The sequence below is a fragment of the Aulonocara stuartgranti genome (assembly GCF_965226115.1).
Source record: "Aulonocara stuartgranti genome assembly, chromosome: 15".
Lineage (NCBI taxonomy): Eukaryota > Metazoa > Chordata > Actinopteri > Cichliformes > Cichlidae > Aulonocara > Aulonocara stuartgranti.
The window spans coordinates 13,201,868-13,346,046 of NC_138951.1; the positions used below are offsets into that span (position 1 = coordinate 13,201,868).

Below are 144,179 nucleotides of genomic sequence, written 5' to 3' on the forward strand. Positions count from 1 at the left end.
TAATTTCTTTTAATCAGTCTTAGAAGAGGTATTGCTAATCATCTTCATAACTGAAAGCACTTTGCAGCACTTGTAGCCATGCAAGTGTTTTGTTTTTTTTGGAGTGGGGAAAAAAAAGTTGATGAAAAATGTCAGCACCCTCCCGTTTATGTGGTCACCTCAGTGGGAGTCTGAGTACAACTCAAAAACAAACAGCATCAAGGCCACCAAGAAGTCACTGTGTTGTCCCTCCAAGTGCATTGTGGCCTTCAAACATTGTTTATTAATTAAAACCCAACAGAAGAGGATCACTCGGTGCTCAGCGGGCAACGAGAGCCGTCGCACAACGCCTATTAAGGCCTCCATTCACATGAAAGCCATCTCCAGACAACAGCAGCTTTTGAAGAGCAGCCCTCCCTGCCAGCCTCCGTTTGCTCCTCAGCAGGAGTGTGGCAGAGTGTGTGTATATGTGTGAGATCTCCCTCTTTGCCACTGGAGAGGCCAGCTTGGTCTTGGTGCCAGCCACTTCTTCACCAGAATGCCAGCTCCACTTCCAGTGCCAAGTCGTTCACCCGGCTCTGCCCGCCTGTATGTCTGCCAGGCTGAAGAGCCCCCATCAGGGACGCTGCTGTCCAGCTTCCTACTGGGCCAATGAAAAGTCTCTTTGACAGCTGTCTTGATCAGCTCCACTCCTAAAGCATACTGTCTGCCAGTTGTCAACTTTCTATACATTGATCACATTAGTATATATCTATGCAAATGCTAAAAGTAGCAGAACAAATGATAGTATAGATGAGGCTCACTACTATACTGTGTGCATACTTTCATAAGAAACAAAAAAAATGGTGTATTTCAAACAAGGTTGAAATTTATGAGTTATACTTCCTGCCACCAAATATATACCTCCCTGACAATGTGGTGGTTTTGATCTGTAGTGATTGCAATCTGCTTTTAATGCTTCGCTTTATTCCATCTGGCCTCACATAACATTTGTTTTTTGTCTGTACACATACCTGTTTATAGAGCTTTTGATCTTATCACCTTATTAAGTTTGCTCAGCTGCTCAGAACAAAATGTCCTACCTGTCAAGAACCCTGGAAACGTGTCCACCAACTCCCTGTTCTGCAGCAGTGAACATTTTTATTACAACTGATGCAGATGCTGTGATACAATCAGGAGCATCAGAGAAACAAGCAGTGGAAGCAAGGGAGGGAAGTTACGAACATACGAAAGTCACGTTATTTTCAATTAAAACGATCAATTTAGTTTATAGCCTAAGATAGCTATTACAGACCACTTTAGCAGCCAGTTTCCCAAAATGGTCCAGAGCATGCAAAGTGCAACTTTTGGACACTCTCAGTTATAAATAGCAAGGTGTCTGACATTTATGGCTCTCTTTTAGGGCTATGATTTCTTTGCTTTAACGAAACGAGAGCAGAATCAGTAGGGGGCGGTAGAGACCACTTGTGGATGCCAATCAATGCATAGATTTATAAACGTAGAAAGGTAATCAACCTTATTATGTGCACACGTGTTTGGTTTCCTCCATGCCATTTATTTATAAACAGACTCATTGTTTTTTTTTTAAGTTTTTGAGAAGCACCTTTAATTGATCAGTGAGGGATGGGGAAGGAAAGGGGAGTTATTTTATCCCGTGTAATCCTGGTAACTACATCAGGATATATGAAAGAGGAAATGTGGCACACATGCAGTTTTTGGAAGCCTGGCTGAGCTTGTCTAAACACTCACACAAAGTCCACCTTTATGTCTCCCTACCGGCCCGGGCGTCGCGGCAGACAATGACCTGTATTTCCCGGCACAAAGTGCTCTCTGTGTCCGCCGGAGCTCCCCCGCTTTAATGGAGGTGATTGCCCGTGTTCAGTGCAGCGCATCCTCCGCTGTGCGTGATTAATCACCGTGTTAAACGCTGGAGCTGGGCGTCCCCCGGGCGGAGAGAGGGCCGGTAGGCCGACGTGGAACCCCGGGGGCTGGGGGGCAGCCGGGACGGCCTCGGGTCAGCATCCGTCGGCAGCGAATAAAAGAGTGGAGAAAAGTCCTCATCCGTCACATATGGTTTACATTAAAGCAGAGGTGAGATGCAGTCACAAACAGAAGTCCAACATACTGTGACCTAAATGTTTCTGAAGTGGTGGCAGAAAAAATATGAGGTCTCCAAAGTTACATCTATATATCAAGATCATTTCAAATAACGGACTTCTTGGAGATTGTCCCTCCTCTCCTCTGGATCATGCTAACAAGCTTGCATATTGCTGTAATGTTATTTACCCCGAAAACTCCATCTAGAGCTGACGTGTTGATTTACAGTATAGTGACATCTGCTGAACCTGATGATGATAATCTGATCAAAGCCCATAGTGTTTATTGTAGTGTTATTGGTATGTTTTGGCCTAAATATTGAAACGGGTAATTTGTATTTTATTGTGAAGTAATGAAAACCAATGACCTCTACATGCAGTCTTCAACTACAGTAGTTATTTTCTGTCATCCTGAATGATTTAAAGCAATATCAGGAGGTGAAAGCATTTTCCAACATAAATTTTAGACTAAAGCATACATAAATAAATAAACTTTTTTGGCGTAATTGCTCTTTAAATCTCTTCTATGACCCATGGACTCAGGTCGGGGATGCTTTCCACCCCTCAGGTTGGAAACTGCTGTCATATTCCTTCTGTCTCTCCTCATAACTTGCATCCACTGCAGCTTAACAGTTAAGTTCAGTGCAGCTAAAATGCCTTCTAAATGTGCACCATAAACCAGCAGTAAGCCCGTGCTTCCTTTGTTTCTCGGTAGCAGACCGTGGCCCCTTCATAATTCTTGTCACTCTAAATCAGAGATAAATAATGAGCTTTCCCATGGAAGCGATGGAAAGTGGAAGAATTTGGGGCTGATCTGCTATTGCTAAATGTTAAGTGGTTGTTATTGTGCCTCGGCATGGGTCACAGGAAACATGGATGTGAATGTACGAGCTGCTGGGCTGCGTGTTAAATGGAAATGTCACAGTGATAAAGAGCGCACCTTCCGCGCCCAAGAGCGTGTGCTTGTTTTTGTGCGTGCATGCGTGTGAGAAGACTTGGTGGCATACTTTGCAGGCGCACTGTAAATCCACAGCATGAGCTGCAGATAGCTGCACGCTCACTGACACACACGCACACAAACACCCACACTTGAATCTATTCCTACTTTCCAGGAGTTTACATCTAATGCTGCTCCAGTAATGTGAGCTCACACGTCGGAATCTAGCAGATAAAATCCCCACCCGCATAAATTTCTGACCCTATTAAAAGCACGTAAAACTCACACTGAATAAAATAAAACCGACTTCACCGGCCCTCTGGGCACGTATAGTGTCCCAGACTGAAGGTGTTGAAGAGAAATTAGGCTGAGCAGCAGAGCGCTGGGAAACACAGCAGTTTCTGTGAAGGAAAACGCTGGGAGGCGCAGACATCCAACATGTAAAAATCACCCAGGGCAAGGAGGTGAATGGGCCAATCATGATGTCTGAGATATTGAATTTACCTCACGTAATGTGGCATGAATGAAGCCCTTAAAGGTATCAGTTTTCAGCCAATAAACAGGGAGAATCAGACACATGGTTCAGTTGGAGTTGAACATGTGAGGCCAGTCACAAACACCCACCCACCCACCCACCCACACACACACACACACACACACATATAGCCAATGCCCCGGTCACCCAGTCAGGCTGCTACTGTGAACATTAAAATCACCATTCGACTTAACAAATCAAACCTTTCGCTATATGTTAAGGTCTTGACAAGCTTTGATTTCTGTCCGTAACCCAAAATTAACCAAACAGAACTGTTCCAAAATGCAGTAGCAGTCGAAATCATGCTTGACATTCACTATTTGAGTCCGCTTTTGTATTTCCACAGACTGAAAGCCTGTGCATTACCAAAACGCTTATGTTTTTTTCTGCTTCTTCTTCCTCCATTCAGCCAGGCCTGATGGCTCCTGCTGCTGGAGTGTCTGAGACTTTGATGGCGGCTCTGTGTCGTGTGGCGTTGGCGTCCGCGCTGTGCCAGGCGGCGTGTGTGGTCAACAGGCAACCGAGAAGCTGCGGGGAAGCGAAAGGGCTGTGGGTCAAGGCAGAAGCCCCTTTGGTTCGAGACAGGGCCTCACCATGTATCTCTTCTCCGTCCGCTCTTCACGCCTTCTATTCATCTTCAGATTTCTGTGTCTGTCTCCCTGGCTGACCTTGAATAACTCATACCTACAGTACGCATGGCATATGCCTCTTTCACAATTTTCTGCATCCTGCAAAGACTTATTATATCCTTCTCACACACTTACACCTCATCTTTCTCTCCTCCCTCCCTCTGTGGCCTAGGGGCATATGGTTTGGCTGGGCAAGAGATAAGAGAGACGTGTCAGCATGAGGTACTGAACAAACACATCTTTCATTTCTTCCTTTCTTCTCTCCTGCTTTAAGTCCACTTCCCTGTCCTAGTCCTTTCTCCTCTCCTCTTTCGTCCCTCCTCTTCTCTCCCGATCTCCTCACCTCCTTCGTCTCTGTGACGGCTGGGTACAATTAGGAGCAGAAAGCCTTTCGTCTTGTCAGGGAGAGACTTTTGTTATATTTGCGGCTGATGGAGAGGGGAGCGGAGGGAGAGAATGGGCTTCAGATGCTCTCTAGGAGTGAAGATGAGGGGGGAAATGAAGGGCTAGAGGAGAAGAGACAGATCTCCTCATGCTGAATGAAAGGCCTTCTTTCCTCTCTGGTAGGGCACATCAGAGACATGCTCTCCTTCACTTTATGGAGGGGAAAGTGGTTTCCACCAAACTCTGCTTCCATTTATCTTTGGCTCGCTCGCCCTACTCGCTGTACACACACTTCCTCACGTGTTCACATTTGTACGGCACATGCACGCACATGCACGTTCTGCACGCATACTGGATTTGCTTTGATTCCTGATTGCTTTGGTTTCTGCGGTGGCTTGATCAGGTTACTGTTTAAACTCTGTGCCAAGCCAGTGTGTGTGTGTCTGTCTGAGCCTCTGTGTGTGTGCGTAGAAGTGTGATGATGGTCCCTCAGTCAGTGGTGGGAATAGCACAGTTTCAGCTGCTATTATTAGCCCTCTGTTCCACAGGCCTGATTCTTTTCCCTGTCTCTTGTCTGACACCAGCATTTCATTATTATCTGGCTCAAGCGCAGGAACATCCATGCTCCCAGTGCTAGCTACAGCTAGGACGCTTTCATTCCAACAAGGCTTTTTATAGGCTGCTACTCTCGTATACATTATGTCCTTTATTGTGTGAAAGACACAGGGTAGACAGAAATGGGTTAAAGCATCATTTGGTGGGTGCGGGTACTTTAAGATCTACTACAGCAGTGTAGCGGTCACAAAAACACATAATTTGTTCATATTTCAACAGATGAATCGATGAAAAATGGCAATGATAATGCATAAAAGCATAAAATTCAATTTTTGCACCAGTTTATGAAAACTTGGAAGTGTGCAGTCTGTACTTGAAAAAACATTGAGCTGAACAGGCGGAGGACAGAAGAAGTAGTGGCAGGCTTGTCAACTATCTATTGCAGATGAATAGTATCTGACACTTATGTCCTTAATAACAAAAATCCAGCAAAGACTTGGGATGCCTCTAAACCCTGAGTGGACCCATCTGCTGTTTGCTGAAGCTTTGTCCAAGATTTCTTCAGTAGAAGAGTGACTGTTCTTAAGGAAGGGAAACAGGGATAAAAGGCTGATGTATGATAAATTACACAAGAAATGGACTGAAAATCAGAAGCACCAGATCTTATGGAGTGATGAATTCAAATATGCATTCTTTTCCTTCAAGAACCCTGGAGAACTTTTCCTAAAGACTACTTAAAGGAAACTACAAATAAGCTTGCTCTAAGAGAGTTTAGGCTACGTTCAAGACTAAAGGCAATCATACCAAATACTGGCTTTCAAGCTCATTAGAATTATACAAACATGGTTTTACTGGTTATACATGGGTATGCTGCACTCCCATGCATGTTTACATGCTTCAATAAATTGCTGCACCTTTTCCCATTTTCATATCAAAAACATAAAGACTTGAGGAGTGACTCGAGACTTTTGCACAGTACAATACATAAAACAAAAAAACAAGCTTAGTATTATTATTATTTTTATTATTATTTAGTGTTCAGCCGCCCATCAGAGTGCTGTTTCCAGCCCATACTAACCCCTTGATGTACTAGTTCCCAGAAACAGGTGACACACTTACTTTAAGATAAGATAAGATAAGATAAGATAAGATAACCTTTATTAGTCCCACACGTGGGAAATTTGTTTTGTCACAGCAGGAAGTGGACAGTGCAAAAGTTATGACGCAAAAATTAGAATACAATAAGAATAAATACAGTACACAGCTGTACAGAATATAATAGAATAATATACTATATACAGTAGAATAAAATAGAATAAAAATATACAATAAGATAAAAATAGAATACGAATGCTATATACAACTGAGTAAAAATACAACGATGCCAGAAAAGATTATTGCACTTAGTGTTATTGCACATGTGTGGATGTGTGTGTTTGTTCAGTTAAAGTCTTTGTTGTGGAGTCTGACAGCAGTGGGGAGGAAAGACCTGCGAAATCTCTCCGTCCCACACCGTGGGTGCCGCAGTCTCCCACTGAAGGAGCTGCTCAGTGCTGTCACAGTCTGCTGCATGGGGTGGGAGATGTTGTCCATCAGGGATGACAGCTTAGCCGCCGTTCTCCTGTCACTCACCACCTCCACTGGGTCCAGAGGGCATCCTAGAACAGAGCTGGCCCTTCGGATCACCCTGTTCAGTCTCTTCCTGTCCCCAGCAGAGATGCTGCCGCCCCAGCAGACCACACCATAAAAGATAGCAGAAGCCACAACAGAGTCATAGAAGGTCTTCAGGAGTGGGCCCTCCACCCCAAACGACCTGAGTCTCCGCAGCAGGTACAGCCTGCTCTGCCCTTTCCTGTAGAGGGCGTCTGAGTTATGAGTCCAGTCCAGTCTATTGTTCAGATGAACACCAAGGTACCTGTAGCTGTCCACAGCCTCAATGTCCATACCCTGGATGTTCAGTGGTTGCAGTGGAGAATGCTTGTGCCTGCGGAAGTCTACCACCAGCTCCTTGGTTTTACTGGCGTTGATCTGGAGGTAGTTCAGCTGGCACCAGTCCACAAAGTCTTGAGTCAGTCCTCTGTACTCCTTGTCGTCCCCATCAGTGATGAGGCCGACTATTGCAGAGTCATCAGAGAACTTCTGCAGGAAGCACTGGGTGGAATTGTGGGAGAAGTCTGCAGTGTAGATGGTGAAGAGGAACGGAGCCAGAACCGTTCCCTGCGGGGCCCCCGTACTGCAGACGACCCTGTCCGACACACAGCCCTGAGTCCTCACATACTGTGGTCGGTCGGTGAGGTAGTCCAAAATCCAGGTAGTGAGGTGATGGTCCACTCCAGAGTTCACCAGCTTGTCCTTCAGAACCGAGGGAAGAATAGTGTTGAAGGCACTGGAGAAATCAAAGAACATGATTCTCACAGTGCTTCCAGCGGTCTCCAGGTGAGCGAGGGAACGATGTAGGAGGTGAATGACGGCATCATCCGCGCCAATGCCAGGCTGGTAGGCAAACTGAAGTGGGTCCAGTGATGAGCTTGTTAGGCGCCGAAGCTGAGCCAGGACCAACCGCTCCAGGGTCTTCATCAGGTGGGATGTCAGAGCCACCGGCCTGTAGCTGTTGAGGTCCTTGGGGCGTGAAGTCTTTGGCACTGGTACAACACAGGAGGTTTTCCAGAGCTGCCTTTTGTTGCGCACTCAGACACCAGCAGACAGTTGACAGATGCACCCTTGACCGGTGAGCATTTCAAGGACACAGTCCTCACACTTGAATAATTTGAGCACAGTCACTGCTCACACATATGAAGACAAATGCATACACACACTTGCTCGCAGTACCCAGCGCACAACCCCCCACCACACTTACCAGTCTCACAGAGTGGCTTCCATTACAGATAAGTGCGGCACTGGTATTGACAGGGTCATGAAGGACCCTAGCTGTTGTGACCTTTGAGACTACTATCTGTTTGACCAGCCAGATGGTCAAAGTGAGAGAGGCTCAGTATTTTGAAAAGAAAAAAAAATGCCACAACAGGGTTTTTTTAAAAACACCTTGCACTTCAGAGAAAGATTTCAAAAGAGAAAAGCCCCATTAGTAACATTTCTAATATGCTTGTATGATATAGTATGAATGAAAGAGGAATTTCCCTGTTAATCATTCATGTCTGTGTTTATGTTTGAAAGTGTGCGCGGGCAGCTCTCTCTGGATGTTTTCTCTGTATGTGAGCCGTGTGGCTCTCGACAAAAATAAACTTCCTGTGAGAAGCGCCTGCCACAGGCCAAAATCATTCTATAGCCCCTCTTTTCTCTTGTGTTTAATTCCTGACCCGAGACCAGTGTGATGTTAGTTTAGCAGTGCTTAAGATGCGTCCCTCGAGCGGCGAAGCCAACCAGGGGCAAGAGTGCTGTGAGTTTAGTGTACATGAATGACGAGTCCTCTGTGGTTTTTAACTTTAACTTCGAGTTCAGAAGTTCAGTCTGTGAACGTAGAAAGTTAAATCTATGAAACTGTCTACAGGGCTGTCCCTGACATTTCAGAGTCGTGAAATTGAAGATATTTTGGGTTAAAATGTCTTTGAACTTCTTTTTTTGTTTCTATAAATCAGTCAGTGAGTGATGTCCAAATATACGAGGGATGAACTCTAAATTTGTCTCTTCCTGTAAGAACATCTGGGTCTCTCTTTCTCTCATACTCACACACACACACACACACACACACACACACACACACACACACTGACGTCCCCCAACCGACACACAGATTCATGTATAGGATATAAACTGTTATCCACAGTTTCCCTTTGTCATTTCATCATGATTTTGGGTGAGAATTTATGTGAGATAATAGCAGTAAAACAGCAGTGTGATGTCACGTCCACAACCACAAGACTTTATGCTCCCACATTGTTGCGCAGTTAGTTTGATTTAATCAATTTTGGTTTGTTGTTTTACTACACACATCATGACACTACATTGTATAATAAATGATGGCATGCGCAATTGGTTTTCAGCTGTTTTAAGCCAAAGGGCCAGCAAAATGGACTGAACCATCGTCTTTGTCCACATGGGTGAGAATGTGGTTTCTGTATATAAGATTATTTATTGCACCTGTGGCTAGTATATAGACTGAGCTGTCTTTCATTGAGTTAGGTCACTTTGTTTAGGTTTTGTTAGGCATTGTTTTCGTGTAGAGTTCTAATCAGTTGACCTCTTTTTTTTTTTTTTTAGACTGACATATTTCTTAAAATAGCCTATTTAGGATTATATTTCTTGATATTGTCTTTGTGTTTATGGGGTATAAAAAAACCCACATTTTAAAAATTATACCTATGCCTGGGCATCCTTCGACTGCTTGGTCCCTTACAAGCAGGAAGGAATCTATGAGAAACCATATTTCTTCTTCCTGTTAGAGTACCAGGCTTTATGATTGAGGAGGTGGTGATGGCGGTGCTCTTGTGGTTTAGTTAAATCCTAGACCCGCTGGTCATGTTGCTCACGAGGTGCTGAAGCTTGGGGATCTGATGCTGGCTAATGGGCTGAAACGGCTCACTGTAAATGTCGCTGGCTTCCTGGGTGGTCATCTTTATCAGGTGGGGTATAAACCTAAGTGGTACTGAAAAGGTTTTGACTCAAGTCCAGAAAACAGTCCTTAGCTGACCACTTGGAAAAATGTGAATAGCCAGAGAATTTGTAGATTTTCTCTCTATGGAATTCTCAATTGATACAGAAGACCTGTTGTTGTTTTATTTTTGCTTTTTTCTCTGCTTGGAGTTGGTGTCCTTGCATCGGATTCTCAAGTGTGTGCAGGCTTTGTGGTCAGTTTTCATAAACACACACATTGCTAATGTTGTATCTGTCGTATCTGTCATCTATCTGCAGATCTCAGTGTTATCTGTCCTATAGACACCCTACCCAAATACCACAAGCTAGATCCCACACTGGAGAGTCAAAGTTCACCTGGTTGGGATCTGACCCCTGTGTGACCTCTTCTGATGTGATTGATCACTAACACAAAAGAGTCCCAGTGGTCAGTGGTCACTGAGGTCCCGGGCCATCCGTTAGCCACAGCAGGGGCAGATAGGGGAAAGGTTTCCGGGTCAGGGGTCAGGGAGATGCCACATGCTCGGTCGTCTGTCACATGGTTTGGCCCTCTTGGATGACACTGGACGGCTTTGAGAACCCAGTCCAGTCTCCCTGTAGTCCACCCTTCTGGATAGATGTGATTCATACAGGCTATCAGTTCCCTCTGATGAGGCCAACATATGACTTATGGGATGCGCCAGACTTTACAGAATGCTTAGATGCCATGTGGTTGTAAACCAGGGCAACAAAAAGAAGCTCATTTCGGGCTGTCTTATATCTATGTGATATACCATGGAAGTAAGTTATTTGTATGTGGCTGTTGTTTAGTCTGTGTAAAAAAAACAAACAACAAACAAACTTAAAAAATTCAATACCACATTTTATGTTTTCCTGTCTTTGTACACATGCACATGACCCTCCAGCCCCCAACATCCCCTCATTCAACACACACACACACACACACACACACACACACACACACACACACACTTATAAAGTGGAGGTGACCCTGTCCAGACGGGATATGAGGCTCAGTTCCATGGCAAAGCGCTGCTATTACTGCTGAGGAGGGGAAATGTGAGCCAGCTTACTGTCCTAAATCGATGGACTCGCTTCTGCTGTCCCAGGAGTCTGCTCATTCTCTATCACTGTCACCACAGCCCGTCTATCTCTCTTCCTCCACATCTCCCCTCTCAGTTTCTTATGCTCTTTGTTGCTTTCACGCCACCCCCTCCTCCTCTCCCCTCTGTTTTAGTGTTTGTATCTACAGTTTATCTCTTCTTATCTCACAGTAACCGATATGCAACATGAAGAAATCTGATGGACAGAAATGAAGAAATGTGAAGCCCACAGCAATTAATACACAATAGTTTGCCTGATGCAACATGTCTGATAGCACCAGTCATTATCCTGTGTAGCCTCTTCCCTCTATCTTCCCTTCTTGTCTTTCCTTATCTTATTTTTTCTTCCGCTGAAACTTTAATAAGTGTTCGTCTTTCTGACTTATCGATTCACAGCGGAAATCACTGCTCTATCTTCCTGCTGCTTTGGAGGAATGGCAGATCAGCTTTTCATTTCAGTTCAGTTTAATTAGTGTGTGGTGGGGGTGGGGATAACACAAGACGTTTAGGAGATGCGGGATGAGGAGGCAAACTGTAACACCCACTGTAAATAATGTTTGTTGCTGTTTGTTTCATTGTATACGCAGGCATGTACTGTACATCTTTGTTAGTTTTCACATGTGTAAACACATTTAAGCTATAAAGACAGGGAGTAGGATTGTGTGTATAAATACATCCTTCAATGCGTATATATGAGACTTTGTGTTGTGTTTGCATGTCTCTGTATACTTGACAATGAGGTTTCTTATACTTCCTGTATAGTTAGGACCAGCTACATGTTCAGATCCTGAGAGTGTGCTCCTTATTTTAAAGTTGCTCTGCCGGTAAGACATGATATTAGGGAAACTTGGCCTACATTACTGTGCAAAATGTTTAATCCACTGCTAACTCCTTTCAGTTTGGTTCCAAGAAGCCAAACTGTTGTAATCATTTTTCAAAATGGTCTTGAGCAGCAGTGCTACAAAAGCTTCTCTGAAGTTTTTAGAAGTTTGTCTTTAGATATTGGCTGCCTTTTGCTCAGTTTTAGTCCGGCCCTTTTACCTGACCATCTCTAAAAGGAATTTTTGGTTGTTTATGTAGGGTTTTTTTTAAGCCACGTAACACAGACCCATGAATCATTCAGGCATATAAAAGTCGCCTAACTCAAGGAGTGAATCAGTGTTCATCCCTTGAGTTAGCAGTCTACAAATAACAGACAATTTAGCAAAGAGCCCATGCTAATCTAACAATTTTAAATTCTATTTTTAGGAACTTTGTTGCCAGTGACAAAAAGGCTTAAAAAATAGTATTTTTAAACAACAAGGCAATTACCCAAGAGCTAATATCGGTAAATCTGGCATATCTCTATGTACTGTGCAGTGTGTCCTTAAAAAATCTGGGTAAGTTAGACAAGCAGATGATTTGATTCAACAGTGAGTGTCTACAGCCATCTGTAAAGCACAGAGGAGGATCTTTCATGGTTTGCATATCACTCCCAGACATTACTGAAGCAGCATCGGATAATCTCGAGAAAGAAAAAACAAAAGACAGCCAACATCTAAAAAAGAGCTTTCAATGTCCTTCAACATGCCTGCAGCACTGTTCCAGAAGACTGTTTAAACTTTACCTAAGAGAGTTAGGGTTGTGTTGATAAATGAAGGTGGTCATACCACACCAAGGTTGAATTTTACAAACTGTTTTTGTATTTTTTAAAATATATTTCCATTTATGTTTGCATGTCTGTATTTTCCATTTTCCTACTAAAACATAAAGATTCAAGACTTTTGCACAGTACTGTATATGTGTTAACACTGTGGCTCCATAGTGTAGTGGTTAACACATTTGCCTAACATCCAAATGATTAATGTCTGGAGAGCGGGAGGAGACAAGTCCTTTGGAGGGTTACATCAGGAAGGGCATCAGGCGTGAAAAGCTGCTAAATCAAATTTGTGGAATCATCCATTGTGGTGTCCGCTTGTCAATAAGTCAACAGCCCAGAGGTTTTCACTATTCAGTGACATATGAGGAAATGAAATGGCTTTGCCAATGAGTGTGATGGGTTAATAAACACGTTAACCCATATATACTTGTGGTCAGAGGTTTTTGCACTCATCATGGGCATGAATGGTAATTTGGGTGTTTTAATGATTTCTTTGAACTGTTCTTTTTCCAAGGTGGAATGGCTCTACAGCATACATCTTTAATGACTTTTAAAAAACACAAGTTTTGATTTATTTTGCATTATCTCAATATCACACAGGGTGAAAAGTATACATAGAGTTTCTGTTGTAAACATCTACTAAGGTTCAGTAGTTCAGTCTTGACCTATAAGGTAGTTTTAACTATAGGGCTGTTTTTTTCCAATTTGGATGGGTTGGATGGGCTCTGTCAGTTTCTTTTCTCGTGCTGTCATAGCAGAGATGAGATGGTCAGAATTATGAAAACAAGATTGAAGAATTTTGTTTAAGATAAGGATTAGTAGCAGGGGTAGGCTGAGGTTAGTTTAAAGTTTAGTGTCAGGCATGTAAAGGCCTGAGTCTAGAGATGCAACTCCCAGAAGTACAAACTTGTGTGTATGATGATATGCACAGCTAAATTCCCTTCATTATCACTTGGGGAACACTTTGCCTTTGCACAGCCATGACTGCGACCCTGTGTTTCAATTCTAATATAAAAAAGAAGGCAAATTTCAGCCAGGAGGATTTTCCTGTAAACGTCCTCCTCTGGGTGAGAGCCATCAATCTGCCTCTGGCAGCATTCAGGCCGGAAACAAGGATCACATTCAGTCAAAACAGACCAGTGTTTGGTTTCCACCGTAGAACACGGTTGGACGCCAGTGGCAAGACCCTCACTGTGTGTGTGAGTGTGAGTGAGAAAAGAAGTGAGAACCTCTGGTTTCTTTGACAATTTGAAACACAGGTGAACTGTGAACCCCTTGTATCTAATTTGTTAATTTGCCCGGAAGCGAAGAAAACCTTGACAGCCTTGCTTACTAAATGGAGTGAACTTTCATCTCTCGACACTATAATTGCGTGCCAGTGCCAGTTGGTGAGCTGCACAGGCACACGGAAGACGCCTGGTCTTCTCAACACATGTTACTGTGCTTTGTAATGAGTTGAAAACTCCCATCTGTAGCTTGCTCTCTGTTCTCCTTTCTTCTCTGGGTCAGAGAATATAAGCCATTAATCATCACCTGGGTGTGTGACAGCCAGCGTTTGATTGGAGGTTTGATCCCAGCTCTTTGACAGCCTTCTCTCTCTGGCTGGTGTTGCTAGAGGGGTAAAGGTAGGGAGGCAGGGTGGCAGGGATGTGCAGGGGGGGTTGAGCACACTTCACAGGAAGCATAATTGGCCGTGAGTGAGTGCTTACTGGATCAGCAGCGAGATCCCTGACTGAGCAGTGTGTGTCAGCTGCCCTGGACCCCCTCCAAGAAGCTGGGGATATTTTTAATTTACCTCCTACATCAGGCCTCAGGAATGCCCCCCTCCCTCCCCACCTATAGATTCCATACCCCACCCCCTCTCCCTTTCATTCACTCTTGCTCTGCTTCCCATTATCTTTATTTGAAATTCAGATCTAGATTGTCTCATCAGAAACACATGTTAGCGGCATACTTGTGTATGTGCGGAGCGTACAGGAGCTGCCGTGTGCATGCCAGCATAGGTACATGTGATCTTAAGCACACAGATTCACATTATTTCACTCTGAAAGCTGATACGTGGGTTCACTGTGAAATGGGCCCAAGGTGCACTCCGGAAATACCTGAAAGCAGAGCCAGGATGCATGTTGTTTTATCCAGCACTGCCAGGTCACAAGAGTTCAGACTTTCTTCACAGGCATGCCTTTCTGATTGATCTGGATCGGAACCAATGACTGGTCCTGCCCTTAGGAACAGTAAATCTACTTTGTTACTAATACATAACCAGGTTGCCGTTGTTTAGATGCCTTCTGAAGGGGCCCTGCTGCTACCGCCGTCTTACTTTGAAAACATCACAAGGACAGTTTAAGGGCTTTCTTGGCTTAGTTTTTTTGTTTCTTAACATGGCTGTTTTTCGAATCTTCAAAAGTGATGACACCATGATGTAAACATTTCTGTCTTGGTCTATATCAAGCCCCTCGGTGCCACTACTTTCAAAATACTTAGAAATACAGGAAGTATTTCTTCTCCACCAACTATTTGCTCCCAGGACGGCAAGACCTCTAGGAGGCAACTATGTGGTCACATACATAAACATACAAGGCAGAAGTTTCTGGTTTAGATGTTATGGGAAGTCTGACTTCAGATTTAATTGTTTTCCCCTTTAAGAGAAAAGATAATATGACTGTTAATCTGACACCTTGCTGACAAGGCAGTCCTGTAAGAGAGGCCGAGAACATTTTGAAGATCAGAAGGTGAGGAAAGGTTTACATTTTCCTTGACTCTCACCATCAAGGTTAGAGGGAGGTGAGCTAAAGCAGGGTTCACTGCCAAGGTCTGCATGTGTATTTCTGTGTGTGTGTGTGTGTGTGCCCTCTTTTTATGAACGTTCACCTGAGGAGAGGCTGTTTCCGCTGTCACGGTAAATTCCTGTGCAGATCTCAGTGTCAGCACCGGCAGTGGTCTGTCTTTGGGGTGGTCGCACTCAAGAGGCCCCCTGTTTCATAGCTTCTGAGGTCGCCCCCTGCCATGCCTGCCCAGAATAAAGTCTGCCTTTGTGCTCTGGAAACATCATTGATATACCTCAGACAAGCAGCTTATATTTCAGTAGCCAATAGACATTGATGAGCATTTGTAATTGTGGACAAGAAGAAATCTTTAATTATTTCTGTTAATTTGTACACTTAGGTGTCCTATTCTTATGTAAGATTAAATCATTGGTTGTTCTATTACAGTGCTTAAACACTTAAAGTTAACAGTTACCTAGAATCCTTCTTAAAGGATATCTTGTTATATCTTGTAAAGCACTTTGTGATCTCTATCTAGAAATGTGCTATATAAATAAAATTTTACTTACTTACTTTTACTTTACTTACTTACTTACTTAGGAACAAAAAGCACAGCTCATGTTGTTCATCATAGAAAGAGACTTATTTTTCTTATCAAGGACAAATCTTGTCAGGTTAATTTTTCATACAAAGTTATTTCCAGTACCAGGATATTCAACGTGTTTGTTGCATTGCATTGTTGTCACACTCAAAACCAAAAGTGAGCATCATCACATATAACAAAGAAGATGAATTGAAGTGTCAGTCTTGCTCCAAGTTACTTTATAAATATTTTGCTTAACAATAGGGATTTTTTGCAGCGTACCATCATGGTGCCCTTAGAAATCCCCAGCAATTCTGAATAGCCCAGTGGCCAATAAAAAAAGACTGGTTGTCTGGGCAGTTCACAGCTGTTTGGGTTTTTGAACTGTGGAATTGTGCACAAGAGAGCCTCATTCATGCCCAATACGTGAGTTTACTATGAGCTCAACTGTCTCGTAAATTCACTGAGAGATTCCGTGAGTACGTTTCATTCAAATCATGTGCTCTAGTTTAAAAGCATTGTGCATCCCATTAGACAGTGATAATAATCTCCAGCCAATTAGGATTGAAGAACCAGATAATTAATGATGTTCTTTTGTCACTGCTTTCATTATTCCGATCTTGGCTTGTGAAAAAGCCACCGACTTGCATATGTGTGCAATAAGTGTTTTATTGTTTTTGTGAACTGGGCTGTGGAGGGGGATTCAATGTGTGTGATGAGGGGGAGGAGGGAGGTGGGGAGGATTTGTTGTTATCTAATATGCTATGTTCAAGCTGATTTTTCCACCTCCAGGTGTAACAAAGCAGGGGAGGCAAATGAGGGAGGAGCCTATGTAAATTAATTTCCTATTGCTGTTTTCTTTGTCTCTAACCCTTTCTGCTTTCCAGTCCTATGTACTGCGCTTACGCTGTTTCCTGCTACACCCCACAGTCAGTGTCTTTCTCCACATCCCTCACTGCCTCCCATGGTTTTGCTTGATTTTTGTTCTTCAGTCTCTTTGTCTATACATCACTAATGCTATAGATACATGACGTCACTCTGGTGCTTGCACTCATTACTGTAATAGCCCAGCGTGCTCTGCTTGGGGAGGGGAGTCCAGACAGATTTTCCTGCTGTACTCTGCATAGGTAGTGCATCATCTCCCTTTGTCTGTCTTTCTCTATCAACCCCAACTCTCTTTGTGCCTTTGTCTTACAATCCCACCTTTCTTTATTGCCCCATTCCTGCCTTTGTCTTTTGTTTCTTTTGTTTGAACTGTGACACTCCATTTATTTCTCACTGTCTCCCTCTTTTTCTGCCTCCCCCTCCTCCCCTCTTCTTCAGCCTCCTAATTCCCTTTACACTTTGCCACACACTTCCCGTGTCTCACGGCAGTTAGTTGAGCGTAAGTGTTGGAGCCTGCTCTTTGTCGTAAAGTACACTAATAACGATGACCCTGCGGTCTGATGTGCAGGATGTCTTCCACCACCACGACCCCTCTGGGAGGTGTCAGTAGCACTCTCTGATGGGGAACGTGTATATGCGCATATGGGCCCTCATGCGTGTGTGTTTCACTGGTAATGTAATGTAAATATCTATCACAGGAGAGGAGAAAATGGAAGATCAAAGCCGATAGGATGTAGGAGAACAGACAGCTGAGTCTAAATATGTTTGCCCTGCAATATTAGCTATGGGTCTGATGTGTTTAGAGATGGAAGAAAATCCTAAGAGGCGCTGATTCCTCAAATATGAACTTAATAGATGCAGTTGATGCAAGCATTAGTCTGGCTGCTATTAGTCTGGACATGTGGAGTGGGGGGTGGTTGTGGAGGTAGAGGGGATTGTCCACTAAGCAGAAGGTCAATGGTTTCGCTACTCCAGTCTGCATGCTCAAGTGTCGTTTGTGTAAAACATTGCTGTATGCTTGGATGTGTGTGTGAATGGGTGTCAAGAGTGCTTTGAGTGGTCCACAAGACTGAAAAAGTGCTCTGCGTAAATATACACCACTCCATTTACCATGTGCTTCTGGAAATTTCAGGACTGCATCATCAATTTTCATGCATCTGTCAAGTTTTACTGTGATATCGGAGAAGGCAGGAGAGCATCTGAAAAGAAAAATGTGAGTCGAGCTCCTCAAGTCTCAACGGGGCAATGAGAAATGATGGGTGGTGACAATACACCCTTCAACAAAAAATGCGCTTCCTCTTCAGTAGCCCTTCCAATCGTGTCCCCAGGCCTCTCACAGCTGTCTGTACCACGAAGCTCTGGCTTGAGAACCTTTGAGGCTCCAGGAGGCCACCAAGCTGCCCTCCCCAAACTGTCATCCCGGCTGCTTCACCCTGAGCCCTTATGCTGGGCCTCTGACCAGGAGCCAGGGGAAAGCATAGGGCAACTGCACTAATCTTTTCATATGATGTGGCCTGTAGAAAGGTCTTGATATGAACTGAATGTGACAACAGCAAATTACAGCCAACAAAGGGCACAGAGGCCTGAGGGAAGCTATCACACAGTGGACTCCACAATGACTAGTACAAAGCTACTGTCCGCCTGCATTAGCTGTGTCTAACTTTTATTTTGCTTGCTTTCGCCATCTCTTGGTCTCTTCTTTCCTCTTTTACTACTGTCATTACCTCCGTCCAACTGAATGAAGTTGGACGATGTCAGTTAAGTGGACACGTGTGGACAAACTGTCAGCCACTGATCTAGCATGTGAACTCATTTTGTATTTACATGTGCTCATCCTAAACGAACTGGATTTAGGTTCTGCTTTGCTCATACCATGCTGAGATGGTTGTTTGTCTGCTATTGATCACAGCCACTCGTAATCAATCCCTGCGGTCTTGCTGCTGCAGAAAAGACGCATAAGTAATTTGAGCATTGCAAGAGATGTGACCAGGAATAAGCCTGACCCCGTCTGCTCCTCCACAGTGTATTGATCCTGCGTTGCTTTTGGCAGATGTATGATGCCAGTTGCTTGCAATCTCATCAACGTGGCAGTAGTGCACACCGGCCCTGGGTGGTCACTGTGGCAGTTTACGGGCATTACGTAACCCCCCACGGATGGAGTTGTGATTGGAGACTGATAAGATTTTGTGATCCCTGTAGAGGATTTAACACACGCCTCACTTCATCCCTGATCCCCCTTCCACTCAGCATAAAGCAAATTACTAGTAACAATCTGTAGTGACAGTAGCGCAGGCTTCTAGTACAACAAGGACAATGCCTCAGCTCCCTCCCTCCCTTACTCCCCCAACAATTATAAGTACCCCACTGGGCTCAAAGAAGGCTGTCGGCCTCAATTTCACTAAACTTTACACGTCTAAACAGTGTACTTAGATGGCAGTGAAAAGAAAAATGTTTTTCCTTTTTTGTCTTCCCCCCCTTTGTCCCGGCAGTCCTCGATTGTTTCTAATTGATCGTGCTATGAGGTTCATATTCATTGCAATTTTCCCATGCATTTGATGGCCTGTGTGCTCATTGGATGGACAGGGGTCTGGGAAGGTGCTGACATAAACAAACACATGCCAACATGACCACCTATGTGAGAAGTAACATGATTTGACAGCTGAAAATGAACTGACAGTCCAACTTTGATTAAGGCATCTTGCAAAAAAGGAGGAAAACAGTTTTATGGGATTTTCATAACATCACCATAGAAAGGTAGACGTTCTCAGCCGTACCTCTGTACATACAGAAAGGAAAAGACATAGGCATAGGAATCAATGTATGCATGTATGCCACTTTCTGTTTCCTGAAGGTCACCTCAGCACTGACTGTATTAGTAGAGCAGGAGTGGGGGTGGAAGTATAAGAAGTAAGTGGAATAAGACAGAAATGAAGAGTAAGCACAAACAAAGGAGACAGGAGCGTGTTAGTTCCTAATCAGGACAAAGACACCTGATCAAGAATAAAACTGAATATCCACTTTTTGAAATCTGAAGAACATTTCTGACCTTAGTTCCTGCTTGCATTATAAAAAGAACTAACTGTCAGGAAGCACAGCATTGCTGTCTCCTGTGAACCCTTTGGCATAACATTCAGCCTTCATCAATGTTTTCTTATGAGTTGTGTAACGCCACCCTAACAGTACTGGCTCGCCCTTGACTGTCACTCTCATCATCTCCATCACTCCTTAAAAATGGATATTGAGTGGAAACCTGCAATGAAGAAACGCTGTACCCTTAAAAAATGCCTGAGCCACTCTGTTAAGGTCACCTTGTGTTTCCACAAGTGTTTCCCTTTGCACGCAATGCATTGTCCTCCTTTGAGCTAACACTCGGTGTGTTGAGAAACAATACAAATTTAAATGAATTTGCCCTGCAGTTGACTATTTGCATATCTATGTAACTAAGGATGCTCTCACCATATTTCATCGATTAACATATCTCGAAGCTGTCTGCAACAAGATTAATTAAAGCCATTTATCTCCTAAATGTCCCTGCTGTGCCTAAGGACATCACTATTTGTCTTTGTGATGATTACTGTTCAGGGCAGTAGTCTTCACTGGAATGCCATCTAAAGAAAGTAATCACCACTATTGGAAACAATAGAGCTGTGAAAAATCATCCCTACGTGCATTGGCTGGCTTTAAGGCGCCAGCGCTGATGATATTCTGTACATCATCCCACTGAGTCGACTATCCTCGCTGAACCTCCTGTTGTTTGCATCGATTCTCTCTCCCTCCCTTCGCTTCATTCTCTTGCATAATAGCAGCCGTGAGCTCGTAGTAGCAGCAGTGAGCTCACAGCGGCTCATCCCGCCCACCCAGCCCGGCTCGGCTCAGTCGTTACTGAAAAGCTTCCAGTATTTCATCATCCTCTCTGTCTCCCCTCAATGACCCCAGCTGCAGCTATACTCTCTGTCGCCTCAGGGTGGCAGCGAAAGCATGCATTTTTTCTTCCCTTCTCAGCACAGACACATTGTCCTCATTGACTCTGCGTATGTGTGTGTGTGCGCCTAACGGCTGGCACAAATACCAACCGCCCGGAGTCTGCAGTACTCTCTTTCTACAACAGTCTGGCACTGGCTAACACCAATAGACACAAGGGAGGAAGAGAGCGAAAGAGAGAAAGGAGACCGAGTGAGGGAGGGGAAGGAGAGACACTGCAGGGAGAGAGAAAAAAAGGACAAAGAAAAAAAGAGAGAGAAAGGGAACGTTTAATGCAGAGAAGGAGGAGGAAGAGGTAATGTATAGAATGATGAAGTAAGTGGTAAAGATGGAGAGAGACACAATAGGATGCTCTGGGACGTTGAGGGGTTTAAGAAAAGGATTTAAGAAAAGGAAATGGAGTGGGAAAGAAAAAAATACATATGTAATATAGAAAAAAAACAGACAAGTGGCTGATAGGAAGAAAAATGAGGTGAGAACACAATAGGAAGGATATAAGGGGAGAAGAAAGTAAGGCAGAGAAGGTAAAGAAGGGAGACAGTGATGAAGTACCTACAGAGCCTAAAATATAGTTTTTTGTCTATATGTCCCAGGAAAAAAATGTATCTGCAGTGCAGAGGACATTGGTCTACTGTTATGACAACAGCTGTCCATTGATATGTAGGTATATCTGTGTGTATGTGCGTGTCCTATTTCATATAGGTGTAGCTTCAGAAACACATATTCAACAGACTGGTCTGGCCACAAGCAGGATGGTGGCTGAATATGCTGTAGTACATGTAAAGGGGGCATAAGTGGGTGTGTGAGGAGGAAGAAGAAGGGCTCTTAAGTCAGCACCTGTCGTGTGCTGACCCCAAAGGAATACTCTGTGTGTGTGTGTAATAGTAAAAGGGAGATGTATTGGAATGCTGCCGAATCCCCTGAGGGCCCCACCACACACACACACACACACACACACACACACACACACACACACACACACACACACACACACACACACACACACACACATGCGCACAGTGTGCCCACCATTCCCTCAATGAGTCTTCATAGCGCAGAACCCTGTGATCCCGGCACTTATCACATAGGCAGACACAAGCAGATGCGTACAATATGCACACTGCAAAGTGCGGGAAGGTGCTGGAGGTGCTGTACACACAGGATGGAAGACATTGGCTGATGTCCAGTTGAGGATTATATCACTTCCCCACTGCTTTCTACTTGAATACAGGGAAATCTAGTGGAGCCCCAACTGTGCCAGCGCTTCCCCTTCCTCTCGCTGGCACCTCTGCACCGCCAGCTGCACTACAACTGGGGATTCAGGCGTGTTAGTAATTTACACAATCTTAATCCAACGGCAAATTCCATCTGTAACAATAGAATATCCCTGTGTCCCGAGGAGTGTTTTGTGAAGAACACTTGCTCATTTTCATCCCCATTAAGTTTTGCATCCATAAAACACTTACACACACAATTGAACCCTTCCTTGTACAGTACCATTGGGAATTTTGAGGCTTAAGTGTGTTGCTCAAGTACATGTTAAGGGCTATTTAGGGGAAAGTTATTTTATATATCTATTTTTAATAGTTTTCACATTTTTACCTCTTAAATTGCTGTAAATATTCATGGTCACATATCATTTTTATGTCCTGGAAGTGTGCGGTAATTTCCTGGTGCTGTAATGGCAATAAAACCATTTGATTCCAAAAATGATAGGTATAATTTTTCAGACATTAACCCTATAAAACTTAAGGATCCCCAATAAAATGCATTTAAGTGAGCTGTCTGGACACCATTGCACTGTGACCTCCTGCCATGACCTTTAACCCACAGAGTGTATACACAATGGGAAGCAATGAAACAAGGGATATGGTAAAGTAGTGGAACTCCCCAAGGTCAAAGACTTTATGGGCTAGGAAAGAAAAAAAGAGGAAGGGATGAGGAACAGGAAGGGAAACAGGACAAGACAAGAAAGATGACAGGAAGTCAAGCTAGTCTGAAAAAATAGTTTATCACTCACTGGCACATTAACATATACCATGCTCCACATATACCTTCATTCACACACACACACGCACATACACAGTAGCCTACTTCACCAGTGTTTTGGTCAAAGCGGCAGAGTTAAGATCCCCAAAGTAATTATGAAATTTAATTACAATTCCTTAGGGAACAGTATGGAAATGAGCTCTGTACCAAAAGGCTGAGAGTTGCACAGCACAGCAGCTAAGTCAGGGACAACGCTGGAAACACCAAGCAACGTCACGACAGCTGAGGGATTACACAACGGAGCTGACATTTAACATGGCACCTGTGACAGGAGCGGCAGTGTGTCGCTCACACTTTCAGTTTGTCTGTCAGTATTCCGGGTGTGAACTTCAGACACAAAACTTTACATCTGTGGTAGCATTTGATCCGAATACAGAATAGAGGCTGTACTGGAAGCCATAGTATAGATTGCATTCTGTCTGATTGACAAAGTGTGATAAGATGTGAAATCCGCGGGGGTTGAAAATAGAAAACACCCAACTGAACCGCGGTCAACAAGCCATTAATCCTGCCTGGCAAACACACAGATGTGCGGAGAGCAAACACAATCCAATCACGTCTCCAAGCCATGGAATGTGGACAGATGCAATAACAATATATGACATCAAAGCATGCATGGTTGTAAGCTCCAAGGGGTTGAATAACCCCTCAGATTAGTCCTGTAAGTCATGGCAGCCCCCTCTGTTCACAGACCCAGACGTCATAAATGTCCCCAGACACTGAGAACCAGCGTTCAGGCTTGGCCTCACTAACCCTAGGTGGATGCCGGTGGGTTACTTAGATTTGTAGTCATCTAGCTCCCAAGTTTAGTCTTCGAGTGTTTCACACTCAGCGTTCTAACAGCACAGGGGTTATGTCTTAGATGATGAATCCAAGACCAGGGATGACCAGAATGAATCAGATCAGCTGCCTGGGGGATGGTTGGGTGGGGGTGCACCCATGAGTTGACATTTTCCAACAAAGGTCCCCATGATCTTGGGCAGCAGAGATGTACTTGACAATGGGAGGAAGTTATTAAGTGTTCATCATTTTTTTTATCCTGCATGATTATTGATGTATGTAAATATTGGCCCACTCGAGGCATCCTAATGGCTCAGACAAAAGCAGAACTAATCCCATGTAATTACAGGGCCCTTGAGTCATGTGTTTGTATCGCTTCAGTCTCTCCGCTCTGAATGATCTTATAAATCATGAAATTAGAAGGCACTGGAGCAGCACAAACCGCTGCCAACACTTAAGTAGAGACACCATTCCTAACACTCAACTTTAAATTGATTTCTTGACTGTGAACACAGTGCTCTTATAGCATTCATTTATTTTCTTTGCTTTGTTCTTTTCTTTTCTTTTCTTTTCTTTTCTTTTGTAAGCTTGGCTAAATATAACTATTTATTGTGGCAGTAGTCCTGTACCTGAATCTCAATCCAACTGACACTGTTCAGACATGCCTTGTTTGGCACAAGGCCTATTTCTTTAAAGTCCTCATAAGTTGTAGAGATATTCAACTTCAGAATAAACAGACCAATAAATTAGAGAATTTTCTTTTGAGTTTCAAATGTTTGCACTCATCACTTCAGCTCCTGCTGTCACTACAAATGCTGGCTTCTGGCTTCTTGGCAGCCAATCTTTCTGAACCTGTCTCGCTGTACATGGACGAGACGTCTGTGCTCCTGTTCTGCTAACAACAGGTGTGTCTCTGAATTGAAGGCCACCCTATGGGGAAAAACACGCTGATAGAAAACACACAGAGGCATGCACACACACCCAGACACACAAAAGGAGGCTCAGAAAAAAGTGAAGGGCAAAAAGTGGAGTTGGTGAATGAAGCAGGTTTAGATGAAAGAGGTTCTTTTGACATCACCGGGCTGCTGAGCCTCTGCTGGCAGCTACAGTCAGGGTCCGTGCCAACAGGGCAGATGCTGAGGCCCTGCCACCTGATATGGTAGGAAAAGTTTGAAAAGCACGAGAAGAGGAAGAGAAAAGGATAAAAAGGTGACAAGACAATGGCGAGTGGGAGTGACAAAAAAACCCAATGGTGTGTTCAGACAAGAAAAACATCAAGAAAATGAGAGTTTTGTGCCATTTCATCCTTTTGCTTGCATTTTCCTCCACTCTGCTTTCTCCCTGTCTATTACACACACAATCGCACATGCACACAAATTGTCTCACATTAGCATAATCCTGCCCATGAGCATGGGAGTTATGGCTATGCTCCCAGGAAGGCGGCGACTTATGTTGTGTGTTTCTAATCATATTACAGTTAGCCCTAAACTGATGTTCTTGGCACGGTTCCTGCTGATACACATGCTAAACTCAGCCTCCAGCACTGGACCGCCGGTGTTAAACACTAGCTTGATATTTAAAAGAGTCCTAAAGATTTTTGTCTCTTTTTGTACAGTTGTTGATTCTCTTTATCATTAAACATGTTTTACTGCTCTCCTGGTCCTGCTTAGTGTGGAATTTGCAGATGTTATAGATGAACTTTTCCTCCTGGCTTCATTTCTCAACAGAAGTTAGTCAACTTCAAACAGAATCTCACCTTGTGGAAATACTCCATTTAGTTCACATGAGGGCTCACCTGAGTTGAGCATGTCGGCAGGTTGAACTCGGCTGCCTCAGACATCTGTGTTTCTCGCGTGCAAGTCTTTTGCAACGAAATGTAACTTAACTTTTATTTGCTATGTGTGTGAGTGCAGTCATGTAGTAAAGCGCTGAAATCACAGAGCGCATTCTTATGCTTTTTACAACACAACCAAAGCAAATATGTTGTTGGACCAGCTTGTCTAAGCTTTAAGGCTCTATGAGGTAAAAATGGGAACAAAAGAAAATTAACTTGTTATTGAGGCTCCGAGTGCATCTTGTTAAAGGCTTCTATTGCTCTAATACCATATTTAATCGAGGTCATGCACTTGTCACCAGGAGGCTTCGAATCGAACTGAGACCAGCTGATAAAAACTGGGGTTAGTTTGTCACCCAAACTGGTTCCTGTCAATGGCTTTTTAGTGAAAACAGACACTGCAGTGGTGCTCCTCAGTGGTTTACACTATGATAAACATTTGTGAAAGAAAAAATGATTAACACATGCTCATCCTATATGATAGCTGTGATCGGTTTATTAGAAGACTGATATAGAGATTATAGAGCAGCTAAAATTAAGACCAGATAAATAAACTCTAAACAAATCTTTTAATCACATTTAAAGAGCAGAGGAAGGAGGTCTGTGTTGACTTAGCAGCACATAGAGATCCCCTTGTTTGCTGCTCTTTAAGTGAAGTGGAACACACTAGTTAAACTCTATCAGATGGCCTGAGTGTTTTATAATGTTCAACATAAGGCTCTCATCTGTTCTGTACCCCACACAGTTGCATAGGCATGATACGTGCGCGCGTGCGAGTGCACGTGCACGTGCGCACACACAATTGTATCGATACTATCATCTCATCCTACACATGCTCTTTGATGGTCTGCACACGTCCTGCGTATGATCCTCAGAGGGTGGAGTTGAAGATGAAGCTTTCTGCAAGTCACAAAGAACCCTGGAGCGGTTGTGGCCTCGTTGCCTCGGAGGCAGGCTGATTCACAGCTCCATCACTGCACAGAGGATATCAATCTTCATCATCAGCACCTGACAAAGAAAGGAATTTGCAGACAGGAAGTCAGCCGTATTTCTAACGGATGCAGCCTTTCTTGAGACCGCACATACACTCGCCATGTGTTCCCGGCTACTGGAATTGGTAGCCGAGCGCACACACAAACACACACACACACATGGGTTGAACTCCTCGGCCCCACATCTCGTCCTGCATGACATCACGGCACCATGTGAGCCTGAGTGACAGGCGGTCTGTTTGTTTTCCTCTTCAAGACGGAGTCTATTTCCTGTGCTCCCTTTGTTTTAGACCTTAGATTAAAAAAAAAGATCTCCCTTTTAAACTCTGTGTTTACACTGTGTGAGCGCTTTGAGGGAAAGCGCAAAGCCGCCACACAGTGGGTGGATTATAAACTTGGACTGAGTTTCAAACAGACTGAATTTATAAACACAGAATTCCCCCACACTCAACTCACGGGTCCCAGCCTGCTAGCATATTACTGCGGATCAAATGCAGACGAGGCCTGCATTTGCACTTTGATGCGTTCGTGTGTGCAGACGCTTGCGTTGGGCTTGCACCTACTTCGTTTTATGCTTCTCACGAGGCACGGGAAGTCATTTTAACGCTTTACCTGGCGTTATCAATCACATCACCTCGGTGTGTTTTATTGGCACTGTTGGCATGACGGTGTTCCCAGCAGGAGTTTGGTGGCGTGATCTCTGGTTGCCACGTGGTGCTGAGGCACGTGAGGGGGGACGACCTGGGATCTCAATGTCCTATCGAAGGACTACAAGTGCCTGAATACCCATTATGTGCCAGCTGTTCAGAATGTGGAGTAATTGCACTGTTGGCAAGGGTCCATGTGGGCCCCTGTGTTGTGCGCCCCGCCACCCCCACCCCGGGCACCCTGCCAAACCCTCCTGTATACTGCCTCCCTGACCCATCCTACCATCACCCAGCGGCACCCCACCCCTCACCGAGGCCCACCCGTAAACCTCACTCCCCAACCCACATCTTCCCCTAAAAACTCTTCCACCCATTACCACCAGCGCTCTGCTCCACATTCCAAGGGGGACACTGGTTAAATCTAATCCCATAATAAGACGCTCAGCTGTCCAGGAAAAGAAAGAGAACTTTCCTCTGGTAAATTCTAGATTTCCTTTTTCTTTTTCCTCTCCCTTCTTTTCACCCCAAGTGGAGGCAAGATGACACTTTGGGCCCCCTTGGCCAGTTGCTTTTGTCTTTCTTCAGGCTTGATTTATCATTTCGTTCACTCCCTAACTCCCTCCGTCTTTTAGTCACTGGTGTAAGGTTGCCTTTGTGCTGGACTGAGAGTCCTTAAACAGATACACAGGAGGGCCACACTTAGTGAAGGGCCACATGTTTGGGTTTTTTTTTTATCGCATTTATTCCAAACACACAGATGCAAGTAATTTTTAGATTACATTGCCAAACCTTTTGCTGTTCTCCTGTGTGTTGCAAAGAATAAAATCTGAATTTGTACCATTAATGTAAAATAAGGTCAATAAGAAAAATATGTTTATGTGTCAAAAAGAATAAATTGTTTAGAAGTTGTTGTTTTTCATATTTTTATTTAGTGCACTTGGGTCACGGGGCTTATCTGATTATCTTATAATTATGGCGTGTATTCAAGGGCCTTTAGTGAGAATTGCACTTTTCATTATAGTTTAGGCCATAAATATTTGCACAATGAAATAATTTATCTCAACATAACCACAGTGGATTTGTAAAAATGTGACTAAATCACAGACTTTTAGCTTCAATTCAAGTATTTTTTTTTGTTCAGATGTTTTCTGCGAAATTCTAATTTGGGCTTTTGCTGTTTCTCTGATAGGTTTATTTTTGTTTTTCAGCCTAATGATGGCTTCCTTCATTTGCATCCACATCTGTTTGGACCTCATATTAAGAGTTCCTATGAACAGCAAATTCAACAGTTGGTATCAGCTCCAGATTTGCTTCATCTGTCAGGAAATAACAAGGGATCAGGTCTCACCTTGCCAATTCTGTATTGTATTGTATCTTTTTTGTATTGTATTGTATCTTTATTTGTTTCAGACATATAAAACAAAAAACAATATATACACACTACATATATTTTCATTTACAGATACGAATATATATGTAGATATACACACACACACGTATGTGTTCAGATAAACAAAAAATGTATAATGAAATAAAACAAAATCGTCTGACATAATGTAACAATGTTTGGTCTGAAAAGGAGTAGGAAGAAGTATGAACATACTTATTAATTCCTACCCCTGCTCAACATCTTATTGATCCCACATAATTCACCTAATTCCCATCATCACATACTCCACACGATACACGAGGAGAACCTATATAAACTTGGCTACCGTGATTGATATAATTTGGATATAATTTGATATTTTTATACATACAATGGGTGATCATCTTTATCGGTATCATATTCTTCCAAAATCAGTTTTCGAAGTATTTTCATGAACTTACTAATTCCTGAGCATTGCTGTAGATCTATAGTAAAACTATTCCACAGTTTTACCCCATAAATAGTGACACAAAAGGTTTTAACCTTTGACCGTGCTTTAAGAATCCTTAGATTCAATTTCCCCCTCAATTCATAGTCTCCTTCTCTGTCATAGAACATCCTCTGTATATTTCCTGGTAACATATTGTATCTGGCCTTGTACATAATTTTTGCAGTTTTATATTTTATAAGATCCATAAACTTCAGTATTTTTAATTTCAAAAACATGATGTTAGTATGGTCTCTAAATCCTGCTTTATTAATCATCCTGATTGCTTTTTTTTTGAATTTTACATATTGGTTGAAGTGCAGTTTTATATGTGTTTCCCCAAATTTCCACACAGTATTCCAAATATGGCAATATAAGTGAACAATAAAGTACCCGGAGTGATTTGGAAGGCAAAAAATATTTAACTTTACTTAGTACGGAGATGCTTCTTGACAGTTTGGCTTGTATATGCTTTATGTGAGGTTTCCAGCAGATTTTGTTATCTATTATCACACCCAGAAATTTTGTATCCGAGACTTGCTCTATTTCAACATTGTTTACTAATAATTCTGTCAATACATCAATTCATTTTGAGCCTCTTCTAATGAAGGATTGTGGCTGCAATTCCTAATGCAATGTTAATGCAACAGTTAAAATAAAAAAAACAAACAATAAAGCTCTTGAAGGGGCTAAATTGCAAAATCGTATTACTTTCCAAAACCTTATGGACCTAACTCTGTATGTATGTGTTTATTGAAAAGCCTGTGTGAGAATTACCCTGATGAACACACACTAGAGCTTTGTCTTTACTGCCAAATATTAACAAAACCAACAACTGTCAAAAGGTAGCATTAAGCATCTTATATAAGGGTTTATTTATTTACTTCAAACTAGTATGTTATTTCGTGGCTAGTTTTAGTTTCAAACAATTGTCATATTGTTTCCTGCCCTCTTTTTAACAGTTTCTTTTTTTATTCCGTCTTATGCTATTGATCTGACTGACTGTGAAGCACTTTGGTCAACTTTGTTGTATTTTTATGTGCTATAGAAAATTTTTTTGATTTGATTTGATTTACTTCAACCGCATAAATAAACTTTTAAATGATCGTTTTGTATACTTTTAGAAAACTTGTTCAGAACATCAGTTGTTTTACAACATTTGTGCTTTGTGACAACATTTCTACATCCACTTTGCTTGTGAGCTTTATAAAATGCAAAACAACAATCATCTATTAATTTATACAGACTGTGATCTAATTTGACTGTGTACGTTAATGTGATTACAAAGATTACAATGGGGTGTTCATGTAAAGACTGTCTATAGTGGAGTATTATCTTAATCCTGTGGTAATTAAATATGCATTAATTGCTTAATTGTTAATTATTTTTTGCTATATTGATAAATAGGTTCTTCAAAAGAAGAGTCCCAGAATTTCTGTGTGTTTGAGTCAGTCTGTGAAAAACAACAAAATAGTGTGTGTTAAATACGTAGTGTGTTCAAATGCGCCTGTGCTCACATGTGGCTAAGTAAGAAGTGTATGTTGAGGGTTTAGTGTATCCATGTAGAAATTGCTAAAACGGATTATTTAGTTTATTCGCCTTGGAAACTGGAATAGTGAAATATAGATGAAGAGAGATAAAGACAAAGGGGAACAGACAGAGAGAGGAAGATAAGTAAGAAGAGTTGTTCGCCATGAACTCTATTATTCTGCTTTCATGGATCAGGAGTTCAAGAGAAAAACATATTTCCTTTTTAGTGATTTCAAAAACCACACTATCTCTTTAAAGTCAGTTGTTTGTTGTGAAAGTTAAGTTAGGGATGTGTGAAATGTACACCCGAAGTACAAAGACAACATATATGATGTTGAAACTAAGCATATCAGGGACTACATGCTTATATACGCTTTTTCCAAAATTACACCTTCTATTGTCTACTTTTTCTTTAAATTGATCCACAGTGTACAAAATGAACACTGTGTTGTATTGCAGAAGACTTTAACCCAGCAACAAAAAACACAAACATATTCAAAAAACATTTACAAAGGTGGGCCATTTTCTCAAAGACAAAGGTAAGAATTGACTTTTTGGAACTAGTGGAGTTGCTTCTTGCTAACCATTAATGAGAAAACTGTCTTCTGACATTTACACATCACTGCATTGGTTCAGGACGAGTTCAGTAAGTGAGTATATCAAGTGCAAAGAGAAAAATGTAGCTTCCAAAATGGCATGGATAGTTCTGTTGTTTCTGAAAACAAAGAGGGTCATTAATAAACAGGTGATGCAACAAAGGGGTAAACGTGCTCCTGTCCCACCTTTTTGAAACACGTTACTTAACTTTCTTTTGTTAAAAAACACTAAGATCTGATATTTGGTATCTTTATTTCTGTTAGATTAATGATTACAAATCATTTACTTTTGTTTGCATTTACATTTCCGCCCCGAATGTTTTCATTTGGAGAAATGAAGAATGAAGCAGAGGGAGGTGAAGCCTTGCTTGTGGTCGTTATAGAGGAAAAACCAAAACAACAGATGGACTGTGTAGTGTCTGTAACCCAGATTCTGTCACTCTAATCCTGTCCTCACTGCAAGAATGCCCACGCTCGACAAATGACCGTTCGGATTTGAACCTGGCTGATCTGAGGATAAGAAAGTGGCTAAATGAGTGTTGTGTAACAAAGTGGCTAAATAGGTGTTGTGTCTGTCACTGGGAAAGGTTAGGATTACGCCTTGGATGATTACGACAAGACAATAGTCAAGGTCGACTTGTTGATTAGTCTGTAATTGTCACTTAAGTCTAATTTTGATGTTGTAAAATCCTTCAAGGAAATTAAAAATGTATAACCAGAAGGTCTGTTGTTGCACAGTGCACCAGCAGTAATGGAGGCGTATGCAGTGTGCAGTTGGAATGGGGGTCGTCGGAGAACAGGGGACCTAGTCAGCTGTCAGGACCCTTAGTGGGGTGATGGCGCGGCATCCATCAGCTGATTTAGTGGATAGTCAGCTGACAGGATTAGAAATGGGGTGCGGGGTTGGTTGTTGGTGTCTAGGCTGAATCAGTCAGCTGCTGTCACATTGTTGTTTGGCCTTAAAAAAGCAGGTCAGTGATAGGATTACCAAATCAAACCTTGTTACTTACTTCCCATCTCCCTCTGTGGGGCACCGACACCTCTCCGTATTTATGTCTCCTTTTTATTTTTTTAGTACCTGATGCATTTCCACCCTCTTTTCATCCTTAACCCTCTTCTTGGACATTCTAGTCCCTCAACATTCTTGAAATTTATTCTCTGCCCTTTAATCCCCAGCTCACCCAGCCTTTTATTTATCCCTTTCCCCTCCTTTCATTACAACCACAGTTAGGCACCCTTGCCTGTTCAAGGTCAAAGACGGTATGTCAGGACTTTCAAAATCAGGTCTGAGGTATACAAGGTTCTGTGTACAAGGGATTGCACTGTAAATGAGTTGATTAAGAATCCCTAATGAATACCTCTAATCTGTTTCAGGATACCAGTCTTAAGCTCAGCTGTTATGGCAGGTACCGAGAATGAGCAGAAGAAGTCCATGAGGCGTGAGATAAAGGAAATTATCAAAAAAACTAAATGTTGTTTGTTAGAATATGAACTTTGTAAGGGCTGCTTTGTTTTGAATAAAAGAAACCTGCTTGCAGTGGTAAATATCTAATCAACAATTGCTAGACACAGATCAGTCTCTGCATTGATTATATTGGTAATGCAGTAACTTTCGTGACTGTTTTTCAAAAGTTTAATGAAATTATTACTGTTGGCTTACAATCAGTACTGTGAAATTGCCTTTGGTATTGAGTTGCTTTCCACACAACAGAATCACAAAAGCCTAGTATTTATTTTCCTTCACAGTCAATGATGAAAGGTTAGCGATTCTGTTGTTTCTACATGGAATCAATACAAACCCAGTGCTGACGCTGCAGAACAGGAGCCAGACAAGGACTGATTATTCTGTAATAGGATCAGCAGCAGCTTTGCTACAGAATCTTCAAGGTTACAACTCTCACCCAAGGGTGTGTTCTGACCAAATCAGCAGGTGTTTGAGATTAGATATTATGTCATCACGAGTATTTAGAACAATTTCTTTTTGAAATATAAAGTTCAAATGTAATCAATACCTGCTTTATTCAACAGACACTTTGATGCATCTCAACCTCAATTCCAGATCAGGTGGGTAATAGTCAATTAAACACAAAGTTATATGCATGTGGTGTTATTGCCTGATTGGATAATCAATGAAAAAAAGTGTCATGGCCTTGATGAGAGGTGAGGCATGAGGGTAACTCCATGCCCTTGAAATTGAGCTGTGACAGAGGTCATGTGCAAATGAAATGGCAACCAGACGAAAGAGGCCAGCTGAATCAGCACACTTTAGGATGTGAGGCCAGAGGTAGAGACCTTATCCAGTGGACCTGTCCTGTCAAGACAGCCATAAACTGTGTCTTTCAGCAGCAGAAACTCTGTAGTGAACCTAATGCCTATCAAAGGTAGAAACAGACAGAAGTGAAGCAGCAATCATTATAAGTGAGTTGGGGGTTTTCTGTTTTTTACATTCTCAGGTGTTTGAACTGCAGTTTTGCCAGAAATAGTATTGTCATTGAAAAGTAATTACAACTGAATTTCACATACATATCTAATGGGAAATGGTGTGATAAAATTTTAGTTTTTTATTTTCAACAAAAGTGGAGTAATTAATTTGCTTGAAATACTAGTAGTACTAGTAGAAAAAGCTATGTCCAGATGAACAGAATACATTTTTTGGGATTCCTTACTTGGATGTTTGAGCATGCATCAAGACACTAGTACTTTGTGTTTCTCCCTATAATGACTAATAATGACTAATAATGACTAATAATGACTGTGTGACGCTTGACAAGTAAATGATTTTTGATTTGATTACAAAACAAAATTATTATCCCATAAACTTAAACTCTCTTTATTAACCCTTTAAGACCTACCATAGAACCAAGTCCGCCAGAGCTTATATTATATTTTTACATGCTGTAGTGCCATTTCTGGGAGCATTTCAAGTTGCTATACATCAATACAACCAGTATAGCCCAAATTTTAATAATATGTATGTATTAAGTGCATAGTAATTACATAAATTGCAAAAAAGTGCAATAAACACAAAATAGTTTCCCACCACAGGAAATTTATTTTAAGTGTCTTCATAGTTTTATTTTTGAAATACACCAATTTTTATATGCTGCAGGAAAAACGAAAATAAATATTATAATGCAAATTTGCAAAAAAAACAGCATATGCATCAAAAACTAATAATAAACTATTTCCAGCAGTGCAATATGAGTCCTAAGCATCCCAGAAACGACACAGAAAGTCATAAAGTCAAACATAACTTTTTAAAACACAAGTATAGGCTTATAGGCCCTGATGGTAAAAAACTGCATTTCCGCAACATGACGTCACTTCCTGTTCCGGCCAGGTCATGGCGGACATGCGATAGTTCGCGGAAGTGTTACAAACAGCTGATCAGATTGGCAAAGCCTGTTTCTGGAATATTATGTCTTTGTTGCTGCAAGTGCTTTTTATGTAGTTTTTGCAAAGCTATATGTGGAAGGAAACTGTGACTTAGGACAAGCTGATGGCATATGATGCAAGTACAACTCCTCCGGTTTCATATGCAAAAAAAAATATTGTGCTAGCTTACGTGGTTGCAGTGCTACCGGGATTTAAAAAAAGTTATGCAAACCGGCTTTAACGGGTTAATAAGTTGTTTGAACATTTATTCAAAATGTTAACATTATGTTTTGTAGTCAGGACACAGTTGCAGAGTATTCTACTAATATTAGCATAAAGTTAGTTGACTTAGATGCATTATACTATATACTAGATACATGTTAGCCAAATATAATGATGCTTATGATACTAAAAATTGTACCGTTAGCATTTTGGTATTGAAAAATGTCATAATGTCAGTTTGCACAGTTTAACAAACCACTAGACTTCAAAGTATAGATTCTGGCCGTAATACACATCTGGTAAAAACCAAACACAGCATATAATCAAAAACACTCCATACCTATTGTCAAGCACGTTGGTGGAAGGGTAATGATTAGGATGTTTTGCAGCCACAGGGCTTGGACACCATCACTCAGTCAACCATCAACATGGATATCAGAGTATTCAATTCAGTTTGTTTCAAATCACAACAACAGTCACCTGGGTGTGCTTTTTATGTAAGGTAAACACCCTCAATGATACAATAATATTAGAAACAAATGTGAAGCTGTCTTTCCGATTGCTAAATGATCCCGGCACAGCAGGAAATGAAATGCTGTGGGAGGACCTTAAGAGAACTGTGCATAAATTAATACCCACAAACCTCAATAAACTGAAACAATGCAGAAGAGAAGAGTGTGCCAAAATTATTCCACAACTATGTAAGCGATTGATAAAGTCGTAGATAAAATGATTACTCCAGTGATTGCGGCTAAATGTGGTTCTACAAGCTAATTACTCATGTGGGATACTTTCACAGGACTGTGAAAATTAATTATAGATTGCTATGAAAGATGGTTTTTTTGTATTAATATTTTCTTCCACCCATACTCAATACCAGCAGAAGGAAAGACTGTGTAAAAGTGAAGACGCTTGGTTGGCAGCAGAGATTTTCTGTGGTGCATTTTAAAATTTGTGGATTTCTTGTGTTTTCTCAGCACTCTGGGTGTGACTGGCTGGCAGTTTGCTGAACGCATACAATAAGAAGATGGCAAGTCTAGTTTGGATATGAAATTGTTGTTTGAATCAAGCACACTTTGATGTAGTTGTTCTCTTGTCGCCAACAACTTGAGGTGTTGATGACAATTTATTTGTTGCCTTTCGATAAAAAAGAACCAGAACCGTGTAATGAATAAAATGCTGTTAAAATAGCTTTAAACATTAAAAACTTGACTTCATAAATGAATGTGAACAATAAAAGAGATTGCAGACGATGTTTACTTAGAAATTTATGTTTAATAAGCTGGAGTTTCTTTGAAAGTGACGACAGACTGGTGTGTGACAAACTGCTGAGATACCGCACTTTCAATACAAACCTGTCACTGACTCTCAATCTGTCATCACGTTACTTTAGCACCCTCTATTCTGAGTTCACTTTTAAAACGTCTTGTCTTAAAAAGGATTGCTGAAATATTTAAATCAAAAGTTACAGGGCGGGTCACAAGTTTTTTTTTTAAATTTTTGCCTCGGGGGCTTCAGTCTATATTGTTAGAATCAGTCACTAATTCAGTCTAGAGAGCAAAAACTTTACTCAGAAACACAAGACAAGGATAAAAGCAGACAAGATATAAACCAAGTGATGAAATGTGGAACGGGTAAAGAAGAAAAAGAAGAACAAGAAGGGTGGTCAAAGACAAAAGCAGTAGGAGAGGGAAAGAGCAGAGAGGGAGAAACAGACAGCCTTGTAGATGGGAGCGTGGGCGTTTTTATGGTGGCATGAGTGGAGAAATCAATAAAAGAGGTGAAAAAAGCCTCTCAGTTTTAAGAGCCCTATCACTGCGGCAATTAAAGGAGTCTTCAAAGAGTTGCTCTAATCAGCAGTTAAATAAAGATAAAACCAGGCGGCGCTTTGGATGGCCTCGCTGCTGTAATCTAACACCTACTGCCCTGAACTCAGAGGCCCCATGAACTCAGTGTGTGTCTATGTGGGTGCATGTCTGGGAATGCACATTCTTGTGCATTTATGTGTCTTTCCTCCGCTCGCACATACAGAGTGCTCAAACGTGTTTTTGACAGCTCTGTGGACTCTTAAAAGGCAGATTAACCTGTATAAGCTTCCTCTCTACATCCTTCTCTGTCAGTCTCTCATGTTTGACCTCTGTCTAAACCAAAGTGAAACAAAGCAGATATGTATGCTCAGCCTATATATTGCAGTTACAGTCTACCCTCTGTACCCATGACCCTTCCGCTTACCTGCCGTCTTATCTGCTGCACCATAGACTCATTCTTCATGTGTGTATGTTCTCACCGTGATAAGGTGCTGACTGGTGAGTCAATACTCAAGCCTTGAGTCTGTCTTTGCGAGCCTCTCCCTGCTTAAAGAGGCACTGTGTGGACCGAGCCCATTCCAGGCGGAGAGAAAGGTTTGCTTTCGGCATGCAGAGGCCCAGACAGATTTTTGATTAGGGCTTTTACACAATGTCATTTGATGTCATTCCACGACATTAAGGTTTACAGAGTGGACTGATTTATTTTGATTTTCCTGTCTGCAGTTGTGTTTATGAACTTTAACGTGTTTTGTGCTGATCGGGGCAAAAATACACATAGCATTGGTTTTCAATAGTCATTTTCAGATTGCCATTATAGCCTGATTTGCTATGCATGGTGGTAAGAAATGCATTATTGACTCTCCTAACAGCTCTTGTACTTATTGATAGTCAGTTTTCTCCAAGCTAGTCTCTGTAACAGGCGAAATCCGATTCTGTGGGGGGAAAAAAATCAACTCACTAATGTTATAAGAGTATTCCGCTGTCTGAGACTTACGATATGATTACATTCTCAATATTAATGGCACAATATTATGCTCTTTTAAAATGTGCATTGTTCTTCTACTGGCACGCATGGCACCCACATTACTGACAGTGAAACTTGACCCACTAAAGGTTTAGGTGTGATAGTAGTGAATAATGTATAAAGCTATTAGCATTATTCTACAGTCACACTAGGGGAAAACACTTGTTGGAGACCTCTTAGCTGTCATGGTTCTGGGTCATGTTGACCCAGCTTTCTGTTTTTCATGCTTTGGTGTTTTTCTAGATTATGATTTATGATTTGATTTATCAGTGATACTGTTTTGATTATGATTATTATTTAGTAGACTTTGGTCAGTGTCAAGTCTGTCTCTCTCTGTCTAGTCCGTGTCTTAGTAAAGTGTGTTTTGTTTCCTGTTTTACTTTGAAGTTTCTTGTTCCTGTCTGATGTCAGTGTTCCGGCTTTGCTCTCCCTGTCTCGTTAGGTCTTATTTCTCCCAGCTGTGTCCCCCTTCTGTCTCTAATTCCTTGATGACTCCCTCAGTGTATTTAAGCCCAGTGTGTCTTTGTGTTAGTGTTGCGTCGTTAACGGCTGTTCACCCTCACTTGCTGTGTGTTCGTGATTTCCAGTCCTCCTGCATCTCAGTTTAGAGTTTTGTTTGCTTTTGTGTTTTGCGTTTTGTTCCAGCAATAAAGCTGCATTTTCAGTTGAAACCTCATTTCCTAAGAGTCCTGCATTTTGGGTCCACCACTCCTGCCTGCCTGCCACACAGCCGACCATGACATTAGCACAATAGTGTGCAATAAACTTGTGATCTCAATGTCTTTGAAATGGTTGCCTGGAAGATTTGGAACAGGTCTGCAACTACTCGCAATCAGCTGCCGACTTTAGAGCGACTTTGGTGCATCAAGATGATAAAAAAAAACCCCAGTAGGATGGATTCAGTCTGCTATCTGTTTGCATCAGTTTGTGCCTGAATGGGGTCAGTTACAGCTTGTTTGTGATAATATGGGAATTAACTATTAACTATAAACTGTTCAAAAAGAAATCCTGATTAACTGCTTATATTCAGAGTCCAGCCAGAACTTTAAAGGCCTGAAATTCCATAACTAGTGGCATAATTGCTGCAGGATGGCCGTTCAACTTCCAAAGATATAGGCACTTGGCAACCTTCCTTTATTATTTAAATATAACCAGAATAAAACAAGCTGGCAACCAACTGAGCAAGCCCCCTATTGCAAAGAGACACGCCACACACAGGTAGCGCTGATTGCAACGTGTTGGTAATCTGTGTTTATGAATTCGATAGTTGCTTGTTAGAGCGATTCAGCCTGAGTTGGACCACAATTGTTTAGAGAGAAGTCTTCACACACTAAGTAAGCTGTCTATTTCATCCAGTTATTATGTTACACAAACCCTATCATACTCACTGAAGTAATTACTTAAACTACTATATTACAAATGCCTATACTATTCTACTATAGTATGGTGTAGACTATACTATAATACCTAACTATAATGATGTACTGTGCTTTAATGTGTGTAAAGCACAGTACACCTTTGTAATGAGGAGTAGAGTGAGAATATAATCATTTGAAATCCTTAATATTTTTATAATCTTAGATTTATAAATGCAAATGTAGTTTTAATCAAGAATTCATAGTTATTCAAAATGCTAAAATGCACTTGAACCTCAGACCTGATGCACATATCAAAGATCACGCTGCTCTACACACCTGTAGCTGTGTGTTCTTCTAATACTTCATTCTGTCTTCCTTATGCTCCCCAAATTCTTTTCCCCTCCTTCCTATTAACCCTGTCACCTTACACCTTGGAGCACATCCCCGTGGTTAAGTCGGCATTATAGGGAGGCTCATTAGGGCAGCATTAGTGTCGGAGATGGACAGAACAATATAGCTCGGCAGCTGGATCAGGGAAGCCAGAGAAGACTTCAAGCTATTTTTTTTAATCTTCTTTTTGGCCTTTCGGTCTCTTCATGCTATTGTTTAGGGATGCCTCAGTTCTGACACAGGAGGTCAGAGGTCACCATTGCACAGGAACCGTCCTGCTCCTTCTCCCCAATGCACTGTCACTACGATTCACCACTCACACGAGTCCCTGTCACTCGGCCTCGACACAGCCGTCACTCACATGGTTGCGAATATGCACAAATATGCTTGCAGGCAGACGCATACTTTTATCCCTGGCAGCTCTCTTTTCTACTTAAAAACCACAGCCCAGGAGATGACAAAACATCAAACAGTATCTGCTATTTAGTAAACGGTTTCACTTTTGAGCTACAATACTGTGCAAAAGCCTTGACCCACCCCTAACTTCTTTATGTTTTGCCAGATGTTCGTGTAATTTTTAAAAATGGTTTCGAGCTTTCTTGAAATATTTCTTGGACATCAGCTGCTTTTTCACTCTTTTACAGTCAAGTTCTTGTATCCGACCATTTTCACGGGAATTTGTGTTTTTTGTTGGTTTGTTAAAGCCTCTAAACACTATGAATTATTCAAGCATAAAAAGGAATCTAACTCAAGAGATGTTCAAGTATTTCGTCTACTCATAACATTCAATTTAGGAAAGAGACAATTTAAAATTTTTATCTTTAGTTATTTTGTAGCTAGCTGCCTGTTCATAGTGACACTTTATTTGTTCCATTTTCTTTAGTTGAAAAAGATTAGAAAATTTTTAAAGATAACACAGTTTGATAGGAAATAATCTTAATCTCACAAAGACTGCAATGCTTTGCTCTGTATAGCAACCAGAGGTTTGATCCCGGGACCTACACAACATCCCACCATCTATGCACTGCTGCTGATGGATGAAATCCTGCAGCAAATTGTGGCCATGATTTGCTGCAGTAAAGACTCAGTGACTTATGTGGACACAGAGGAACTGCTGATTTATGTAGGGATGCTCATTTTAGATGGTGTTTACAGGTCAAAAAAAAAAATAGATTCCAATCTGCAGGGTGCTGCTGCAAGCCCCTCTCATCAGCAAGGGCAGTGTGACTTTTGCCTGGACAGAAAGAGAAGAGCTGGCAGCACCATGTGGAAACCTTACATGCAGAGACCAGTCTTTTTCAGCCAATGTCAGCCTCTGCTCCACCTCAGCTGGAGTCCCTCTTCTTTAAAGAGTTAAAATGCCAAAGCTATAAATAATATTTGATATTTATATTTCAGGCTTAAGTAGTTTTAAAAGACTTTGTTGTTTAAAGTGGAAAAAAATATGACTATATAATACTCTTACAGCCATTTGCAGGAAGATGGCATTTTCTTATCTTTCATTCTTTTACAGTTTTTGTAAAAAAAAAAAAAAAAAAAAAATCTGACACTGGCCTAAAAAATAGTAATCTGGTAATAGTAATTCTTGTCAACATGTACGGACAGAGGTTAGGAAAGAGGGACAGCAGTGACAGTGCTTGATCCTAAACCCACTTCCAATGCAATATAAGTGTACTTGGATAGAGAAACACACAGTGGAACATTGAGTGAGTGGCCTCCTCAGAGTCCTCAGCATTATGAACAAAAAGATCCAAAGAAGAACTTTGAATGTTCCTCAAGGAGCCTGGAGAACTATTCATATGTTTATTGTAACTATTGCAGCGTAGTAGCAACTTACAGTGTTACAGTATCTCCAGTCATCTCTATGACACACCTGAAAAAAGCTGTGAATGTCAGGTGAGTTGTTTTATTTGGATGTCCTTCAAATTGGAGTACGAGTGCTGGACGTCTTGTGGACAACATGTAGGATATGGAAAAACAACCTTAGCATGAGAACCTTCTTGTTTAATATTCTTTTGATATGAAGGGTGAGTGAAAGTTTTTTATTTTTTTAAATAATATTAATAATCTAATATTGATGAAGTAATTTTCACACAATAAGGTAAATATTCATATGAAGATCTTTTAATCTATCAAATAAATAAAGCTGGCGATTACTTTTGCTTTCACTTTTTTATCTGATACGACTCTTCAGGTGGCTTATAGTGATTTAGAGTTAAGTTCAGATAAACATATGCAATAGTGCTTGAAGGCCAAATAGAGGTTTCCTTGTTAGCATCTTTTCCATGTGAAGCAAACCAGTGTCATGCTCACAGATAGAGACTTAGCAGCCTTGGCCCTGTGACACAGATAGCACCACTTAGGAAACCACTGCCCACATTCCCATCACCAGCAAATGGGTCCCCTTCTAATCATTAACACACAAATGGACCGTGTGTGTGTGTGTGTGTGTGGAAATGTGTGTTAGCTGAGCACTTTGTGCTTGACATAAAGCTATGATAGACTCAAAAACCTGAGACCCACTTAGAGCTTAGGTTTAAATTTAGCAGCACATGATACTTGCAGTCATGTTTGCAGTCTTTCCCTTTGTCCTTCTTGTGGATTTCTGTGTACCAGTGTTTACTTGTGTACTTAAGAGTGGATGTTTGAATGGGTGTGTTTCTCTGTAATTGGGAAATGTCAATTGGCCTCATCTTGCAAAGGTGCGATAAGTTTTATGATACAATAAGAAGTGTTTGATCTTTGCAGCAGTACGTAGGTGTCTTTGTGTGTGTGTGTGTGTGTGAGTGAGTGAGAGAGTCAGGTGAGAGAGAGAGAAAGACCAAGATTAGAGATGTGCTTCAAAAAGTGCTCCCTTTGCATTTATATCTTCTAAAAACTACTACAACATACAAGGATTTTTCTCTGTGGCTCCTTAAGACTGTTGAGTCCAAAAAAAAGTGAAAGCGCAAAAGAGAAAGAAAATGAAAAGAGGAAGTAGAGCAGGTGATGAGATGAAAAGCAAGTAAACGGCTTGCTCAACAGTATCAGGTGTTCAGTTGTGTCCGTGCAGAGGTGAAAAGGTGTGTGTTTGTGTGTAAGGGTGCGAGAGTGAGTGCAAAAGGGTCTCCCACATGGTTCCAGAAGTGATTGTTGGCTTCACCTCTGTTAGGCGACAGGCGCCTTTAGGCAACAGGTGAGGGTCAAAGTTCAGATCACAGAGACCCAGGATCTTATCTGGGTCAGCAAAAAAAAGGATTCAACAACACAGATAAACAGAACACATGCATGCACAGACCAAAACATTAAAACAACAAGAGTAACAGAACATTTAAATTTACTAATTTGAACACAAACGCAAAAATAAAATTAAGTCTTTGTGTGAATATATAACAATATTAAATGAATAGCCCTCTCTAGATCGCCCAGGCATGCTGTTTTAATGATTGTTAGTTATATCTCTAAAGACAGCCCGTCCATATATTTTATTAAAATAATATTTGTGCATGTATATTTATAGATATCAATAATTAGATATGTAATTATTGAATAATGAAATGCAAGGAAATAACCAGTTTCTTTTAGTTTAATTGTACTGATTGACAGCTACAGATCCCAAATATGATCTGTCAGAGAGAAATAGTCAAAAGATTCTTACACATGCAGTATTAAAGTGTATATATATATATATATATATATATATATATATATATATATATATATATATATATATATATATACATAATATGATTAATTATCTAATAATATAATCAGCAATGCAACTTTGGTGTGAGGATATGAATCATGCACAGTATGTAAGCCTTTATTTGTTATTTCTCTTCTCTTTAACTATCAGTTTTACTGCACATATCAAAGAAAAGGAGAAGCAGGGAGTGGTGCTTTTGGTCTGATTATAAGAATGAATGAATAACTTCCTGCTGCTCATAGAGAATGCATTTGTTATCTAGCTTGGGTGTTTTTATCAGGATCAAACAGCAGCTCAGGCATTAGCTCCAGAGGACTCCGCTCTTTTATCTGGCAGGGATAATAATTCTATTCATGCAGAAAGCAGGAGCAGCGGAGCTAGGCTATGTTCAAGGAAAAATTGTTAAGGCGGGGGATTTGGTGATGGGAATTTACCCACATAAGTCTCACGCGACACATCTAAAACATTTAGATGCAAGCTGAGCTTCTTGCCCTGCTCAAGAGAACCTTGGCAACCATCACTGGAAGAGAGAACCTGTCTATCAAAGGTTTGTGTACATGGAAGTTGAACAATTACTCTACAGTCCCAAGTTTTCTTTCCGTCGGGGTACTGCCACCTCTTTCGGAAATTTTCCATTCTGCTCTATTTCAAGGGGTAGATGTACACTTGTTCCAAACTGACTTCCAAAAAATATCCCAATGAATTTGTTTGTTCCCACTTAAAGGCGTATTCCATGTGTTTATGTTCCACAATAAAGGAAGTTGGAGTCCATGAGAAGCTGAAGCAAGTAGGGTTGTTAAAAAAATAGCAACAGTTTATTGTTTTATCCAAGGTTTTGTCCTAGTCTATATCTATATCAATTCTAGTTGCCAGAAAATTAGTAATGTTTTTGAACTTTTTTTTGTGTGTTGTGTGTTTTTTTTGTTGTTGCAGATTATAGGGACATAAAATGGGTCATTCTATGTTCATTGGTCATGAGTTTTTTTGGGTTGCTGTTAGGCATATTTTGGACAAAACCAAATGTCTAAGTCTCGTCTCTCCTCTCACAGAGCTCCTAGGCTCTGGTGTTCTGCAGTTTTAGGGGACTTCCGCTCTCAGATGAGGGTGGCCCCACTCTAGACCTAAGTCGGCTCAAAGATCATCTTGAGACAGACAGAGCGCGTATGGATTAACATAATCCACCTAAATCAACTCCCTGGATGACAGCCAGACTGAACACTGTACACAGACAGTACACCTAGACACATACTTTCTTTCTCCCCTTCCCCTCCTCCTCCCAGTTTGTACGAGAAAATCTCTGACATGATAATTACAAGAGTTGCCCTCTTACTTATAAAGCAAACTATAAATAATATGTTTCTCTTTTACTAGCTGAACACACCCGCACACACACCTGATCATCCCTTTCAACCTTGGGCAAGCACAGAATGCAGAAACACACCCATCAATTTGGTAATATTGCCCCAATTGAGGGTCGAGTGCAATGGAAGACGTACCCACGGTGTAAATTTTCATTGCGTATTAAATCATTGCCTTCCCACCCTGACAGTGTCTTTGAAGTGTCAGGGAGCATGCATTTTCTTTGTCAGATATATGGATTTCTTGTCCAACCCCCTTAATTTTAGTACAACACAATGCAGAGTGAGCGACAGGGAGGAGGGCGGTGGGAAGTGGGACCGTGTCGTTTGATGTGTTCTTACCCTATCCAAAGTAAAATATCCCTCTAGCTTTGATGTGTTACCTTAAAAGCCCTCCCCCTCCTCTTTGGTTCCCTTGTGAGAAGCTATAGGTCTATAGGTGATCATGTGTACACAAATGCTTGGTTCCTGGCCAGGTAGATGTGCATGCATGAAGGTTATGTGTTTGCATGCAGCTATGGATGTAGCGCTGCTTGCCAATGTCTCTTTATTTTAGACGTGGTACTGCCGGGATTCGACAGACTTTGGGAGATTTAATCGCCCTGGGAGTTTGAGTGAGCAAGAGGAAATACCCTTAACAAGCAGAGTCAGAGTGTGATTAGCGTTCATTTTTTCCTTAAGTCTGTTAGTTTATGTGTGCGCCGGTCTGTTCTGGTGACTCACATCCCTCAAGTAATGACACATTATCCTTCAACACACACGGTAAGCTCCCGCTACTTTACGGGCATGATCAAAAGCAGTAGTCATACATGTTTCATCACTCTTAACTACAAACTAATGCCAATCTTTGCTTTTATGACAAACCTCAAACTTTAAATCCAAGTTGTTGCTTTTAAGATAAATCCTGCAGCTATGTCACAACCGGTGCCTTCATTTATGTTGAACCCCCTCAAATGTCGAAGGCCCAATCCTGGCTTTTCGTGACAAATCTGAAAGTTTAATTTTCAGTACTCTTGCATTTATACTAAACTTTTAAGCCCAGTAGTTTTGTTTATGATGAACTTCTAACCTTAGCCAGTCAAGATGGCTTAGTGTTGGTACTAGTTTGGTTCGGTAGTAATATGGTTCCCCCCTGTGCCCTCCCCAGTTGGACACTAACGAGACGCCGTACACTGACCTCTTCAACAGCTCAAATTAGATGTAAATTGTGCCTGATTTTTACGGGGGTCCCTAACGCGATCCAGATCCCCCGCCATTGCAGCCAGCGGGTCAACGCCGTGAGAATGTCTCGCTCCCTAACGACATTTGGAGTGGTCGATGAGAGGGGTCGTGGGTAATGGTGACCTCACTGGCCTACACTTCACTTCCTTCTAATTAGAGCGCTGGGCCAGATCAAAGGAGCCAACCGCATCGCAGCGGGAGGGCTACTGAAGAAGGAGGGCGGGTAGTAAAGACGAAGAGGAGGAGGAGGAAGACAAGAGGGCAAGAGGAGGGTGAGGTAGAAGACTTTTCTATAAGTAATGGGGTGCCGTGAGGATGGGGGAGAATGTAAGAGTTTTTTTCATTAGTCTTGGAGGTCAGTGGGGCACTCAACCTGTGTGCAAAGGTATGGCCGCTTTTCTATAGGTGGCAGGAGTGCCTTAAAGAGGAAAGACTAATAGAGAGGTAGTGGAGGGAAGAAATGTATTTGTGTGAGAGGTATAGAAGGAGGAGAGGGGGTTAGGGTTAAGCTCAGGAGAGAATAAACCATTATTACATGGCCTTTCAGGAGAGCCATGCACTTCAGTGCTGGCCTGCTCTATGTCTGACCACAGCTGTGGAGACGGACCCAGACATACAGGAAGTTGAGAATTTAGCACTTCCTAACCCGAGGACGTGTGTGGTTACAGCCCCCAATTTGAACATATGGATAAATACACATATTTACACAAAACACGCACACACAAACTCTATCCATCTCTTTGAAAGCTGTGGATGCACATAATGACAAGAACCAGATTGCATCTGTCTCCACGGTTACAAGCAGGCTGGGTTATTACATATATCTAAAGCTTTAAGTAGCAACATTTTATTCAATGAGAACAAAGTGTGAAAGCACATGGTGGGGTCATTTTCTTGGAAATCATTGCTGTAGAGGTAATAATGGATTTCTGTAAAAATTTGATGCAGTGTAAATTGTTAGGGGAAAAACTCCCTTTTAACAGAAAGAAACCTCCGGCAGAACCAGGCTCAGGGAGGGGCGGCCATCTGCTCCGACCGGTTGGGGTGAGAGAAGGAAGACAGGATAAAAGACATGCTGTGGAAGAGAGACAGAGGTTAATAACAGATATGATTCAATGCAGAGAGGTCTATTAATACATAGTGAGTGAGAAAGGTGACTGGAAAGGAAAAACTCAATGCATCATGGGAATCCCCGGCAGCCTACATCTATTGCAGCATAACTAAGGGAGGATTCAGGGTCACCTGGTCCAGCCCTAACTATATGCTTTAGCAAAAAGGAAAGTTTTAAGCCTAATCTTAAAAGTAGAGATAGTGTCTGTCTCCCGAATCCAAACCGGAAGCTGGTTCCACAGAAGAGGGGCCTGAAAACTGAAGGCTCTCCCTCCAATTTTACTTTTAAATACTCTAGGAACAACAAGTAGGCCTGCAGAGCGAGAGCGAAGTGCTCTAATAGGGTGATATGGTACTACAAGGTCATTAAGATAAGATGGGGCCTCATTATTTAAGACCTTGTATGTGAGGAGCAGGATTTTAAATTCAATTCTGGATTTAACAGGAAGCCAATGAAGGGAAGCCAGAACAGGAGAAATCTGCTCTCTCTTTCTAGTCCCTGTCAGTACTCTTGCTGCAGCATTTTGGATTAGCTGAAGGCTTTTCAGTGAGTTTTTTGGACATCCTGATAATAATGAATTACAGTCGTCCAGCCTGGAAGTAATAAATGCATGAACTAGTTTTTCAGCATCACTCTGAGACAGGATATTTCTAATTTTAGAGATGTTGCGCAAATGGAAGAACGCAGTCTTACATAGTTGTTTAATATGTGCGTTGAAGGACATGTCCTGGTCAAAAATCACACCAAGGTTCCTCACAGCATTACTGGAGGCCAAGGTTATCCATCCAGAGTAAGAATCTGGTTAGATACCATATTTCTAAGATTTTCAGGGCCGAGTACAATAACCTCAGTTTTATCTGAATTAAGAAGCAGAAAGTTAGCGGCCATCCAGGTCTTTATGTCTTTAAGACATTCCTGCAGTTTAACTAATTGGTGTGTGTTATCTGGCTTCATAGATAGATAGAGCTGGGTGTCATCTGCATAGCAGTGAAAATTTATGCTATGTCTTCTAATGATGCTGCCTAAGGGAAGCATGTATAGTGTAAATAGAATTGGTCCTAGCACTGAACCCTGTGGAACTCCATAATTAACCTCAGTGTGTGAAGAGGACTCTCCATTTATATGTACAAATTGGAGTCTATTAGATAGATATGATACAAACCACTGCAGTGCAGTACCTGTAATACCTACAGCATGTTCTAATCGCTCTAATAGGATATTATGGTCGACAGTATTGAACGCTGCATTGAGGTCTAGCAGGACAAGCACAGAGATGAGTCCACTGTCAGAGGCCATAAGAAGATCATTTGTAACCTTCACTGAAGCTGTTTCTGTGCTGTGATGAGCTCTGAAACCTGACTGAAACTCTTCAAATAAGCCATTCCTGTGCAGATGATCTGTTAGCTGTTTGACAACTACTCTTTCAAGGATTTTTGATATGAAAGGAAGGTTGGAGATTGGCCTATAATTAGCTAAGACTGCTGGGTTTAGAGATGGCTTTTTGAGTAAAGGTTTAACTACAGCCACCTTGAAGGCCTGTGGTACATAGCCAATTAGAGATAGGTTGATCATATTTAAGATCAAAGAATTAATTAATGGCAGGACTTCTTTGAGCAGTTTTGTAGGAATGGGGTCTAAAAGACATATATTCTAACTATATGTGCTAAAGCAGCAGTCCCCAACCTTTTTTGCGCCACGGACCGGTTTATGCCCGACAATATTTTCACGGACCGGCCTTTAAGGTGTCGCGGATAAATACAACAAAATAAAACTAGTACCGGTACTGAAAAAAAGAAGATTTATTCATAACACACCTGAAAAGACCCAGGAAAACCGAGTTAACGATAAAAACGATAACAAAATAACGCTGAAAACCGATAAAAACCCTGAAAACCATACATTTCACACCTGAGCCTCAACTCTCTCGGCCCGGTACCAAACGACTCACGGACCGGTACCGGTCCGAGGCCCAGGGGTTGGGGACCGCTGTGCTAAATAATAATAATAATAATGGATTGGATTTATATAGCGCTTTTCAAGGCACCCAAAGCTAAAGTACTGAGCCAGCTCTTATTTCTTTTTAGTTTTCTTCTAAGGAGCCAGACATTCTTGTAACTTTTTTAAGTGGTCTTGAACAATAGTTCTCCAGGCTTTCTGAAGGTCTTTTGACATTTTTTCATTGTACATTTTTACAGGAATATGTTTTGTTTCTTAAGCTACTTATGACTTATTCGAGCATTAAAAAAAGCACCCAATTTAAGGCATGAGCCACTATTTGTGTCTACACATAACATAAAACTTAGCTTTAAATTTGCATTTTACATTGTATATTTAGCCACTTGTCTATAGAGATGCATCTAACCCTTTAGCTGAAGGGTTGTGTTCATTGAAGCCTCATCAGAAATTGTCTCAGTGTCAAGAAGTCATTCTTAAGGAAGGAAAACAGGTAGAAAAGGCTGAGGTATGCCAGACTACACAAGAACTGGATCGAAAATCAGTGACAACAGGTCTTCCACAGTAAGTCCACAGCCATGCGCAAAAGATTGTGAAGACTTTGTCCTGGAACAAAAGGCAGCCAACATCCAAAGAAGAGCTTTGGAATGTCCTTCAAGAAGCCTGCAGGACTACTCCTGAAGAGTACTTAGAGAAATTGCAAGAAAGGTTGCCTAAGAGAGTTACTTTGTGTCACAAGTTTCAATTAATTGTGCAATATAGTTCCCATTTTCTTTTATGAGGAAATTAGGGGTGGTTAAGACTGTTAAACAGTACTGTAAATTATTTAATGACTTTTAAAAAATGTTTAGAATGCAGTAAATTCCTGCAGATTAAAAATTTAAATGCCGGTTAAGAATTTTTTTCAGGTATTCATTAAAGGGAGAGTTTAACCTAAACTCTAATTTCTCTTTTTTCCCCCTATGTGCTGTTTCTCCATGTAGATTTTTTTTGCTATCACCTGGAAGGATATAACTCCATTCCCTTGAAAATAATGCAACTAAATGGAATTGTGAGACAAATGCAAAACACATTAGAAATGTGCAGCTAAAATTACAGCTTTACCTAATTTCATATAATCAGCCTGAGCCTTTCTGGACAGGTGTGATTTATTTTGCTCCTGAGTTTTTCAAAAAATCTTTTGGTGCTTTAAAGTCCACAAGGCAAGTGCCATTTAGTTCCAGCATATCCAAGAGCAGTTGTATAAATCTAGATGTGATATTTTGAAAACTTATTCATTATTTGTTTCAAAACTATCTGGACAATTAGAGCTATGATCAAGAGGAAAATTATATAAGTATGATTTTGGAGAGAACTGCCCCTTTAAAGTTATGTCATGTTATGTTTCAAGCTTACCGTATTTTCCACACTATAAGGTGCACTTAAAATCCTTAAATTTTTTAAAAATCGTCAGTGCGCCTTATAATCCGGTGCACCTTATGCATCAATTCTGGTTGTGCTTACTGACCTCGAGCCAATTTTATGTGGTACAGGTGCTCAGAAATCTGTCAAAAAATGTTTTAGTACAACTTTGGTAAGCTAAGAAGCCGCACCGATTGATGGATTACAGCTATCGTAGTTAGGAGCCTTGCGGAGTAATCTGGGTCCAAAACTCCATCTGCTTCAGGTCCCAAAGTCAAACGAACACTGGGGGATCACCGAGAGTTGAAAAACTGTCTAAATTCTTTCATCTTTGATAAAATGATCACTGTTGTTGCTATACCAGGTGTAACAATTAAGTTGAACATCCAGGCATCCATGAAAACAGGATTTTTTAATTTAACAGAGTTAGAAGTTAGCAGGAAGTTAGCTCGCTAGTTTTCACCTAAACATGATATAGCATGTTCTGACTGAGAGATTTCTGAAAAAAATTAAAAACGTACAGCTCTGCTACCACTTCCAACATAAATGAAGACAGAAAACTAAACAGCAGTGACTTTTGTACTGTTACTGAAGTTGGACTAGCTGGTATATAATGACGGCTACACGATCGCTAGCAAAACAGCTATGTTAGCATAACAAACACAGTGAAGCTGGAGAATGAATGCTAACTTTTTTCCACTCAATAAAAGCTAACGCGAGGGTTCCCAAATGTTAGGGAAAATCCAATTGCATGGCAGGATGCTGTAAACGGACCAAACTTCAGTTAGGAGAACAACTGAGATAATCCAGCCACAATACGAGGTTAGTCATTAATATACTGCAACAACATGGGAATAGAGCAGCTGCGAGATAGTTCAACAGTAATGAATCAAAGTTAGGGAAGTGGAGGAAACAAAAACAATGAGCTGAGTAAAGTTTTGTTTCGCCTAATGCCCCTTATAATCCGATGCGCCTTATGGTCCGAAAAATACGGTATTTGGTAAGAATAAGTTTATTAATTTCAATCATACATGATAATAAAACATAGGAATCCAACTACTACCAATAAATACACAGAGTCGCTAACATAACGTGGGTTACTGACCTGGTAGCCTGGCTGCCCCTGGGTGGGTCCGGGATGGGGGTGAGGTTCTGGGGGCGCTCCGTCTCTGGGCTGGGGCCATGGCCGGGGGCTTGGGTCCTGGTTGGTGTGTTGCCGGGGTTGTGAGCGGGTGGGTGCATGGGGGCCCAGCCCTGGCGCAGGGTGCCGCCGGTGCGTCGAGCCACCTGGGGGGCTCTTCAACTGGTGGGGGAGATTGTCGCATCTTGCAGGAGCTTTCCTCTCTTCAGGAACTCTCTCTGCAGGAAGGGGAGATACAGGAGAGGTGGAGGAAGATCTCAGCCTGGGCGTCTATTGTCTCATGTAGTCTGGAAGATGAGTGGAAGGTGGGGTGGGTGCAGTTTTCTCTGTGGTGGGGTTGGGTGGACTGTCCCGGGCTCTGTGGGGCTGGGAGGCGCTGCTGCACTGGGCCCCGGTCTGGATGGGCCTGGCCCCCCTTTCCCTGGCGGGTCGTGGAGTATGGGGGTGCCTACTGGGGTCAGCGGGGGAGCTGGCCCCAGGGAGGGGTCACTTGCCCCTCCCTTCCTTCCCTCCCCATCTCCAGCTGCCTCCCTCTTCCCGCTCCACCACAACCACCCACACATGCAGGGCCTTGGAGTAGGGGTATGTCACCAGGGTGCAGAGTTGGCTGTCCGACTGCGGTCTGGAGTGTGGGGCCTCCCTGCTGCTGCGGAGTCGGGGCGGTCTGCCTCTCCCCACCGCAGGGAAAAGGGTAACACCACCTGGGTCTGGGTGCAGTTCCCCCCCTCCAGGGGCAAGGGTACCTAGACCCGGTTTGTAGAGTACGCTTGGGGAGTGTGATCGTGTGTACAGCGTCTCTTTATGTCTGTCTCCACGTTGGTTGAGTGTGGAGTAAGTGCATATGAGAGCATGAGGGTGGGAATGGATGTTTGTATCTGTGTGTGCATGTATGTCTGTGTCTATATGTCAGGTTGGGTATCAGACGCCACCTCTCTGGGGACATCTCAGGCCCTCCAAGGTTTGGAGGTCTATCTCCCCCCACCACCACTTCCCCTGCCAGTGGTGGACTCCCTCAGATATCGGTGCGTTGGTGGTTCTTTGTGTCTGGGGATGGGCATCCAGGTACACACCGGCTCACTCCTTGGTGGCCGCTTATCGGGGCCTGGAGTCTGGGGCTCGCTCGGGCCACTTCGGAGGTGGGGTGCCCCCGGCCTCTCGGCCTGGGGCTCGGTCACTCAGGCACGGCTGGCTGCCGGCAGAACTCACGGGCACGTCACTGCAACCCCCCCTGGCTTCTGCTCCGCGGCTGCTGAGTGAGCCCTCATCTGGGACTCTCCTCAGCTCTTTCTGGGACAGTGGCGCGGCTGCCCCTCTGTTAGTCTTCCTTGGTCTCTTGTGTTCTGGGGGCCTCTGGATGTCTGGAGTTTTGATCTCCTCCATACCTACTTCATGCCCTGGAGGACGGGGCTGTGGCCCCCCCACACCCTCTAGCAGATCATTACATGAAGGAACCTTTAAAAAAAAACAAAAAACAAGCACGTCCATGCTCACAGGTGTACACACGGGTGATCACACCCACAAACTACACCCTTTTTGGCTCCTACCTCAAAGCACACTGTGTTCTGTTGATCTTATGTGCTGCACAATAATGTTTAATATTTAGTATTTACTGTCATATTCCCATATATCATTGTGATGTTGTTTATTCTATTACTCTTGTTCTCTTCTGCTTGTTTTCTTTTTTCTTTCTCAGCAGGTGATCCAGGTGATCGATATATGCATTTTTTTCTTTTCTTTCTTTTTTGTTTCTTCTGCCCGTTCTGTTGGTTTTTGTTTTTTGCCCTTCTCCCCCGTCCCTCTTCTCAGCTGTTTCTCTTTCCCTCTTTCTTTCTCCCCTTCTTTCCTCCAGTCAAGTCTGTCCCGTATTCAGCAAGTGAAAATAAAATAAACAATAAAAGGTGAATCAAATGGACCATTATGGCAAGGCTGGGATGGTCAATTTGGTAAAGTAAATCCGTTGGGCATCTTTCTTTGCCTTTAGACAATAATTCTGATGGCAAAAGAGCCAAACGGGACAGGCAAAAAAAAAAAAAAAAAAAGTTTTGTGGTTTTTAGACGAAGTTCATGTTGTTGACTTAATTCCATTCTCTTCCTGGCAGGCTCAGGAATGAGAGTCCACTTTTTTATAATTTGGCAAGGTAATAAGTTAAATTCAAATTTCTGTCTTAACTGCATAGCACAACAGAGAGGTAAAAAGAAGAGAAAACAGGCCTGAAATGGATGAAAAAAGCATGACTCGTGACATGTGAACTCCGGTTCTCTTTGAAACTTTCGTTACTAGGATATGTCTTTTTTTGTATGTATCATACCAGTTTCATCAGTAATACCTATGTCTGAATAATTGAGCATTTTTTACTACAATAATGATAATAATAATAATAATAATAATAATAATAGTGATAATAACTTAGATTTGTATAGGGCCTTTCAAGAAACACAAGGACGCTTTACAAAAGAGTATAAGTAAACAAAATATATGAATAAACAAAACTGCTTATCATTAAATCTCATTGAAATTTAATTATTGCTTACTATATGTTTCGATGCTTGTGAGAGCAAGTCAGCAAAACAAGCTTTCTTCTGTTTCAACTCTGAAAAACTTAAGTGCAGGCCCAGGGTAGTTCTGATTTTCCTTACATGTTCTTGAAGGCACACATGGGATAGAAATAGTTGAATTTCTGTATGTTGGAAGCTATGTGTAAGGGATAAGCAAAGAGTGAAACTTCAGCCTGGGATGTTACCGGTTCTTTGATGGAGCCAGAATTCCAGGAGACTCTAGTAATACTGGGATAAGGCTGTGTCATCCCTGTCACTCACCTGGATTTATCAGCAGGAAATCTTGAAATGAGACGGCATTCCTGTCCCCTTCAGGAGCTCAGACAAGCTGAAAAGCAGACAAAGAGGGCCACAGTCGCAGATGAGATGTGACTTGACACTGTGCAGACTACCCTCTCACACTTTGTCAAAATATATATAATCTTTCAAGATATGTTTTTTTATGACTTTAAACAAACCACAGAGAGATTTTGTTAAAACAAACTTCATAGATCACAGTGATTAAAAACCTGTTTGTAAAAGTCAAAATGAGACCTTTTCCTGCCAGCCCACTAGATCCCTCGGGGCGAACCAGTGAACTATGTACAGCCCCCTACTATTGATGTTGACATGTTCACTGACCTAGTCTATCAACACACACATGCATACACATACACATAATTGGTCTGCCTCTCTCGTGCTAACCCGCACTGATATCATCTGTGTTGTCTGATATGCTCTGATCTGACCTCAGTATATGCCTTGGCTGCCCTCTGGTTCTGTATGTACCCATCAGAGCACAAGAAGCCCTGGAGGCTCACTGACCCCTGTGATGAGCTTCTCCCCAGGATGCTGCAGGATAGAAAGCACTCCTTTCATTTATGGGCTGTAAGACCAACCACAAAAAACAGGGCATAAACTAAGTTTCCAGATTATGTGAATAAAAAAATATTTCATAGACTGACAAAGAGCCACATTCATGGAAACTCATGTTGATGAATGAGTCCCTGAGTATAGGAATTTTTCTTCTATTTCCTTTTATGACAAACCACTGAAAAGACTAAAGTTATTCAATGTTATGTCTGTAGCTATAGATTGGGGGGGGGGGGGGTGTCAAAGAAGAGTGACTCTGATCAGTTTTAATTACTAAATAATGAGGGAATTGAAGTGAAGTGACTTCTGAACATCTGGACATTTGTCGCTTGAACCAGAACATATCTGGCTTATTTTCTACTGTATGAAGATGCATGAATTATCTCTTGATTGATTAATGGATTCATCAAATAATCATTCCACAGCTTTAACAGTGCAATTTCTTATAATAAATATACCATTAAATTTTTTACAGTTTTTCAGATTTTAGGATCATCTGCTTTTTCTTTGGCTGTTTATTGTATATATACAAAAAAGAAATGTTAATATAAAATAATTCTGGATAAAGCCCTGTGTCCTTAAGTGGGGACATTAAATTTTGATTATTCTACATGTTATGCTGTACAACTGCTCAGCAAAATGTTTTAGTTATTTAGAGTCTGACATTGGTGACTTTAATTCATTATGCAGTAAAATAACCAATCATCCTCAAATGAGGCCTTTAAAGGTTAAAGAAAAAACAAAACAACCCAAAAAACAAAACAAACAAAAAAAAAATGCTAAAACTGGATGTGTGGTTAAAAAGTACAGAAAACAAGGATAAAAACTTAAAACCAAAAACTAAAACCACTTTTTGTTGCCTGCTATGAACAGTGGTGTAAAATAGGAAACAAAAAGTTTTATCTGCAGGAAACTATTCAGTCCTCTTCAGTCATCTCCCTCAAAACACTGTCACAAAATGTTAAACTCATCAAAAAAGAATTCATCATTAAAAAAATGTTTACTGCATATATCAGTATTATAATAATCTTAGATGTAACATGATAGCGTGTGATTGTTTTCTTTTTTATTTTAAGCCCTGGCATGTTGGTGACAGATGCCTTTATAAACACGCGCAGGAAACATGACTGCGCTGTACTGGTGCTGCAGAAAACACACCTGTGATGTTTCACTAAGAGTCATTCAGGCATGAAAATACGATTGCAAACACGCCGACTAACAGCCAGCTATCCACACCAGCTCATTATGGCAACAATTAGTGGGGTAATCAATTGGCTAAATTATACACCAATAACTGAGACAGTATTGTCTGAAGAGAAACACAGTGCCCTTCATCAGTGCTGTCCAGCTCGAATGCATCATTTTGGGCTTGACCCTTAGGACCCCTTGAACTCCTTTGCGCTCTTCCCCACCCCTAATACCTTCCTGTTTCCATTAACAGGCTGTGGAGGTCACCCTGTGTAAAGGTCAGCGTTTAAGGGTCACGCTGTCACTTAGGCGGGAGCAAAAAATAGGTGCCGTGTGATTTTTAACCAGTGAAGACCTGAAAGCTTCAACATTGTGATGAGTTATGTCTCCACATCATTAACTTCCTTTACATAGAGAATGGCATGCACTCCAAAGCACCCACATGTATACATTAGACTATGTCATACTATATACTGACTAAACAACTGTGCAGATGTCCCAAATACCAAGTTCATTGTTCAGAACTCAAAAGCAAAGTAACTCTAAGAAAACAGTCCTTTAAACTAGCCCACAGGAATCCAGTGATAATAGCTGTGAGGAGAGGTGGCCAGGTTGTTAAAATGCTGGTAAAATCCTTGAGGTTGGATTTAGCGCTGTATACGGGGGCTCTATGACGGATGTTTGCTGGCACAGACACAGGCGTCGCTCACGATACTAATAGTGCAATGCAAATCAGAGATGCTCTGTTAGTGCTGCAGCATAAATCTGTCACATGCCTGCTACCACCGTATCCAGGAGCTGAATGGGCCTGCATTGTGGGTTGCATTTTCAAACAGGGCCTTACCTGCGCTGTCTGGGCGATGTGACTGTTATGGCTCTGGTGAATAGGATGAGGTGATATACCTCTTTATCTGACATGCAGATGACAAATGGTGCACTGTACTGCAAGTGTGGGATGGTGTTTACAGTTATTTGGTAGCTAAGAGGTAATATTTTACCTTACAAGTGTGTTTATGCATGATTGCACAATTAACATCCGCTTCATTTGCCTTGGAAGTAAGTTCAAAACTCATTCACATTTAAAACCCTTTTAAGAAACAGAGAATGTAGAGCATCCAAAGTCACTGAATTTCCAAACATCAGCCTTTGTGTCTTTTATGACTCGTAATACAGTAAATGAACAAATATTTGAAAGCGTGTTGGGGCAGATAACTTGGCACTAAGGTTTTATTTGTTTTAGAACTTTTGGCCGTTTTGTGTTGGCAGGATCAATGAAAGGTAATGCCTCACACCAGTTACTTTGCTCATCAGTAAAATGAACATTTGGGTTCTTGTTTTCATTCCAAACTAATGCACACTAAAACCATCATTCATTAGCCATCAGCGCTAAATGTTTTTCACTGCAAGATGGGGGGGGGGGGGGGGGGGGGGGGAGCTGTTTGACCTCTCACAAGAAGGAAAAATGGTAATAAATCACACCTGTGTGAGGCTGTCTTCCTCTTTGCGAGAATGTGTGGCTTTGGAGTTGCCCGTATCTGCTGCTATAAAGATTCTTGCCTCCTGACCCGGAAAGGAAGGCCTGTAATAAGAGCCATCAAATCATGTGATTGATTGCTCAACAAAACCGAGAGGTGAGGACGCAACAGGCTGGATGGGCCGCTGCTTGCCAGCATCAGGGATGGTATGTGGGTGTGTGTGAGAAAAAAGTGAAGCTGAGAGAGGGAGCTAAAGAGGGAGAGAGACCTGTTTAATAGGCTGGGGGAGCGCATTTTCTCTTTTCAAGAGCGAGATGACAGATGGAAAGAGCGTCTTAGAAGAGGCCAGGGGAAAAAAAGTGGAAAAATGAGACTAAAGAAGCTGACATCAAGAGGAAGAGAAGGTAGGATGAGTAGAAATGAGAGGGATCAACGACAGAGACCCCATTAACCTGCAGCCAGGTGTAAATCACACATAGAGCTGCCAATCTGGGTCTGACTAAATGCAAAAGGAAATTATTTGTTCCTCTCACTTATCGATTCCCGTGCTGTTTCTCGTCAGCTTTGTCCCAAGGTAGCTAAACGAGAGTAAGGTGACATCAACATGATAGATGTCCTGCATGCACAATAAGCAAAGAGGAACAGGGAGTGGTGGAGTTGAACAACTGTTCATCTTCCATTGTGCATACCTGATGTCATACTGAAGTATTTCCAGCTCAGTTTGCTCAAAGCCATTAAAGATAATTGGCTGCACATGTCCCTTTGAGTAGGTGCAAGCTCATACTGCAGGGTGTCCTTGTATTTGTTAAGTTTATCGTTGTCATTTTTTTGGTGCGTGTAGAAAAGTGTCGCTTTTTCACACAGAAGCTGTTACATGCTGGTGTTATAATCTCATCTAATCCGATTAGATTCAAGTATAAACGTCTGTCCTGCGGGTGTTGAGGGACAGGGAGATAGACTCACACTTATTCCAAGACCTCATCGCACCTGGACTTGCTGACTTCCAGACGTCACACTTGACTGAACGGAAGTCTGGTCCCTGATAAGGATCGCGGGCCTCGAGGATCAGGGTTTAACAGACACAAGGAGAAGAGAGTGAAAAGATGATAGACTGAAACTGTGGGAAAATCAGTGATGGTTAAAAGCCGGGTCGGTATACATGTGTTTCAGGATGGTGGGTGAGTGAGGGATGCAGGGTTTTGAGCTTGGATGGGGTGAGTGACAGAATGATGATGGGGGCGGATTGGTGCCTAAAGCTGTTTTGTTTTTTTCTTTTAAGGTCGGAAGAGCTGATTGATTAACGTTTTCAAGCCCGCGGGGGAAACTCCTGTTGAACTTCCTGTACTTTTCTCAGTTATTGCCTCAAACTGAACAAAATTTTCCTCTAAGGAAAGAAAAATTAACAATACTTTACATTGTGCACTCATATTTTAGATTGACTCTATGAAAAAGGAAGCATTGTATCTGCTATATGCAGAGGTCATATTTGAATTTACATCCTGGAACTATGACTCATATAAGCTGCCTTACCCTCAGGATGCACAGGCAGCAAGACGGTGCACTGTAAAAAAAATCTTTACGCATGAGTCAAAACTTACAGGAACAATAGAGTTTTTGTGAACAACTTGTGGAGCAGCAGGGGTAAGAGACGGAGAGCCGAAGAGTGGTTCGAGCAGAAGTTGTTGTGCAAGTTGAGAAGGAATGCAAAGTGTTTGAAAAGATATTAGATAAAGCTGGCAGAACATTCTCTGTGTTTGGCTGTGAAGCACCGTTACGAACGCCAAGCCTCGTTCCTCCGACTGGGCCCAGTACTACAATTGAACAGAATGCCTCGTAACACACAGTGTCTGCTTGTGCACACACACACACAAACATTGCCCAAGGGGCCGTTAACAGGCTGCAAAGCAAGATGAGGTCTGGGGAATTTAGTCACTGTGTGAAATTGGTTTCATTAGTTTGTGATTGGTGGATTATATAACAACAGTTGCAAGAGGATTTGGACGTCTGGGTGCTTCCTATTTTAGTGCATCTTATCAGTGCTGTGAAAAAGTCAGTCAAATAAGATGATGTCATTGTAAAATATTCAAAAATGTTAAGAACATGCATTTTTTTTCAACACTTTCCATAGTACTTGAAAACTATCTTTGGTGTTAGTTCCTGCTAAAGTGGGCCCACATTTTAGGATCACATTTTCCAACAATGACAGATATATGAACACATAAACAATCCGGTCGTTAAGTGATGACGTGACGAATCCTACTTCCGGGCCTAAAGTAGTCTGCGTTTAATATGGCTTTTGTGTTGTTAACATGTTTAATGTTTTGTATTTTCTTCTATTTAATCTCAAAAAGCTCCTAAAACAGTCAGAGATCACTGTTGACCTCCCTCGGCTTTTATTATCGCTAATCATTTATTTAAGCTCAGTTTTTAAAACCTTAGGATGTAACTACAGCCTAGCCCATGCAGCAGTATATGAATGACTAACCTCGTATTGTGGATGGATTATCTCAGTTGTTCTCCTGGCTGAAGTTTGGTCCTTTTACAGCATCCTGCCATGCGATTACATTTGTTCCTGACCACCGAGAACACTCACGTTAACTTTTATCGAGTGGAAAAAAGAGTTAGCTTGTTTATATTATGCTAACATAGCTGTGTCGCTAGCGATCACGTAGCACATCATTATATACCAGCTAGCCAAACTTCAGTAACCCTACAAAGGTCACTGCTGTTTAGAGCTGGGCGATAGAACGATAACGATATGTATTGCAAAATAACTTTTCCTCGATAGAAAAATTAAACTATTGCGATAGGCCTCATCTCTCTTGTCCTCTTAAAAAAAAAAAGAAGAAGAACAGCCAATCCAAATTAACTAGCGCAGAGCCGAACCAATCACTGCCGCAGCGTCACGTCACGTGACTTGTTACGTACAGGACAAGCGCCAAGCCGCACATGTGTATTTGTTTGGGAAGCAGCCAGCCGCCGTGCCGCCCGGGTAATGGAGGAAATGAGTGTGCCGACTAGAGAAGAATCAACTGAGAGCGTGACCGAAGGTTACCGAACAGAAAACAGATGATGGTTCCAACGCCAGAGAGATTGTCGAATGGAAGAGCCATAGAAGTTCCGTAGTGTGAAGGTATTTCGACTATTTCAAGTCTGACAAAAAACAGAGTAGCGCGCACTGTAAATTGTGCCGAAAGCAAGTCTGGAAATACAATAAAGCGGTGCAGCTCAATCTCTGGCTGGAAGCGCTAATTTGTCATTCGGCTTTTGTCAGACTAAAGTAACGGTTAAAACTGTTTGAAAAGCTAAGCTATACAACAAGGAGAGATTGAGAATTTCCTTTTAGTTCTCAGTTTATTTGATATTGACAAAGTTAGTCAATTTTGTCTGTTCTTCTGTAAAACAAACTAAGATTTATTTTTAGAATTAATATTTTGTTTCTAAGTGGAATTGACAATTTAGTAGTCTGTTTCGTTTGTTCTATTTTGAAACTTAAACGCTTTAGCGGCTGCCTTTTGTGTAGTTTGCCATTTATTTATCTGAAAAAGTCTCATGTTCCTTAAGTACATCTACTCTGTTGAACTTATTATGGGAAATAAATATTTAAATCAAAACAAGCTGCTGATTATTTCACATTTTACTTGTGAGCAACGGCACATTTAAATCTTACAAATGTAGTTATTTGGCTTATATCTTGATATATATCATTATCGCCTGAAATGAAAAAAACATATCGTGATATGAAAAAATCTTATATCGCCCAGCTCTACTGCTGTTTAGTTTTCTGTCTTCATTTATGTTGGAAATGATAACAGAGCTGTACGTTTTAATTTGTTTCCAAAACCCCACAGTCAGGACATGCTATATTGTATTTAGATAGAAGCTAGCGAGCTAACTTCCTGCTAACTTCTAACTCCGTTAAATGTCATAAATTCCGTTTTCATGGATGCCTGGATGTTAAACTCAATTGTTACACCTGGTAGAGCAGAATGCTGATCATTTTATTAAAGATGAAAGACTTTAGACAGTTTTTCAACTCTCAGTAATGCCATAGTGATCGTTTGATATATGGACCTGCAGCGGAGTTTAGGCCCAGACACGGCTAGTGACGGCAGACTTAACGAACGGATAGAAGCTACACTATGTCATCTGTAATCATCTTTAAAGTCTTTAAAGGGAATCCAAATTCCACTGAAATAAAAAAAAAAAGCAATTACAGTCACGTGGTACTTTTAATGTTACACAGCAGCAGTAAGAAATGGATGTTTTTGAGCCGGTAGCTTTCCTCACTATTTATCAGAGGTGGTACCAAGTCATTGTTTTGCAAGTCTCAAGTAAGTCTCAAGTCTTTATCCTCAAGTCTCAAGTCAAGTCTCAAGTAATGTCAGGCAAGTCAGAGTCGAGTCTCAAGTCACTGGTGTAAAAGTCCGAGTCAAGTCACAAGTCTGAAACTTTGAATTTCAAGTCCTTTCGAGTCTTTAAAAAAAAAACGAAAAAAAGCATGTTGCAGTTATGCTAAATGTAAATATTAGACCATGTAATTTTTTAATCTGTGTTTTTCTCAACACATGACAAAATAGTGAACTTAGAAAATATACACAAATTGTGAAATTGCACCTCTTTAAAATGCAGCTCAATTAAACCTAGCTCCAAGAATAATTTTCACCGACAGTTCTGAGATAAGCTGCATGTTATTCTTGGATGCGGTTGTAGGACCGGCTTTGAAATCGCATGACAAAAATATCATACACATTAAAAAAAACTGTATCACCAACGTAGCCTGGAAAACATTTGCTAGTTAGATGAAGTCAGCTATCTCATCGTAGCATATTTATATGCATATTTATAATTATACGGTTCTTGGAGTGAGTGCATACACTCATGAAGTTTAGTAACTTCAGGTCACTGCAACAAGCCCAGGTACAGTTTACCGACGGATGGGTGCAGGACCTTGAAATGCACCGTGTAGAACGAAAGACCATCGTACGTATCATAAGTTTACCAGTCTCACAAATTGTTGTCATAAATACACATTCCTTAACCGTTTATTAATAGGACCTTTGAGCTCAACGGTAATTAATTAGTAGTGGAAATAATTTCTGGTAGCATCACAGAAATGTAGCAGTGACAATAATATTGTATGCTGTAATCGTACTGGGCAATTAGTGATACAAAAAACCTGTTTTATCCTGTGAATAAAAGTATATGTTTTTGTCAATGTACCATAATAACAGAAGCGAAACGCAATATTGTGTCAGGACAATTCACTATTTATGCACAATAAACAAAGGAGCATAGCGCGACCATTTCTGTTCAGCGCCAGACTTGCTTGTAACCTATATCTGTTAAGAAAAATGACGCATTAACTACAACAGCAGACTGACCTTCGTGTAAATGCTTGGAGCAGACTAACCTGTGAGCTGGAGTGTTCTGGGACGTTATATTTGATCTTTGAATGGCTGCAATCCAGGCCACCCGTCGCGTCTTTGTCACTTCGGAAACATGGCTTGAACAATTTCTCTTCAACGACGTAATCCGATAACAACCGATCTCTTTACCCGTCGGCTTCCCGTGGCTGTCATGCGACCGGCTATTGCAGTTAATAATACAACAGCTTCTTGACATTTTTGTGTTTCTTTTTATCGCTGTGTGACTGATTTTAATTGAAAGCCTGCGTGCGCTAGTACCGCTTGCCACGAGTTCCCAGAATCCTTTGCGGTTCTACCCGTGAATGACGTCACATTTTCAATCTCTATATAATATGCATGTTAAATTTTATATTTGGGGTAAAATATCAAGTCTTTTCAAGTAAACCGGTTCAAGTCCAATTCAAGTCCCAAGTCATTGGTGTAAAAGTCCAAGTCAAGTCACAAGTCTTAGAACATTTTTTCAAGTCAAGTCTAAAGTCATAAAATTAATGACTCGAGTCTGACTCGAGTCCAAGTCATGTGACTCGAGTCCACACCTCTGCTATTTATAGTAATGTAATTGTGAGTGCTGACTATTTCAGTAATATTTTTGGACTTGTTTGTGGGCCAGGAACCATTACAATGTTTTTTTTGTTTTTTTTTAACTTGAGTACATTTATTTTCTTTTGTTTTTAACTGTGACATTATGCAACTTGAATTTATGTCACCTTTGAATTCAAACAGGTTTACTTACTCTGCATATCAAGTAGTATGTCTCTGTTTGAAGGTGAATTTTGCAATTTCTTTTTTCCAGAGTGTGATGCAACTTATGATATAGCTACCGGAACTACAAATGTTAGGCCTGGAATGTAAGTCCTTCCACTTGGGCATCTTAAGAGAAATGGGTTTTTTTTTGGTTCTTCTTTTTTCATTATACCACTTCAAACTGACCAATTGCATTGTTGAAGGAGAGAAAAAGGGAGGAGAGGCTGGGGTATTGCACAAAAACTGGACTAAAAATCAGTGACAACTGGTCTTGTGGTTTAATAAAATGAAATGGAAACTTTTGATTCACCTTAAACAGAAAGGTGAGTGTCTACAGCCATCTGTAAACCACAGTGGAGGCTCTGCCATGGTTTGGGATGACATTTCGGGCAGTGGTATTGAAGAGCTTGCAAACTGATTGAATTATGAACTCAGAAACAAACTCACATTTTGATCCACCATACAAAACAGAGAAAGAACAAAAGAACGTAGCAAATGGATGCCAACATCCAAAGAAGAGCTTTGAACGCCTTTCAAGACCCCTGGAGAACTGAATACTACTTATAGGAATTATGAGAAAGCTTGCCTAAAAGTGTTCAGGCTGTGCTAAAGAACAAAGGTGGTCGTACCAAACATTATCTCCCAAGCTTGTTAGAATTTTTATGATATTTCCATGTATGAAAGCAGTAATACAGTCAAAGGATGATAAGAGAGAAAACATAAAGTCAAATGAAGAAAAAAAAAAAAGCATGGTGATGTGTTTTTCTGACCTCTGAGCGGAGACATAGCCATGGGAGTAAGGGGCTAGTGATGCATGTTAAACTAGTCACTCACCATCCACGCAGGGAGACTCCGGACCACAGAATGTCCCGACGCAGCGTTTTTCATTTTCCATACATTGCATAGAGAAAGCTCAGAGGCTGACAAGGGCAAACACAAACACACATACACAGTCGCACTAAGGCTCTGGAAATCTGCTGACATGTCTGCTTCGACCAGGCGGCGCTCAGTCTGTGGTGCTGCCGAGCGGTTCAGCTGTGACAGCGACGGCAATGACACTCCTCACCCAAGGGTGAGCAGAGGACAGAACCAGGCTTACATGCAGTGGTTTATAGATGCAGCGAGGATAGGAAAATACAATTAATCACAGAGCTGTCTGCTGAAAACATGCCAAACGACTATACGTCAAGTGTAAAATGTATAAACCGCCAGTTCATCATGCTGTCTGGCGTAGCTATTTTTAATCCTCTGAATATTTTTGCCTTATTTTATTCAATTTACATTTTTTAAAGTTGAAAGGATGCTAATAAAATATTTCTTCAGCTTCATCTTCATTTTGTTTTTTTGCTGACACACCTTCAAAACTCCTAGACTGGAAACCAGACATCAGCCTTTTTGCTGTTGAGTTGTTTGGGTTGAGTAAGGGAAAGTGGGTCACTCTGAAACACCCTGGGGAAGCAGAGGATAGATGGAGGGGTACACACATATGTGTGTGTGTGTGTGTGTGTGTGTGTGTGTGTGTGTGTGTGTGTGTGTGTGTGTGTGTGTGCGATAGAGAGAGTTGTTTTTGAGTTGGGGGAAAGAAGAGATGATAGTAGACTTGAAAAGGGGATTCAAGAGACTCGGAGGATTCTGTTTACTGTTAAACCCCCTGAATCTTACTTCAAAATCCCCTGTATGTCAATTTACAGTGTTTTTCTTTTTGGCATACACATTTCTACAAATATTAGTGTAATTGTGTCATAATTTAAATTTTTTGCTCATTAACAGGAGTTTTTTTATTTTATTTTTTTAGTTCTGTAAACAAATTGTGGTCAGTGATAAAACGTAAAAGTCTCTTTTTCACATCATGTGCTCAGCAGTACTTCTACAATAATACAGGAGGGGCGCTTATGGCTGTGTGGAAGGGCAGGTAGTGAGCAAAGGTAGTGTTGGTATCAGCGATGCATTGACTCTAATGTTATTGAGTATACAAACAAAAATTCAAAAAGGTAATTTTAATAAAAAGAAGAAAATATTAAGACATTAATTATTAAGCTGCCCATGCTTGACTTGCCCATGAGCAGATGTGACAAAAGTGGTAAAGGAAAGACAAAAAAAAAGGGAAGCAAGGGCGAGAGGTGCAGACCGAGGAAGGAATGAAATAGTAATGAGATGGGCATGCAAAGGCCACTACTTTTCACTCTCCTTCTCACACCCCCTGCTGTGATAACGTCCTGCCTTGTCTCATCCTCCCTGTCTTGCTCTGTCCTCGCACCCCCAGCCTCCTGTTCTGTGAGTTTCTCGCTAGTTTAACTTCTCCTGTTTCTGTCATCTACAGCAGGGGAGAAGTAGCCAGGAGGGGTGAGAGACACTGAGAGAAATGTGCGAAAGAAGGAACACTTTCTTCCAGTCTGTTGTATAAAGCCATCAGTGTCCCTGTTAAGCCTTGCCATTCCCTGCGCCGTCTGTCCTCCTCACCCTCTGTCTAGTTATCAAAGTGTTTATTCAGCTTGGCGTTGTTTCCCCTCTCCTCATTTTCAGAGAAAAATCAGTTGGCAGAGTGTGAGTCACTGCATTCACAGGAGGACACTGGGAGCAACTGAAAATGAAAAGACATTTGAGGGGTGGAGGGGGTGAAATGCACCCTTTGCTTCATAGTCACCAGTGGGAGGGTATGAAGGCTTCCATGCCAGCGAGAGGTGGTGCAGGAATTGAAACAGGGGCCTCTCCGGACCGTGCCCCTGCTGATTGAGATGTACCCCACACAGGCGCGCCATACTTCGGTGTAGATCCGCAGTGCAAACGCCCTCTGTAGCCTCCACGGCGCGCCAGTCCGAGTCAAGAGCCTGCTGCGAAGCAGAGTGTGGGGGGATGAACTTGACGTGCTGCTGGATGGACTCTAAAGGATCCTGCGGGTGGAGGGAGGAGCAGGGTGGATGAGAGGGAAGGCTGAGGCGGGCGCAGGGTTGGGATGGGAGTACCGCTCTGTGCCAGGGTTGCCCGGGTTACAGGCAGACAGAGGAGGCATGATATTCTCTCAGTGTCTTAGAAGATTTTTTGTGTGTGATGCTGTCTGCTTTTGTGTCGCTACACCGCTGTGAGGATGCTCCAATCCCCGCCGCTCCAGTGTCTTCACTTCTGCCCTTTGATGATCAGCGCATACATATATACACATAGTTTTTACACACAATCGCGAACACACACACACAGACTGGGGGAGAGAGAGAGTGAAAAAAAATCTCCTCTGTACCACGTTTCTTTGATGCTATAGGACAGACAGACGCACACTCAGATTACACCGTGAGATGAAGTTGCTCAGTAATGTCTGGCAATTGGTTCTGTTCAGTTGCTCTTATGATGGCCTAATCACAATAGTCTGAGAAATTATGGCCAAGCCGACAGATTGATTGTATGTGCAGTGAGGTGCAGTGTGTGAGTGATTATGTGGGTCTGGTCTGTATTAAGGCTCTGTCAAGGGATATAAGGCAGTTACTGTACTATGAGCTACTGAGATGTTCTGGTATCCATTTGGATGAATCAGCACTGATGACTGAACTGTACAAAGAGACGGGGTGCAGTCAGATAACTACTGCTCGTCCCTGATCAAACAAACCACCAGCAGAGACCTCTTTTATGTGCTCTCTCACTATATTATCGCTCTTTTCCTCTCTCTGATCTTTTTTCTTCACCTCCCTCTATCTCTTCTCACATTCATAAGTTTAGGATTTTTTTTCTTTCTTCCTATTGCTTTTTTGCCCTTCTTCCCGGCATTACATCCTCGCTCCTATTTAATTGCCATCTGCCACTTGCAATCAGCTTTATTCAAATACCCACAATTTCCAGTGTCACAGACGGCAGGTCGGGAAGATAAAGAGAAAGAGAGGAGATGAGAGGAGAAATGATCCACGATTCATCAGGAGCTTAAGAGAAAGAGGAAGCACTTTCCTCCCATGTTTTTGGAAGCATCAAAAATGATTCAAGTGGAACTTTAATAGAGGAAATGTTATACCGGCGCACATATGTAGAGTGACACAATGAGAGATGAGGGGGATCAAAGGTGGCCTGGCAACAGAGGAGGCCAGATAATCACCACAAAACCAATTATTAGCCAGGGCTCACTTTACACAGGTAAGAAGTATTTGTATGTGCGTGTCCTCGATCATGCTACATGTACGCAGAGAGCTGTTTTTTTCACCACGTGGATCAATGGTTGGTGTTAGAACCTGAGCCTGTTTAGGGTGCGCTTTGATAGGGAACACGGAATAAAGACGTGGAAGGCAAAGACACAAGAGCAAAGTTGGCAGGTATTGGCAGGAATGGGATATTGTGCAATGTTGCAGTACATAGAGTTTCTCTATCTTTAACGAAGGCCTCAGAGTGATCTAAATGTTGAGTAACCCCGCTCTGGGAACCAAAACGAGTCCACTCCCTTCTTCAGAATATAGGAATACAGCTGAACACCGTTCCAAGTGAACGTCTGAATTTAGAATGTATCACTTATGTCTGAAATAACATTAAACTGATTCTTCCAGTCTGATAAATTAATTGATTTCCCTATAAAAATATAAATAGCCTTTTACTGGCTGCGAATGATCACTGGAAGGAGGAGGAGGATCTGACTGCTTACAGTAAAAGCAAAGAGTCTGCTTTATTTGACAAAAATCTATTTCTGTTGAATTCACAAATCTAATTGAATCAATTCACTAGTTCAATGAAGAGATTCAGTGCAGATAGAGGGGGTAAAGGGAGGACCGAAGTGGAAGAGAGGAGATTGACGGTCTTAATCCCTCCTCGGTGGCCTGGCTTTCCTTCTGCACAACAGGTCCCATAATTACCCTCTCTTCTGGCAGCTCACACTCACAGCTCTAGCAGCAGGGAACTGGCTAATACTCTTCATCCTCATCTCACACACATAGACTTTGGTCTTGGATCTGTCTTGAGTTGGTGACACGCAGCAAGAGGACAGACAGAGGGGACAGTGTGGTCCCTCTGACACTTGTCCAAAATCCGTAAGAAAATCATTTCGCTGGCAGAAGGTGTAGTCAAGTGGCTGTCGGGGTCGGCCACATTTATTTTTTCTGTCTCCTCCTGTCTGTCGATCTCTCGCTGCCTCTGTGTGCAGCTCAGCTAATTAACACAGTCACACAGCCAAGAGCGGTTTGGCGGGAAAAATATAATGGTTTCACTGTGGGTCTGACAGAACGTGAACGAGAGCAGCGCCTTGTGTGCGTCTGCTTTAAGGCTACTTAATACTGAAATAAAAAGTAACACGGGGTTTAGAGAGATTTTAGGTCACAAATAAAAATACTAAACTTAAAGTGAAGAAAACAAAGTAAATGAGCAAACCTGATTTGGAAATGAACTCAAACTGACATGAAATGAAAACGCAAAATGTGAATGAAGAACTTTTAAACTAATCATTTTGGTGTGTTTAAGCGTTTCATAACAATTTGAAGATAGCAGCAATTAGAATACATAGTGCAACAAAAGGATAGGACATATAATACAATACAAAGTTTTCTGCACCTAAGGGCTTTAAATTCTTTACAGCGTGCTTTAACACGAACCAGATTTATTTGCCAGTTTCACAGTGACCGACAAAGTATAAGCAAAGTCATAAATGAGCTTTTTTTTCCATCAAGAAGAACAAAAAGTCCTGCAACAGAAATGATCAGAGGCCTGTTTTCAACAAAATCAAGCCTGCATGAAGTTTAAAAAAAAAAAGAGAGAGACTGAGACAGTCTAAATCCACAGGAGCAGCGCTATGTCATTTGCTCCACACACTCGAGACACCTGAAGGAGGATTTGTAAATAGGCACAGGATACACACGATCGTGGTAGAATGCACCAGAGGAAGGAACGGGCAAGGAATTAGTAAGCACTCTTCAATGAACAATAACAAAGGTCAGTCCTAGAGTTCTTTTGTGTGGTTTCACCATCATATACTGTTTGTACCTCCTCAAAGTCTTGTTTAATTGTGATTAAAATCCCCTAAAGCAAATTTACTGACATCTTGGAACATTTATGCTTTGCATCAGCTTTGCTGCTGCTGCTGCTGCTGCATTGGTTTGTGGATGTACGCTGGCTGCCTGGAAAATTACCTCTAAGAAAACATGAGGCTAAGGGTAAAAAAAGGGGTGGTATTGTCAGGAATATATACCAGGATCCTTTCAGTCAGCATTGCATTACTTGAGATGGAGAGGTGATGTAGAAATATATTTACTGCAATAAAGTGCTGGATCTCAAATTTGAACCATTTGAATTCATTGAATTCATTTATTTATTTGTGCATGTATCTGTATAGTTGCAGTTGCATAACAACCACACACTTTTTTCATTATGGTTTCCCTTGATGGTTGTATTTTCAATGCTCAGATTTACCCTTGCCTCCTGCATTACTAGATAAGTGTAACAAGCTGCATGTTGTAGGCTGTACTGTAGATTTTATATGAGTACAAAAGTGTTTTTTCCCCCCTAAACCTTCTTGCAAATAAAACAGAAACGCCTTAGCCTTCTTTTCACAAGTAAATACTCGGAGGCAATGTGCCACAACATTATCTGAAAACTCCGCTTCCTTTTCTGATTTGTCTGTTATCTGTATGTGGGCTCAGAAGATATTTTCCAGACTGAAGTCTGGTAGTGAAACATGAGCTGGTGAGTCTGGCTGCATGACAGTCCTGCTGTACAGTTTAGTCAACAAAGACAAAGAGCACTTCCACAGATGCACTCAAACTGCTGTTTGGCTGTGCATCTCCTGTGATAGCCTAAAAAAGAAGAAGGAAAGCAGAGGTGTGGAAGTAGTCTGATCTAAGCCTAACTGTAATCTCCTAATTTAAGACCAGCCTTCTGTTTAAAGTGTGATTTTTTTTGTGATTTTTAGATATTAAATAATTTCAATACTATGTGCATTTTAGCTCATTATTCTGATTTTATGCTTCATTTAAATTTAAAAAAAAAAAGTGTACTCTTATTTAAATTTTCGGCAGCTTCTTTTATGTTTAATGAGGCGACCATGAAGAATTGCTCAAGCCATTAATAATACATCAAAATTGTCTAGGTCTTGATAGCTTCTGAACATGATGTCATGACATGTTCCTGAATCAATAACGAACACTATGCACTTGAGTCATACATATTTTAGCGTCAGCAACGTATTACCCTAATAGCTCAGAGCTCTCTTCCTGTCTTTAATTCTTTTCATTATATTTTCCTCCAGAGTAAATGATGATCACTGGCCATCTCCTTGCACCTCCGCAGCCATATGTGTTCACAAACTTAGCAACTTCACGTGTGTGAGATTTTAAATTCACAAAGGTTTAATATTATTCAGTAAGATCAATGGGTTTTTGTTCTTTTTCAATAGCGTTTAAATTTAGTTGTCATTTTGAATGTAACTCTGATTTAGACATTTAATCTCAATTGGCATTCATTTCAGATGAAGCACTTCCATGGAAGTTTTTATTCTAAGGTTCAGGCCGTTATCTGCTATTGATGATATTGTCGTGTAACTTAAAATTTGCATATCAAGGCAAATACTTGAGATTTTTGGCATCGAGTGAAGCGAACCAAGTCAAATCCATCTCTCTAGTGAAGGCTAGGGTTGAGGTTAGGGGTTAAGTTGAGTGTGTGTGTGTGTGTGTCGGTGGGACTGGGGTGCAATGGCGTGTCAAAGAATGGCCATTTAAAATAGATATGAAGATTAATTGAATGGTTTCCCAATAATTGAGCTTATTGGTGAAGCATAAACCTTTGTGGAACTGTTAGTTTGCTTCCCATTGGCCCAACATTTTTCATAATATACACGATCCTGGATAAAATGTATCACGGTCCAGTGGAGCTCTCTCATCCTCATCGCCATCATTCTGTAACTCGGTTATCTTATCCAGAAGTAACTGAGATCCTTAGTTATGCAGCCAATGCTCCCCTCCCTTGTCCCACCCACCTCAACCAACCATGACCCCCCCATGGGGGTCATACAATGACTGTCATGCATATCATTATTGGTGGAGGCCCTCCTTCCCCTCTGGGGGTCCGCTCATTGACCTCCCGACAAAGAATGAAAGTGTCCCGTCTGGGGAGGGGGCTGACCGGGCTGAGGTTGAGGTGAAGAGCTCTGCGTCCTCGTCCGGGTCAGGATAAGACCCAGCAGGGCTTTCTTCACACTAATAGGCACGACCCCTGAACCCCACACAAAGAGCATCACTTCAGGAGCCATGGGCACTCAGTGTGGGAGAGCAAGGAGGAACCAATAGGAGCAGGGTGGAGACTCTAGGTGCCTTTGAGAGAGTCTGACCACTGACTTTACAGAGGAAGAAAACAACAGAGCAGGAAGGAGTAAAAAACACAAAAAGAGAGAGGGGAGATAAGAGGAAGACTTTGTGTTTTTGTTTAAAGGAAAGGGGTTGTTGGAAAGGTTTAAAGGGCTGATCTGTTAGTGCAAGGGTTCCTTTCCCACTTTTCTTCTCTTTTTCTTTCAGTCTGTTAATGGATGAAGTTGGAGGGATTAGTGGGCATTTCAGATGTCCTTAATTACCTACTGGAGGTTTGTATTTTAAGTGTCCACAAAATGGTTGCAACAGTGTCTCCACTCATATATAAATACATGAGTACATACAGAGGTGTATGGGAATGAAGATCATGCACCTAAACATATTTAAATGCCTACAGCTATACTCAGATTTAGATCAGGATATTCATCTACCTGAACTTTAACAACTGGCCGGTGAGTGTGTGAAGGACTTTTTCGTTTCTTCAAGGATCTGGAAAGGATCTTGGTATGATCCACCACAATTGTTTCATGTGGCTGTCCAAGCCTATTTTCTGTTGCCAAGCTCACCAGTGTGTTTTTATCCTTTTTTTTTTTTAAATGACTGTACGTCATGCAGTGGGCTATAATATCTTTATTCAGTCTCTTGTATTAAAGCTATTAAAGCTAAATATGTAGTTTAAATCCATATTCATCTTTTAGCTCAGTGGTTCTCAGATTTAGTCAAAAAATTTGACTCAGGACAGCACAAGATTGTCAACAAATTCTTATTAGGGATGGGGGGACTTCTTCAGTACAAACCATTCATTCAGTTTTGTTTCACTCTGTTGTTCAGCTGGTCATCCACACCCCACAGTGTCCCCAGCAATGAAGCCCTCCCCTGTAACTTGTTAGTAACTGTGCCATTGTCCACACATAATTGGACCTAACTTAATAGAATTCAAACCTACCTAGAACTGTTGCGAGCCCAAACTTTCCTTCATAACATTTAGACAAGTGTTACACTTGGAGTATTTTAAACAGAGAACAGCAGACAGTGCTCACAATTTACTTGAAAAATAACTGAATAATTAATTCAGCTGGTTTTCCTGACCCCTTGTCATTTATGTCCATACCCTTATGTGCATGTTATCATGGAAAGTCAGATAACAGGTTTTGGGCGCAGTAAAGATCCTTTTAGGGATGGTGAGAAGAGACTGCTGCCATGGGGGGTATAATGTGGGAACCAGTAGCCCCTCCTGCCCTTCTTGTTTCAGCTCTGTTGATCAGAAGGGAACCAAGGCGTTGGGGTTACTGTACCTGCAGGGAGCTGGTGTGTGTGTGTGTGTGTCTGTATGTGTGTGTGTGTGCGTGTGTGTGTGTGTGAGGGAGAGAGAGAGAGAGCATGGTCCACTTTTGGTTCTGGTGTAATCCATCTACAATACCTCTGCATATCCTCTCCCTCCCCTCTGGCTACACCTTTGGCCTTCAGGGTGACAAGTTCCAAACAAAAGCTTTCAGCATCCTTGCACAGAAACACATCATTTTAATACAGGCAGGAGGACTGGACGAGAAAGAGAAATGGAGAGTGAAAATTTCAAATGATACCAGGCTCTATAACCTTTCCAAGGTGGGCGAATAGATTTCTTTGATTTGAATTGCTTTTGTGACCATTGCTTGTTGATGTCCACTAACAGTGCCACTTACCGTGACTCTTTTTGGACAACATATAGCAAAAATACGATTTGTGATGGGATGGTGCAGTTAAATGAAATGTCAGCCACTTTGTCTGTTGTCAGTGTCACACACCTGATTACACAGCATCCCCTAAAGATACATCCACTATAGGAGCACAGGCTCTCACACATTTCTGCAGTGCATGGAAAGGATACTTTAGTATTAAGCAATAAATGTGATTCAGAATGAGTTGACGTGGCCTGATCATAACAACTCGATGAAAGATAAAATAATTGAATCCCCTTTTTTTTCTGATCGGCTATCAGCTGTGGAGAGAAACGTTATCACTCCTGTAATTAATGACGCCTTAATTAAGGTGCTGAAATTCTGCCTCAGGTCATTAGCTCGAGGCAGGAATGCTGGTTCTGCCGAAAGCCAATTTCCCCTCAGCTGTTACATCACTCATCAGTGCAAGAAGCTCATCTATGACAGAAAATACAGCAAATAAAAGTTTTATTTTAATAAAATAATAGCGAGTCTTTAATTTCATTTCTTCAACTTCTTTTTCCTGTATGAGTCACTTGTAAGAAGTGATTCAGCTTTAGCTACCCTCTCAAAACAGTTTTGCATTGTCACAGCTTCATACACCTATACTTCCTCCAACTAAAGGTGCTGTACACTAATACATGCTGTGCTCAGTCTGCAAAAAGAGTCACTCACCTTTTCTTAAGAGAGTCTTTTAAAACTTTCTGCATAATCAGTGAAACCCCAAATTTTCACACTTCAATCCAATCAGAAACACTCATCATATATAAAATTCAACATTGTGCATGCTAATATCTTGTCTTGAGATAGCGGACACCACACACACACACACACACACACACACACACACACACACACACACACACACACACACACACACACCAACATGGCCTGGAAGAGTGTTATGTCAAGTACCTCCCATCATGCTTTGTTCCTGTGTAGTGAAGTGAGTGAAGCGAATGGCAATTCTTCATTCTCACCCGTCCCTCCCACCCCAACTTTCATCCTCTCCTGCCTCCCTTCCTTCTAACCCCATCCTCGCTCTCCCCACTGCACTAATCCGTATTGAGGAAGCCCCCCCCCCCACACACACACCCTAAAGCTTCCTCCCCCATTTCAATCTCTCCCACCTTAAAAGTCTCTCTGCTTCTCTTTGTTTTCATTTTTATTTCAGGTTTTGTTTTTTGTTCCCCTTCTCTCCCCCCCCCCCCCCCTTTGTTCACTCCCACCATTCTTCTTGTTTGAGCCTTATGTTTTCCATATTTTAAAAATTCAAAACTGGAGACTGTGATTCACTTCAGGGAGCGACTTAAAGCTCAACACGGTCATCCACCCTCTCTTTCTTGCTCTGTCCCTTCAGCAGTACTCACTGTACCAATCAATCAATCTCCATTTCTTACATTCCATCTCTCCTCTCCAGCATCCTATCGTGGATGAGAAACAAAGCGGGCTCCCATTATCCTCCACTACAACCCACCCACCCACCTACCCTTCAGCTTCCGACCGGGCCTGGCTGGTTAATCTTCCCGAGGCGTTCAGTGTCTAACCGACCCCCCTGATGCCAGCAGACAAAGAGAGGGCTCCCTAATTCTCCCTTTCTCTCCTTTACCCTCACCCCTTCACCACCACCCCCCATCTACATTCTCCATCTACAGGGCCCCAGAACCAGCGGAAAGGCTTTGAAGAAGGGAACACCCCCTCCCAGTTTCTGCCTTCCATCCCTGTAGTACCCCCACACCCCTTAAAAAAAAAAAGAAACTGCACCGCTAAGGCTGTCAGGGTGGCCCTTCCTTCTCTACCCCATTGTGGGGTCCTGTGTACCCGCTTTACATATCCCAGAAACTTACTCTACCCAGTCACCCTCCCACCCCCACATCGCATCCAGCTCATGAAAGACCGACTTGCTCAAGAATGTTGTTTTTAGTTCCTTCCTTTTCTCATTGAGTGGGTGATTGGTGATGTGCCCGGTTTTGTTGCCCGTATCAATGGTGCCACTTGATGACAATTTGGCGGGCGAGACAACCATTTTTAATCAGACGTTAATTTATTGCGCTGCACCATTGCTGGCGTGACTTTGGCTAAAGGAATGAGTAGGCTGTTGTGTAGCTTTTTGTTCAATGTTTTGTTGGGGAGTGTGGCTAACATTAATAGGGTGTAGCTGTAGTTCCTCTTCAGAGAGACTTCCAGTGCGACTTAGCCTTGAGACTATTAAAAAATATATTAGCTGACATACACATGTGTACTAGAATCACTTGATCCTGTAACTAGTGAATGACTGACGAGGTTGCAGCATTTTCAAATTGCATAATTTTGAATATTTTAATTTTTGCATGACAAAAGTGCCGTAGACATCTGAAATCTAGTTGGACTAAAATGCTAGACAGTATCAAGAGACAAAATCATATGCCGCTGCCAGCAGTTGGTAAACATCAGAACACGTGTAACCTGCAGTGAAACCTCTCTACACTACTGGTGTTGGAAAAAGTGTTCTTCGAACAGATGAAACCAAGATGAACTTTCACCAGAATGGCTAGACAAGAACAGTATTAAATGGGGTGACTGGTGGTGTGAATTGTTGTACATACACACACACAATGACTCTAAATCCAAAACTGAAGCCCAAGAGACCCATGGATAAGAAAAAAAGGGCTTCTTTAAAGAAGGAAACCCAACATTTGGTGATATTCTTAACTTCAGGTATTGATTATACTTCATTCCATGTAGTGCTATATTTATAAATATGGTTGTGCTTTGGTAGTCCAGTCATTTATAACCTTGCAATAACAAAACTGGGAAAAAAAGACCATAGTTCATAAATAGTTAATACAATATTTTTGTTAGACCTTGCAAAATAATGCCTGAAGACTACAGTTTATTCATGTCTTCTTATCTTGATTTGAATTATGAACAAGTCTATTGTGTATCAAAGTCAGAATGACAGTAAGTGTTTAAAAACATGTAGAAATTCAAACAGAAATAGACAGACAAACAAATTGCGCTTTTCACATACCTGCACCACGGTGAGGAACTGACAACTAGAAATCTGAGCTTGCACCGTGACCAAACAATCACTGGCGCTTCTCTCCATCTGTCTTTCTCTATATTCGTAGTGCTTTGCTTAAAGTGTCCAATATCTTTTTCCAACTATAAACTGTCAGCCAGTAAGTCATTCAGTTTCTGTGTTTTTTGCTGCTTTTGTTTGATTCTAAAGGCAAACTTTTCAAGTCCAGTCTTCTCCCACTTTCCTAACCCCATTACCAGTTAAAGTAAAAGGTGGTGGGGGAGGGGGGCAGCAATGTCTGTGGGTGGACACCTGAATGAATGGCATGTGCATGACTAAAAAAATGATCCTACTTCAAACAACAGTATGAATCAGTAAGGTATCAGTAACGTCACCACCCACTCAAAAGCAATAAAACAAGTGTGAGGAGGAGTGTCTTACAAGAAGTGAAAGCAAAGTGGTAAAGAAAACGTTAACCATTAACAGAACTGTACTTAAACGTCTTTTCCTGGGTTTTATGAATGAATGTAGCCTTTGTCCTGAATTAAAAATTAAACCGAGCTAGATTGTGTCTCAGTTTGATGCTAAATCTAATTCTGCTGGCCTGCTCAACCCTGCGACTGTCCCACTTATGTAATCAATGTGCTTCTAGGTGCATCTGAGGAATGCATAGGGGATTTACATAGATTGGGGTGCACCATGAGGGTTGGGTCCTGCGGTCAAATGAGACAAAAAATCCAAGGGTAGGATATGAAGTCAGTACTTGAAAATACCACCATTGTGAGGAAATGCGGGCCTCGGGCTTTTACTGGATACACACAGAAGGTGTGCAAGCCCTTTTTGGATCATTGCCTAAGCTGAAGATATACGATTATAATCCAACTGTGATGAAGACTTACCTACTCATTCATGTGCGTCTACATTTCATTTACAGTAAATGCCCGCAACTTACAAAGAACAGCAATACAGGAAGTGTTTATTGCTATATCTTATCTCTGTAGGGTCCAATAGAGCTCTACAAGGAGCTAAAGTTCTAATTTAACTTTTACAGCCCATTATTTGCAGGGTACCGGTATAAAGAAAGAAAAAGAGAAACGGGAGTTAAAGTGTGTGTACAGGGCTGTATACATGCGATAAAGACTATAATAGAGTGCTTAAACATTGGCAAGAAACAAAGGGAGGAAAAAGATGCAAAGGTGGAATTCAAGAACTCCGTGATCCCTGTGTGTTGTGGGCATGTGCGTCACTGAGTCAGTTAGAAATTTCAGGAAGTTCAAACGGCTGATTTATAAGGTGTCATTGCTGAGTTGATTGGTTTTGGATTAGAAGGTGTAGCAAGACTTTGCCCCAGGGCTACTTGCTTTGTCTGACACTCGTGGAAGAGAAAATTTTGGGGAGTTTTAAGAACTATAAACAAAATGTAGATGGATTGCAGAAATGCGTGGTTCTGTAATTCAAAGGTTTGCAGGGGGAGAAAAGATGCAACTTACCAATTCAGTTAAATGAGGTGTTCGGTGTCAGATGTTTGAGTAAACACAGAGCAAAATATGACAAAATATTACATTCACGCGATCACTCATGCTGAAATTGTAAATGTAGGAATGAATGCTTCAATTTTATTTTCTGTTTTTGTGATGCTACAACTTGCTATGTTGACACAAAACAGCAGACACAGACGAGCACTCTGCCAAATGTGTGTAGCCCCTCTAGTAAAGGAGTCACATGCTCAAATAGATGTCATTTGGCATTGTGTGGAACTGTAATAACACACAGAGTGTTTCAAAATATCTCCCTGAATGGGTACCCCTTGTCCTCTAGGCCTGCAGTGCTGTAATTGCAGTCTCGTAAAATTGTTGTTTATTGCCTTTTATCTCTTAGAAATTAGCTAGCGGCTTATGGAGACCTTCAGTAGTGAAGTGGCTGCTTGTTTAAAACCAGAGACTGCAAATCAGATGTGACCTGGGGAGCCTAAAATCTAATAAATTGGACGCTGTTTTGTAGCCAGAGCTTTCACGTGTTACGCTTTTGCTTGCGATATTTAGCGATTCTTTCAAGCTTCTTGCTGGTTGTTGAGAATATTAAAGGCAATGGAAATCATCTGAAACAAGCCCACACTCTTCACCTGCACACTAGATACGGATTACAGTATGCTAATATTCAGAGGTGGGACCAAGTCATTGTTTTGCAAGTCTCAAGTAAGTCTCAAGTCTTTATCCTCAAGTCTCAAGTCAAGTCTCAAGTAATGTCAGGCAAGTCAGAGTCGAGTCTCAAGTCACTGGTGTAAAAGTCCGAGTCAAGTCACAAGTCTGAAACTTTGAATTTCAAGTCCTTTCGAGTCTTTAAAAAAAACAAACGAAAAAATAATGTTGCAGTTATGCTAAATGTAAATATTAGACCATGTAATTTTAAAATCTGTGTTTTTCTCAACACATACAAAATAGTGAACTTAGAAAATATACACAAATTGTGAAATTGCACCTCTTTAAAATGCAGCTCAATTAAACCTAGCTCCAAGAATAATTTTCACCGACAGTTCTGAGATACGCTGCATGTTATTCTTGGATGCGGTTGTAGGACCAGCTTTAAAATCGCATGACAAAAATATCATACACATTAAAAAAAACTGTATCACCAACGTAGCCTGGAAAACATTTGCTAGTTAGATGAAGTCAGCTATCTCATCTTAGCATATTTATATGCATATTTATAATTATACGGTTCTTGGAGTGAGTGCATACACTCATGAAGTTTAGTAACTTCCGGTCACTGCAACAAGCCCAGGTACAGTTTACCGACGGATGGGTGCAGGACCTTGAAATGCACCGTGTAGAACGAAAGACCATCGTACGTATCATAAGTTTACCAGTCTCACAAATCGTCTTCATAAATACACATTCGTTAACCGTTTATTAATATAACCTTTGAGCTCAACGGTAATTAATTAGTAGTGGAAATAATTTCTGGTAGCATCACAGAAATGTAGCAATGACAATAATATTGTATGCTGTAATCGTACTGGGCAATTAGTGATACAAAAAACCTGTTTTATCCTGTGAATAAAAGTATGTGTTTTTGTCAGTGTACCATAATAACAGAAGCGAAACGCAATATTGTGTCAGGACAATTTACTATTTATGCACAATAAATAAAGGAGCATAGCGCGACAATTTCTGTTCAGCGCCAGACTTGCTTGTAACCTATATCACCAATTATGTTAAGAAAAATGACGCATTAACTACAACAGCAGACTGACCTTTGTGTAAATGCTTGGAGCAGACTAACCTGTGAGCTGGAGTGTTCTAGGACGTTATATTTGATCTTTGAATGGCTGCAATCCAGTCGCATCTTTGTTACTTCGGAAACATGGCTCGAACAATTTCTCTTCAACGACGTAATCCAATAACAACCGATCTCTTTACCCGTCGGCTTCCCGTGGCTGTCATGCGACCGGCTATTGCAGTTAATAACACAACAGCTTCTTGACATTTTTGTGTTTCTTTTTATCGCTGTGTGACTGATTTTAATTGAAAGCCTGCGTGCGCTAGTACCGCTTGCCACGAGTTCCCAGAATCCTTTGCGGTTCTACCCGTGAATGACGTCACATTTTCAATCTCCATATAATATGCAAGTTAAATTTTATATTTGGGGTAAAATATCAAGTCTTTTCAAGTAAACCGGTTCAAGTCCAATTCAAGTCCCAAGTCATTGGTGTAAAAGTCCAAGTCAAGTCACAAGTCTTAGAACATTTTTTCAAGTCAAGTCTAAAGTCATAAAATTAATGACTCGAGTCTGACTCGAGTCCAAGTCATGTGACTCGAGTCCACACCTCTGCTAATATTAATGTGTTGTTGTGGCAGCAACAATAGATTAATTTTAGCATTTTGGTATTGTTGTCACTAGCAGACCAGATTAACTCTAAGCTGGTCGTTTTTGTGGCTATTCCACTGCATTCAGCATTCATTTCTGATCCTGAACATCCAAATCAAACACTGGATTGCACTAATAGATAAATAATTGAAACAACCAAAGCATTTTACAGTTTTTTTTCATCATCCTAATTTATTGTATTAAATGATAAAGGGACCAACTGCTGAGTTGCTGTCATAGCAGAGCAAACCTGTTTTCAGTTTGTCTGATCCTTAAATCACTAGTTTCTACTATAGCTTTAATGTGGGTTGTCAGAGCACATTTTCCATATCCTTGAACCATGCAAATGAACTTTTTTCTTAAACATGAGGGGGGCAACAGCCATTAATAAAACACTTATTGTAGTTTCTCCATACCTTTAACATCATGCTTTCATATTTCGCTGCCATTCGTTACAGCCTATGTACTCGTGAGGCATATTGGACACTCATGAAACATGAATTTTGAGCCTAATATAAACCTGTTATGTACATAAAATCACAATTTAATGGCTGCCCACATCTAATCTGTAACATTTACTTTGAAAGGGGGAATAATTTCAGGCTTTGAGGATGATAAAGAGTGATGGAGGGTGCTGTATGGAGAAGCAAGCATGCGTTTCCCATATCAATCAAGGCCTATGGATGGTGAGGCTAGTTAGCAGGTCGTGATTGTTTTGAGGCACTTGGCTGGGGTTCCAGTGTATCCCTGAGGCCCGTCCCTTTTGCTCGGCCCAGTGGGGGGCGAGGTGGCGCCTCGGCAGCCTCAAATCCAGCCCACGTTCATGCGTCCGTTCGGATCCATCACTGCAGGGCGGAGTGGTGGGGCAAGGGCCAGTCTTTGTCCAGCGCTGCATTCTTTGGCCCTTTGTGCACAGACCACAACCATTTAGGGATTTTAAAGGCTCGTTTGCACAATTCCTTTTGTCAGCGACCCTCTGCACAGAAAAGCAGTAGAGGGGGGAGAGGCCACTAGTTTTTCAATGTAAAAGGGGAAAAAAGATGGAAAAAACTAAATGAGAAAAGGGAAAAGGAATAAAAGAGGGGCTAAAAAATGGGGTTTGTTGATGTTCTTTTTTAATTACATGGTGTGGCAATATAAAAAATCGGGGGCCCTTGGCACAATAAATATGCCCCATTTACCCCTCCATTTAAACACTGTCTCACCGTGTCTTCATGAGAGCTTTGGAATTTTTCCATCAGCAACAGGCAGGCATACTTTTCTCATGGCACCGAAGTACATGTTGTAATGGGAATCCAGATACCAGCTCAGACACATCACATGTTCTCATTGAGTAAAACAAATACTAAGCAAAACACGATACCGCGGACCCCTCCTGGCTGTCCATAAGAAAACAGCTTCTTATCAAAGCAGAATATTTTCCCTGCTCTCTACATTCTTTTGAATGGGACAGGCCTCCAAGAATCCTTGGCTGGTTTGTTTTGACTGTGATAAACCTTGTGTATGCGTGTGTATGCTTCTGTTTTCTTACCCAAATCTAGTTGAGTCCTTTATGACGTCATAGATTTGCAATGAATCAGTGATTTACTTAGTTAAACATGCAGTACCGCAACACTTATATCGACAGTAACATGCAACATTGTATTTAGGCATATTAAAACACTACCATTTTTTCAATCTTGTTTAGAATAACCAATATTTATATGTATTGGATCAATATAAAAATTGATCCTTTAATAATCGCAATGTTAGTTCAATGGATTTCCTTTTCAGTACGAGAAGTAAATATAGTAAAAAGGCATTCAGCATACAACAAGTCACTGACAAGTAGTGAAAATGTATTTAAATGTACTATTTGACAGATTCTGCTCATCCATCCTGACTCAATGGTGATTCTGTTGTGTTACAATGTATCAAATCAGAGTTTTTATGTGGTATCAACTACTTCCTTACCCTCAGATGTATTTTCTAAACCAAACTAAGCATTTCTAGTATTGAAGAGTGGCTGATGTGAATTATACCCTGCTCTTGACTATATTTGAGATGGGGCAACTTTGGACCTGACTCCAAAATTCATGTGTAAAAAAATTTTAAAAAATCCTTAAGAGTGTGTACGCTCTGGTTCAAAGCCTTCATTTGGTTTTCAGTACGCACAAAGCCAATTTTAAGGTAAAATATTTACTTACACATCTAATAAATGCTAGTCCTAATAGACTCTCCTAACGTTTTTTCATTTGTAATCAGCTTGCTGATAAATGGGATGCGTGGAGGTGATTTTAGATTTTAGCAAATGTGAAGAAGGTTTTGTGTTTATGTTTGTGTTGTTGTTTAGCGGTCAGTTAGCATTACATTGCACATGAATAGGTGGCCACAGGGGGTAGATGGCAACAAGCTAATCTGATGCTATGGCGAATCCTTAAAGACTCTTCTAGTCCTTTAAAGCACATTGTTATCATCCTGATTGGGTTTAGCACCCAACCAGAAACCAACGCATTCCTTCCCATTGTGTTTCATTCACCAGAAAAGCTGGAGAGAAACAAAAGAAGCTGAGCATCACAATCTGGCCCTATTGTTGCTCATACAGTGACAGGCAGAGTCTGTTAGAAAGTTTTATTGACTGACTTAACACTTGGCTGTGAGGAATTTCAAGATTCAAATACTATTTATTTTTATTCGAGGGGCTTTCTCTGAGTGGGTGCAGATCCTCTGAATTGGGAGGAGAATCAGTAAGGGTCATTACTTCTGGTTCAAGAGGTCAAAGTTGAAATGACATCCAATGTGGTGATGAAGCAAGAGGAAAAACAAAGTGTTGCTAAGCAACGAGCAAATGGTATTTAGGTTAAGATCAAGCTTTTTAGACAAGCTTTACAGGTGGTCTTGAAAGAAACTTCTGTCGTGCAAATTTGACAGAAGGTTACTCAAGATGTTTGAAATTACAAGTCTGGACAGATGTGACTGGCTTTTCTTCTTAATCTATAGGGACATACGTTTTCTTCTTTGATGTATTCTGTGTCTTTTACCACTTGGACTTTTACCTCATCTTTTCTCAAGATTGTAAATATGCTCTGAGCAGCTTACTTGCACAGGCGTGTTCTTGCGGGATTCCAAGGACTCTGTGTAAAGAAACAAAATGCCGATTTCTGCAATGCGTCGACTGATTTTGTCTTGCAGTATGAGTGAATCTGAACCTGTACAAAAGTAGGGCTCAAGTTTGTCAGCAAGCACCCAGATCTATATATGGATGCACGATGGCACAGCTTTTAAGGAGAAGATGACCTCTGGCTTCTGTAAGCACACATCCTGACCCTGCTACCTCAATATTCATCCCAGTTCTCAGCTGTTGCTTTCCTAGTTCTCTCTTACTCTCTGTTTTTTATTATTGTATGGAGCTGGCCCTTCCAGCAGCAACCCACAGGAAGTCATTCACTTCCTAATTTTCTGCACATCAAACAGGGGTCACCACGGAGACGCAGACCATAAATTCACCCCACCCCTCCCCTCCGATGTGGTGTGATAGTGCAGTAACAGCTGCCTCTAATTGGGGCTGTAGGTTCAAACTGCTAACATATGACTTCCCTCCCATTCAGTAACACGCTGTCTGCCACTGCCAAGGCCGCAACACACAGACCAGATCGCCGGCACAGAGAAGGATGAGGTTTCAGACAGAGGAAGACAGAGAGAGTAGAGATAGTACGGGAAGCTTGGTGTGGTTTTGGGATGAGCTCTGAAGTGGTCCAATGTTTCCCCATCCAACCTCAGAGACCCTCTGTTCAATGGGAGCTCACCCAGATTGAAAAAGAGAAAGAGAGGGGGATGAAAAGAGAAACAGTGGCAGACTGTGATAACAAAGGCAACCACAGTATGGTTTTGTGATGGCTCCCTGGGCGAAAACCAATGAATAGTGCGATCTGGCTGGGCCACGTGTTGCGTGGTCACTAAAATATGGAGTGCTTCTATGAATCTTTTCATGTTTAAAAAAAACCCAATTATTATTTTCTTGCTTTCCTCCAACTCTAGGTCTGGCTATAGGATCAGTTACCAAATAGGTTTCTTTTTTCTGCCAAATGACACTTTAATATATGTACAGATAGATAGATGCTCAAACTGATGTTCATGTGTTAAAGCCATTGAAACATAGTGAGCTATTTGCAACACATGACCATGGGAGAGGTGTCAGAAGAGGAGTCTATAATCCAAAGGGCTCAAGAGGCTTTAGTACCTGCCACTGCAATGTAAATTGGTCCCTCAGAAAGTGAACGAGTCGGCCTATTGTCTCTAATGGCCTCTTGTTAGAGATGCTGCCTGCAGTGTGAATTTGAGTTTGTATACCCGCTCCAGGGTACGTGCATTTGCACTTCCTAGCTTCCCTTAAGTTTACTGCATTTAGCAGGAAACACAATTAGCCCAATCAAAGTGAAAGGAGGGGGTCGGGAGTGGAGGGAGGAGAGTACGTTTTATGAACATGGGTGGTGAAACAGCAGCATTGTGAAGGCAGAGGATATGAGGTGCTGGGCGGCAGCTTTTTGATGTAGAGGAGTCCTTAGCAGGCATCTGACTCTTGTTAAAGTGCACCGACGTACAATTAAAGATATATGGTCCGGGACAGCCGTGTGATTTGGATACATTAGAGGATGAGATTTTAAAGGGAGCTGTTTAAAGGATGGCCAGTAAATACTATTCAGCACTAATGTGTGCTCTGATGTATGCCGTGAATTAGGTATTTTTTAAGAGTGCCATTTTTAAAAACATGTTAATGGATGTCTATTAAAAAAAAGGATGTTAGGGGGATTAATTACAGGTCCACAAAATGTTGTGTGAGCAGATTTTCATTAGAGGAACAAAGCTACCAATCCAGTTTGTCTTTTATTCTGCCTGTCAGGTTTTCTTGTTTCTTTCCGCACTTCATTTGCTCAAGATACAAAACCTCATTGCTTAAATTCCATAGACATGTTCAGTGAAAGTGTCTCTTGAAACTAACAGGATGTCCTGTTAGTTTCAGGGAACACAAGATTTTAGAGAATGGCTGCCTCACTGTGACATTAAGTCTGCGCCTTGTCTGAATCTAGCTTAGCAGATTAATATGAATTTTGTTTTAATATTTCTAAAAGTTACCTGAAAACAGAATCTTAAAACAAACAAACAAAAAAAAACAAACAACAAAAACAATAAATATTTAAAGGGTAGAAATAAAATCAAAGTATTATACGCTGAACAAACAACTCATTCCTGAAGAAACTGATTGTTAGACACGTTTGACGCTGGGATACTCATTGGCTGCTGTCCTAAAGTCATTCCAGGTTCCACTCCTGTTGGTTAAGAACAGAAACTGAGGCTAAAATCTGCAGATGCTCGCCAAAACTGGAGAGTAGAAGACTGGAAAAATGTTGCTCGGCTTGATGAGTCTCGATTTCTCCTTTGACATTTAGATGGTAGGGTCAGAATTTGGCTTAACATGAAACGACATGGTGTGAAGGATATTTTTTGGCACAGTTTGGGATGTGTTGGAATAGGACATTCACATCATGGATGTGCAGCTGACAAATTTGCAGCAGCTGTGTGATGCTATCATGTTATCATTGACCAAGAATCTATGAGGAATGTTTCCAGCACCTTGCTGAATCTGTGCCACAAAGAATGAAGGTACTTCTGAAGGTAAATGGGGCTTCAACCTGTAGTAGCAAGGTGTACCTAGCAGGGTGTCTAGTACAGCTTCAGTATAGATGTCATGTCCTGGCCAGTTTAGGCCATCTGCCAGACTGGAGGTGTGAGGATGTGAGTGGGTGCTGTTTGAGGTATAAAAAGGCAAGGGGACTAGCTATTTAAAAAGTTAGTGAATCAGGAAATTCCTCAAACACTCTTGGGGGAGGGGGTGGAGGGTGGCTTAAGCTGACCCTCTGTTTCCAGCGCTCTCATACCCTTATGTGGACTCAAAAGTGGGCTCACTGGATGTCCCTTAGTCAGCACAGGCAGGGGGTGCAGACAAAAGACCCATTCTGCCAACAAAAGGGGGCATTTAGACCGTCACATACCCTGGTGGCTCCAAGGGTGGGGATGTCGGGGGTGCTAGGGAAGCCAAGAGAGCAGAGATAGGAGAGTTTGAAACTTCAATGGAAAAAAGCTTGGTATAGAAAAGGGTCAGTGCTGTCCAAAAGCTAAGCTTACCTATGGGCAGGGACAAAGGTCAGGGAATAGATACACAGAGGAATCCCTGTGGTAATGCTGAGGGAAGCAGAGCCAAAGGGGGCTGAGCCTAATGACTTAAAGACTGTGTTCAATAATTCAGCCTCTTTATTTGTTTCAATTATAAGATTACTTGGCACAGTCGGGCCAAAAACAGCAGGGTCATCTGGCTCATTTGGCAGCACACTTCTCCGGCCAATCAAATAAGCACAAGTGCACAGCCCAGGTAGAATACAGTGTAAGGTGGGTGGTGTGACATTATGGTAATTACCTGAAACAGTTCCATTTAAACTGCTGTTCAGCATCTTTGTGTTAAAGACCTTTAAAGGACCTTTAAAGTTTTTAACCTTGTTTATTTGTCAGTATGATGTAAATGATGAGGGTGAGCATTTCCACCTTGGAAGTGTAGTAACAGTTTAAAAAATTCTGGTTCAGACAGCTAGCATTTTAAACCAAACATCCCTGGGAATCAATCCTGTCAGCTTGCGCTGTGATGCTAACATCTCAAACTGGCAATAATGTTTATAATCATCTATACTTTTCTGATGTTGTTGGGATTGATATGTTAATTTCCATTTAGATACATGATCTTCTTATTGTTCTTCAGAATCTGAGTATTTTAACTGTGTTTGAGTAAAGGTAGCTGCAGGCTACAGCCTTGTTGAGTTAGCCATTTTGATTAGCAGAATGGATTCGTTTCAGTTCACATCTACACATAAGCGCAAACTCCACGAAAGCAGTGGAAGTTATACAGTGTTTCGAAATACGGCACTACTTTTAAAGAGTGACACCCTTTGATCAAGTGCTTGCCTAACATATAGTGTAAATATGCAAATTGTGCTAACCTGCAGCAACTTCAAAGATCGACTTCCATTTAGATAAAGCACACACAAGCTCAAGGGGAAAGTAAAAAAAAGGCACTTTCATCCCCATCGAATGGAGGACATTTTTTTCCTATCCTTATACAGCTCCCAGGTGCCCTGTGTGCCCTCCCTTCCCTTTCTTTGGCCCAAATCAAAGGCTGATACTCTAAACGCGATGAATGACATTGATCTTAATCTGTGAGGAGTAAGGGTAATTTCGATGGGTGTGTGTGTGCGAGTGGAACAGAGAGAAGGTCAGGGGGTCTGTGGAGAGGGGGAAGATGATCTCTGTGCTCCAGCAGGGCACAAAGCGAGGGCGCAAGCTACAGGAGCACCCTCCCGTACAATGCACCCTGAGGATCGTTAAGTGATTGTGTTACAGAGAACAGGTGAACTGCGTCTCTCTGCCTCGTCTTTTATATTTTCCTCTCTATTATGATTTACAGGGCTATTCTTCTCCCCCTGCTGCCCCACCATAACTTGTGCTGTTCTTTTGAAGGCAGGCCTGATCACTGCTATTGTACCTGGCCGGCTTTGAAGTGCCTAAGTCTTAAATGATGATGAGACAAGGAGAATGCTTTTCTCTAACAGCCAGGGTAAAAGAGGCTCTTGTTTCTGACAGGTGTCCTTTATAGAAGGGAGTGTGCTGGACTGGTGTTTTGTTGGGGATCGGGTTCCACCCTTCTCCATCACCTGCTAATTGAATAGCATTAGCTTGCCATCTGTGGAGATTTACTGGAAATGACCTCATTGTTGTGTTTAGATTACAGATTAGTCAATAATGAGGAAAGATGTGCATTGTAAATAAAATCCACTGTTGTGGAATAATAAAACAAAATAATTTCCGGCTTGCTGGTGACAAATTCTGTTATTGTCATTTCAAAATAATCATCCATCTGAGCTTTTGTAAACGGTTTTTACTGACCCAAACAAATGTCTTACTTGATATGATAACTCATCAAAATGTTGCTTTTCCCCAGGATTTGATTGAAGATTCACAGTTTAGCTTATTTACAAATTGTCTTACAGTCAGTTTTGAACTCAGGTGTGAGACTCAAGCCATAATTCATACCATGTATAGGTAGTTATTTTAAAATACATTGATGTGGAAAAGGTCTGTTCTCTAGGCATGTTACATTTTTTGTTGTTCAGAATGGAGAAAGCCTTTGAGACTGTAGAAGGTTTATGATTATTGATGATCCATGTCTTATATATAATCCATAGTTCGGTCTTACTATCCCATCTAGTTCCCTTCAAGATTTATACACTCCCATGTTGCATGCTGGGGTTTGTTTTACAAACTGTTATTAAGTACACTGATAACTACTTGTTAGCCACCCTTCAGTCTCCTTTCCTCAACGAGCTAATCTGCCAGTAAGTTATATTTTCTGTAAGGACCTCAGAGTATCTCCCAATATCCTATCAGATATCATCAGATTTGTATTGAGGTTTCTCACGTGGCGTCATGCGCACATTGCTCATGAGTCGTCTGACATACTGGACTTGATACAAAAACTGTTTGCTAGGGAAAAATGTGCATTCCTCAATTCGTTGTCACTGGCTCCTGGAAGTTGCTTTTACTTTGTTTGTAGATAAGTCTGTCACTTCCATCCATAGCAGTCAGTTGAGAGATACACATTTTTTCCTAGCAACAGGTGGTTGCCATGGGGTCGCTGGCCAATCCGTAGGCCTGTGTGACTTTAGCAATAATTTTTCCAGTCGGTAAAACTGAATTTTGGCTGTAGGCCTGTGTGACTGGAACCTTATTCCCTTGATCCTACATTGTCACTATGATAGTGCCAAAATGGCACATTTTTGGTCTGTGGTCATGTGCCCACAAAATCTCAACACTAATCTACAAAACCTGATTATTATATTTTATCCATATCAAATTTAATGTATCATCATGTTGTCTAGCAACCACCTATCTCCGAATCTGGCCATATCTAGCATTTATGCACCTGTAACACCTTTTAAAAGTGCAATATTATTTAAGTTTCACGACAGAAGTTCTAAGTTCATTGTGTCAGGTATAATCATTCACTTGACACTGCCCTCGCTGTGAACATTTATTACCTAATTTATGCTACTTGGCTGACAGTATGTGGTTTTACAGATCCTTTAAATACAAAGAGATAAAAGCTCAAGTGACATTGTTGATATAAATGAACTGCCAGAGAACAAGCACATAATCCCAAAAGATGCCAAGGACTTTTTCATGGTGCAAAGAGGTGATTATCGCATATTTAATCTTAAAACTTGTGGTATGTAGGAAATGATTCCTTGTGAATCAGCTGAGTTGAATAAGATCAGAATCAGAATCAGAATGGGGTTTATTGCCAAATGTTGAGCAGGTTTACAACATTAGGAAATTGCTGCGGTGCTTCAGTGCAAACATAGTGTCATAAATAGCACTTAAATAGACATGGAAAAAAATAAAAGTAGGGATAAGAATTAAAAGTGCTACGTTGAAAGATATATACATGAGTGCAGGTGGTGATCAGTGCCAAACATGGAATGATGCAGTGAACACAGCGTAGGGTCATGTGTTAGTGGTGGGAACAGTCATATGGTTATTGTTCATGTGTCCAACAGCAGAGGGGAAGAAACTGTTCTTATGGCGAGAGGTTCTGGGGCGAATGGACCGGAGCCTCCTGCCTGAGGGTAGCAGGTCAAACAGACTGTGTCCAGGGTGAGAAGGGTCAGCTGAGATCCGAGCTGCACGCCACAATGTCCTGGAGGTGTACAGGTCCTGCAGAGATGGGAGTCTGCAGCCAATCACCTTCTCAGCAGAGCGCACAACACGCTGCAGTCTCTGTTTGTCCCTGATAGTGGCTCCAGCGTACCACACGGTGATGGAGGAGGTGAGGATGGACTCGATGATTGCAGTGTAGAATTGCATCATCGTCCGTGTTGGCAGGTTGAATTTCTTCAGCTGCCTCAGGAAGTACATCCTCTGCTGGGCTTTCTTGATGACGGAGGTGATGGTGGGCTCCCACTTCAGGTCCTGGGTGATGGTGGTACCCAGGAAGCGGAATGAGTCCACAGAGGTGATGGGGGTGTCAGTCAGGATGATGGGGGGGAGTGGGGCTGTGTGCTTCCTGAAGTCCACAATAATCTCCACTGTCTTCTGGGCATTCAGCACCAGGTTGTTGTGGCTGCACCAGGACACCAGACGTTCAACCTCCCTCCTGTAGGCAGACTCGTCCCCGTCCAAGATGAGTCCAATAACGGTGGTGTCATCTGCAAACTTGATTAGCTTGACAGACTGGTGGGTGGAGGTGCAGCAGTTGGTGTACAGGGAGAAGAGCAGAGGAGAAAGAACACAGCCCTGAGGGGAGCCGGTGCTGATGGTCCGGGAGTCCGAGACATTCTTTCCCAGCCTCACGTGCTGCTTCCTGTCCGTCAGGAAGTCAGTGATCCACCGGCAGATGGGATCAGGCACATTCATCTGGGAAAGCTTGCCTCGGAGATGGTCTGGAAGGATGGTGTTGAAGGCAGAGCTGAAGTCCACAAACAGGATCCTGGCGTAGGTTCCTGGGGAGTCCAGATGCTGCAGGATGAAGTGTAGGGCCATGTTGATGGCGTCGTCTACAGACCTGTTGGCTCTACATGCAAACTGCAGGGGGTCCAGGAGGGGGGCCGTGAGGGTCTTGAGATGGGAGAGAACTAGGCGCTCAAAAGACTTCATGACCACAGATGTCAGAGCCACGGGTCTGTAGTCATTTAGTCCAGTGATCCTAGGTTTCTTGGGGACAGGGATTATGGTGGAGGACTTGAAGCAGGCAGGCACATGACATGCCTGCAGTGAGGAGTTGAAAATGCCAGAAAACACTGGGGCCAGCTCGTTTGCACAGTGTCTGAGGGTGGCAGGAGACACACCGTCTGGGCCGGGAGCTTTTCGAGCATTCAGACTCTTAAACTGCTTCCTCACATCTGCTTCATGAATATGAAGAGTTGTGGTGGGAGGAGGTGGTGTGAAATCCTCTTTTGTGTGGGGTGAGGAGGGGGGTGTTGTAGGTGAACGGTTTGAAGGTGGTGATGGCTCTATGGAGGGGGGAGAGGTGGGGGAATTAGTGTCCAAAGTGTCTCTATTGTTGGGGCCGTTGGAGGTGTGAAGGCTGCCTGATGGCTCGTCAAAACGGCAGTAGAAGTCGTTAAGGGTGTTGGCTAAGAGCAAGTCATCAGTGGAGTGGGGGGTTTTAGGCTTGTAGTTTGTGATATTCCTAAAACCTTTCCACACAGAGGCCGAGTCATTCTCTGAGATCTGCTGCTGCATCTTCTCAGAGTGCTGATGTTTAGCAATGTCCACTTCTTTAGTGAACCTGTACTTGGCCTCTCTGTAGCAGTCCCTGTCTCCGCTTCTGAACGCCTTTCTCTTTTCCAGCCACAGCTTTTTGAGTTTAGGAGTAAACCAGGGTTTGTCATTGTTATAACTCACCCTGGTGCGTGATGGCACAATGCTGTCCTCACAGAAGTGGATATAGGAGGTGACAGTGTCCGTAAACTCGTCCAAGCTGTTAGAGGCAGCCTTCAATGTGTCCCAGTCTGTGGTCTCCAAACACGTGCGAAGCTCCTCCACAGCCTCGTTGCTCCACAGTTTTTTAGTCCTCACGACAGGTTTGGAGAGCTTCAGCCTCTGTCTGTACGCGGAGATTAGGTGGATCATGACGTGGTCAGAAAGTCCGAGTGAAGCGCGGGGCACCGCGCGATAGGCCCCGCTGATCGTGCTGTAACAGTGGTCCAATGTCCTCTCCTCTCTGGTCGGGCATTTAATATACTGCTTATATTTTGGAAGCTCATGGCTCAGATTGGCTTTGTTAAAGTCCCCAAGAGCAATGATGAGAGAGTCCGGGAATGTCCGCTCCGTGTGGAGAATCTGCTCCACAAACTCCCGCGGAGAATAAAACGGTTTGCAGTGGATAAAAAGATATTCCAGAGAGGAAGAGCAGTGCTGAGCAATCACTGTCACATCTGTGCACCAGCCACTATTGATGTAGAAGCAGAGACCTCCACCTTTGGACTTACCGGAGAGAGCGGCCTGCCGGTCCGCGCGCAGCAGATGGAAGCCCTCCAGCTTGAGCGCGCAGTCTGGGATGTTCTCACTGAGCCACGACTCCGTAAAACATAAGACACAGGAGGAGGCAAAGTCTCTGTTCATGCTTCTCATCAGGGCCAGTTCGTCAATCTTATTCCCGAGTGAGCGTACATTAGAAAGGAAGATCCCAGGAAGAGCAGTTCGCAGTCCGCGTCTCCTCAAACGCACGAGTGCGCCGGCTCGCTTCCCTCTCTTTCGGCGTCTCGCTTTCCTGGTCAGAGTCAGCAGTAAATCTGCCGCAGATGCGACAAATATTGGAAATAAATCCACAGGCGTTGTAGTCCTGTAGTTAAGGAGCTCTTCTCTGGTGTACGAGTATCCAGAGGAGTGCCCAGACACAGAAGAAATGCACAAAAACAAAACAAAAGTAACGCACTGAAGCACCAGGGCGACCATCCGCGGCGCCATCTTGGTTAGAAGATGTTCAAGGACAGATTTTTTTAATAGCTTCTTTTAACTCATGAACACCAAAGGTAGTGTATGAAATCAGAAATATCAACCAGAATGGAACCCTGACAGACTTAATTCATGTGCAAACAAATTACATCAGCTGTTATCTCTTCATTAACTCCAGTCTAAACACTGCATCCTTGTTTGGTGTGTGTGTGTGTGTGTGTGTGTGTGTGTGTGTGTGTGTGTGTGTGTGTGTGTGTGTGTGTGTGTGTGTGTGTGTACTGATGTGTGGGTGACACTGCAATAGTTGGAGTATGCATAGCGGTTTGTGCACAGTAGTGCATGAAGGCACTCATATCTGTGTCTGTGCGTGTTTGTGTAACACAGTTTTGCATCAATGATTCCAAATCCAGCCTCGAGTGCACATTCAGATAGAGGCAAAACGCAGGCCGCTGCTGGGCACGGCCATCTGGGCCCAGCCCCGGGCGGGTATTCTCTGGAGTGGGGGGTGTTTGAGCTGTTGTGGGGGGTGGAGGTTTCACGATAGTATTACAGGATGGTTAGTGTGTGATTAGGAGGTAGAGTAGAATAAATATACCCCTCCTCCATTCCATCCTTCCGCCTCAAGCTTGCGGTATGATGGAGAGGGGGAGACTGAACACACAGCTGTCCTCAGCCATTATCAGTGATGGATGAAGCCAGAGCAGAGCATCAATGGCATGCTGCACACTCACTCGAATGTGTCAGTGTATTGGGCTGTGTATCTTATTTAACTTTGTGTGCACAAGAGAGATAGAGGAAGAATGGAAAGAGAAAAAGGAATTTGGATAACGTACTGGAAATATCTTGATGATGTAATTAATCACTCATTTGTTGTAGATGGCAGAATAAGTGAAACAAATGAGGAAATATAAGCCTGATACACCTTTTACAGCAAATCGTGTATTTTGAGTTGCTGAGGTGTTATCTCTGACCATGATATCCCATTTTCTTCAGCAGCAGGTGGTTGTAGCAATGGTTCCAGCACAAAAACTGGAATTTCCAGTGCTTTTATTCAGTTTTTCCCCACAGAGTTTTACAGTGGCAGACACATAATTGCAATATTAACCAATTACATTTGAGACAATGGAAAGCTGTGGTGTCCAAAAAGGAGGAAACTATTGTACATTTAAAATAGTTGCAGACAATTAGGAGGAAGAGGTCAATTGTACAAATGCATATTCTTATTAAACGATGTGATCTTTTCAGCAACCAAGCTTGAAAACTGTTTTGCCCATTCAGGATTGATGAAATCAAATCAAAACATCTGAAAATAAAAGGATTAATAAATGCACCAACATAGATAAAAAGGACAGACTAGAATTAGGTCTCATCTAGCTTGCGTGCAATTGACCAACCAGCTTTGCAAGACAAGTGGAAATGGTTTTATATAACACTTTTCTAGTCTTGCTGACGACTGAAAGAGCTCTACCGCGCATCCATGGCCAGTTGAGAATCATCTCACTCAATCTGATAACACTAATAAAGGAGCACTTTAAAGTGCCAATTTTGGCCGTAGCTTTGTCCTTATATGCGCTTGTATTTATCAATGAACAGCTGTTTACCTGCCAGAAAACCTGAGAAAAACCCCTGACCTGAGTATTTTTCTGAGTTCAAATCAATATCAAACAAGGACAGATTGGAGGACATTGGACATTGAAATGTGTGTGGAGGAGTTGTAAAATAAGACATTTGTTTGATGTATAATCCCAGATGGATGTTAAATGTTACCAATAGTGCAAACGTCCAGCAATAACCAGTGCACTGGTGGATTGTATCTGAAGTGTCTCTTTGAGGGAGGGGGCATTAAATCAAATCCAATAATGTTCCCTGCTCCTGGTCCACCAATTAAAGTAATCAATGCCATGCCTGAGTTACCACAGCATCATAGTCTCAGGCTGTTCTGTAGACCTTCATTCCCATCAGCCCGGCTCGTGAATACTACTGCCTTACTCTTACGACCGTTAAAGCTCTCTCTGAATCTGATTCTTCTGTAATTAACCCCTGTGTGTAATCCTGAGAGCTTGCTGATATCCAAAATGCTAACTCGATCCCCAACCAAGGTTTCCCTGATTAGATTAGCGTGCGCTGACTCATATTCGAACAATGCTGTCGTCTGACTCAACAGCTGTCAAACACAAGAGATGGGCATAAGCCGCCAATTAAATATGCTAATGTATTTCATCCTCTTAGATAGGCGAATTATGTGTGTGAATAGGCTGGATTCAGGCTATTTGTCCTAATTTTCTTCAGTAATTAAAAGCTTTATTTCACCACTGTCAGGTTGTCAGTGCATACCTTTCAAGAACGGTAACAACTGCAGGAAGAAAGGGTGTAGCTGTGGAGTGAATTTGTTTTAACCAATTTAATAAGACGCGGTGATTTGCATCTGAGTTGAGTCTGCGTGCAGAAGCAGGCTGGTATTATTAAAATTGAGACTGGTGGTTCTATCTGAAGCTCACTGATCCATCGAAAAGAAGTGACAGCAAAGGCAGACAAGCCTGTAATGGACTGGTCATGGACCAAAGGCCCACCAGAGAATATCTTCTTACAAAGACACAAAAGGGCTTGTAGAGAATGCATACAGAAGGAAAAATAGCTAAACTATCAAATTTTCACATGGTTCTTAATGGTCAGAGTGAATCACATAACATGATGTCTTACAAAAAGAGACAGACCCATCTTTTATTTCCTTCAAAATTGACCGTGACGCTTCAGTAGCAGTTGCTTTGTTTTACACACATCTATGATCTATTGTCTGAAATCCTTTTCACAGGTCCAGATTTGCCACCTACTGACCCCCTCATCTTTTTCTCTCCCCATGTTGTGCAGATGAACACTGGTCCAACTGATAATGATGGGGGATATTGAAAGACGAGTAACCCTGCCGTTTCCCTCTCTCTACGATTCATTAACCCGATTTCCACTGAGCTCTGTCCCACATGTGTCAGCGCCTGCTGAGGATTCTGCTGACCCGCGCGGCCCCCGTCCTCTGCCCTGTCGCACACCAGCTCGCCATCAAACCGACAGATAACTGTCGAGAAGCAAGCAAGGTCGGCCCTGAAGTGTTGATAGCCTCCATGCATATCCTATAGCCACTTTCAGGTCCCAGATGTAGGATAGCAAATCTATATTGCTTTATGTTAATTCAGGCAATTATTTTAAAGTGAGCAAAGAAGGCATCGATGCTGTTTGTAAGAAGAATACATGAAAACATCAGGTATCTAAGCTTGTAGCACAATACAAAAGGTCACGTGTGGCTTCCAAAGAACAGATTGCAGCAATCACATGTCATTGCAATTCACTATTAATATCTAAAATAGGCATTTTGGACTTGAGTTGTTTTCATAGTAGTAGTAGCACTATAGTTTCTCTTATGTATTCCATTTCATGCTGCAGAGATGATTAATTAGACTTTGCAAAAGTACTCGCATGCTTGCTAAAGTAGAGAAAATAAATCACAAACTCTTCATGCCTTACATGTGTGAAACAGAGGGAAAAGAAAGAATAAATGAAGTTCAAAGTGGTAGACTGCACTCTTTTAGATTCAGTAGTATCAAAAGCAACTGCTACACTCTCGTGCTGTTTTACACAAGCTTTAATCCAACTACCCTTGTTTGAACTTAGTTTTCTTTTTAGAGCAACAACAAATCCAAGTTTAATGTCTGTATTGTTTCCTTGTTGGCGGTGTGGGGGCAGGCTCTTGCTGAAAAGGCAAAACACTCCTAAACCACTCGCACTACATCCCCGTACATCCTGTTCTCACCCCCAGTCCAGACCTTGTGCACAATCAGTCAACAGCACTTGTTTCCAAAACAATTCTGGTTTATCCAGATGTTCCCTTTGCAGTCTTCAGTGACTTTTTAATTAGGTAAGGTGTCTTCCCCTGACTCTTTTATATATTAAGTGTGTCCACAGGGCATCAGCACACTACAACCATACAGAGGTTTGATCTTTCTTTTTTTACCCAATGTACTTCTCATTTTTATGACAAGTACATGTATGTTATTCACAATGTCTTGATTTCAAACGTTGATTTGATTGGCTAGTAGCATCACTTATCAACTCTTCAGTGCAAGCAGTTCAGTTTGGCAATGTTATTCAACATGAATCTTAAAGATTTAAAAATATTTGTCTAATATGTTCACATAGAGTCTAAATATGGACTATATTAGTCTCTGTTGGTTTGTCCACTAATTGGAGTTTCTGATAAAGCACTTCACGTTTAGCACCCATTTTTGCTGTACTGATCGTGTGCTTTTGACACAGTTTTGAAGTAGCTGGCAAACCTTGCCCCAGTCAAACACATACTCATTGATTGGCAGCAAAGCCCGCAAGGGAGTCTGGGAGGCTTGATCAATACGTCTCTCACTGAGTTCTACCTTAGTACCAGAGAGTTTCCCAGCCAGCCATCTATTAAGCATGTGTTGGTGCATGCAGAGGATGGTTTAGTTTACTCTAATTTGTTTTACAGGCAGAGGGTGTTTATTGGACCAGAAAAACATTTGTTATCTTTTTCCTCTGGAGGAACAGTCATGAATCAATCTCACTTCAAATGTACAAACACAGAAGCGCCCCGGTGATTACCCCAAATAAACACACGTACAATGGGATAAGTGTACACACACGTATGCACAGAACAACATGGGGATTGCGCAAATGCACACAGCATTCCTTTGGAAAGATATACATGGAGAAAAACATTCTTTGAAAGCCTCGTAATTAGTTTAACACATAGGACATCATGTGTTTTTGTTTCCGCTGTATATATTCACAGTAGTTGTATTAGGTGGCTTATTTATACTAAACACAGCACACTTTATGTTTCATCTTGTGCCCCACCCATATGTAAAAGGATTTGTATAACACTGATGAAATGCCGGTGCTGGTGACTCTTATAAATCAAGCAGTAAAACAACGGTTACACACAGCAGGCTAGTAGTAACATGGAGCTCAAAGGTCAGTAGTTAATTCCTTTACAATTACTCGTTGCAACACAGTTATACTGAAGACAAAACAACAAAAACAACTTGTGTTTAAGTGTTCTGCAAACAAGTGTCTGTGACAAATTAAAGAAGGTCTTTACTTGTCCAGAGATTGTGTGTATAGATTGTGGTATAGATTCAAGAAACATTCCTCAGAGATTTTGGTCCATCCATGATGCAAATCTCCCACCACATCCCAAAAGTACTCTACTGGGTTGAAGTCTCACAACTGTGAAGGTAATTTGAATACAAAGAACTTGTTGAAATTGACATGTTTAAGACCATTTGAATGTCACTGCAAAAACTAAGAATCATCAGACCATTTTTCCAATTTTCTGTTGTCAAACTTTGGTGAACCTATGTGGACTGTAGCCTCAGTTTCCTTTCCTAAGCTGACAGGAGTAGCACCCAGCTTGGTCTTCTGCTGCTCCAGCCCATGAGACTCAAAATTCGTCATTGTCCATAGTCAGAGATACTCTTCGGGATAACCTGGTTGTTGGTTTTCCCAATATGTTCTGCCGACCAGAAATTACAGGAATACGAGTGGGTGGATCTCTGATTAGTTTTTAAACCCCGTTTACTATTGCCAGTGTCACTCAGTATAAATCAGACCACTCATTCTCTTCACGCCACCGGGTCAAAAGACAGGTTTTTAATTCTCGGCTACCCCTGGATAAGAAAACACAATCTCCACATCGACTGGTCAGGACACAAGGTTACAAGCTGGAGTCTATTCTGCCTCACTTTTCTTCAGCTCTGTTCTCAGGAACATCAGAAGCATCTCCTGCTGTACCTTCACCACCAGATCTCACCTCAGTCCCCAAGGAATATCATGACCTCCAGGAGGTCTTCAGTAAGGATAAGGGGTTGTCCCTTCCTCCCTACAGAGCGGAGGAAAGATGCAGTTTGCATGTTCTCCCCATGTTTGTGTAGGTCCAGGTACTACAGCTTCCTCCCACAGTCCAAAGACATGCAGTTAGTGGGGATAGGTTAACTGGAAACTCTAAACCTCCCATAGGTGTGAATGTGAGTGCGAATGGTTGTCTGTGTCTATGTGTTAGCCCTGCGACAGACTGGCGACCCTGAAAAAGAATAAGCAGCAGAGAATGGATGGATGAATGCTAAGAAAGATAAGACACTCCGTCCGTGTATTGACAATAAAGGTTTGAATAGGATCACAATTAAAACCAAATACCCTCTGCAGAAAAACTGTCCCTGCAAGAATTTAAGCCTGAAGTGAAAGGCCCACTCCCACATCCCAAAAACACCTTCGGTGGTTCCCTCAGTTTCACTAACTTCTGCCGTCTCTTCATTCAGAATTACAGCCAGATAGCCACATCAATCACTCATTTCACTTCCACCCAGATGCCATTTATCTGGTCAGTTCCACACTCCTTTTGATTCACCCCATACCACAAAACCATTCATAGTGGAAGTAGACGCTTGGCTTGTGCCTTCTTCTTGCCTCCCTCCAGCCAAGAGAAATTATGATGTGGGTGACGAAGAACTGTTGGAATCCAGGCTCCAGGATGTCAAGCCCAATGCCTTGTCCCGCCAGTTCGTCACCAACACTGACCCACCTGAGACTGCCGCATTCCTTCCTGCCACCTGCAAGGTGCCTTTCGACTCCTAGGACGTCGAAGATGCCATCCGCGAGGCCCTTTAGGATGAGCCTGACCTATGTACCAGTCCACCTGATCGCTGCTACGTCCCGACTACAGCACGTTCAGCAGTCATCCATTGGGCTCACACCTCTAAATTCGCCACCCTGGAGTAGGTAGGACAATTTCATTAATCAAAAGTCACTTTTGGTGGGAAAGTGTGGAAAGAAGTGTCAAAGGCTATGTAGCTGCTGCACCATCTGTGCACTCAGTGACCATCAGGTTTGCTACAACAAGTAACAACCCCATAGCTTTAGATTTTGTTACCAGGCTGCCTGTTTCCTCCGCAAAGTCCGTAATTCTTTCTTTTATTGATAGGTTTTCCAAGTCAGCCCATTTTATTGCCCTAGACAAACTCCTAATTGATCATGTATTCAGGCACCACGGCATCCCTACGGCAATTGTCCTCAATCCACTTCACAGGTCTGGAAGACCTTCTGTACTGCTCTTTGAGCCAAAGTCAGCCTCAGCTTTGGATATCACCCACAATCTAATGGACAGACCAAGAGGCTCAGCCAGGTGTTGGAATCAGCCCTCCACTATGTCACCACACAAAACCCGGTAATTTGGTCTCTGAATCTTCCTTGGTTAGAGTATGCACAAATTGACTTAACTCATCTAGAGCCTTTTGAAGCCTCTCTGGGTTATCAGTCATCCCTGTTTCATGAGAATGATGTTGATCTTACATTTGCACTCCGACTTAGGAAATGGTACTAAAGGCTGTCGCTACACAGATGAGAACTAAGAGCACCCACTTCAAAGTACACTCCAGGCCAAAAAATGACTCGCTGCTAGGGACGTTCCCCTCAGGCCATTCACCCACAAGCTCACCCCAAGCTACACTGGACCCTATGAAGCTGAGACTGTCACCAGTCCTACGGCAGTTTAACTTAAACTCCCTGCATCTATGTGCATACATCCCACGTTCCATGTTTCCCAAGTCAATCCCGTGGACTCTAGTCCCCTGCCCCCGCCACATACTCTTGTCTTGTATTTGCTTCTCTGTGTTAATAATAAAGCTTGTGAAAACCTTAACACTGTTCCATTTGTGTCTGCACTTGGGTCCACTCCCACATAATGGCCTCCGAGCCCTCTTGACACTAGTAGCTTAATATTCTTTTAAACTTTTAGAAGTTCAGCAGCTGACAGCAAGTTCAGGCTGGTTTGTGGCATTCTTGTGGCTTTAACTGTTAGATGTCATAGAAGCTGAGGCAGTTGGCACAGCTGGCTAATTGTCTGTGGCTCATAACAATGACTTGAAAGAAATATGTAACTTATGTAAGAGGAAGGCACTTAAATGATCAATACCCCCTAAACAGCTACATTCAAGATCAATATAGTGTAAGGATTTGCCAGGGGAATGGATTAATGGAGGAAGTGTATAAATGTCAGCGTAGACACATCACTGAATATATGTGCATTGGATGAGTGTTGAAACAAAATTTACTGGCCCAGAGCTGTTTGCGTAATTACTGATGTGGTAAGGCTTTTCCTCTTTGTTTTCTTTCTATTGTTGCCACTCTCTCTCTTCCCATCTTGTCTTAATCATTACCTTTTCTTACTTTTTATCGCTCTTTCTTTTTCAGTCTTTCTTAACTGCCCTCCTTCACTTTTGCTTTCTTGTTGTAGGTGCTGTGTTGTGCAGCCAAAGCCGTTTCTTCCTCAGAACGCACTCTTGAAAGGCTATTCATGTATTCTTCAATGACACCCTATTACATTTGTGTGAGAGGCTGTGTGTGTGTGTGTGTGTGTGTGTGTGTGTGTGTGTGTGCGTGTGTGTGAGTGAGAGAGAGAGAGAGAGAGGGAGAGAGGGAGATGCAGAAAGAAAAATAAAGAGAGAGAAAGGTATTCCAGGGGGGCCATGCTACAGTGCCATCTGTATGCAAATCTCCTCAGACTTTGGTAAACTTTGATCAAACACTCAGGCCTTCTTTTCTCTTGCTGTACTCCCTCCCTCTTTTCCTCCCTCCCTCTCTTGCTTAGCTGTCCACTATGTGTTCTGCAATTACTGTAGCTCCACAGCTCTTTGTCACGGCTGCATATTACTCAGCTAGGGCAATGAGTTCCCTGGAGGAACTGCCTCCACCACGCGCACACCTCCATGTTTTCTGCCCCAATACCCCCCGATACCCTCCTTGTTTCAGGCTGTACCTACAATAAGCCCAACACACACCATTTCTGAGCACCTGCGACCGTGCTGGACTCCATAACAGATGGTGACACCCCTTCACCCCCATCCCCTGCCCCTTACACGCATGCACGACACACACAGATAAAGGGGCTCTCGCCATACGGAGCTTATTGTGGCACATGTGTGATGGGCATGCCATTGCGCAGAGCTTGGCCACATTTCATGCACACACACACACACACTTGTGCATGGATACATACGCTATTGTATTCCTACATTTAGGAAGGTTAATATGTTGAATACAGATCTGGTGTCCAACAGCACAATGGAAACGTTGTGGCTAGTCTTAATGGCGGGGGTAATGAAGATCTCAAAGTAGATGACACAAACCCGCAAAATGCCACACCATCTCCTGTGTAGCTTTAATGCACATCCATCAGTGGGGTCTAAGCCCATTAGAGTTGCATCGTGTGTGTGTGTGTGTGTGCCTGTGTGTGTCTGAGCAGTTCAGGCCAGGCAGTCAGCAGGCAGAGAGATAATGGATATTAATCAGGCAAAAGCCATGGCCATATGTCTGTTTAACGCAGAAGATGGCTACTCCCTTCTAAAACAATTAGCCTCATTTTAGAGAGCAGATAGCTTAGCAGGGAGCGTGAATGGCTGTCTGTTGCTCTGTGTTAGCCCTGTCATGGACTGGTGACATGTCAAGGGTGTACCCTTAGTCTCGCCCAAAGTCAGCTGTAATATCCACCCCACTAATGTCAGGTTGGCTAAGTTGTTAAGGGAAAAGGTTGTTAAATTGCAAATGGAACATGTGAGATTCAAGAAGAAGCATGTAAAACAATGCATGAGCATATCTGAGCCAGTCAGGTTTATCTGTATTGGCAGGGGGTTTGGTGCTGAACACTATGAGGTGAAATTAAAGTTAATCTTACCATCTGAACCAAACAACTTCTCTCTGCTGTGATATGTTGTTTTTCTTTTTACCCCCATTTATTTTTCTGCGTTATTGTCTATGAGCTTGTTTTTATCCTATAACCAGACAGGATAAGTCATTAGGCAGATGGTAAGGGGAAGTCCCATGAGAGGACACACACATGCACGCACACACAGGGTCTCCTATCCTGTACGCACACATTTACAGTTAGTATGCACAAAGACACCAGACCCCTGTTATGTAATCCACCAGTGCCACTCCCCCACTGAGAAGCTCAGTGTTGTACTGTCTCAACTCCCAAACAAAGTCATCTGTCTTCATATACCCCTGTCTCTCACATAGGCCTCATACCTTAGGACCATCTTGGTTCTGCAAGTAGCTAAATGACAATTGTGCTTCTGAAAAATTAAACGCCGGAGTGTTCGTTCTAGAAAGGAAGTAATATATCACTTTTGGTGAAAGAGAAACAATCATTGATCATGTTGTCCTATCTATTTTTTTAAAGGGATTACTGCAATTCATCAGCAGTGTGTATTTTATGTTGTATTAGTGCACTTCTCTCTTTCTTATACCCTCTGTGAGCACACTGCTGTGCTAAATGGCTATACAGACCGTGGCAACAGATTTCTCTTTCAGCCATCTCCAGAGAGCGCCTGAACAGGCTCGTGAAAGGCGCATATTTGGGCTAAGGCCCAACACAGGATGCACAGAGGGAAGGAGGAGAGAGAAAAAGGGGAAGAGCAGGTGGGGAGGGGCAAAGCCATGTGGCCTATGTTGGTAAACAGTATCCAGCCTTGTCCTGGCATCGTGGCAGGCAGCGCACAACACCGGAGATATCAGGCGCCGGGGCCACACACAGACCACAACAAAAGGTAGACACACATTTGCATTCATACACACACACACTCGGGCAGAAATACACAGACTACTAACAGACAAATAAAAGCCTCACTCTCGTGTCTGCCACTCAGCAGCTGCTCCAGTTTCCATAGCAACAGCCTGAACAATGTAGTAGGAAGAGCTGCGCTGGTGAGAGAGGAAAATAGAGAGGTGTGTGTGTCTGTGTGTGTGTGTGTGAACTGAAGTGAGTGAGTGTGTAGGTGTGTGTGTGGGTGGGTGTGAGAGGCTATGCAGGGGGAGGTAGCTGCAGGGTGCGGAGACAGAGAGCATTCAGAAGACACTCGCTTTCTTTGTCAGGATGAGTCTTTGAGAGCAGCACAACAAATACAGAAATGTGGAGGCAAACAGGGAAGTAAACAGATTGAGGCAGATATGAAAGGGTGACGAGGTTAAAAAAAAAAAAAATCCACAAAGGCAAAGATGAAGATTTTATGATATCTATTTATTTTTCAAAATGAGGTATTTCAAAGTGCTATGAGTTGCAGCACTAAATGTACATTTTAAATTGAAAAAAAAAAAAACAAACACAAAAAAACAAACATCTTATATCTGTTTACCCAGTTCTATGCACCCGATAGCAAATATAAACAAAAAAAAAAGGAAGAAAGAAAAAAAAGGCCAGGTACATGAGGATAGAACACATTTTCTGTACAAAAGAATTATTTGAGATAGAAGAAAAAATGACGAGATAAAGTGATATCTACCAGGAACTCATTTTCATACGAAAATATAAGTATCAAATTTAGTATGTATCAGGTTCACACTAAAAGCATAAAAGGTGTGTTGAATTAGTAATATAATACAATACAAAGAAAGGGAAGAGAAAGAAAACAATATATTGTTATATTACAAAGTTTCATGACTCTCAAAATTGAGGCCTTACAGTACTTTTAAAGGTATATAAACTTCCAGTCTAAATGTTGGCAGCTTTCTGACATGTGTATATATATATAAAAAAAGAACAAGGACAAACTGTATTACAAAACAAGGCAGATCTGAGTGTATTTTGTCTGTACACTATTGTTATATACAAAAGTGTCGGCTAGCAAGGTGCGCAGTTATACATCCACTGACTTGGTTTGAGCACCAGTGTGAGAAGAGTGAGGGAAAGAGGACCTGTAGTGGCATTGTTTATGTGACACCTCAGTCATCAGTCTTTTCAGTTTTGCAGTGGTGAAGGCAAAGTAAGTGTGCACTTCTTCTTGTACATGAACTCTCCAAGCAAAGTGCCCTCCAACACCCGTCCCTGTGGGAATAACTAGATTCCAGGCTGGTGTCACAGTGAGTACAAAAAAAGTACAAATAGAAATTATATTTTTTCAAAAACAGAAGAAGGGAAGACCAAAAAAAGTGTCCTCTCTCCTTCCTCATGCTTTTTTGTTTTTCGTGTGTGTGTGTGTGTGTGTGTGTGTGTGTGTGTGTGTGTGTGTGTGTGCGTTTTTAATCTTTCTTTAATGTGACTGGATTGAAAAAAAGTAAACCCTAAACATTCTTAACGTCAACAAATGTGCAAAAAAAGTGGCGGCAGTGAAAGTCCGAGCATCCCCCCGCCCCCGGCACCCCGCCCCTCCAAGGTGTGTGTTGACATCTGAACATAAACATCCTCTGAGATGTTGTGTTGGTGTGTGCACGTGTGCAACAAATATGAAGGCCTCTGTGTGCATCTTCTTGTGTATCAGACTTGAGTTGATGCAGAGGGGTGGGGGTGGGGGGGGTCGTCCAGGGTATATTGTGAGTGTTTGTGTTGTAGCACTTGTCTGTTAGCGAGTCCTTGCGTGCTCCAGCCTGCGCATCAGCTGTTGCCTCCGGACCTGGAGCCTTTCTTTCTCTTGCTGGAGCCTCATCTCTTCCGTCTCTAGCGAGTTCACATATTCAGTGGCCTTCTTAAGGATGAGCACCTTCGCCGCCTTCTCATTGTGCGCCAGCTCCGGCACGTGGTCGCGCAGCGTCAGGAAGCTGGATCGCAGGTCGTTGCGGCGCTGGCGCTCCAGGATGTTGTGGTTGCGTCGGCGCTCGCTGTCCTCTGAGTCGGAGCTGCCTCTCGGGCTGCTGTCCCCGCTGGAGCTGCGCTTGCTGCGCACCCCTGATGTGCTGGTGACTGAACTGCAGGATGAGGAGGAAGATGAGGAGGATGAAGAGATGGTTCTGGAAGGAAGGCGCGGGGCATCAGACATCTTTTGCTTCTTTGGAGGCGGGGTTGGGTCATCGTCTGAAGCATAGGGTGAGGGGGCTGCGTAGTTATGTTGCTGCTGGTGGACTGAACTTCTCTTCAAGATGAGCTCCTGAGGAGCCCGGCTGACGAATCGACTCACCACACCGGAACCGGACCCTGAGACAATTCCTTTTGCATCTTGACTTTTGGGGTGTACAGAGATGGTGACAGTGCCTGACGCCATGGGTGATGCCTTGGTGATTGTAGAGCGCCTCTTCTCTACTGTGACTACATCAATCTCCTCCTCATCTTCTTCTTCTTCCTCCTCCTCCTCTTCTTCTTCTTCGTCTTCCTCTTCTTCGTCTTCCTCTTCTTCGTCTTCCTCTTCTTCATCTTCGTCTTCCTCTTCTGAGAAAAGAAAACAACGTGAGTGATTAATTGCTCTGACACAGCACTATTCCATCTGTGTGTGCCAGCAAGTGGCAGGTATACATGTGAGCAAGATCAAGGTGTAGGAGAAAGAATGTTGCTCAATACTGTTTGCACAAGCAGAAACCTCTTAATGCTTAGTGTCAGTCATTTGGTAACTAATCTATTCTGCAGGAATTGACACGTTCAGTGTCAGCGCTGAGCAGACAGGCTGGATTTCTGCATTTCATTCTCCCTCCCTTATTCAAAACTTTCTTAATCTTCTCTGGAGATAAGACAGCTTTAGTCTGGTGCTTTCAGTCTATCGGCACACCTCCACTCACACTGAAAGTGTGCCAGTAGAATCAGATGCATTAAGAACTTAGGTTTAACTCTGACCTCTAAAGTTAAAAGCCTCATTTCCACCTGAGCTCTTGATCTTAATACATGTGCTAATGTTGAGATGAGCAGGTGACCCTTATCATCCACGGGTGCTTTTGGAGGTGACAAGAAGTGACCAACCAGAAGCAGAGCGTGAGACCCCATTAAAATGCCTTTGTTATAATGGCTCCCATTATCAGCTCAGGAGCATCTGAGGAGTGTGGCATTTTACAGCTTATGGTAACCCACTTCAGACACTACTGCACCAGAATGTCTGAACACATGCTGCACACACACACACACACACACACACACACACACACACACACACACACACACACACAGATGTTATTCCTGTCATCACAACAAAGCTGGCCACAGCTGGCTGGATGAGGGGGTGTCCCTGATTTTGCCACATGTGTGGCTGAGATTTAGCTCTTGTTGTTTGAAATTCAGAATGGAACAACTCTTTAATTGAGGTGGAATGGAATATAAAGAGAAGAAAGTCAATTCATCTCTGAGCAGATATTAGTTTCAGTTTGTAAACAGGAAAATGAAGAGGAGCAGTGCCTGACCCTGCTTTTCCTGCGAACTGCTTCTGTTTTTTGTTTGTTTGTTTTTTTAAATGGGGGTCCTCACAGTTTATCTTTTAGGGTCAGTTTCCCCTTAATGTAAAAGTGCAGAAGGCGTGCTGCACAACGAAGAATGGGTCGCTTCAAACGCCAGAAGCGCATCGGGGCGGCAGTGTGCGCTGGACGGTGGGGCGGCAGGCGATCGGATCACCAGCCTTTAAGCTCCAGACCTGGAGGGGCGCCAGGGAGACAGCTGTCGAGATGGAGCGCTTGTTCAAAGCTGTCACCCCCCTCCCACACACACACGCACACACACGCCTAAAAGAAGCTCTCCTCCGTCCTCTTTTATTCGCTGTAGAGGAGGTGTTTGGCAAGGTTGGCTGAGTCTATCCTCTGTGCCAAGCTGGGGGGCTTTGTACTACAGTTCCACAACGAAAACACGCTGATAAGGGCTGGTGTTTGTTTAGGGAACTTATAAAAGACCGGTGATGGAAGTCTTAGTTTTTAAGTACACATAACATTCATTACCCAATCTAAACACATCTAACATTATGATCCTGACACAAATCCCGTATTTCCGTTTTAGACATTATTTCTTGTTTTCTCTTTCTGAGTATTAATTTTAGATATCCCCTCATGTCGGGCGGCAGTTGGCTCAGACTGTCTGTCTCAGACTGTGGAGTAAGTGTCAGTTTGTCACCCACTGTGCGCAAATTGTCCCTCAATTCATGCGTAATGAAAGCGTTCACGGTACCGTGAACCTGACACTTTATCAGCTCATCGCATTATTAAACACCTTTTCATCTCCTCCCACAACCTGGTCTGACTGTGTGTGTGTGTGTGTGTGATGTCTTTTTGTTTTGCTCAGATGCCAGCTGAGTTCAGTAAGTCACAGAATTCCCCATTTTACCGCCATCTGCCGGATGGAGACCTTGTTGATTACATAAACCTCGTTCACTGTGTCACTACTCCACTGCGCGATCGTGTGTGTGTGTGTGTGTGTGTGTGTGTGTGTGTGTGTGTGTGTGTGTGTGTGTGTGTGTGTGTGTGTGTGTTATGTCTAACGAGGTAATCCGATTCTAGACCAGTCATATGAACAATCTGCACTCACTCCGATTTGTTAGGGTAGGGGCTTACAACAAAAACAACAGCAACGACAACAACCAACACAATACTACTACTGATAATAATAATAATAATAATAATAATAATAATAATAACAACGTCTTCAAATCCTTACCAGAGTCACTAGGCGCGCTCCCGTGCACCGTGGATGTTTTAATGGTCCCAGATGAGTCCCTGGTGCTGTTTTTCTTGTTGATCGGGAAAGGGAACACTACTGTGGGGTCCACACACTCTGACATCGAGTTGCGGCTCACCACCTCCTGCGCCTTGACGCACACACTCCTGCTGCCTGCTGTCGCCGTGGAAATAGCTTTGCCGAGTTTCTCCGTAACCACCCGTTCCAGCTTTTCCCTGGCAGAAAAGCCACTCCACATACAGTCCTGGATGATGATGCTGTTGGGATTAGAATCCAAAGCGGAGCCGAACAGATCGTCGGATGCTCCCCATATATCGTCCCCAGGCAGGAGCAGCAGCTCGGATGCCCAGTCCAGTGGGTCCCCTAACCCGAAGCCAAGGGGGTCTGCTTCCAGCGAGGCAGTTGCCGGCTCTCCCGGTAGCGCGGCGCGGCTTGGAGAGAGGGGCGGAGTGGGCAGCAACTCGAATTTCTTCCAGATGTCCTCCCCCGGTGGCGCAGAGTCGGGACCGCAGAAGTAGAAGTCCTCATCCGGATAGAAACACGGTTGTAAGGAGTCAAACTCCAAATCGGAGTTTTTACTTATGATCGCCGGCATTCTATCCCACAATCGAAAAACCTGTGAAGAGACAAAAGATGATTTAGTCCTCAGTGAAAGAGCGTCTCGTCACATTCCTTCTCTCCTCTATCACACCTGAAAACGGCACTGTAGAAAGAGCATGAGCCAAAGCCCACACACAGACCCAGTCTGCTTGACTGAATTCCGCACTAACTCTTTTGTGGGGTTTAAAAACCACAAAAATCTCAGAGGAGAATGTGCGTAAATGTGATCATGACGCACAGGCGGTGCAAAATGACTTTTGACGTACGATTCGCTAAAGACCCCCCAAGAAAAAAGATTAAGAAACAAAAAGCATGCTTACCAAAAAAAATCAATCAATCAAATGACAACAATGAAATCGAGCAGACACTATGTTTTGCCTAAAATGGGAGAGAATAATAACACTCGTACGTTAAGCTGCTGAAGTGTTAAGACACTCACCTTGTCCTGGCTTGGGATGATGTACGAAATAAAAATTTCTCGTATCTCGCAGTCAGTAATACAGAGACCAGAATGTGAGCAGTCATCTACTTTGGGAGCAAACACAGTCCTCTGACACACTTTCTGGATGGCCACAGAGTGTTATACACTCAGTAAAGCGCTAGGAAGCTCCTCCCTCTCAAAGCGGGGGTCGGGCTTTCGTTTTGATGGACGCGGGAGACAGGAGCTTTCTTTCAAGGTGAATGGAGAAAACAGCCTAAACATCGTGAGCAGGAACGAAAGCCGGGGGGGATGAAAAAGGTTAAAGGATGCAAAAGAAAAGTGTAAATGAGAGAGTATTCTCATCATGCATTATTGATACACTCAGACAAACTGTCTTATCTGTTCAATGGGGTGTCATAGGAAACTGAAGCAGAAGCAAAACAAAGTGCAAGCTGGTGTTAGTGAGCTTTACCCCAAGTGTTTTATCTCTGTTTAAAATTAATTAATTGATTATTAATTGAGTTTTTGAGTTGAGAAAACAAAATAAAACAAAAGAAGAAACATTCTGGGATGGAAGTAACAAAAACCAACATAATACATTAATCTTTTATAAAACTCATTTTAGAACAGGGTAAGACTCAGCTTTATAAATGCAATCCATGTGTTTATGTATTTGTTTAAGTTGTTACGAACACGAGTCAGTAATTCAAAATTATGTTAAGAGATGTTTTCCTGCACAGCAAACCCTCCTGGCCGTGTAGCTGTCCTGTAGAGCTCTAAATGCCATCTTCTCTTTTGTCTGTGGACCACCAGCATCTCAGGATGAAAGACAAAGTAGGGCTCACTGCGCCCTCACACGGACACACCCCAAAACAACAGTGGAAACGCGCTCTAACACGACCGAGCGAGCAAGACAAAGACATAAAAACACCAGATCGGGTTTTTTTTCTCTCCGCCAAAATTAAAGACAGAATGCAAGTCGGGAAAAATACCAAACTTCTCCTGGGTTTGAAGGAGGAGCATTTTCAGGGACAACCGGCTGTGCAAGAGAGATTTCAGCTGTCTCCGGGATAAGACAAAATTCAAGAAGAGCTTGTTACGTAACCCCAAGCAGTGGTTGTAGTTGGAGTCATTCCCATTCCCTTTTTAATGACAGCTTTAGGAAGAATGGCGCATCTGTAATTATGCGCACAGGCACAGGCGTACACACACAGTCCTGATACTGACTTGCAGAGAAAACGTTTACAAAGCAGATTCCGGTTCAACGCCAGCTGTGGGCAGGAAGAATGACGGCTTCCAGTTATTTTCAGACAAACAATGGAAGATGATAAAAACAGCATTTAATATTTTGAGATTCTATCCTTTTTTCCTCTTATGAACAATTGATATTAATCATAAACGTGACTGCAATGATATATTTCTTAATGAATAAAAAAAAAATGATGTTTTAAATTTAGAGCTACCAGACATTTCATAACAGAAAAAGTCCATTTTAGTTTATCAACAAACTTTTTTTTTTTTTTGTGAGGGGTTGAGGTTGAGTTCAAAGGACTAAAGCCAGCGAAAAGTGAGAATCTGCAGCTGTTTGGTGTACGGAGTAGTAGGGAGTTTCCTGGGACTTTTTATGCAGCTCCCAGGAACATGGAGAGATGGGGGTTTGGAGTAAGAAACGCCATGAAATCATGGTTCTTGCCAGTTAGATCCTTTTTATTTCTCTCAAACTACTGTTGAGCTTGACCCTTCGGCAGCTTCCTCTGCTGTGAAACAGGGCAGCGAGTGGGAGTGAGAACAGAAGGGAAAGGGTTTTTTTTGTATTTATTTATTTATTTATTGTCCACTGTGGATCAGTTGAGCACAGGAAGCTGTTTACTGCTCCTATGGACCAAAAACAAACAAACTGTCAAAGAAAAGTAATGCTGGTTTCATGGTGTTATGAAGTGTCTTGGCATAGAGTTAAAACACTTGCTGAACCAGATGAGATGAAGAGATGCACACACACATTTCTTTGCATTGAAATTGCCCAGATGTTCTTAAAATGTTATCACCTGTTATTTGAAGTATAACAGAAGAAAGCTATTCTCATTCCCAGCCTAAATAAGATAAAGAGGCAACTCCAGCTCTTTCCCTGAAGTTGTCAACTATAAATTAATGTGTTGCTTAATATGTAGCTCACTAGAATCCATAATTACATAGACAAAAAGACAGATTTGCCAGAGGTGGAAAAATGCTGGAGGAATAATGCTTTCCTTGTTTTTATGACAATTTGCATGCCCAGTGCCCCCTCCCAGCATTCACCACTGGACCGGGACATGGATGGTTAAGCAATTAGGCCAGTTTTGATAAAAGATTCATAAGTCACCCCAGTGGATAGCGCAAATACAAGCATGTTGTGAGTAAATTCTACTGCTTTGACAGGCTGTGTACGGTCAGAGAGCACTCATACGATATTAATATTTGAATTGTGCGCATCAGAATGTGTGTGTGTGATGGCTGCGTACGTGTGTGTTGATTCTTACTGATGTCACATATCATTCAGAGCAAACATTCAGTGATGTAGTGGACTTGAAGATATAGTATACGTGATCACATCACCATGACTTGCAAATATTCACAAGCCTTCCACGGTGTATGTTCTCCTTGAGTGTTTTGGAAATGAAATACAGACTTGTTTACTTATTTAAAACATTGTATACATGTATGTTAGATGTGTATGATTAAAACACATGGTTTATTGACTTTAAGTCCTAATTTAAACTAGGCTTCTGTTTTAAATCACTCCTGCCCGGTGATATTGAAAATCTGTATGTTTCATATGGGTATTTCAGCATGTTTTTGCAAGTATCTACATCTTTAAGGTGTATTTAGAGTCGAGACAGTCGTTTCACAGTGTCATCACTAGAAAATCCTTGTACAAATCCAGCAATTTCAGGTCATAAATTAACCTGTGCTCTGCTCAGTCTGTGTAAGGCATTGAGTCTCTTTTTCTGTAATCGTGTCAGGTTGCACAGTGGCAATCCTCTGCTAAAACAAACCAATTCCAAGAAGAGGCCGTATTTGTTCTCGATCCACACCATTAGATTTCAGCTCCAGCAAGTCCCCCATCCCATAGACCACACCTAAACAGCAGAGCCTACACACCCACCCCTTCCCCCAACACCTTCACATTTACCTAACCCCCCCAAGGTAAAATAGGTGGTAACCTTATCCCTAAGGTCCACCTGAGGAAGCAGTGTCTGAGATCTAGTGGCATCTAGTGGTTAGGGTTACAGACTGCAGCCAGAATGCCCTTCGCTTCACCCTCCCCTCACAAATGTTTTAAGGAAATTTCACTAAAAATGCACACATACACAAACACACACATGCAGGAGACTCTCTTTAGAGCCAGTGTTTGGTTTGCCCATTTTAGGCTACTGTAGAAACAAAGAGGTGCAAAATGTAACGATTCAAGTAAAAGGGCCTGCTACATCTGTAGAGCTAGAATAGATTGGGTGGAGGAACAGCTGGGAGACGATATGGGTATATCAGTATAACAGTCAACTCCAATAAGGCTGATTTTTTTGAATGCCTTCAGAGTTTGATGATCAACCTGCGGAAACTGTATTTAACAAATATAAACTCATTTAAAGGTTTTGGCTCTTGATGTAACTTTGAGCTTTGGTGCTTTTTTTTTTTTTTACAGATTTCTCTTTAGTGTGTGTGTGTCCAGAAGTCAGGATGTAAAAAGCAACTTAGCTAAGTCCCCAAAAGAAACATAAGGCTGCAACATGCCCTTTTTCAAATGCCTAGCAGTGAAACAGCCAATCACAGCCATTTACCAATAGCTTGATCTAGGAAAGTACTAACCCCTTTCTTATTGCTTATAGCAATCGATCCCCCTGCACACTGCACCTTTAACAGAAACCTTCACAGAAATCCAACCGCTTCAGTCTCATTTGAAGTTACTGATTCACCCTTTTTTTCTTTATTTCTTGGCACTGGTTCAAGAGGACAGTGTAATATATAATTTATGCTTTATGAGTTTTTAATCCTCTTTAGAGTCAAGCTAGCATGCAGTTTAAGGCCAGCCAAATGTCATGCATGGACACCGTGGTTGATTTTCTGTTAAGGAGCACGCGTGTCTCTTCCAAAAGTCCTGAGTGGAATCTGACCGTTCACATGCAGCAGATGATGATTCAGGTTAAAGGAAGCCTTTTATTTTTAATGCTGCCGCCAGTTATGACTTCACCAGGATTTTGTAAGACACTTAACTTTGTAAGGGAAAGAAGGAGCGAGTTGCAACAAAGCCCTGAGGAATTTCTATGAGATTTCTATTGCCATTCCTCGGTGAAAAACCCCGCCAAAAACATTTTTCGACCATTAGAAAGCCATATAAACCAATATGACAGATATGCTTGGAAAAATGTTTGTTTTCCCATGTCTATTTTTGGTCCTTGTTTTCCCATCAGGACTATTTTGGGAAGAATAAACTTGCTGAGGAAGTAGTTTGGCCTTTAGATATTACATTTTGAGAGTGCCAAACGTGTGCCTGTGTGAAGAAGTGTCTTGTTAGATCTTGCCCTCAAACTGTGTCTTAAGTATGCCTACAGGTCTACCTGTGCAATTAAACTCGGCACATCACATGATTCATGAAGCATGTAAACATCACTTTTTCCACTTGAGTAATGCTTCTGAATATTATTTTCAGGTTTTCTACTGCAATCTATTCCACCCAGGTTAATGCTTCCTTTGTCGTGCTCCGAGATCCTTGAAGGTGCGAGAGAATACAACAGCACACTGACCCCCTGGGAGACATTTCCACGTAAAGTCTAGAAAGCCACAGAAAATATTTTGCAACATAAAAGCAAATTTGCATGACTATGTTTCAAAAGCAAAGCCATTGTAACTACAGGTAATGTCATCATATCTCAGTGTGAGAAAAGATACAGCTTGGCTTCATTGAAGGTTGCTGCCAGGGGAGTACAGAAACACATCAACTGTTAGGATCTTTACTTGCCAGTGTCAGCTCAGGAATGCATAAAAAGATGTCATGCAAATGATGAGCAGGCATCCAGCCACAGTGTGGGAGCTTATTCAGAGATAAAGTGATATGAGTATCTACTTTTTTTGTTTGGGTTTTCACCTTTTTTTGATGATGTTAAAGAAAAAGATTTCAAAAGGTGTTTGCACTGAGGAACAATCCCATTGTGAAAGTGGGACCAGATGTTACCTACATCGTAGATCTCCCGTATCAGGGAGTTGTTTATTTATTCATTAAATCGATCAGTTCTGGTTTTCAACAGTTCCCATAAAGCGTAAAATAGGATGCAGAATTGGGTGTAATTGTCCATCGCTGTTGTGGCATGGATCACATTGCAAGTTATGGATCAAGTCGCGACCGTAAACCAAACTCCAGGCCTCCCAACGATGCACAATTGGAAATCAATATGAGATAAATTAACAGCATGGGTCACGCTAATGTGATCCACTGAGTCTGATCTGATCTTTTCACAGAAAGGTGGAAAATTTATCCATCACTCCATCACTTGGACACTATCACAGGGAAAACGCGCGCCCACGGCCCCGCTGCACCTATTTACACAAAGCTCGCCAGACACAGCCTGGGAGCAGGGCTTAGCCGTTTAAAGTGGTGAGTGTAAATTCAGTTTTGCCTTGACAGCTTTATAGGCCCATTGTTGCTCTCTTGTGGAAAAAAGGGAGGATTTTGGTGTGTTTGTGGAGCTGTGAATCAGGGGAAGGAAGCCTTATTTAACTGATATTGGTGTGGGTATCAGTCACACGCACACAGAAAAACCACAGACTGTTAAATAAACTCCAGTCTGATAAGAAAAGCCATACAATAAGCAACTCTCCGATGCCTGCTCATTAGAAAGAGAGAATGGCCACCTGACTCAGCAGTGTCTTTCAGCTCGTTGTTGTGTTTTTAGACAGCAGTGTCACTGTTTTAGTTCATTCTGAGCATTCTCATCGGGGTACATTTGGCTGTAGCACACACCTGTTTTTTTGGAAAGAGCTGGACAAACATGGACCACCTGCTTAGGACAGACACATTTAGAAACTAAGTAGTGAGCTTCTTAGAGACACCCCAATAAATTCCAGTGGAGAATAATCCGTATGTAATGAATATGCAGATATTTGTAAGATGACAAGATTTGTTTCTGGTTTTTGTTTCTCTTCCAAATACTGTTGACCAATCACATCTGAGCAGTCTTTGGTTGCATGCAATTAAGCAGTCCACGTGAAGAGCAAAAGAGGGAACGTATACAAAAATGCATTCTTAAAACCAGTGACAATCATCTGACAACAATTTCGGTTCTTATTTGTTTCTTTTTCGAATTCATCAGCTTCTTAAAGAGTGTCCAGCAGATTAGACTGGAATGAATGACAAACGTCCGGTTCCCAGATGAGTTGGACAAAATCACACCTCCAATTGAACTTTAATAATGTTTGCTATCTCCCGAATATGCAAACAGGCGGCTGTTTCAAATACGTTTACCACAAACACTCTCAGTGCGGTGTTTACACCTGCTTTCTGCTTCTCTTACTATTAAAAAGGTTAAGGTTGCTGCCAGAATTCAACCCAAAATACCTCAGATTCACCACTCTCATTTTCATTTTGTGCACATCCTACAAATACAAATATAAACAAATATATCCTACAAATATAAACTTTCCTTCTTCAGTTTTTTGCAGCAGCAACCACAATAGCCTTGTTTAACACAGCATTTCAACACAGGCTATCTTAAAACATTAACGGATCTTGTTTTGTGTGCTAACAAATCAGCAGTACACGTGCTGAAAGTGACATTCATGACTGCGGGTGACCTCCACTGACTGGTTAGTGCAGCTGTTGCTTAGTTTTGATAGCGGGACAGATAAGGCATTATGCATTTGTGTAATGATAACATTACCAGCTTGACTGTGACTCAAGATAAACGGTCATGTGGGTTTTGAAGGGGGAAATGGAGCTAGATAGCTTTACGCTAAGTGACTTGTTTATTGATGAACACCGATGGAGACAGCGATATCAAAAGTTTTTGTTTGGATTTGTCTTTACCTCACACATGCAAGCACTGCATGTTCCCTAACACCACCCTCATGTCTATGAACAGGTATTAAAATCTTTCACTTCCCCTCCATATTATGTATATTCATAAACAGATAATCTGCACAGTACCAGCTCTTGGCCCCAGTGAACCTGGGAAAGCTCTGATGGAGGTCAATGAGCTCTTTTTAGCATCCCCCCCTCCTCCTCGGCCCGTCTTTATCTCCTTGCGTTTGTTTTGATCCTCAGGGGTCATTAGCAAGACTAAATGTTTGTCTGCTCACAAAGGGAGATGGTTAATATGTTTCAACGCATCCATTTGTCAGGCTTCTTGCCTCTTGCTGCACAGTGTGTGAAAGGAGAGCTTAGCATCTCAACTGGCATTTCAAGACTTGCAAGCATTTCAACACCTCCGGCAGGAGAGGCCCACAGTGCGTCTGCGTGTGTGTTCACATGTGAACATTTGTTTATGCACGTATGTGCGTGTCTAAATACATTCCTCCTCGAGGGTTGGGTTCCCAGCCTCCTGGTCTATATATCACCCTTGAGATCATCAATGTGCAGTTTGAAGAGACTGAAAAAAACCGAGAACTTTTTGCTTCCTGCAGACATGATCCATCCTGTCGGTCTGCTCTAGTCAGATTAGTGTGACTTACGAGAATTAGGAAGGGGTTGAGCAGAAGAGAGAAAATGAAGAAAGGAGAAGAAGAAAGACAAAAAAGAGAAGAGAAGAAAGAAGAATTATTTGCTCGCAAAGGCAAGCAAAGGAAACCAATGTAATAAATTTTAAGTGAATGGTTGTGTTGACAGGAAGTAGTGTCGTTAGCACCGTTTTAATGATATCATTGGTGATTTGTTGAACTCTGGCCTAAACAGGAAGTCGGCCGTCCAGAAAAATGTCTGTGCTAGCAACGTCCAGCTATCAGTGGGCAAAGGATCCATTTGTCTCTGCGATGAGTGATTCTTTCCTCCTGTGCTGGACCCTTCGACAGTATTCACAGCTCATAATTTTAACCACCAAATGTTAGGTCTGTTGAACTGCCACCACACTAAGACACATAAGGTAAGAATATTGAACGATACATTATGATAAATTATTTGGTAAAACTGAAAATTAAAACTGCATAATTGAAGCTATAATGAAATGTAGTAGAGATGCACAGTCTGGAAAAACCTATAAATGCATGAATGTCTAATGATTACATTACATACAGTAACTGGCCACTTCATTAGTTACATCCATTCATCAACTGATTGACAAAATCTTCAAATAAAAAAAATGCATTAGCTATCTAATGCATTGAGGCATGTAGACATGGTCAAGGCAACCTGCTAAAGTTCCAACCGAGGATCAAGATTAGGAAGAAAGGGGAGTTTAGTGACTTTGAATGTGGTATGGTATATGCCAGACAGGCTAGTTGGAGTATTTCAGAAACTGCTCCTCTACTGGGATTTTCACACAAACAACCATCACCAGGATTTACATGAATGATCCAAAAAAGAGAAAATATCCAGTGACAGCTCTCTGGGTAAAAATGCCTTGTTGGTCCCAGAGGTCCAAGGAGACTGGCCAGACTGCTTCAATCTGATAATGAGGTGACTCATAAAATCCACTTGTTACAACCAAGGATTGCAGAATGCACAGCATGCGAAACCCTGAAGCAGATGTGCTAAAGCAGCGGTCCCCAATCTTTTTTGCGCCACGGACCGGTTTATGCCCGACAATATTTTCACGGACCGGCCTTTAAGGTGTCACGGATAAATACAACAAAATAAAACTAGTACCGGTACCGAAAAAAAGAAGATTTATTCATAACACACGTGAAAACACCCAGGAAAACCGAGTGAACGATAAAAACGGTAACAAAATGACGCTGAAAATCAATAAAAACCCTGAAAACCATACATTTCACACCTGAGCCTCAACTCAAGACCGGTACCGGTCCGAGGCCCGGGGGTTGGGGACCGCTGTGCTACAGCACCAGAAGATCACACCAGGTGCCATTCCTGTAAGCTAAGAACACAACACTGAGGCTACAATTTACAACAGAAGACAAGAGAAGATTAAAGAAACTTGCCTACTCAGATCAGTCTCAGTTGTGCTGCAATATTTGGATGGTATGGTGAGGATTTTAAGCAATATTAAAGCTTGTATCCTGCCTTGTCTCAACAGTTCAGCCAGCTACTGCCAGTAATGGCGTGTGGGTATATTTTCTTGGCATATTTTGGGTTCTTTTAGTACCAGCTGAGCACAAGCATTTTTTAAATATCTCAGCCTACCTAACCGTGCCCATCCCTTTTTAACCACAGTGTGCCCATCTTTTAATACATACTTTCAGCAGGCTAATGTGCCATGTATTGGACTAAAAACTGGTTATGCCTAATGTATGAAATACAATAAGAGTAGCATATACCAGTAGCATGTGTACGGTATGGAATAAGCGTGTGTTTAAGCGCCTCGTTGCTAAACGGCAGCTATTTCCTAATGAGATGTAAATGACTGTAGGAGGTGGTCCCCCACTCACTCAGTGGGACGCCTTTCCACTTTTGAAGTCCTGATTTTGGGGGTCTAGGCGTTGTCATAGTGATGCTCCCACTGACGGTCCCCGATGGTCTCTAGAGAATTGGCTTCGGTTGGAGTATTGACAGGCATGTGGCAGCTTTGGTTTATTTCTTCTCTTTTCCTCTCCTCCCCTCACTCTCACATCATCCTCCCTTAAGCTTTTAATATGAAAGCATGCCTGGCACACAAAAATGATTGTTGTAAGCAACAAAAAATGTCAATTCCCGTTGGCATTAGACACTTAGATTAAAAATGTGCAATGTATGCAAAGCACATTATATATAGAGGCTTTGTTTGCATGATGTGTTTTGAAGTTTATGAAGTTTGAAATGAAAGCTGGGGATATAAATACCTCACGTGAGGAAAAAGAACAGAAGAGCATTAGTATGTAGCTCCCAGTTGCACATTTCTTTCTTTCTGTGCATTCAGTGACTTTGAGTCTCCTCACAAAGGACAGTTGCGCTGCAGGAAAATGAACGTAGAGGGCATCGAGTTCAGTTTGACCACCAACAAGGTAATATGCCAGACATACCATGCTGTTCCATCTGTTCATGGTTTAGTGCGCATGGAAATTAAAGGCATGCCACCTGCTGGAATGCAATGCTCATTTGTTTATATGACACATGGATGTTACGCACAGAAATGCACATACTATAAGAAATGGACAGAAACACACTGTGAGATGAACAAGTGGCAGACATAATCAGAGAAAGAGATAATGGGATGATTAATATTCAAGATTCAGGGACACTGTGTTACCACTACAACCCACTGACCCATCAGATCGCCCTGTCTTGTCATCATTGATCATCCTTTGCTGTCAATTGATGTGATTGTGTTGGAACGGAAGGTCTTTGCGGATGAATTCCTGACAGGCACCAGTAGCCTACAGGCCTGTGACCTTTATGCCCTCCACAAGGTCAAGAGCCTCACCCTTCCCTTCTAAAAAAAACTTTCTCGACAGCCTTCCCCCCTTCCTCCATCTTTTCTGACTTCCATCATGTGATTCACTAATCAATTAAGCTGCATTTTTGTGTGAGGTCATGCCAACGTTTCCTCCTCCTTTTTCCTCTTTAAGTGCCTGTGTTCTTTTTAAGGTATGTAATTAGCAATCTTTTATATATATTCTCTCTCTCTAAATATATATATGTATACGTATATTTATATTTATCAAACTGTTATGACAAACTGTACCTGGACCGAAAAGAAATCAGTTTAAGGTGGAAGTCATGGTAAGGCAGGTAAAAAAAAACTGATGAGACTGAAGGAAATACATTTTTAATAGCATCACGTTTTCTTTTTCTTTTCTTTATTTCAGTGTAATTTTTCAGTGTAATCTTTAGATTAGAAGAATCTTATCAATATACTTGTCCTGTATAAGATCTGGTGCTTGATTGGATGTTATTGGTATTAGTCATGGTCATGTGGCTGTTCTCAGGCGATTTAAGATGATGTTGCCTGGTGTTACCGTCATGCAATAAATAAGGAATTTGTAATTCTGCTGTGTGCAAACTATTATTTCTCTGCACCTTTCCCACAAGATGAGGAGGATGTGTGAGGATTGTTTTTTGTTCATTTATTGAATATGCAGAGTATGCATGTCCAGCAAATGGTAAATGGACTGATCCTCATATAGCACTTTTTTACTCTCCCGGAGCACTCAAAGCGCTTTATACAACATGCCACATTCACACAAGCACTTCTATGCTTTCTAACTAACATTCAGACTCCAATGGATGCATCGGAGAGCAACTTGGGGTTATTATCTTCCCCAAGGATATTCAGCATGCAGACTGGGGGAGGCAGGGATAAAACCACCAACTTTCAACCAGCAGATGACCTGCTCTACCTCCTGAGCTGCAGAAGGAGTTGACGAAAGAGTTGTTACAGTATATGGACAAAAGTACTGGGCCACCTATACATTGCACTTACAGGAGCTGCTCAGCCAATCGAAACATCCCAACAAACTTTTACACATTATGAGCCTTACCACTCAGTTACACTTTACAATAATACCCCTTGCAGCCGATCATCGAATATTTAGAAGAAATGACATTTCATGACTTGCTGCTGTGGTGGCATCCTATTTATAGGATGTGGCAATGGGACTGGAAACACTGGAATTTACCAATTAGCAACTGTGTCTTACAAAGAGGCTTGATGGGACTGTGCCTCTGAAACAATAATGATATGCTGTTATGTTGCAAACAAATAATATGATATTGCAATCAACTGAAGTTTTGCCAGAACTGAAGAATCACCTGGTTCCTTTGAAAAGAGATGTGATAAACTGTTGTAGCTGTATCTTATAATCGGCATCTCTGACTGTTACATTCTTGGACATTACACTTCCATCTTTTCTGACCATACAAACTCACATCCTCCAAGCAGGACCGGTGTGTGTGTCTGTATGTATGTGTGTGTCCCATAAGATTTCCACGAGGCCACCGAGGCCCATTATCTCACTTAGTAATCACTGTGCTAAATTTAACATGGGGGATAAGGGGAAATCAGGCCCAAATCAAAGGGCCTGTTATCTGCTCAGTGCTTATAGCGCAGATTATGAAACATCACGGTGATCTGATAAACATATGGGCAAAGAGCAGGGCACAAACATCTGCATGCCTGCTGGCCACACAGGAACAGGGAAGACTTTATCCCACTGCAAGCCCCCAGTGAAAAAGAGGAAGCTGGCCAAAAGGGAAGTGTAGACACAATATTAGAATGTGTATGTTTGTGTGTGTGAGAGAGCTAGTTTCTAGTAAACCTCCTGGCAATGACATGCTTGGCAAAGGGTTGAGGAAACAGTCCCTAAGTTACCTTTGGACTGATTGTGTTTGAGTTGCGGAAAGGAGGGAGGGAGTGGGTGTTTTTGGTAGATGGGTGGGTGGTGAGGACTTGGATGGAGGAGAACAGGAAGACAGATTGCCTATGGCGAGCAGGACTTCCTGTTAGATCCAGGTCAGTAAGTTGCAGCATGACACTAGGAGGGGAAATGGTCTGTAATCGCAACAATCAACGTGATTAGCGTGAGCAAGCTGCAGTGCCAGACCTCAGTCTGCCACCCAGGTTGTTGCTAGCCTGCAAGCACCCTCAGCATCGCTGCATGGGAATGGTCAGGGTGGGAATGCAGGAGACTGGATCCCTTTTCACACCTCAAAGTGTCACAATTTTATAATAATAATGGATTGCATTTATATAGCACTTTTCAAGACCCTCAAAGCACTGTACAATTCCACTGTTCATTCACACACTGGTGGAGGCAAGCTACAGTTGTAGCCACAGCTGCCCTGGGACAGACTGACAGAAGCGAGGCTGCCATATCGCGCCATCGGCCCCTCTGGCCATCACCACTAGGCAGTAGGTGAAGTGTCTTGCCCGAGGACCGAGACTGTCCAAGCAGGGGCTCGAACCGGCAACCTTCCGATTACAAGGCGAACGGCCAACTCTTGAGCCACGATCACCACAATTTTATATTTGATCCAGTTAATTTTGATATATTCCAAATGCAATTTTGCAAGCATACCTCAGCAATCTATATGGCATAGATGCATATGCTACCTCCTGTCATCATCACCCATGAGGGCTTTAGTATTCTGGTTTTATACTTCACATTAATTTGTTTAAAGATGGGACAGGTGTGTCTGCCACTGTAATGTCATATCTGCTGCAAGCTTTACAAGAAACATGTATGCGTGCGTCTTTTATCTTTTTTTTTTTAATCTTTCGTCCTCTTCAGTCCCCTCTCCTGTTATTTTCAAAAACACCTAAAAAGTGTTGTCATGTTGAGTATACGTCTTTGTTAGACCTTATTTCAACCTTCTTTGCAGAATGTGTTGCTGCAGCTCATAAATCTTGTAATTACTCCAAAAGCTAAAACCCTACAAAAGGTTTTCAGACTTAAAATGAACTAAAACATGCCTCATTCTGAGTGTAAAGACGCAAGAAAAAGTCTGTGGCTAAAAAGATGGAGAGATCCCTTGTCCCTTAAGCCATTAGTTCAATATTTTGACCTTATTTAGAATATGAATTGTGGGAAAAAGACAACAACTTCCTCTTTTATGGGGTCAGAAAAGAAACCAGTGTTATGTCAGAAACAAACAGCTTGCCTTTGGGAAAGAAATCCCCAATAGTGTATACTAGTTGTTTTATGTTACAGCCCACTTTTGAACAACCAAGATCAGGGTTAGGCAAATATATAATGCAATCAAATGCAAGGACATGAAAGGTCAAGGTGGATAGGTAGAAAAATGTCACAAATCTCATTCCTAAAGTTACAGAGTTACTGGCCCGATGGAAAAGACTGCCACAAATCACAAAATTTAGGCCCAAGATATGAAAATAAACATAAAAAACATAAAATGAAAGCTCTTTTGTAGTTAATTAAGAGAACAAGAAAGCAGCCTTGTGCCCTGCTGCATCTAGTGAGTGCTCGTTTGTCTGTGACTTAGCATTCCCAGAGTATCCATCTCTTTGTGTCTAAACAGGCTGTCAATCACCACGCTGGCACTTCCTGTTTACCTGTCCCATTGACCTCCTCTTTGGAGAGTCACCGGTGCTGAGTGCTCCAGGCAGCCCTGAGGACATGCACTCACATGGCCAGCTTCAAAGTTAAGGCAAAGTTTACCCAGAGTTGAGCTTCCACAGGCTGCCCCGCTGTTCACTGGGGTTGTGTGCTCAGATAAGAAGGCTGCTTCCTGGTCTAAACATACACAGACAAAGAGAAAACAAAGAAGAAGGACAGGCAGAAAGAAAAAAAGAGGAGGCTTGGAGGCAAACAGCGAAGTCTTATCGCAGGTATCATTTGTTTGAAAAGTGAATCAATAATTTAGAGAGAGTGTGGATGTGTAGACGTTTGGTTTATGACGATATGTTGTCCAAGCTATCACATGAAACTTGACAGAATCAAATAGAATCGATGGGGCGTGGGGAGTTTGTAGTTTTAGGTCTTTTTCCACTACAAAAATATTTGTACACCCAAGTCATTACATTTTATTTATATAGCACCAAAACTAAACGACAGTCAGCTCAAGGCGCTTTATATTGTGAGGTAAGGACATCAGAAAATTAAAACACAGTCTTTTAGGTTTTCATTACATTTTTTGCACCGTTTTTTAATGTTGTTTGTTTTTTAAAACTCACACTTTAAATTGTACTCAGGCTTAAGGTTACGGTGAGGCCACTTTGAGTGATGGTTGTATATGAAACTGGCAGCTGTAGCTGCTAGCTAATGCTGTGCCTCACCTCAGCTAATTTTAGTCACTGAACTCCCCCTCTTGCTATGTGGTTAACTATGCTCAGCGTTTCCGAAGAGGTCTTTGTTAAGGTTTTTTGTGAGTGAAATTGAAGTATTTTTTTGTAGGTCACTTAGGAATAATTAGCATGGGTCTGTGTGGCCTGTGTATGGTCACTTCTGGCTGCAAAAATAACAAGATGTGATGGCCACAGTGCTAAACTTCAAAAAGAGGGATTTGGAAACACCATTTACCCTCCTGTTGTATTAATTACATGGCTGCAGAAGCAGTGTTTGCTGTGGCATTAAACCATACTATCACAACAGTCATCTGGCCTAAACCACCAGGAATAAAAATATTTAGGAGAAAGCAAATAGCATTATGTAAATGATACACAACAGCAACAAAAGATATGAAAACGGAGACGGACAAATTCGAAAAGTTCCAAATTTAAAATCTTATGAGTATTATGTAACATCATGAGGAGCTGTGTTTTATTTTGCCTGAGCCGCTCTCATGGATGAACAACATGCCACCATCATGTGGTGTTCTTCATAATTTAGCATTAATTGAGACTTAAACTACAGCAATTCAGCAGCCCAGCACGTTCCCGTCGTTAGACGCAGTGCTGACCGCACAGTGAACTAGGAATATAATGGCTGTTCTGTTCCTGCCATCTCTCAATGTAATGGTACTGTAAACTAACAACTCAAAAGCCCCTTGAGCCACATTGCCTTGCTGCCGTGGTATTTCTACAACAAATTAGAGGCAAACTTAAATATTGGGCCGCCTGTCAGCATGATGGGTGAAAGGAAAAAAGAGGCAATTAAAGGCTAATGTATTTCAATTAGTGGCTAACTTTTAAAGGAAAAGCGGACTTCCGCATGGAACAAGTCCAAACATGGGTCATCAGAGAGTGGGTTGCTTTTGGTGTTTGGGGTTTAGGGGCAGTGTAAGCATCAATAAGGCCATGTAGCTATTAGCAAATGAGAAGTAATGTCCCCTGAATGATGGTGGTAATGATGCTGTGGACAAAACATTGGATTTTGATTGGCCTCTCTCTGTGAATAGGTCCCAGTACACACAGGAAGTGCTTGTTTGTTCCAAGCAGCACTATTTCCTGTCGGACTGGCTGTGTGTGTGTGTGTGTGTGTGTGTGCGGGGGTGGGGTGGGGGGAGGGTTTCCACTGTGATAATCAGTAGAGGGATATGTGCGTGCATGCACCTTACTTCTCAATTTTCCTTCTTTAGTTGGCGGTTCAAAGAGCCACTCCTCGCCAGGGCGGAAGCTCCTCTCAACCTAGAATGAGATCAGTGTGCATCCAACAAGGGACTTCCTCCCCACACAGGAAGTGGAGGTGCAGCTGAGAGGGAAAGGGCTCTTCCTCTGCCACCCCCGTTCCTCCAAGTCCTGCTCCTCCCTCGTCCTCCTCCATGATCCGTGTTTTGTCTCAGAAATAACATAAAGCATTGCTCACGCTCACTCCCTCTCCCCTTTTTCTGACCAAGCAGGAAGTGCAGCCTGTTATGTTTACATAACAGAGGTCCTCTCTCCCGCCAAAGCCACCCAATGGCCCCTGGGAAACGGGAATCCCCAGACTTCATCTGCTCACATTTGTGAAGTGGACATCCATCACAGATTGACAGAGAAATGTGTCTGCATGTGTATATGGGAGAGAGGCTTCCGGTGGGAGCAAAGAGAGAGAGAACAGAAGAGCATCTGTGCTAATGTTGATGATCCTTTCCTGAGAAGGTTTTCCTTTTACTTAAGTTGACCCCTGCTGCAATGGAAGAAGAACTGGATGTGCTCTTGTTCAAGAGCCCCCCATCATTTCCCATTGTGCCATTTGGCTTTGGCACTTATCTCTTTGCACATGATTTCAATAGTGAAGATTTGCACTCAATGTGCGCTTGAAGCTGGGAGATATGAATGCCATCGGTGATGGATAACACACTATGTCTGCCTTGTTCTGGGGGGAGATGTGCACACTCATGAGGCTCATGTGACTAGCAATGGGTCGACAGAGAGAGGGTCTATCCATCTGAGGCCCCCAGAAAACTGCCCGTTGGCCATTATGGAACAAATGAAGACTTTTGAGTGTGTGGAAGGGAAGTGGATATTTAGTTCACTGGTGGCAGGGCTAGATTAATGTGTTTCTGTCCATGGATTTAATTGTGTGTAACAAAAGTCTTGATGTGGTGTTACAATCAAATGTTCAGATCATTTTTCTTTCATTATAAATAAATTTGAAAATTTACAATTCCCTTTAAACAGAAACACCTCAGAGAAAAGTCTTAAAAATAAGAATACAGCAGAGAGAAAAAATGGCAGATGCCTTTGCAAAACTACAAACTTTCTGACTTTTCTTTTTTACGTTTTTGTGTCAACTGCAGAAACAATTGGCCTCGTAGAAGAGCAATTTTGGATCCTTGCTCAAAACAGATTTATCTTGTTTTTCAGTCTAATTATCCAGATTCTTTTAACTGTGCAAACTTGCCATAAATCATTCATTTCAGACTAATGAATCCCACCTGTTCATAAAGAGGTGAACGTTTGTGACTCTTGAGTGGTTTAGGCTAGATGAAGTTAGATGTTTTCAAGGCAGGGCAGTGTGTGCCTAATCACTGAGTATTTGGAAATAGTTCAGCTTGTTTCAGGTAATGTTACACTGTCTTCAGACAGCATATAGACTCGGACAGCTGTTGGCGCAGCACAACCAACTGCTAGAATATAGACGCTCCTGCAGATCTATTTGTTTGCTTGAATAAAAGGATTTCCTGTTTTGCTTTGATAAATTGCTGCCAAGTAACTCTATCCCATTTGTTTTTGTTGTTTTGTGGATTCTATTCAGTGCATGTGTTCACGTACTATATCTATGCCCGTGTTTATCCACACATTTGTTTAGAGTGTGAAATGCTTCTACGCGTCCTGCTGTTGAAGAACTTGTCCTTGGCTCTGCAGATCCACTCACAGAGTGGAGAGTTTGAGTAGCTGCCATGAGGACTTATGGCCTCAGGACCTGTTGGTGGAGGTCAGAGAGTACAAGAGGCGACAGCTGTAGAAATGTTGAGAGCCCGGTGCAGCATGAATACTGCCGGTTATAGCCAGCATCGCACGCACACACGGATACATACACACCCACACACTCAACACACACAGCGATCAGATCCTTATCTAAAAGATACATTGTTTGGAAGTTGCTGGAGGACCGCCTAACAGGATATAGCCCACTGTTAGAAAGTGTGTCTGTGTTTGCGCGTGTGTTACACAGGATCGTATAGGACGTGATCAAAAAAGCTGAGGCCTTTTATTGCAGTTTTCGCCAATCTGCAGCCTGTTTGAATGGATTTCCATGATTTTTGTCAGTCTTTGAACTTGTTTGAGTTGTTGATGTGGTCATTCAGTATCCAGGAGCCTCTTTTGTCTTCTATAAGTCAAACTGCTACTATCAAAACTGTAACAAATAAAACAGATATAACTACACAGAATCTTCTAAAGTTTTTGGTGCCAGCTAACCCTGCAGTGGTCGAGAGAGTCTCCATCAGATCCAGGCTCAAGAGGGGGCAGGAAACCGCCGTGGCCAGTTTGGGCTTAAGAGGAAAGAGAAGAATAAAAAGAGGAACATAGAGAGGCCACCAACAATAAAAATAGAAAAAGGTAAACTATGGGAGAAATTGTAGATAATCACCATTAATAGTGGCATGTAAAGGGATCAGTAATGAAAAGAGCTGAGTGAAGAAGTGCTCAGTCCATCACAGAAAACCCCCAGCAGCATGAGTCTATTGCAGTGCAACCAAGATTTGCTCTAGGATCAGCTGATCCCGTCCTAATGTCACCATATTCAAAACCTGCCTTTTTCAGAGAGGAACGTTTTAAGCCTAAAATTAGAGGCGGTGTCTGTCTGCTGAACCCAACTTGGAACCTGGTTCAACAGGAGAGGAACTAACAGCTGAAGACTCTGCCTCCCATTCTACTTTTAGGTAGTCTAGGAATCTCCGAGAACAAAGTGCTATATTTAGATAAAAGAGTGCTCTGATGTATTTTAGATACGATGGGGTCGCATCAGGACTCTGGACTTTGTATGTGAGGAGAAGTGTTTAAATAGGAATTTAGAATTTAAGAGACACTTAGACAAAAGGCATTTAGTACTTTTGCTCTTGCATATTACACTAACTGAAAGTATTGCATCATCATATGGACTTAAAATAGTCCAACCTGGAAGTAGCCAAATTAAATATTGTCCCTATAGAGACAAATAAACAGATTAAATAAATAAGGGGGTCTAGCATTCATATTCATGTAGTCACCTAGCAAATGAGCATTGTTTTACTAAATGATTCATATCACCTTTTCTCATTGTTGGAACCAGTCAGTGTTAAATGAAGCAGTAATGAGCAATCAGCAAGTTAATACATTAAACACAGCAAGCAAGATAATCAAACTGTTAATGGAGACTTCAAACGCCATAATTACCTTTCAATTTCTGAAAGTGTTCTTTTTTAAAAACAGCTGCTGGAAGCAGCACATTTAGGTTAGCGTTTAGAGTATCGCTTGTTTGAAGCTAATATGAACGGTTGCTTAATTTCTAGAAATTTCTGAATGTAGTGGGATAAAACTGTAAGGGACCTTTCCTCATTGAAGACCAGAAGGTTTTCAACATTTGGCTATATGTTATAGAGTTATTTAGTGTCATTTTTGTAACTTAACTATGACATGGTCATGTGAGCTTCAGATACAGATGTACCTGCCAATCTGCTGATATCAAGACAGCTATTGTTAAAAAATAAAATAAAATAAAAATTGTATTGATATGTTGTGAATTTGAATCTTTTGTCACCAAATTGCTATCCAGTAATTTATCCAGTAATTAATTGTTTCAATTTACTGAAAGGCCATTTTGGCCCCTTACATGCAAGGCCCTCTTCTCTCCAGCGGGGAGTTGGATTGCTGACCTGGATGCCCAGAAAGAGGTGTTGCAGCTGGAGCTTTACTCTAGAGAAGATGCTGGTGCTGGTGGGAGCAGCTGTTGTGTGTTAGACTGTCAACACAGTAATGAAAAGGGAGGGGTGGAGGGTGTGTGTGTGTGTGTGTGTGGGGGGGGGGGGGGGGTTTAAATCAGGCACAAGGAGTTTTGGTTGAAGTTTGTTCTCATTTTACATTAGTATCTGCTTTGCTTTACTTAAGAACGTTTGATTACAAGTAACATTAATCCGGCAGAAAAATAATGCCAGACACCCCCAGAGCAGTTTGAGGGGATTGTGTTTGCATAACAATCTTAGCCACATTTTCTGAGGTTTTTCCGTGTTGAACATCTTACGCCCCAGCCAAGCCCACCGGCATGTCAGAACACTGAAGTCCACTTCAAGCCCTTCTTCGCCATCATCGTCAGGGTCTTGGATCACTGAACCGCCCCTGTTCCTGTTCTCATGGGAACTTCCCCTCCCTTCAATGAGCTGCCTGGTTCACCTCTCAGCACTGCCTGCTCTAGGGTTAACTCCACAGGTCAAAGGTCACAGGATCACAGGCTCCACAATGCCTCAGATTGTTGATTGTTGATCCTAATGCTGGTGCTGTGAGGAGGGGTAGGATTGTGCGTGTGTGTGTGCAAGTTTGCGTTTGTTTGATTGTGTGTATATGTTTCTATTTGTGCATGTGACACAAGTGCCTCTGTGCATGCGTGTGTGAGCGTGTTAGTTTTTGTGTGTGCATCCGCCGATGTTTGCATGTGTGCAAAAAAGGAGAAACCTGATTGGCTGGACCACCGTAGCAGATGAAACTTGATGGACTGCAGGCTCCCTAAGCTCCTGTTGATGGGGATTTGGAGGCCTGTCTTTGAGGGGGGAAATTCAATTTCCTCCCCCTGCTCACCAGAACTGTTTGGATAGCTTGGCCTGGGATTGGAGAGGGTGTGTGACACTCCAGATTACCCACTCACTGAGAGGCAGCCGGGAAGGTGGTGTCTGATCTGCAGCATGGCATGACTCAACGCAAGAGGAATGTGGCACAACAGAGAGCTGTCAATCTGTCAGTGTTTTTAGTTTTATTTATTTCATCTGTTTCTAAGTGCGCTACAACACATCCTAAGAATTTTCATGTGAATATAAATGCTTTATTTAACAGTGGATCCCATGAGTGCAATCTGTATTCAAATTAATCCATTATTGACATCTGCTTTATTGATTGAGCATGATCAATAGTTTTGTTGAAAATAGTTTTGTTAAGAACAGTTTAGTGATAAGTCCCACAGATTAATTATTCTTTCTTCTAGATTGCTACTAACAAAATTGTAAGATATGAACAGGATATAGCTACACAGTTACTGCAACTTTCTACAATTTTTGCATCAGTCAGCTCAAAAAATAGTTCTTTTTTTGTTTTTTACAGAGGATCCCCATGAACATGCATTTGGCAGGGGTGGAACAGATCTCCAGCAGAACCAAGCTCAAGATGGGCAGGACGCAGGAAGAAAATAGAAGAAAGAAAAGAAGAATATAGAGAGGCTACTTAAAATGAAAAGAGAAAATCACAAACTATAGGAGAACAGAGACAGTTTATATTAAGTGATATATTTAGTAGTGTACATACCTCAGACTTAAAGAAAAACTCTAAAGTATTTGTATGCACTTGCTTTGGTTCTTGTTTTGTTACTTTCTGCTATCCTGTAAGTTCTCTAATAATGCCACACAAAACGTACCTCGAATACAGCCATGCAAAAAAGAAGGTTTTCACAAGACACCCTTACTGCTTCCATAAGAATTTAGAGGGTAAGTAGCAGACAGGTGCTTTTACTCAAATGCACCTGATTAAGTGATCATCAGCGAGTATGACCACCTTTGCAAAAGCGTAACTTTTGACTGTTTGCTGGTCTAAAGCATCGAGGTGTGTGTTAACAAAATGCTACAATCTTCCCAGGAGCAGATACTTCATCTGATTCAACCCCCAACTGTGCAATGCTCGGAGAAATTGCAAAAAGTCCAAGACCTACATCTCATACTCTAAAGGCCTTAGCTAGCATTTAAAATGTGGTTTGTTTGGAAGCATTTGCATCCCTCTAAAAATGCAGCTTAGGTTTGAAAGGTTGGAGCTGAACAAACCTCAAGAGTTCAGGAACAATGTCAAGACCAAAGTGGAGATATCAACACAAACACCTCGCAACAACCGCCAAGCGCGGTGGTGGAGAGGTGATGATTGCGGCTTGTTTTGCAGCCTAAGTCTAGACTTCAGTCTCACTAAAATGCGGTTGGCCCTTAGCACTTTCCCCCATAAAAACAACACTTGATCACCTCCCCTGTACCCTTTATGACAAGCTCTGACTCCTCTATATATATCAGTAAAGACATGCTTGGATGACCATTAGAATAAATAGAAGGGTTTTTCCAAGGGTAGCCAACTTCCATATTTGCAACAGACTACTTCCTGTGACAATGATGACAGCAGCAGAGAACATTTCCCTAGTTTCAGTAAGATTATTTCAGCAGTTCAGAGACGTTTGATGAAAAATGACGCTAAAAGAGTGTCCAGTGCAATTTATTGGTCCTAACCTGTCTGTGTGTGACGAGACGAGAGTGAGAGCAGGCTGTCATTGCAAGCATGAGGTAACGGCTGTCTTCATGCAGCTAAACCTTTTTTCATTCTTGCTGGTGTTCTGTGCAGGATAACTTATATAGGCTTCTTTTTTGCTTCTTCCACATCCCCATCGCTTCACAAAATTATTGTTGGAAAATGATTGCATTTTATATAATTGAACAGCTGGGTATAGTAATGCACTGACAAAGCTGTGCTAAATAACCAAACTTTAAATCATGTATTCCCACTTGGTGCAGCTAAAGGAATTTTCTTTAACTGGTCATACTGGACATCTAGTGAGCCTTTTGACTGATAACATGATTTCTATACTGCACCGAGGGACTGCACGGACTATGCATACAAACACACAAAAGAGCATAAATACAAACCTATTGGGGATTATGTTCCACCTCATAAGGAATGTCAATTACCTCAGCTTTGTGTTGACTGTTGCTGTTTGTTTGCCCCCGCCCGAAAGCTGTGATAGAAATCAAGAAGGTGGTGTTGTGCCGATGACACTTGAGCCGTTTGCCTCCTCATTACCTCCGGCCGTCCCTCTCTCACCTAGCCGTAAAATGGAGGAATGTCTTTAAAGTCTCATCCAGTTTTACTGGAGTGCTGACCATTTCATCACATGCAGATGTTGCCATATGTGTTGTTTGCACACAGATGTGTGTGTGTGTGTGTGTGTGTGTGTGTGTTCCGTGAGGTAGAGAGACCGAAAGGCTTATATGCACTTCATGGGTCATAGCATGTTACCACTCTTGGAAAACCCTTTTGTTGGATAAGTGTGTTTTGCTTGAAGTCTCAATTTATTGCCAGAACAAGAGGGAAGAGTAAAGAACAGGAAGAATAAAAAAAAATAAATGGTGGGTTATATTTCAAAACATGCAATGTCATTAAAAAAAAAGTCATGGTGAGGAGCAACAATGGAATAAGTAGCAGTGAACTTACGTTATAGTCTTTGGTCATTTTATTTTGTTAAATACAGGCACACCAACACACACATTACAAGAAGAAGCACCGTGATTGTTTATGTAGTTATTCTAACACATCTTTGAACACGACTCAGCCTGTCAGAGTCAAAGACGAGAGCCGGCATGACTAAGATTATTTCAGTGATTATTGGAATGAAACTTCAGAGATAAAGGGGGGTGGCGAGGAATGTGTGCCTACTGTAAACTGGCTCTGTTTTCAGTATACACACTGTAATACCTTAAAAAAAAGAATAAATTAGACACAAAAATGCCAGTTGTTAAGGCAAAACGGATGAGAAGTCTTTAGTTGGGAAACAAAAAGAGTTCACAAACAGCAGGCTAACTCAGGAGCTTGACGTCTGTATAATACTGCAACAGTTTAAGTTTCAGCTCATGTCAGGTTTAGCAGAATGTAAGTAAGGAAACCAATCAGCAGATTAATTTTCTGTTCATTCATTCTTGCCTCTCTATTGATCTATTGGTATTGTTAAGCACAATACATGAAATACAATTAAAATCTGAATAAATTCAATTAATTCAGACACTAACAAAAATGGTTGAAAACTATTAAAATGATATTTGGTTTACTTGAATATTAGACTGATATCTAATTAACTTGCAAGTATTTTCATAACTTATTATTATTAATAGGCAAAAAAAGGAAACATTTCTCTTGTTTCAACTCCTCAGATTTACATATTCTCTCATTTTCTGCTTTTAACTTCAAGTTTAATGTCTCTCTGAGTGTTGGTCAGGAAAAAGAGACATTTGTGGAATTTAGAAGTGTTCTTTCATTTTCTTTTTCTTGTCAGTTTTCTTTGTCAGTAAATTTGTACCCCTAATTAAACAGCAATAAAAAATGCAGTGCCATATCAGGGTGACCAGCCAGATAAGCGTAGTTTGCTTTACACTGGCTTTCCTTTCCTTTCCTTTCGTGTTCCATCTCATTTCATCTGTACTCATCTGAACAGCTCCTGTAACTAATCAGGTGTAAACCACACGTCTGGGCAGAAACCGGATGCCACTGGTGTTTCAAGTATCCCTCACACTTTGTGACTTCTGCTTCTGTGAGAAGGAGGAGGGGGAAAAAAGGGGGAGAGAAAAAAAGCGTGTGCAGATATGAAAGACTTATCAATGTCTTTGATCTGTATTAGTTTATTTGGCTATATATCAGTCAGCCTTCACTAGCCTCCTCTTGTCTTCCGGCCGTGACTTCCTGTTTCAGATTAGTTCACCATCCTGCCCACCTCAGCGTTTCATGCAACAGCACTCGGGGATCACAGGTCAGAGGGTAAAGGTCGAGCAAAGAACGTTATAACAATGTCCAGACTTTGAGCAACTGACCAGTGATTTGAAAGAGTGTGTGTGCATATGTGACGATAATGAAATGGTTGAAAGGAAACTGTCCGTCAGTGGGAAATCTGAAAACAATTTGACTGCATTAAGGCATTTAAAGCGTCTCCACTGATTTCCCCATTGGCTTCTCATCAGTACCCCACGCACACAAACACACACACTGTGTGCAGTCAGCCTTACACAATTATGCATTCACTTGTCTTTTTGCTTCTTCATTTACACATTTGTTTATTCATGTCCTGATTTACTGCCGCCTTTGCTTTGATCCAGCTGTCACCTGCTTTGTGACAGATCTTTTTTCCCATGTGTCACTGTGTATGGATGTACAGATTTTATATATTGAAGTAGCTGCAATGGTGTAAGGATGTCTTATAGTTAACCGACCTCCACATAGCCAGAATCTGCTTCCCCCCTCTAATTTACTCATCTGTCAATTGCCCAATAACACAAAACACATGATTTATAACCAGCTCATTTTCTGGAAATGCAAAAGCTCCTGTAAATCTGCATCTTTACATTTTCAAAAGTCTGGACTAAAGGCTGAGCAGCATACTTTTGGCGCGAAGCAACATCTGCCTATTTGCAGAGTATAAAATGTTTATGAACACTTTCTCTAAATGCTGCTCCTGTTGAATATGAAAATATCCCTCTGTTTATGCATCCCCACCCACGTTTAGCATATGTTCATGACTAAACCATTCCACAGCTACCACCAGGACAGTGTGTAAGCCTCTGTGCTCCATAAACAAGGCCTTTTCTCTGAAACACCAAACCATTTGCCTTCGGATCGCTTTAGTGGTTCCCATAAAGGAGCCCGCTGATGCCTCTTTTAATTGCAGCATGTAATCTGACTTAAACACAAGGCTGATAATAGTACTGTCTATGAGGAGGTTAGGATTAGAAAGGCCCCTGATTCCTACCAGCTCTCTTATTATCCTCTCAGCCCTGGCCGCAAGGAACCGAATGGCCGACATGCTTGTTTCAAGCAGTGCCAGTTTCTCTGTGACTCATCTAGGTTGAGAACCATTTGAGGAGAATGGAGCCCCTGTTTTGGTGTGTCAGCGTGCTGCTTGTGGCTCTCTGACAGATTGCCGTGAGACGTGAAGGCGAATCTGCCTCCACACTGTGCGAGTATGGAAAATACACACGTCTTCACCTCAAGTTATGCAGCCTGACCAAACTCTCAGGGAGCTGCTGTAACTGTTCAATTTAGACTGCATATTTGAGGTCAGTGGAAGTAAAAAAAAATACACAGTGAGGCATTCTTAAAGGTGGAGATGACATTTTTACTGTCACTGCAGTGCTCGGCATTTCCCAAAGACATCAATATCAAGCTCTATTCTTCAAACATAGAAAAATAGAAGATGTGAATAATCGCATCTCGCATCCTCCTATCATTTGATGTATTGCAGGAAAGAACTGAGACGGTTCCTATTACATATTGCTTTGGAACTGCTCCCTGGATTGAAAGGGTGTTTGAGTGAGAGTTCTATATATGGCTGCAAGTATGCGTTATACTGTGTCTAGGACTACTTTTCATTTAATTTTGATTGTAATAAACACAAATATGGTGAGAAAATCTATGTTAAAAATTGTCTGGTTGAAAATTCTGTACCTTTGACCTTTCCTCTGTGACTCCTAACCCTGTCTCCTAGTTTTCCCTCATCTATTCGCGTCCTTCTGTCTATATGACAGAAGGACGCCAAATTGGACACAAAACTGGACTGAAAACCAGTAGCAACAGCACTTATGGAGTAATTAATCCAAATTTTAAATATGGGTTGGGGCTGCATTGCATCCTTGTCAATATTGATAGAATTATGAACCAGAAAAGTACAGTTTATTAGTTTACCATCCACAATGCATCCACTTTCTGGAATGTTATCTAGTTTTTCAATATGAGAATAATTTTCAACACACTGTCAATATTAGAAAACCATACCTCAAAAAAAAAAAATACACACACACACATTAGAAGACTTTGAGTCATGGATTTGCCTCCCCAGACTTCAGACCTCAACAGTATTGAAGCAGTGTGGGATCACAATCTTAACAGAAACCAGAACAAAAGATAGCCAACATCCAAAGAAGAGGTTTCAATGTCCTTCAAGAGGGAAAATTACCGTATTTGTTTTCCCACACTATAAGGTGCACTTAAAATCCTTTAATTTTCTAAAAAATTGACAGTGCGCCTTATAATCTGGTGCGCCTTATGTATGAATTTTGGTTGTGCTTACTGATCTTGAACCGATTTTATGTGGTACACGGCGCTCCAAAATCTGTCAAAAATGTTTTTGTATGACTTTGGTAAGCTACGAAGCCGTACTGCTTGATGGATTGTCAGAGCATTACGGCTACCATAGTCAGGAGCCTCGTGGAGTAATCTGGGTCCAAAACTCCGTCCGCTTCAGGTCCCAAAGTCAAACTTACACTGCGGCATCACTGAGAGTTAAAAACTGTCTAAATTCTTTCATCTTTAATAAAATGATCAGTTTTAAATGCTGCTTTACCAGGTGTAACGATTAAGTTTAACATCCATGCATCCATGAAAACAGAATTTATTAAATTTAACAGAGTTAGAAGTTAGCAGGAAGTTAGCTCGCTAGTTACCTAAACATGATATAGCATGTTCTGACTGAACGTACAGCTCTGCTATCACTTCCAACATAAACGAAGACAGAAAACTAAACAGCAGTGACGTTTGTAGGGTTACTGAAGTTGGGCTAGCTGGTATATAATGATGTGCTACGTCAGGGGTAGGCAACTCCAGGCCTCAAGTGCCAAACTTCAATCAGGAGAACAACTGAGATAATGGTAAATGGTAAATGGCCTGTATTTGTAAAGCGCTTTACTTGGCCCTAAGGACCCCAAAGCGCTTTACACTATACAGTCATCCACCCATTCACACACACATTCACACACACTGATGATGGCAAGCTACAGTGTAGCCACAGCCGCCCTGGGGCGCACTGACAGAGGCGAGGCTGCCGGACACTGGCGCCACCAGGCCCACTGACCACCACCAGTAGGCAACGGGTGAAGTGTCTTGCCCAAGGACACAACGACCGAGATTGTCGGAGCCGGGGCTCGAACCGGCAACCTTCTGATTACAAGACGAACGGCCAACTCTTGAGCCACGATCGCATAATCCATCCACAATATGAGGTTAGTCATTAATATACTGCAACAACATGGGAATAGAGCAGCTGCAAGAGAATTCAACATTAATGAATCAATGGTACGGAAGTGGAGGAAACAAAAACAATGAGCTGAGTAAAGTTTGACTTATCTGACTGTTTTGTTTTGCTTAATGTGCCTTGTAATCTGGTGCACCTTATGTATGAAAACAGACCCGTTCATCGACAGTGCGCCTTATACTCCTTATACTCCTTATGGCCCGAAAACTACGGTGTTCTTGAAGACAACTTAAAGAAAAAAGGAGGTCATACCAAAAATTGACTTTCAGCTTATTACAATTGTACAAACTCTATTTTTGTTTTATATATGCTGTATTATCATGTGTTTTTGCAAATTTCAAAAATCACTGCGCCTATTTCCCATTTTACTAATAAAATATAAAGAAATTAATATAAAGAAAAGACTTTTGCACAGTACTGTATTTTAAGCACTCATTTTCTGTGAGTTATTTTATATAAAAGTAGCAGCTAATCGAATACATGCAAATATTTGTACCCTAATTCCTAAATACTCTTATAGATTTATAGATTAGTTTTTCATGTGCTCGAACACCGATGCACCAGGGAATATTCACCCCAAACTCTCTAATCAATGAACATGTTTAATTCTAATCATCTGCTACAGTCACCCGCCATATTGATTCTCAGTCCCTAGACTCGGAATTGCACCAGCTTTAAAAGAAGCAGACTTTGCACATGCTAGATGTCCACGCTGCCACACTTGTGTATTCAAACACATAGATTGGAGCTGTTTGATGATGGCAGGAGGAACCTTTGTGTTTATTGATCCTCCTTTGTTTGAAGGACAAGGTCAGCGGGTCATCTGTCACAGAGCTGGAGGCGACAGTGACACGCAGACACACTTCAAACAGAACTGACGGCCCATACAGCGGACAGACGTATTTGGTTAATGGGGGTCATCGGGGAGTTTAGGTTGTAGTTAGGGCACAGCTAACATTGTTAGACATTTGATCACGTTGGATCGGAGATCACGGAGGTTACAGGAGATAATTCGAACTACAAAGGTTGTCTGTCCTGTCAACAGGTTCCTAGTGATTTCTTCACCTTTTGCATCATCTAGCTTAAACCCTGCAAATGATTAGACTGTGGACGATGTAAGTATCTGGAGTGGTTAAGCTGAATAATCAGTATCTAATAACTGGGGGTGAGTTACACACGACAGCAATCAAGACTCAGTGCACAAATATTTGGGTATTGAAAGAAACTGAGAAGGCCTATTTTAAACCCACATCACTTTATTCCTGTTATATCAGCACTTGAGCTGAAATGAGAGAGCGCGTTACTTGAGTGTGTTACTGAATGTGAAGCACGCCGCTGACACAGCCTGAGAAGCATTCCTGCTATGCTTTATTCTGTTTCCGCGCCACTACATCCTCACTTTGACATTTGGCTGTGATAAGAGGAAAGCCTTGAATCCCACACATATCCACAGTGAATTCCAACCACTGGATTCTAACTCCACTCCCACACTGCAGCATACAGTAAAACTGCTGCGTAGTCCTTGGACAATGCTCGGATTCAGGCTGTATGCATGAGGCCTTTTCTCATTTCCTATCGCTAGCATCTGCAATGCTAATGACTGGCTGAGTGTGTTTCTCCCTGGCAGAGAGAGGTTGCATTTTCTCTATACAGCCCTGTCTGCAGATTTCTTTTTTTCGTGCAGATGCGTAGGCAGCACAACTTAAGCTGCATCAAAGCTCTAGACGTCAAAAGAAGCCGTATGTCTCAGCTGAGCGCAGAATGTTGCACAATCTTGGTAGTGAATTGAAAGATCACTTACAGCACGTCTTTATGGTTGTTCCATTAGATATTCATCGTGCAGAGAAAAGCAGTACAGTTTTCACTGTGTGAGCTGCAGCTGTGGGACACTTTGTTGTACTTTCTCAGATGTGCAGCTTGATTTCCCTTCAGGTTCAGATTCCACCTTGGTATTAAACACCTCCTTGTAAAGTCATAGTCTACTCCCACCACAAGTTCATAGGAACTCCACCGGATTTACTCAACCTGAGAAAGGTTCCCAATCATTCTTGACCATATCCTCCCCTTCATGCATTCACTTCTCCCATATTTTCAAATGTCCCTCTCCATCTCTCCCTCTAAATGCTCCCCATGTCTCTCTCCACCGCTTTCAGATTTACACACACAATCTGAGCGGACAGGGAGATTTTTTTTCTCCCTCTTTTTTTGAGCCCATAGACTTTGTTGTATCAGTGTCAGTTTTGACTTTCCTTCCTCAGTAAGGAGGATTGCTGGTGGCGGAGAGCCGCGCTGGAGGTGACTTCCTGTTTAACAGCTGGGCCCTTGTTCGGCCGAGGCTTCGGCTGCACTATGATAATCTCCCATGAGTCTTTCCACATGGGCAGAGAAGCCGCCTTGTCGCACCACTGTTTTTCCTGCTTTCCAACAAAGAAGAAAAGGTGATTGTGTTAAGACCTCTCAGCCCCTTCTTGGGGTCCAAATGTTTGTGTAGCATGTGTGTCTGTGAATCATTTTGCTACCGGGATGAATGCATGAATCAGCCTTTCAGTAAGTATGTAAAACAGTGGCTGGCTGAGGTGTACGGATTTGGAGCATTCAGCTGTCACCAGCTGACCTCCCCACAGACACACTTTGTGCTCAGACACAGAGGAAACAGGGCTTCTCTCTATCCCAGTCCCCCCTTTGGAGAACACTTACACCCCAGTTGGTTATCCTTCTGTGCTCTGTGTCCATGTTGGTTGCAGGCAACTACCATCCTTTTAAAAAAATCTTTTTTTTCCCAACATTCTCTGCACCCCCCCTTGCCATGACCTTTGGCCAGTCACAAGCCACAGAGCGCCCCTGGGCACAGGAACTCACCCGCGCAGAGGTCACCTGAGGTCGCCTTACTCTGCCGGGATCCTTGTGTGCACTGATAGGACTTTGATGGCTTATTAGGGAATGTAATGGTAGGTAAAATGGTGGGAGTCCCAGCCTCCGTCACCTGCTGGGAAAGTTGACTATCAAGGCTGTTATTAGAGGAATTACAGAGGAAGTAAGAAAACACAGATCCAGACTTTTCTTAATAATTAAAAGTAAGGATCTGGGTTAGTTTTTAGTCAAAGGATGTTTAGATTTAAATCTGTGCTGGAAAGTAAATCGGCTGTACTTTTTTGAAGCTGTAGAGTTTAGTTTTATTCTTGGATTTACCGTTCTGTTTAATCCAAGTGATGCTTTTGGGGTTAATAAATAAGTCCTGTTGTACAAGAAGACACATGCAACCAAAGAGTCACACTGCTGGTTTCACACAGTGCTATTCTGAACTTCATTTCCAACTGAAAGGCAGATGACACACGTGCAGCTATGATTGGACGAGACAGCTGCTCCCAGGATGTACAGAGGGCTTTGACTGGCCTTGGCAGCTGCCCACGCCGAGCTTAGTTTTAGTGCTTGCTAAGTGTGTGTGTGCATTATCAGTGAGGTCACCGTTTTACCATACCGCACTAATGCTTTTGAGCTGATGTTTATCCCGCTAATCAAGTAAAGGCTTTGACTGCTGTGGCCATCACTGAAAGGAGGGTTGTTCAAAAAAGCTGAACTGTGCGTTTGTGTTCAGCACCTGATTTAAACATTAATGAACCGCACTGTGCTCAGTGAGTTTCAATTCGCAGAAGTGCTTGATTTTGATGCGATTTTTTGTTTTCAGTCTAAAAAGTATAATTGTATATTTCAGCATTTTTGGGGGCTCTGCGTCAGAAGTCAGGAAAATGTGCTCCAAACAGAGTCCAGCGGCCATCATAGCTCACTTGCAGAGAAAGAGGTGTTGTGAAACATCCACTTACCAGTTGTCGAGAACAGTGTGCTCACAGTAGATCCCTAAAACACACAGGGAATGTGAGAACTCTGAACAGACGGAACCCCAAGAATGCCAAACATCTACACGCACACACACACACACACACACAGTTATTCTTGATCACAAAGTGATACAACACCAAAAAGTCAACAGCTCCCATCTTTCTTTTTGTCTGCCGTTTGGTTAGAGATGTGACAACAGCTGAAACAGATTACATAATCGTCCCGATGCTGTATTGCAGTGCCACCGCAGCAGAAGGAGAAGTGCCACCGTCGGCCCCACTACAGATGGCAGTCCCGACTGCCCACACCTGTGAATCATTATGATTCAAACTGTTTATTTGGCTTTTCTTAAGTGCTACCAGTGTTTCCTCTGCGCATTTGTGTCCCCCCACTGAAAAGGAGAGACTCCCACCACCTCCCACCACCCCACCTAAACAGTATGTCCCTTTGGGCGATGCAAAGTTTCGACATGACCACCAACAAAATAGTCCCAAATTAACCCACAGGACACGCTCCATCTTCCACCCTCACCCCAACCCCCGTCTTTTCCTCAGGCTGTCCACTTCTAGAAATACTCTGGCACTTTAGCACAAATAAAGGAGTAATTCAAACAAGCCTTTGAAAAGAATATGCTGGCCTGTTGTTTGCTTGGGTTTGTTGGGGGGGGGCAGTTTCCTTTTTTTTTTTTTTTTGCCTTTTTTTAAGGAAAATCTCTCTCTATGCTATTTTTAATTTATTTGTGTGTTTGTTGTTGCCAACACAGAAGAGGAGACTGCTATCTATTAAGTTAAACATTGCTCTCACTCATCCAAACAGCAGCGTTCAGCGGGTGACTCAAGCCTGTGGTCAAAATTTATGGCTGCACGCTCCAGCTTTAAGTTGGTAGGATGATACACCCGAAGCTCTGGCCTTGGCTGATGTCGTCCGTGGTGATAAAATGATTTTCCAGCCCCAGCCCTTTTCAGACAGATTTATTTGAGAGTAGAAATTCACCCAGAGTGGTTCAAGAAAAACTGGAGCACTAATGTACCTAAAAACTCCATCTCATTAACAAACAGCGCAGTGCCAGCACCATCCTGCCGGTGCTTGCAGGTGCTAACGAGGTCCACTCAATTTGCTAATGAGATAATAAGCTAGCTAATGAGGCCCTGAAAGAAGGTCATGATGTAATGGAATACCCAGCTCACACCAACACAGCAATATCAAAGATGAACTCTTCTGGGGAATTAAAGAGCTTAAAATGAATACGCAGTAAAGTGGTCTATTATAACTCATCCCTGATGGGGATGTTTCTTAATAGGAGCTTCGATAGGAATAGTCGCTAAGAGCTTATGATAATAAAATGGGATAAAACAAGAGGGAGGGAAAATTGCCTAACGTTTGTGTTTGCAAATTGTCTGAGACACTGTGAATGATTAGCTTATACAGATATAAAGGCAGCTGGTTACAAGGAAAATTACAGAATGACAAAATCTTTTTTGTAATCAGTGTGGACCTGACAATAACTAAGCTGATCCATTAATCTTATGACAGTTTCAAACTTGTGTCAAGGCTCTGATGTTGTTTTCATAAGCAGCCAGGGGTGAAATATGTGTGTACAATAAAAGTGTTTAGCCCATATTTGTTAGCGGAGTGGGTGGGGGGTGAACCACTAAAAGAAATGTACTAACTTACCACAGTAATTTTGCCACACTCAGGTGATTACTGTATTTCTTCTGCCTATATGTCTGTGTTACCCCATGCTTTCCTTTGCACATAAAAGTGCACACACACTATATAGCACATAGGGTTTTCTGTGAATACATGTGTGAGCAATGTTCCCTTTGATCAGTTTTTCTATGATTCAGTGGAAAAATTCCCTGATTGCTGTTGTGCTGCTTTAGAAAACGTCGACGCTGGTTAGCAGACATAATCCTTTGCGCCTCTCGTTGCACTGCCTCCCCATCAAAAGAGCGCTGATTATTTGGAACTCCGCTGGGAAAAGGAATGGAAGATGGGAAGTTGGTATGGAGGAGGCGGAACAGACACACCCACTTAGAAAAAGGAAAGTAACCAGTGAAGTACGGCTAAATGAAAGAATATGTGCGCTACTGGTCTTCGAGGCAATTAAGAGCACCCTAGATTCCAATCACAGCCCAGGTAAACAGAAAAAAAGTTTAATAAATATTAAACTTTCATAATTCATAAACTTTTGGGGTCTACAAACTTATTTATTTATTCACCTAAAACATTTCAAGAGCCCAGAAAAGCTGAACTATAAATCTACTATATAAGCCTCTACATGTAGGGGAAGCAGCACTATAGATCAATGAGCTGATTCAATAATTTCATGCAAGCAGCCACATCTAGGTACATTTTGCTAACATCTGCATATCCCTTACAAACTAAATGTTTCATTGTAGAATATGCAGCTTGCATTTAATTGCATACTACTCCTTGGATGCTTTTATTAAAGTGCGAGGGAACTGACATTGCATTATATGATTCCTCATATCGTATAACCACAAAACAGACTTGATGTTGTTTGCAATATTCATAATAATAATAATAATAATAATAATAATAATAATAATAATAATAATAATAATAATAAAGCCAGATGACCTGACTCACTGATGGCAAAGCATTCTTAGTGTGACGGTGTGTGCGTTTGGAAATCCCAAAATACATTAGGGAGTGTATCCGCACATTCTCTACTCATGTTTTCAATCTTCCTGTCCATTTGTCCATCATGCAGCAGTGTAGCGCTTCCTCTCTGTTTCGCTGTGGTGATGAGTGCAAAGCCAATAAAAAGTCAAACAGGAAGCTGAGCAGAGACTCTCTGATTGTTATTGAGGTGTCTGGACCAGGAGTCCCAATTGCACATCCGCTGTGCTTTTTCCCCTTTTATTAACACACACACACACACACACACACACACACACACACACACACACACACACACACACACACACACACACAAAGATAGACAACAGCTAAAACAAAGTAAACAGAGGCGTGGAAATGAACTTATTCCAGTCGTTATGCAGACGTTCAAGGAGATGGAGCACGCAATCATTTTCAACCAAGTCCCCACGTTGTCGTGCACAAAAATATGCAAACATATATATATATATACCCTGTGGGCTCATGATGAGTGTGGAAGTGAGTGGAGGTGACAATACAGAGACAGGAAGACCTAGCTGCTGAATATGTAATGGAAACATCCCAAGTGTGAGCCAAGAATGACTGGAACATTAATGTTTTGTTATTTCCTACACAGCATGCTCAAAAGGGTGCGGTGTAGGAATGGCGCATCAAAATCAAGATTAATCACATAGCCAGATTAAATAATGGAAGGGCCTCAAAGGGAACTGCACACAGTAAGTTTA

The 144,179-nt window shown here is 42.1% G+C and overlaps 1 protein-coding gene and 1 long non-coding RNA gene across 2 annotated transcripts; one reads left to right on the forward strand and one right to left on the reverse strand.

The window, feature by feature from the left end:
• Positions 1-3,977: 3,977 nt before the first annotated feature.
• LOC309689687 lies at positions 3,978-96,713 on the forward strand. Its single transcript, XR_014271501.1, has 3 exons — positions 3,978-4,236; positions 4,349-4,398; positions 95,459-96,713. It is a non-coding gene; the product is annotated as an uncharacterized lncRNA (long non-coding RNA).
• Positions 96,714-104,652: 7,939 nt separating this feature from the next.
• On the reverse strand, positions 104,653-109,433 carry mycn (MYCN proto-oncogene, bHLH transcription factor). The gene is made up of 3 exons (XM_082506276.1): positions 109,054-109,433; positions 107,994-108,630; positions 104,653-105,800 (listed from the first exon to the last, which is right to left on the reverse strand). The coding sequence occupies exons 2-3, from the start codon at positions 108,607-108,609 to the stop codon at positions 105,001-105,003; spliced, it is 1,416 nt and encodes a 471-aa protein (XP_082362402.1). The 5' UTR covers positions 108,610-108,630; positions 109,054-109,433; the 3' UTR covers positions 104,653-105,000.
• Positions 109,434-144,179: the final 34,746 nt, after the last annotated feature.

What these genes read in the sequence shown, in the direction of transcription:
- mycn (XM_082506276.1), bottom strand. Translation starts at nt 108,609, where the DNA reads ATGCCGGCGATCATAAGTAAAAACTCCGATTTGGAGTTTGACTCCTTA. An exon ending in GAGCGCGCCTAGTGACTCTG is followed by an intron (nt 105,801 to 107,993) that starts GTAAGGATTTGA and finishes TTCTTTTCTCAG; the next exon opens with AAGAGGAAGACGAAGATGAA.